The sequence below is a fragment of the Bufo gargarizans genome, chromosome 8 (genome assembly GCF_014858855.1).
Source record: "Bufo gargarizans isolate SCDJY-AF-19 chromosome 8, ASM1485885v1, whole genome shotgun sequence".
Taxonomy (NCBI): Eukaryota; Metazoa; Chordata; class Amphibia; order Anura; family Bufonidae; genus Bufo; species Bufo gargarizans.
Window position 1 is genome coordinate 179,353,952 of NC_058087.1, and position 121,896 is coordinate 179,475,847.

General features: G+C 44.4%; 1 protein-coding gene across 1 annotated transcript; it reads right to left on the bottom strand.

Moving 5' to 3' along the window:
• Positions 1-46,176: 46,176 nt before the first annotated feature.
• CACNG3 (calcium voltage-gated channel auxiliary subunit gamma 3) lies at positions 46,177-120,251 on the bottom strand. The gene is made up of 4 exons (XM_044304922.1): positions 120,041-120,251; positions 55,060-55,143; positions 48,029-48,169; positions 46,177-46,694 (listed from the first exon to the last, which is right to left on the bottom strand). The coding sequence occupies exons 1-4, from the start codon at positions 120,249-120,251 to the stop codon at positions 46,177-46,179; spliced, it is 954 nt and encodes a 317-aa protein (XP_044160857.1).
• Positions 120,252-121,896: the final 1,645 nt, after the last annotated feature.

A 121,896-nucleotide genomic window follows, 5' to 3' on the forward strand; every position in this document is an offset into this window, starting at 1 on the left:
TGTGTTTTCTTGTCCTCGCTGGCAAATTACAACCTATATGTATTTTCCAGAAAGAGTTATAAATCCCAACCTATAATCAGCGCCGGGGTTATAATAACAGGTTCTGTTTCTTGCTTAGCTTTCCCAGTGATACGCCACAATACAATAGTTGGCGGCTGATTGCAAAGATAAAGATGAAGCCTCTTGCAGGGGCTGTGTGACTCTACCAAAATCCTTACTACTAGTGACAGTCCTGTGCCCCCATCACTTTTACCTGACTTTATGTCACTTGTTTGCTAGTATTGTAGAACCTGTGAAGACCACCTCCCTGCAGCTTCTTACCTCTCTCTAGGGGCCCCATGTAAGCTAAATGTAGTGGTACACACAGAGTGTATGTGGCGGGGCCCTCCTGACATCCTGAGATTTGTTTTTTTTAATATTGCTATTACTTTTAACTAGGTAGTTCATGTATAGGGTTTAAATTAGCTTGTCTGCCTTTTTTCCATACCCCCCTCGCCCAGGACCGTCACAGAGATTTATTCCTATGAGCAGCATGTCACAGCAAAGGGGCAGCAGAACCTGAAGAGTGGAAGGGCAGGCCTGTGCAGGACTCAGCACACAGAGAGCATGATAATAATAGGTACGGCTAGCTTTGGCACTGAGCACCTGTGTCTCTTCTTTCCCCCTACCATCTTATTAGATAAGAGTTACAAATAACAGAGGTCTCACTGTTGCTTTATGTTCACCTAGTAAGAAATTTCGTTTGGCAGTTGCTATGCAGCTTTCCTGCATCTGAATTTGTGTTCGGTTATTGCTTAGCTTTGCCTGGTTGATTAGGGTGGAGTTGCTGATCGTCTAGCCTTTTTTGTATTTTTTGCCCTCACTCCTTTCTGGAGTGCTTGCTAGGAGCATTCCGGTTTGAGCGCAGCAGGGATGGCGGAGCGAGGAATGGGTAAGTACTATGTAGAACATTTTCCATCCACAGGTTATTACTAACAGTGGATTAGGAGAAATAACCAGAGAAGCTGAAGATGCTCCCCCTGCCATTTGATTGACAGGCCGGCCCCGACAATCACTGGTGTAGGAAGGAGGGGTTTGGGTTCCTGGAGAACTGGGCCGACTTCTCTGTCGGCTACAGGCTCTATCGTAGGGACGGGCTGCACCTCAATGGGGAAGGGGCAGCTGTGTTGGGGAAAAAGATGGCTAGAAGGTTGGAGGAGTGTTTAAACTAGGAACTGGGGGGGAGGGTAATTATGTTATAGAATGGGAAGATAGTGCAGATAGAGACCGGGGGCAAGGTAGTGGGACTGGGGGAGGAATGGAAGGAGGGACTAGAACAGTTCAGAAGGAGAGGTGTAGGGTAAAAAATATACATAAACCTCTTAATTGTATGTATACTAATGCCAGAAGCCTGACTAATAAAACTGGTGAACTGGAATTAGTGATGTGTGAGGAGAACTATGACATAGTGGGAATAACTGAGACATGGCTGGATGATAGCTATGACTGGGCAGTTAATATACAGGGTTACAGTCTGTTTAGAAAGGATCGTCAAAACCGGAGAGGGGGAGGGGTCTGCCTTTATGTAAAGTCCGGTCTAAAGCCCACACTCCGGGAAGATATAAGTGAGGGACATGAACATGTGGAGTCACTGTGGGTAGAGATACATGGCGCTAAAAACAATAATAAATTACTAATAGGAGTTTACTATAAACCACCTAATATACCAGAGTCCACAGAAAATCTACTACTAAACGAGATAGATGAGGCGGCAAATCATAATGAGGTGGTTATTATGGGGGACTTCAACTACCCAGATATAGACTGGAAAACTGAAACTTGTATATCTCATAAAGGAAACAGATTCTTGGCAATAACCAAAGACAATTACCTCTCCCAACTGGTTCAGGACCCGACTAGAGGGACGGCCATACTGGACTTAGTATTAACCAATAGGCCTGACAGAACAACAGATGTGCAGGTTGGGGGACACCTGGGAAATAGTGACCACAAAGTAATAACCTTCCAATTATCATTCAAGAGAGCGTTTCTTCTGGGAGGAACAAAAATACCAAACTTCAAAAAAGCTAAATTTAGCCAACTAAGAGAGGCCATAGGCCTAGCTAAATGGGATAAAGTCCTCACAAATAAAAATACAGCCACAAAATGGGATATCTTTAAAAGCATCCTAAAATTTCATTGTGAGAGGTACATACCGTATGGGAATAAAAGGTTAAGGAACAAAAAGAAACCAATGTGGATAAACAGAACTGTAAAGAAAGCAATAAATGACAAAAAGAAAGCATATAAAACACTAAACAGGAAGGTAGCACGGAAGCACTGAAAAACTATAAGGAAAAAAATAGAACATGTAAAAAACAAATAAAAGCGGCCAAACTAGAGACTGAGAGATTAATTGCCAAAGAGAGTAAAACTAACCCTAAAATGTTTTTCAATTATATAAATGTTAAAAAGTATAAATCTGAAGGTGTCGGCCCGTTAAAGAGTAATGAGGGGGGAGTCGCAGAGAGCGACGAGGAGAAAGCAAAGCTGTTAAATATTTTTTTCTCCAATGTATTCACTGAGGAAAATAAACTGTCAGATGACATGCTGAATGTTGAAATAAATTCCCCATTAAAAGTGTCCTGTCTGACCCAGGAAGAAGTGCAACAGCGACTTAAAAAGATTAAAATAGACAAATTGCCAGGACCAGATGGCAAACACCCTCGTATCCTAAGGGAATTAAGTAATGTCATAGCCAGACCCTTATTTCTGATATTTGCAGATTCTATATTGACAGGGAATGTCCCACAGGATTGGCGCATGGCAAATGTGGTGCCAATATTCAAAAAGGGTCCAAAAACAGAGCCTGGAAACTATAGGCCGGTAAGTTTAACATCTGTTGTGGGTAAACTGTTTGAAGGTTTTCTGAGAGATGCTATGTTAGAGCATCTTAACGGAAATAAGCAAATAACGCCTTATCGGCATGGCTTCGTGAGGGATCGGTCATGCCAAACTAATTTAATCAGTTTCTATGAGGAGGTAAGTTCTAGACTTGACAGCGGCGAATCAATGGATGTCGTGTATCTGGACTTCTCCAAAGCATTTGACACTGTACCACATAAAAGGTTAGTATATAAAATGAGAATGCTCGGACTGGGAGAAAACGTCTGTAAGTGGGTAAGTAACTGGCTCAATGATAGAAAACAGAGGGTGGTTATTAATGGTTATTAATGGTAAATACTCAGATTGGGTCACTGTCACTAGTGGAGTACCTCAGGGGTCAGTATTGGGCCCTATTCTCTTCAATATATTTATTAATGATCTTGTATAAGGCTTGCATAGCAAAATATCAATTTTTGCAGATGACACTAAACTGTGTAAAGTAATTAACACTGATGAGGACAGTATACTGTATATATACTACAGAGGACAGTATACTGTATATATATATATATATATATATATATTACAGAGGACAGTATACTACTACAGAGGGATCTGGATAGATTGGAGGCTTGGGCAGATAAGTGGCAGATGAGGTTTAACACTGATAAATGTAAAGTTATGCACATGGGAAGGAATAAGGCAAGTCACCCGTACTTATTAAATGGTAAAACACTCGGTAACACTGACATGGAAAAAGATCTAGGAATTTTAATAAACAGCAAACTAAGCTGCAAAAAACAGCGTCAGGCAGCTGCTGCCAAGGCAAATAAGATAATGGGTTGCATCAAAAGGGGCATAGATGCCCGGGATGAGAACATAGTCCTACCACTTTACAAATCGCTAGTCAGACCACACATGGAGTACTGTGTACAGTTCTGGGCTCCTGTGAACAAGGCAGACATAGCAGAGCTGGAGAGGGTCCAGAGGAGGGCAACTAAAGTAATAACTGGAATGGGGCAACTACAGTACCCTGAAAGATTATCATAATTAGGGTTATTCACTTTAGAAAAAAGACGACTGAGAGGAGATCTAATTAATATGTATAAATATATCAGGGGTCAGTACAGAGATCTATCCCGTCATCTATTTATTCCCAAGACAGTGACTGTGACGAGAGGACATCCTATGCGTCTGGAGGAAAGAAGGTTTGTACACAAACATAGAAGAGGATTCTTTACGGTAAGAGCAGTGAGACTATGGAGCTCTCTGTCTGAGGAGGTGGTGATGGTGAGTACAATAAAGGAATTCAAGAGGGGCCTGGAGGTATTTCTGGAGCGTAATAATATTACAGGCTATAGCTACTAGAGAGGGGTCGCTGATCCAGGGATTTATTCTGATTGCCTGATTGGAGTCGGGAAGGAATTTTTATTCCCCTAAAGTGAGGAAAATTGGCTTCTACCTCACAGGGTTTTTTTTGCCTTCCTCTGGATCAACTTGCAGGATGACAGGCCGAACTGGATGGACAAATGTCTTTTTTCGGCCTTATGTACTATGTTACTATGTTACTAGTGGCGCAAGTGCAGAGACTCTGCTTCCTCTACTGCAGCCTCTACACTTTGGGGTAGCAGCACACAATGTCACCACTAGACATCTGAGAAGCTCTGACAGACGTTCTTCAGAACCTCCTGCTTGAGGTTCCTTTTGTTTTGCTTTCGTTTTTTCATCTCGTTAGCCTCTCTCAGCTGTCATGTAGTTGCACTGATTGCATCCCTTTAAATCCCTTCCCATACTGCATCACTTTGCGGTTTATACAACTTCCTGGAGTGTGTGCATGCTGGATGCTACTACTGAGTCTTCTACAGATAAGTTTGTTCATTCATTTGTGTTTTTCTGTTTGCTGGATCCTAGGTGACCCTGACTCCCTCCGTATTAAGTGTAGGGAGCCGGTGGTCGTGTCCCCTCACTATTATAGGGTGTTCAGGTGTCATACAGTCGAGGAACGAGGATATGCAATCATCTACCATAGAGATTTTTGCATAGGCTGAGCAGTAAGGGAGAGAGCCATGTCTGTTACAGGGCTTACCCTCTGGTTCCTTAGTTTTGGATCCAGTCAGTCGGATCTTCATTTTGTGTCTTCTAGTTTCTGTACACCTTCCGTGACATTATAAACCGCCAAAACCGTCTCAAGCATGGATCCGGTTTCACTTTTGACTGAACACATGCAGGGTCTTTCATTGGAGGTAGCAGATCTCCGTAAGGCTACTTTCACACTAGCGTTCATGGGTCCGTTCGTGAGCTCCGTTTGAAGGAGCTCACGAGCGGACCCAAACGCTTCTGTCCAGCCCTGATGCAGTCTGAATGGAGCGGATCCGCTCAGACTGCATCAGTCTGGCGGCGTTCAGCCGTCCGCCTGGCCGTGCGGAGGCGAGCGGATCCGTTCAGACTTACAATGTAAGTCAATGGGAACGGATCCGCTTGAAGATGTCACCATATGGCTCAATCTTCAAGCGGATCCGTCCCCCATTGACTTTACATTGAAAGTCTGAACGGATCCGCTCAGGCTGCTTTCACACTTAGAATTTTTTCTAAGTTATTAATGCAGACGGATCCGTACTGAACGGAGCCTCCGTCTGCATTAATATGATCGGATCCGTTCAGAACGGATCCGATCAAGCGCAAGTGTGAAAGTAGCCTAAAACTGTTTCTCAGTTTCAGGTGACCGGTTCAGCTTGCGTTCATGGAGTTTGTTCTGAGCCTAAGATCTCGTTCCCGGATACGTTCTCCGGGGGTAGTGAGAATTTTGTTCGTTTTAGAGAGGCTTGCAAACTCCATTTTCGCCTACTTCCCCATTCCTCTGGTGATGAGGAGCAGAGGGTGGGGATCATCATCTCGCTGCTCAGGGATAACGCTCAGTCCTGGGCCTTTTCGCTGCCGGTGGGGGCACGGCCCCTCTGTTCAGTGGATGATTTTTTTTTAGCCCTGGGTCAGATATATGATGATCCGGATCGTATTGCTCTGGCTGAGTCTAGACTACGTTTTTTTTGCCAGGGTAAACAGTCCGCAGAGATATACTGTTCAGAATTTCGGAGATGGGCAGCTGATACTGGTTGGAATGATGCTGCACTCCGAAGTCAATTTTGCCATGGTCTTTCAGAGGGATTGAAAGATGCATTTGCCTTTCATGAGAGACCTACCTCCTTGGACTCTGCCATGTCTCGGGCCGTTCGTATTGACAGGCGTCTTAGAAAGAGAGGAGAGATCACTCCTTCCTGTCATACTCAGTCCAAGGACAGTGCGGCGGTCTCATTCAGTGCACAGGGGTCTCAGTCGCTCTCAATCCCTTCTGAGCAGGAGCCCATGCAGCTGGGTTTGCTTGCCTCTGACAATAGAAGATTCAGCTCTCATAGGAAGGTTTGTTTCTGTTGTGGAGGTATAAATCATTTGGCAAATATTTGTCCCTCTAGGACAGTGATGGCGAACCTATGGCACGGGTGCTGTGGGCACTCGCACCCTGGAAAAAGTCTATGGTGTACCAATATGTCTTAGCCTTTCCCCGCCATCATCAGCGCAGGGCGCACTATGAACAGCACAGGCAGCGCATTGAATGTAGGCAGGCTATTATAGCTAAATGATAAAGTACATGGTAGATATATTATACTGGTATTCAGGTTAAATTGCCGTGTTGGCACTTTGCAATACATAAATGAGGTTTGGGTTGCAGTTTGGGCACTCGGTCTCTAAAAGGTTCACCATCACTGCTCTAGGAGATTCAGGCAGTTTTTTGAGAGTAATAAAGAAACTAAAAGAAAAAAATCCTCTAAAAACGTTCCATCTGTTACTATTGGCAAGGTTGATGCGGAAATTGAAGGTTTTCCGTTTGCTTGTAGTTCCCGTTTTGACCTACCTGCCAGGGTGGCGCTAGAGGGCAATAACATTTTTTGTGAGATTTTTGTAGATAGTGGAGCAGCTGTAAATCTCATTAATAATCAATTTGCTATAACTCATGGTTTCCAGGTATGCACTTTGGGAAAGGATATACCTGTTTTTGCTATTGATTCCGTTCCACTTTCTCAGAAATCATTAAAGGGCATAGTTCACAATATCCGTTTGATTGTGAGTGATACTCATGTTGAGGATGTGTCATGTTTCGTCCTAAGCGGGTTGCCTACTCCTCTAGTGTTGGGGCTGCCCTGACTCACTAAACATAACCCCACCATTGATTGGCAAGCGAGGCAAATAAATGGTTGGAGTGACTGTTTCAGAGGTTTCTACTAAGACTGTACCATCTTTTCTCTCTGAATTTTCGGATGTGTTTTTTGAGAGTGGTGTTCAGGACTTGCCCCCTCACAGGGAGTACGATTGCCCTATTAATCTCAACCCAGGCGCCAAGCTGCCTAAATCTCGTTTATACAATCTCTCCCAACCTGAAAGGGTCGCTATGCATGCTTATATCTCTGAGAGTCTGAGAAAGGGACACATACGACCCTCGAAGTCACCTGTTGCCGCTGTTTTTTTCTTTGTTAAGAAAAAAGATGGTTCTTCAAGACCATGTCTGGATTTCAGGGAGCTGAACAGTATCACAATTCGTGACCCTTATCCGCTTCCTCTGATCCCGGACCTGTTTAACCAGATTGTTGGGGCTAAAGTTTTTTCCAAGTTGGATCTAAGAGGGGCATACAACCTGGTCAGGGTCAGAGAAGGAGACGAATGGCAGACGGCCTTCAATACCCCTGAGGGCCATTTTGAGAATTTGGTTATGCCTTTTGGTTTGATGAATGCTCCAGCCGTCTTTCAGCATTTTGTGAACAGCATTTTTTTATCATTTAATGGGGAAATTTGTATTAGTGTATCTAGATGACATTTTGATTTTTTCTTCTGATTTCAAAACTCATAAGGACCACCTACGTCAGGTCTTGCTCATCCTGCGGGAGAATAAATTGTGCGCTAAACTGGAAAAATGTGTGTTTGCGGTTCCAGAAATTCAATTTCTGGGGTTTCTTCTCTCCGCTTCTGGTTTTCGCATGGACCTCGAGAAGGTCCGGGCTATGCTTGAGTGGGAGCTTCCTGAGAATCAGAAGGCGCTGATGCGTTTTTTGGGTTTTGCCAATTATTACAGGAAGTTTATTTTGAATTATTCCTCTGTTGTCAAACCACTCACTGATATGACTAGAAAGGGGGTAGAAAGGCGCGTAAGGCCTTTTCTAGTATCAAGGAGAGTTTTGCTTCTGCTCCCATCTTGGTACAACCTGATATTTCTCTGTCCTTCATAGTTGAGGTGGACGCTTCTGAGGTGGGTGTGGGTGCGGTCTTGTCTCAGGGTCCCTCTCCTGCCAAATGGCGACCATGTGCCTTTTTCTCGAAGAAATTCTCCCCAGCAGAGAGAAATTACGATGTGGGAGATAGGGAGTTGTTGGCCATCAAGTTAGCTTTTGAGGAATGGCGCCATTGGCTAGAGGGAGCCAGACACCCTATTACCGTGTTTACTGACCATAAGAATCTGGTCTACTTGGAGTCAGCCAAGCGTCTGAACCCGAGACAGGCCAGATGGTCTTTGTTCTTTTCAAGGTTTAATTTTGTTGTCACGTTCCGCCCTGGGGTTAAGAATGTAAAGGCGGATGCCCTGTCACGTTGTTTTCCGGGAGGTGGGAATTTTGAAGACACGGGTCCCATTTTGGCTGAAGGTGTGGTGGTCTCTGCTCTTTATCCTGAATTGGAGGCAGAGGTTCAGGTAGCCCAGTCAGAGGCTCCTGATCTTTGTCCTCCTGGGAGGTTGTTTGTGCCTCTCGCTTTAAGACACAAGATTTTTAAGGAGCACCACGATACTGTCCTTGCTGGGCACCCGGGGGCAAGAGCCACAGTGGATCTCATCGCTCGGAGATTCTGGTGGCCGGCGCTTCGTAAGTCGGTTGAGGGTTTTGTGGCAGCCTCCGAGACCTGCGCTCGTGCCAAAGTCCCTCATTCACGGCCATCAGTTCCTCTCCTTCCGTTACCCATTCCTTCCCGTCCTTGGACACATCTGTCCATGGACTTTATTACGGACCTGCCTCGTTCCTCGGGGAAGACTGTGATTCTGGTGGTGGTGGACCGTTTTAGCAAAATGGTGCATTTCATTCCTTTTCCTGGCTTGCCCAATGCTAAGACGCTGGCGCAGGCATTTATTGATCACATTGTCAAATTGCATGGTATTCCTTCAGACATAGTCTCTGATAGGGGCACGCAGTTTGTTTCCAGATTCTGGAAGGCTTTCTGTTCTCGCTTGGGGGTTCGGTTGTCATTCTCTTCTGCTTTCCACCTGCAGTCGAATGGCCAGACAGAGCGCGTCAATCAGAATCTGGAGACATATCTGCGCTGTTTTGTGGCGGAGAATCAGGAGGGTTGGTGTTCTTTTTTGTCCCTTACTGAGTTTGCTTTAAATAACCGTCGTCAGGAGTCCTCTGATAAGTCACCATTTTTTGGTGCATATGGGTTTCATCCGCAGTTTGGGACATTCTCTGGAGAGGGGTCTTCTGGTTTACCTGATGAGGACAGATTCTCCTCGTCTTTGTCATCTATTTGGCAAAAGATTCAGGATAATCTAAAGAGCATGAGTGAGAGATATAAGCGTGTGGCGGATAAGAGACGTGTGCCTGGTCCGGACCTGAATGTTGGTGATCTGGTGTGGTTGTCTACTAAGAATATCAAATTGAAGGTTCCCTCCTGGAAGTTGGGTCCTAAGTTTATTGGGCCTTACAAAATCTTGTCCGTCATCAATCCTGTTGCCTACCGTCTTGATCTTCCTCAGACTTGGAAGATCCATAATGTTTTTCATAAGTCCTTATTAAAACCTTATGTCCAACCCATTGTACCCTCGTCTTTGCCTCCTCCTCCGATTGTGGTTGATGGTAATCTTGAATTTCAGGTCTCTAGGATTGTGGATTCTCGTGTTGTCCGCGGTTCTCTCCAGTACCTCGTTCATTGGGAGGGTTATGGTCCTGAGGAGAGGATGTGGGTCCCAGTGACGGACATTAAGGCCACTCGTCTCATCAGGGCTTTCCATAGGTCCCATCCTGAGAAGGTGGGCTTTGAGTCTCCGGAGTCCACTCGTAGAAGGAGGGGTACTGTCACCACCAGACATCTGAGAAGCTCTGACAGGCGTTCTTCAGAACCTCCTGCTTGAGGTTCCTTTTGTTTTGCTTTCGTTTTCTCATCTCGTTAGCCTCTCTCAGCTGTCATGTAGTTGCACTGATTGCATCCCTTTAAATCCCTTCCCATACTGCATCACTTTGCGGTTTATACAACTTCCTGGAGTGTGTGCATGCTGGATGCTACTACTGAGTCTTCTACAGATAAGTTTGTTCATTCATTTGTGTTTTCCTGTTTGCTGGATCCTAGGTGACCCTGACTCCCTCCGTATTAAGTGTAGGGAGCCGGTGGTCGTGTCCCCTCACTATTATAGGGTGTTCAGGTGTCATACAGTCGAGGAACGAGGATATGCAATCATCTACCATAGAGATTTTTGCATAGGCTGAGCAGTAAGGGAGAGAGCCAGGTCTGTTACAGGGCTTACCCTCTGGTTCCTTAGTTTTGGATCCAGTCAGTCAGATCTTCATTTTGTGTCTTCTAGTTTCTGTACACCTTCCGTGACACACGAACAGTCACTGCTGCGGCAGTGGAAGCAGAGCCTCTGCGCTGGTGCTGTTACTCGCGGTAGCTATGCAGATGTGAGATTGTCATTGTTGGCCGAAATGTCCTCCCTGTCAATCAAGAGGCAGGAGGGGGAGCATCCTCAGGTTGAAGGTGCAGAACTCTGTTTGATGAGATGAATTGAAAATTTGTTAGGAATAACCTGTGGATGGAAAATGTTCTACATAGTACTGACCCGTTCCTTGCTCTGCCATTGCCGCCGTCCCGACAGTCTCTTCTGCCATGTCCTGTTCAGACACCCTCCTTATAAATATATATATATTTATATATATAGAGAGAGAGTTGCAAGAAAAAGTATGTAAACCCTTTTGAATTATATTAATATCTGCACAAATTGGTCATAAAATGTGATCTGATCTTCATCTAAGTCACAACAATAGACAATCACAGTCTGCTTAACCTAATAACACACAAAGAATTAGATGTTACCATGTTTTTATTGAACACACCATGTAAACATTCACAGTGCAGGTCGAAAAAGTATGTGAACCCTTGGATTTAATAACTGGTTGAACCTCCTTTGGCAGCAATAACTTCAACCAAACGTTTCCTGTAGTTGCAGATCAGACGTGCACAACGGTCAGGAGTAATTCTTGACCATTCAGCAATATTCTTGGGATGTCTGGTGTGAATCGCTTTCTTGATGTCATGCCACAGCATCTCAATCGGGTTGAGGTCAGGACTCTGTTCAAGCCATTCTGTTGTAGATTTACTTCTATGCTTTGGGCCGTTGTCCTGTTGCAACACCCATCTTCTGTTGAGCTTCAGCTGGTGGACAGATGGCCTTAAGTTCTCCTGCAAAATGTCTTGAAAAACTTAGGAATTCATTTTTCCTTCGATGATAGCAATCCGTCCAGGCCCTTACGCAGCAAAGCAGCCCCAAACCATGATGCCCCTACCACCATACTTCACAGTTGGGATGAGGTTTTGATGTTGGTGTGCTGTGCCTCTTCTTCTCCACACATAGTGTTGTGTGTTTCTTCCAAACAACTCAACTTTGGTTTCATCTGTCCACAGAATATTTTGCCAGTACTGCTGTGGAACATCCAGGTGCTCTTGTGCAAACTGTAAACGTGCAGCAATGTTTTTGGGGGACAGCAGTGGCTTCCTCTGTGGCATCCTCCCATGAAATCCATTCTTGTTTTGTGTTTTACGTATCGTAGATTCGCTAACAGGGATGTTAGCATATGCCAGAGACTTTTGTAAGTCTTTAGCTGACACTCTAGGATTCTTCTTCACCTCATTGAGCAGTCTGCGCTGTGCTCTTGCAGTCATCTTTACAGGACGGCCACTCACTAGGGAGAGTAGCAGCAGTGCTGAACTTTCTCCATTTACAGACAATTTGTCTTACCGTGGACTGATGAACAGCAAGGCTTTTGGAGATACTTCTATAACCCTTTCCAGCTTTATGCAAGTCAACAATTCCTAATCGTAGGTCTTCTGAGAGCTCTTTTGTGCGAGGCATCATTCACATCAGGCAATGCTTCTTGTGAAAAGCAAACCCAGAACTGGTGTGTGTTTTTTATAGGGCAGGGCAGCTGTAACCAACACCTCCAATCTCATCTCATTGATTGGACTCCAGTTGGCTGACACCTCACTCCAATTAGCTCTTGGAGATGTCATTAGTCTAGGGGTTCACATACTTTTTCCACCTGCACTGTGAATGTTTACATGGTGTGTTCAATAAAAACATGGGAACATTTAATTATTTGTGTGTTATTAGTTTAAGCAGACTGTGATTGTCTATTGTTGTGACTTAGATGAAGATCAGATCACATTTTATGACCAATTTGTGCAGAAATCCATCTCATTCCAAAGGGTTCACATAATTTTTCTTGCAACTGTATAGTGGTGATGTGTACAGTATAAGTGCTGGGAGGCATGTATATCCCACCCAGGTACCTTAGCTGGGTGAGATAACTGAAATTCAGAAAGCTGCAGTGGTTTCAGCAAAGTGTAGTTTGCTGAGACAGTTTTGTCTAGATGTTCTGAGCTGGATTTCATGTGGACTGGGGGATAGGTTTGGTAGTGGGATCTGCCAGTCCTCACCCTTCCACTACATGTATTGTCTTTTGCCGGATGTAATTGCAGGCCTGCTGCTGTAATCAAGGAGGGATAAAACAACCCTCTGTGTATGACTTGCAGGGAGAAAGGCTGAGGAAGCCTGAGAGGCTCTGTGTTGTCTTAGCTAGGAGGTCTGAGGGGCCGCGAGGCTTTGTAAAGCCTGAAGTTTGGGGGGGCCCAGCGACGCCTATGGAAAGAGGGTCGCACGGTCAGAGTCGGTAGGACTTCTGGACCATGCCCCCCCCCCAAGGGTGCTGGTGTGGTCACAACCTGGAGGCTGCTGGACTGTATATGGCTGAGGAATCCGGATCTAATCCTGTGTGTGAATAGCGCTCTATAGGTGAGGTAGAGACAATGCGTGTGTTAGGTAAAGCTGTTGTGCATTTTCATACGTATACAATATTATCTAATGATATTATAGCCAAAATGAATGCTCATTGCCTTTAAGAGCCATGCTCGACTATAGTTACAATTTTGTATGTCTTGAGTAGGCCGAAGTAAGGTCGCACAAAGGTTTCTTCTCTTTAGTGTTATTCTTCTCATTAATGTACCAGTCTGAGAAGAGGCCTCCTTGTCTACTTATAAATTAATGACGGGAGAAAAAGATAAGCTCTATGCAGCTGGTGATAATTACCTATACAATTAGGTATTTATTAATGAAGCAAAATATATAATATGTATGTATTTATTTAATGAGCCTTAGTTAGTCCTTAGCATAAAACAATCAGTAGGACATATATATATATATTACTTTATATTATATGGTTGTATGTTATAAAGACAAAATGCATCCAGTATATTATATATACTTCTCATTAAGAGAATATTTGTCTCTAAAAGAGTGTCTTTAAAGATGTGTTTTTTGTAACAATTAATCGCATCTTTGGCATGACAGCAGGTACTGATATCTATGTGAGAAAACAAGGCCCATTCATACCATTACGGTCCATAAATCAACACTGTGAAAAACATTCAGAGAGACGCCTAGAGGTCTGTCTCTAATTGCTACAAGTGTCAGAATTAATCCCTATAGCTTTGAATTAAAGCTTCTAAGGTCAAATGTATAGAATACGTTTTATTCAGACTTATATAAGTTAACCCTTCATACTATGATACAAATAGCTTATACAGCAGTGCCACCTAGGTATAAGTAGGTGACATTACAATAGTAGTAAAAGTGCATTCTGGTTAAGGTTATGATGTCACATTTTTTATCAGTGGTCACACCCATCCGACAATGATTGGAAAGTTCCAAACTAGGAAGGTGTGTCTAACTGATAAGTTTGTGGTCATAAACCACACAAAGAGAGAGGAAAAAAAGAGAAGTTGAGCTCTCTAGAGGGGTCTATCAAGATGAAAGCCATGGTGAGATGCGCTATGATGGACCACCCAGCTTTCCTAGGAGCAGAAGTGAGATTCCTACTAGGACTTGGTAAGAGACACAGAGAATGATATTTCATTTTATTAAGGCCCCATGCACACGGCCGTTGTTCACAGCCGTGTGCGGGCTGTGGAACCGCGGCCTGGATCCCTCCTGAGAGCAGGAGCGCACGGCGTCATAGCAACCAGTGACGCCGTGCGCTCCTGCTCTCAGGAGGGATCCAGGCCGCGGTTCCACGGCCCGCACACGGCTGTGAAACACGGCCGTGTGCATGGGGCCTAAGACTAATTTGATAGTGTGGGTGAAATTATACCATCTAGATTGGCGAATAAATTACTTAATTATCTCAATATTGAGATGTAGTCTTAGGATATTGTGAGGCTTCAGTCTACCTGCAGAAGAATCAAGACTCATAATCTAGCAAAGCATTAAATAATTTATTTTATATATATTTATATATTGATAGAACATTCCTCGACAAGCTAAGTGATGGATTCCCACAGGAAAGACTTATTTCAAGTCCTTCCCATTTAAGATATGGTCTGGCAAAGATCCAATATCCCTGTTATTTGTCTTAATAGTCTTACCAAAGTCATATGTGTGAAAATAGTCCAGGATGGGGCGGAAGGATACAGTTATCTCTTCTCAGTTATATCCTTGAATGGATTGGCCCATTCCTAAAGTCATGTGATGTGGAGTTGGTTAGAAGGGGGAGAAATGTATTTAGCATTCCATATTGAGGTCTAGGAGTAGACATGCCCATCCTGATATCATGAGGTTTCCTCTGAACAGGAGTGATGTATATAACTTATGTTCCTACTTTGATATCCTAACCTAATAATAGCTTGGTTATAATGTGACAAGTTATCTCCACTCACATGTATTGTTAAGCTTGTAATGCTTTATATCAGCACTATATATATTCATTTGCATGTATCATTGTGTTTATTTACTTATATATACAGTATATGTTTATACTCTTGTAACCAATAAATCTGCATATTTTTATAATACCTGTGTATTATTGTATAATGCAGAACTACATGTTTATCATTAACGTCATCTCACGTCAAAAGAACTTATTTATCTGAGGAAATATTCGGACAACTGTCAATTGTATCGATTAGGTTGTCTACAATTCACCGGGTCATGATTTTAAGAATTTATGACAAATTTAATTTTTTTCATGGTTAATTATTTTATGACCATAATTAATAATTTTTCATTGAATTATTACCACCCGACAGAGCCCAGATGGGCAGGTGTTTATTCTGTGTGATGGTGCTGAAGTGCCAAAATAAAGCACCTTTTGGACTTGAACCCTGTTGTCAGAGGTGAAGTCTGTGATTGCGACCCCCTGTGAGAGAGTGATCCCTTACAATATATATATATATATATATATATATATATATATATACTGGTGTCCTCTTATGTGGCAGAGGGGCCTTTGGGCCTCCACAAGCACTGGTGCTACTGCAACTTGTGCACCCCTCTGACCAATCTCCTGCCTCTTCAGTGTACCATAGGGAATAGTCCTCAGTATAGACTGGGGAGATGAGGATCTGCTATAAGAGAATACTTTTTTTTACATTTTATTATTCTGTGCTCATATCCTCTCTGTTTCATCCTGTATGTGCCGCCATATAACACAGACAATGTAAATTCCAGCATGAAGAGGTCATTTCATTATTATGGTTCTCATAGTAAACCAAGCAAAACCATTCTAATCCATTATTCCTGGATGCACGCAGCGCCTCTTCTCCAGAGATGTGTTGGCGGCGGAGGCGGGGGGTTCGGGCCGCTCTCCACAATGGGTAATAGCAGCATTAAACGCCATTTAAGCAGAGCGTTTTTTGGTCTTGTCTCGCTCTTATGATGTTCACAGTGTAATGAAAGTCTGGCTGCGGGAAGAAGGCGCTGGATCTAGAAGTCACGTCTGCCGGTGTCAGCTCCGATTACAGCAAGGGATGGCGGCATTATTACTTTAAACAGACAATGTGATGGCATTGTCCTGTGTTTACCGTAGGACGGCTGAGGTGAATTCAAGTATCGCTTCAAGAATCTGCCTCGTCCGCTGAATGAGAAATGGTTTATCTGATGGAATTATTAGACGAAAATCATCCATGCAATGCCCAGAAAGAGCAGGTCACTAGTGTAATATATACAGAGCAGACCAGAGCAATGCTTATTGATGGGTATATCTATCATCTATCTGTATATCTATCTAATATCTATCTATCTATCTATCTATCTCATATCTATTTACAGTGGCATGCAAAACTTTGGGCCCTCCTGGTTATAATTACTGTTACTGTGAACAGTTAAAGGGGTTGTCTCACTTCAGTAAGTGGCTTTTATCATGTAGAGAAAGTTAATACAAGCCACTTACTTACTAATGTATTGTGATTGTCCATGTTGCATCCTTTGCTGGCTGGATTCATTTTTCCATCGCATTATACACTGCTCGTTTCCATGGTTACGACCACCCTGCAATCCAGCAGCAGTGGTCGTGCTTGCACACTATAGGAAAAAACGCCGGTCTCTCTGGTGGTTGGGACCGTGGGGACACACAAAGGCTGGTGCTTTCTCCTATAGTGTGCAAGTACGACCACTGCTGCTGGATTGCAGGGTGGTCGTAACCATGGACAGGAGCAGTGTATAATGTGATGGGAAAATGAATCCAGCCAGCAAAGGAGGCAACAATACATTAGTAAGTGACTTGTATTAACTTTCTCTACATGATAAATGCTATTTGCTGAAGTGAGACAACCAATTTAATGAAACACACTTTTCAACATTGTAAGCAATATCAGTATATTATTTCGGTTTTGTACAATTTTAGAGTGAAAAGGGGAAAGTGCCTTCTAAAGGTATGGGAACCCAAGGAGATTTGAGTGCTTAGATAACTTGGACTTAGGTCTCAGACCATAAAGGGTTATTCCCGTTTGGATATTGGGGGCATATTGCTAGGATATTCCCTCAATGTCCAATAGATGCGTGTCCCATCTTTGGGTTACTGGCTTAAAGGGGTTCTCTGGGAATCAAGAATGTGAAAATACTTTATTACTTTATTATAAATATATTCTTAAATACCTTTCAGTTGTTATAGTAGCTTGTTTTGTCTAGGGGCAATCATTAGGAGAAATAAAATGGCCACCATCCTATTAGTACACACAAAACCTACCCTAATCACACAGCAGCAAAAGTTACTTCAGAACTCTGAACCAAAGAGCTGCCTCATCCTCCTCTCTGCTCTACCTATTAGGGATTATTATACTGAATACAGCTGATAAGATCTTCAGAAGAATCTCTGTAGGAATGGAGTTCATGAGGAGACATGAAATACGGAGAGGAAGGACAGGACAGACTGTGGTAATGTGGGGCTGCATACGAGAGCTGCTCCTTAGTCATATCCCCACCTCCTCTCTGTACTTCATGTCTCCTCATGACCTTCATTCATACAGAGCTTCAGCTGAAGGTCTTATCAGCTGTATTCAGGATCATAATCCCTGACAAGCAGAACAGGGAGGAGGATGAGGCAGCTCTTTAGCTCAGTGTTGTGAAGTAACTTGTCCTCCTGTGTGATTAGGACAGGTTTTGTATGTACTAATAGGATGGCGGCCATTTTATTTCCCCTGATGATTACGCCCTAGACAAAACGACAAAACATTATAACTAATGAAAGGTATTTGGGAATATATTTATAATAAAGTCATATTTAAGTATTTTCAGTAATTTTATTTTCTTAATTCCTAGAGAACTCCTTTAACTGAGTGAGAGACATAGGTCAGAATTCCAGAGGAGCGTGTATGGCCTATAAGCATCTTCATGCCAATTAAGGCGCTCTCTGTAAGTAAAGATCTCAAAAGAGCAGTGCATGCAAGACGGCCCCGGAATCTCACAGAACTGAAAGACGTCTGCTAGGCAGAATGGATGAAAATCCCTCAAATAAGAATTGAAAGACTAAACGATTACAAGCCAAAAGGGGTGCTACTAGGTACTAACCATGCAGGGTGCCCAACATTTTGCTTTGGGCCCTTTTCCTTTTTTGTTATTATGAAAATTTAAAAGATGAAAACTTCATGCCTTTTGGAGATCATCTATCTACTCTACCTTAACAGCATTTGTACCCTGGAGGTGGATGGAGATATTTGGCCCAGCTGAGGTTGTATAGACAGAACTTTCACAGTAAGTGAGGAGGTCCCAGACTAATGGGGTTTAGGTGGTTATTCAATAGATATTTTAGACCTCTGAACAGATCTATTTAGGCCATGTTCACCTGACTGTTTTGTCACACAGATATGCAGGCTGATGGTAGATATCATGTCAAAATGTTTCTCTTTTGTGTTGGATTAATTTGGTTGCTTCACTTGAGAAGTTTTTCTTGCCAAACAACAGACCTTCATCCCATCAATGGAAGCCCAGACCAGGCCGTAGCAGAGGTCAATCAGTTGCATGGTCCCTTTTAACCTAAGTTATCAGTGTCCAAAGCGACAACCTTCACAGACCAACCATGACCGATGAATTGTTCAGAAGATGTCCGTCTGAAATCCTTCATATGTGACCACCTTCACAACAGGTTTCCTTCCAACAAAGAGTGGAAAGGAGAAAGTGGGCAGGTGAAAAAGTATTGAGCTCTTCTGACTGTGGGTGAGGGGCATGAGATGTATGACCCAGAGGCCCCATGGTAATGTTTTCGCTGTGTAAGAGAACCTATGTGCATGGACATCCCTGGGCCGACACAAAGCATTTCTAGAGACTCGCGTTACCTCCATGAAATGAATTTGACTAGTATTTTCATATACTATACTTTCATATACTGTTAGCTCCAGCAGCTAAAGGAAGCAATTGCTACAACTGTCTCCCTAGAATAATTTGTCGCTTTGCCACTAGAGGCCAGAAGAAGACCACAGAATCCACATGGAGCAAGGACATAATCTCATACCTGAGCCTTGTCCCCAAAAGAAGGACAGGGATTAATATAAGGTCAGCTGCAGGATAACACATCTCAAGGGGCTGTAATGTATTCACTCCAGTGGAGATCCACCTTGTATGAGAGGCATAATAAAAGTGCCCCAGCTGTTATAGAGTGTAGTTCCCAGGGGTCTGCAGTCATACATTTATTCTAAGAATAGGCCATCTTTTAAAAATCCTAGACAACCCCTTTAATTTGCAGTTGTACAATTTTGCAAAATGACTTTCCTATAAAGAACAGCAACTGCTAAATTCTGTTATCCCTAGTGCAGGGTGTGAGGGGGCAGAGCACAATGTATTATACCTAGTGCAGGGTGTGAGGTGGCAGTGCACATTGTATTATATTATACCTAGTGCAGGGTGTGAGGGGGCAGTGCACATTGTATTATATTATACCTAGTGCAGGGTGTGAGGGGGCAGTGCACAATGTATTATACCTAGTGCAGGGTGTGAGAGGGCAGTGCACCATGTATTATACCTAGTGCATGGTGTGAGGGGGCAGTGCACATTGTATTATACCTAGTGCAGGGTGTGAGAGGGCAGTGCACATTGTATTATACCTAGTGCAGGGTGTGAGAGGGCAGTGCACATTGTATTATACCTAGTGCAGGGTGTGAGAGGGTAGTGCACAATGTATTATACCTAGTGCAGGGTGTGAGGGGGCAGTGCACATTGTATTATACCTAGTGCAGGGTGTGAGAGGGCAGTGCACATTGTATTATACCTAGTGCAGGGTGTGAGAGGGCAGTGCACATTGTATTATACCTAGTGCAGGGTGTGAGAGGGTAGTGCACAATGTATTATACCTAGTGCAGGGTGTGAGGGGGCAGTGCACATTGTATTATACCTAGTGCAGGGTGTGAGAGGGCAGTGCACATTGTATTATACCTAGTGCAGGGTGTGAGGGGGCAGTGCACAATGTATTATACCTAGTGCAGGGTGTGAGAGGGCAGTGCACATTGTATTATACCTAGTGCAGGGTGTGAGGAGGGCAGTGCACAATGTATTATACCTAGTGCAGGGTGTGAGAGGGCAGTGCACATTGCATTATGCCTAGTGCAGGGTGTGAGGGGGCAGAGCACAATGTATTATACCTAGTGCAGGGTGTGAGGGGGCAGTGCACATTGTATTATATTATACCTAGTACAGGGCGTGAGAGGGCAGTGCACAATGTATTATACCTAGTGCAGGGTGTGAGGAGGGCAGTGCACATTGTATTATACCTAGTGCAGGGTGTGAGGAGGGCAGTGCACATTGTATTATACCTAGTGCAGGGTGTGAGGGGGCAGTGCACAATGTATTCTACCTAGTGCAGGGTGTGAGGGGGCAGTGCACATTGTATTATATTATACCTAGTGCAGGGTGTGAGGGGACAGTGCACCATGTATTATACCTAGTGCAGGGTGTAAGGGGGCAGTGCACAATGTATTATACCTAGTGCAGGGTGTGAGGGGGCAGTGCACAATGTATTATACCTAGTGCAGGGTGTGAGGGGGCAGTGCACAATGTATTATACCTAGTGCAGGGTGTGAGAGGGCAGTGCACATTGTATTATACCTTGTGCAGGGTGTGAGGGGGCAGTGCACAATGTAATATACCTAGTGCAGGGTGTGAGGGGGCAGTGCACAATGTATTATACCTAGTGCAGGGTGTGAGAGGGCAGTGCACATTGTATTATACCTTGTGCAGGGTGTGAGGGGGCAGTGCACAATGTATTATACCTAGTGCAGGGTGTGAGGAGGGCAGTGCACAATGTATTATACCTAGTGCAGGGTGTGAGGGCGCAGTGCACATTGTATTATACCTAGTGCAGGGTGTGAGGAGGGCAGTGCACATTGTATTATATTATACCTAGTACAGGGCGTGAGAGGGCAGTGCACAATGTATATACCTAGTGCAGGGTGTGAGGGGGCAGTGCACATTGTATTATACCTAGTGCAGGGTGTGAGGGGGCAGTGCACATTGTATTATATTATACCTAGTACAGGGCGTGAGAGGGCAGTGCACATTGTATTATAGTATCCCTAGTGCAAGGTGTGAGGGGGCAGAGCACATTGTATTATATTATACCTAGTGCAGGGTGTGAGGGGACAGTGCACCATGTATTATACCTAGTGCAGGGTGTAAGGGGGCAGTGCACATTGTACTATACCTAGTGTGCAGGGTGTGAGGAGGGCAGTGCACATTGTATTATGCCTAGTGCAGGGTGTGAGGGGGCAGTGCACATTGTATTATGCCTAGTGCAGGGTGTGAGGGGGCAGTGCACATTGTATTATACTTAGTGCAGGGTGTGAGGGGGCAGTGCACATTGTATTATACCTAGTGCAGGGTGTGAGGGGGCAGTGCACAATGTATTATACCTAGTGCAGGGTGTGAGGGGGCAGTGCACATTGTATTATACCTAGTGCAGGGTGTGAGAGGGGCAGTGCACATTGTATTATACCTAGTGCAGGGTGTGAGAGGGCAGTGCACAATGTATTATACCTAATGCAGGGTGTGAGAGGGCAGTGCACATTGTATTATACCTAGTGCAGGGTGTGAGAGGGCAGTACACATTGTATTATACCTAGTGCAGGGTGTGAGAGGGCAGTGCACAATGTATTATGCCTAGTGCAGGGTGTGAGGGGGCAGTGCACATTGTATTATACCTAGTGCAGGGTGTGAGGGGGCAGAGCACAATGTATTATACCTAGTGCAGGGTGTGAGGAGGGCAGTGCACAATGTATTATACCTAGTGCAGGGTGTGAGGAGGGAAGTGCACATTGTATTATACCTAGTGCAAGGTGTGAGGGGGCAGAGCACAATGTATTATACCTAGTACAGGGCGTGAGAGGGCAGTGCACAATGTATTATACCTACTGCAGGGTGTGAGGGGGCAGTGCACATTGTATTATACCTAGTGCAGAGTGTGAGGGGGCAGTGCACCATGTATTATACCTAGTGCAGGGTGTGAGGGGGCAGTGCACAATGTATTATACCTAGTGCAGGGTGTGAGGGGACAGTGCACCATGTATTATACCTAGTGCAGGGTGTGAGGAGGGCAGTGCACAATGTATTATACCTAGTGCAGGGTGTGAGGGGGCAGTGCACAATGTATTATACCTAGTGCAGGGTGTGAGGAGGGCAGTGCACATTGTATTATACCTAGTGCAGGGTGTGAGGAGGCAGTGCACATTGTATTATACCTAGTGCAGGGTGTGAGGAGGGCAGTGCACATTGTATTATACCTAGTGCAGGGTGTGAGGGGGCAGTGCACAATGTATTATACCTAGTGCAGGGTGTGAGGGGGCAGTGCACATTGTATTATACCTAGTGCAGGGTGTGAGGAGGGCAGTGCACATTGTATTATACCTAGTGCAGGGTGTGAGGAGGCAGTGCACATTGTATTATACCTAGTGCAGGGTGTGAGGGGGCAGTGCACAATGTATTATACCTAGTGCAGGGTGTGAGGGGGCAGTGCACAATGTATTATGCCTAGTGCAGGGTGTGAGGAGGGCAGTGCACATTGTATTATACCTAGTGCAGGGTGTGAGGAGGGCAGTGCACATTGTATTATACCTAGTGCAGGGTGTGAGGGGGCAGTGCACATTGTATTATACCTAGTGCAGGGTGTGAGAGGGCAGTACACATTGTATTATACCTAGTGCAGGGCGTGAGGAGGGCAGTGCACATTGTATTATACCTAGTGCAGGGTGTGAGGGGGCAGTGCACAATGTATTATACCTAGTGCAGGGTGTGAGGGGGCAGTGCACAATGTATTATGCCTAGTGCAGGGTGTGAGGGGGCAGTGCACAATGTATTATACCTAGTGCAGGGTGTGAGGGGGCAGTGCACAATGTAATATACCTAGTGCAGGGTGTGAGGGGACAGTGCACATTGTATTATACCTAGTGCAGGGTGTGAGGGGGCAGTGCACATTGTAATATACCTAGTGCAGGGTGTGAGGGGGCAGAGCACATTGTATTATACCTAGTGCAGGGTGTGAGGAGGCAGAGCACATTGTATTATACCTAGTGCAGGGTGTGAGGGGGCAGTGCACAATGTATTATACCTAGTGCAGGGTGTGAGGGGGCAGTGCACAATGTAATATACCTAGTGCAGGGTGTGAGGGGGCAGTGCACATTGTATTATACCTAGTGCAGGGTGTGAGGGGGCAGTGCACATTGTAATATACCTAGTGCAGGGTGTGAGGGGGCAGTGCACATTGTATTATACCTAGTGCAGGGTGTGAGGAGGCAGAGCACATTGTATTATACCTAGTGCAGGGTGTGAGGGGGCAGTGCACAATGTATTATACCTAGTGCAGGGTGTGAGGGGGCAGTGCACAATGTAATATACCTAGTGCAGGGTGTGAGGGGGCAGTGCACATTGTATTATACCTAGTGCAGGGTGTGAGGGGGCAGTGCACATTGTAATATACCTAGTGCAGGGTGTGAGGGGGCAGTGCACATTGTATTATACCTAGTGCAGGGTGTGAGGAGGCAGAGCACATTGTATTATACCTAGTGCAGGGTGTGAGGGGGCAGTGCACAATGTATTATACCTAGTGCAGGGTGTGAGGGGGCAGTGCACAATGTAATATACCTAGTGCAGGGTGTGAGGGGGCAGTGCACATTGTATTATACCTAGTGCAGGGTGTGAGGGGGCAGTGCACATTGTATTATACCTAGTGCAGGGTGTGAGGGGGCAGTGCACATTGTATTATACCTAGTGCAGGGTGTGAGGGGGCAGTGCACAATGTATTATACCTAGTGCAGGGTGTGAGGGGGCAGTGCACATTGTATTATACCTAGTGCAGGGTGTGAGGGGGCAGTGCACAATGTATTATGCCTAGTGCAGGGTGTGAGGAGGGCAGTGCACATTGTATTATACCTAGTGCAGGGTGTGAGGGGGCAGTGCACATTGTATTACCTAATGCAAGGTGTGAGGGGGCAGTGCACAATGTATTATACCTAGTGCAGGGTGTGAGGGGGCAGTGCACAATGTATTATACCTAGTGCAGGGTGTGAGGGGGCAGTGCACAATGTATTATGCCTAGTGCAGGGTGTGAGGAGGGCAGTGCACATTGTATTATACCTAGTGCAGGGTGTGAGGGGGCAGTGCACAATGTATTATACCTAGTGCAGGGTGTGAGGAGGGCAGTGCACATTGCGATATGCCTAGTGATGGGTCTGTGCCCACTGTTATGCCTAGTAAAGGGCGTGAGGGGGTGATGCACAATGTGTTATACCTAGTGCAGGGAGTGAAAAATAAAAAAAATATTAAAAACAACACACACCAAATAAAGAATCCTTGTGTCAAGCTCCGCCCTCTCAGGCCCTGTACTAGGCATAGCACAATATTTAGTTTTTTCTGGAAGATTTCCTTCGATTTCCCTTTAAGGTTATGGCCACATGTGGTTGGTCCGCTGCGTATCAGAACCAAATGATGTGGATTTTGGTGTGTAAATTATGCACCACGTCCGCACCACATGCACCTTATGCACGGATTTAATTGTGGAAACCTTTTGCAGAGGGTGGATGAGATTTTTGCTGTTACTGTAAATGCAGATTTCCCACATGCAATTCTGCTGAAGCACCTAAGCCACGAGTGGCTGTGCCCTAAAGAGGCCGGTGACGATCCACAATTTCAAAAACGGATTCTCTTTTGGACCCCAACCACTAATCCCATATACGAGTCCAAAAAAAAGATAAATCCCATCGATTCCTTGTGTTTTTAGTGATGTCATTTTCTTTCAGGGTCAGAACAAACACCTTGCAGCAATTTCATGGTGCGTTACCCTCTCACCGCCCAGAACGGGCACCTTGCAGTAAACCGCCGCACTCTGCTCAGACTCATCCTCGGAAATCACTCAGGTTGAAGGTCGTCAGCCAGAACATTTTCATAGCTTCACCGAATTGTCTCTTGAAATCTACAGCTGACAGTTCATTAGCTGGTGACCAAGATGAGACACGTTTCTTAGCTGCTCCCCCTAAAGCCTACCCTGGACCCCCACATTTCTCCAGTGTCCTCTCCCCTTTATAGGCCTGACAACCAACCATGTCTAGTGCTGGTGCAGGCATCACCATAGGACGTTCTGCTAGTCACAATCCAGGATAACATGGCGGAGAGACTGTCGCTTCGTGGCAGGAGATGGATGGCAGCCTTGTGGGGAATATTTTGGGTTTTAATCTTGCATAGGAGATGTGGATTCTGTTATAAGAACTGGGTGCTCTTCACCCTGACTGATAGGACTCATGGACACGACCGTATGTAAAAAAAAACTTATGACATCTGTGTGACATGCGTGTTTCATCCGTTTTTTTTTTTTGTCCGCAAAACGGACAAGAATAGGACATGTTCTATTTTTTTGTCCGAACTGACTTGTGGACGTAAATGAAATGCACGTGGAGTCATTTCTGTTTGTTTTTTTCCGGACCCGTTGAAGTGAATGGTTCCACACACGGGCAAAAAGAAAAAAAAGGAACGAACACAGAATGAAAATACGATTGTGTGCATGAGCCCATAAAGTAGGGCCTGGTAAGACTTAAAGGGGTTGTGCAAGAATGGGAGGGGGGGACATTCTGCCGGACCTGCAAAGGGAAGGCCGCTCCTTCTCCTGCAGGTCTGCGATGCTCTGCTGGGTTCCATCCATGATCCATGTCAACATACGGTTTGACATCGCCGCAGGCAATCACAGGCTGTGGTGGTGTCAGGCTCCCCTTGCGACCATGTGACCATTTGACGCGGCCTGTGATTGGCTGCGGCGATGTCAAACCAGATGTTGATATCAGTGGAGCTCATCGGAACATCACAGGTCTGCAGGAGAAGGAGGGGGGAGACACAAGACAGGTGTCGGTTTAATCAGCAGTATCAACCCCAAATGACGGAATGCCTGGCTTAATACGATTGATCCTGTTGACACTTTAAAGTGGTTGCCTCATCTCAGTAAGTGGCATTTACCATGTGTAGACAGTTAATACAAGCTATTTACTAATATATTGGTATTATCCATATTGCTTCCTTTGCTGGCTAGATTAATTTTTTCATCACATTATTCCCTGCACGTTTCCATGGTTACAGACCACCCTGCAATCCTTCAGTGGTGGTCGTGCTTGCACACTATAGGAAAAAGCACTAGCCTGTGCGCTCCTATGGTCCCGGCCACCAGAGAGTCTGATGTTTTTTCCTATAGTGTGCAAGCATGACCACCACTCATAGATTGCAGGGTGGTCTGTAACCATGGAAACGAGCAGTGTATAATGTGATGGAAAAATTAATCCAGCCAGCAGTGTAGACAATATGGACAATCACAATACATTAGTAAGTGGCTTGTATTAACTTTCTCTCAGGGGAGGGCTGGCAGCCTTAGTCCTGGGGGGCAAATCCAGTCAAGTGGCCCATTTTAGCCCTGCCCATTATTAAAAGCCCCTCCTACATATAATAGGCCTCTCCCAACAAACACTGTACAGCTGACATTCTATAGTTGCGGCCTGTCTCTACACATCATACGGAGAGCGGAGGGCCCGTCCTGGCTGCACTGCCTGCTTCACATCATACAATAAGCAACAGCAGGCTACAGCCAGGAGGCTCCTCCGCTCTCCTCCCTCCCCAGACCCTGCTCAAGGTCTGTGGTTCCCACCCGCCCGTGGCCTGCTGCCCCCTTTGGCCGTCCTCACCCAGCTCTGAATCCTCCTTCTGCAAATGGCAGGAGGAGGAGCCGGAGCATCTCCTCTCCTACATAGCGCCACATACCTCTTACATCCAGTGATGTCACCTTTGTTGTAGACGTTCTCTTTCTTTATCTCCTCCATTCAGACCAGACCGCCATGATGATTTATCTGCCATCTCTCGTCTCTGCAGAGATGAACAAACAGACATTAGTTTCTCACATTTCCATCATCTTCACATCTTCTGAACACCCTTTCCTGCCACCCCCAATACTATACCCTGGAAATACTGCTACCACACAGATAGTGCCCCAATACTGTGCCCGCTATGCCCCCAATACCATACTGTAGAAACAGTCCCCCTGGAAATACTACTACCACACAGATAGTGCCCCCTTCAACAATTATTGGCACACAGTGCTCTAAAAAATAACTGCGCCCAGACACTAATAGTATAAAGATAATGTCCCCCAAAAATTATTGTGCTAAGCTGATACTATGCTAGGGTGCCCCCCAAAGTAACAGTGCTCCCCAAAATCCTACCAATAGAAATAATTCTTTGCCAGAGCACACTTAGTAGTAATAATGCCCCTATAGTGCCCATACTAGTGATCATGTTTATCATAGCCCCCCAGTAGTAGTAAAGCTCCCCATAATACCCCCTAGTAGTAATAATTCTCCTTATAATATGACAGTACATGAAATACCCCCGCTTAGTGCCCGCAGTTGAGCTAATGTCCCCATAATGTATGCCAGTATAAAATACCCCTATATAGTGCCCCAGTAAATGCCCTCATAGTGCTCCCCCCCTTCCCCATAGTGTCTGCCATAATATGCCAGTAAAAAAATGCCCCTTCTTATGTCCCCCAGCAGATGCTCCTATAGTGCTTCTCTCCCCCATAATGTGCCAGTAAAAAATGCCCCTTCTTAGTTAAACCAGATGCCCCAATAGTGCTCCACTCCCCCATAGTGCCCCCAAATAATGCCCCATAGTGCCGCTCTCCCCTAAAGTGCCTCCGATAATGTACCAGTAAAAAATGGCCGCTTAGTGCCACCAGATGCCATAGTGCCCCCCATAATGTGCCAATAAAAAAGGCCCCTTTAGAGCCCCCACTTCCCCATAGTGCCCCCAAATAATGCCCCTATAGTGCCAACAGATGCCACATAGTGCTGCTCTCCCCTATAGTGCCCCCATAATGTGCCAATAAAAAAAAGCCCCTTTAGAGCCCCCTTATTGAAGTGAGACAACCCCTTTAACTGCCTCCAGACCGCCTAACGCAGGATCGCGGTCCGGAGGAGGCTGTCTCAGGCAGAGTCACGCATCGGTGCGTCATCTCGCAAGACTTCCTGTGAACTCGCGCACACAGGCGCGCGCGTTCACAGGAACTGCAGGTAAGCGAGTGGATCTACAGCCTGCCAGCGGCGATCGTTCGCTGTTTTGATAACAGCGTCTAATATACCTGCTACCTGGTCCTCTGGTGGTCCCTTTTACTTGGATCGACCACCAGAGGACACAGGCAGCTCTGTAATAAGTAGCACCAAGCACCACACTATACTAAAAACCCCCCCTGTCACTTATTAACCCCTGATCACCCTATATAGACTCCCTGATCACCCCCCTTTCATTGATCACCCCCCTGTCATTGATCACCCCCCTGTAAGGCTCCATTCAGACGTCCGTATGTGTTTTACGGATCCACGGATCAATGGATCGGATCCGCAAAACACATACGGACGTCTGAATGGAGCCTTACAGGGGGGTGATCAATGACAGGGGGGTGATCACCCCATATACACTCCCTGATCACCCCCCTGTCATTGATCACCCCCCTGTAAGGCTCCATTCAGACGTCCGTATGTGTTTTGCGGATCCGATCCGTGGATCCGCGGATCCGCAAAACACATACGGACGTCTGAATTGAGCCTTACAGGGGGGTATATGTACTGATCCCCAGGGGACAGGGGGGTAAAACTTAGCATTTAATAACGATAATTTCTAAAATAGATGGACACTAGAGGATGAGCCTCTACAACAGACAACGTGAAAGACAGCCCTAAATGCGTAGACTGTACATATATACACAGTGTGGCAAAGATGGTATAAAGAAACAGGAACGTTCTCACCCAATTGTAGATCAGGGATTCTCTCAGAGATGTTTGACGATGGAGACGGACCTGTAGTACTTGATAGCCACACTGGAAGGAGATAGGTATGTGTGCCCCTTTCACGTAGGTGGGTGACAGGGTAATTAACCCTAGACAGCCCTAAGAGAAGGGGCAGGGGCTAGTATGCCCTACCTATCTACACGAGGAGCTTGCCCCGCAAGGAGCGTCCCCGTCCGGATACCTGACCCTGTGGGAGCAGAATCCCTAATAAACCCTAAAAAAAGTTGCTCCCTTACAGGGGGGTGATCAATGACAGGGGGTGATCAGGGAGTCTATATGGGGTGATCACCCCCCTGTCATTGATCACCCCCCTGTAAGGCTCCACTCAGACGTCCGTATGTGTTTTGCGGATCCGTGGATCCGCAAAAACACGGACACCGCGGATCCGCAAAACACATACGGACGTCTCAATGGAGCCTTACAGGGGGGTGATCAATGACAGGGTGGTGATCACCCCATATAGACTCCCTGATCACCCCCCTGTCATTGATCACCCCCCTGTAAGGCTCCATTTAGACATTTTTTTGGCACAAGTTAGCGGAAATAAAAAAAAAATCTCATATTCCACTAACTTGTGTCAAAAAATAAAATCTCACATGAACTCACCATACCCCTCACAGAATCCAAATGCGTAAATTTTTTTAGACATTTATATTTAAGACTTCTTCTCACGCTTTAGGGCCCCTAAAATGCCAGGGCAGTATAAATACCCCACATGTGACCCCATTTTGGAAAGAAGACACCCCAAGGTATTCGCTGAGGGGCATATTGAGTCCATGAAAGATTTAACTTTTTGTCCCAAGTTAGCGGAAAGGGAGACTTTGTGAGAAAAAAAAAAAATTCTGCTAACTTGTGCACAAAAAAAAATCTTCTATGAACTCGCCATGCCCCTCATTGAATACCTTGGGGTGTCTTCTTTCCAAAATGGGGTCACATGTGGGGTATTTATACTGCCCTGGCATTTTAGGGGCCCTAAAGCGTGAGAATCCAAATGTCTAAAAATGCCCTCCTAAAAGGAATTTGGGCCCCTTTGCGCAAAAGTTCCTAGAATTTTTTATTTTTTGTCACAAGTTAGCGGAAAATTATGATTTTTTTTTTTCTTTTTCTTACAGTCTCATATTCCACTAACTTGTGACAAAAAATAAAAAATTCTAGGAACTCGCCATGCCCCTCGCGGAATACCTTGGGGTGTCTTCTTTCCAAAATGGGGTCACTTGTGGCATTTTAGGGGCCCTAATGTGTGAGAAGTAGTTTGAAATCAAAATGTGTAAAAAATGCCCTGTGAAATCCTAAAGGTGCTCTTTGGAATGTGGGCCCCTTTGCCCACCTAGGCTGCAAAAAAAGTGTCACACATGTGGTATCGCCGTACTCAGGAGAAGTTGGGCAATGTGTTTTGGAGTGTCATTTTACATATACCCATGCTGGGTGAGAGAAATATCTCAGCAAAAGACAACTTTTCCCATTTTTTTTATACAAAGTTGGCATTTGACCGAGTGGAATATGAGACTCTGTAAGGAAAAGAATTAATAAAAAATACATCATAATTTTCCGCTAACTTGTGACAAAAAATAAAAAGTTCTATGAACTTACTTTGCCCATCAGCGAATACCTTAGGGTGTCTATTTTCTGAAATAGGGTCATTTGTGGGGTTTTTCTACTGTCTGGGCATTGTAGAACCTCAGGAAACATGACAGGTGCTCAGAAAGTCAGAGCTGCTTCAAAAAGCGGAAATTCACATTTTTGTACCATAGTTTGTAAACGCTATAACTTTTACCCAAACCATTTTTTTTTTACCCAAACATTTTTTTTTATCAAAGACATGTAGAACAATTAATTTAGAGAAAAATTTATATATAGATGTCGTTTTGTTTGAAAAATTTTACAACTGAAAGTGAAAAATTTCATTTTTTTGCAAAAATTTCAGTAAATTTTGATTAATAACAAAAAAAGTAAAAATGTCAGCAGCAATGAAATATCACCAAATGAAAGCTCTATTAGTGAGAAGAAAAGGAGGTAAAATTCATTTGGGTGGTAAGTTGCATGACCGAGCAATAAACCGTGAAAGTAGTGTAGTGCAGAAGTGTAAAAAGTGGCCTGGTCATTAAGGGTGTTTAAGCTAGGGGAGCTGAAGTGGTTAAGGAAGGAGTGGCCTGACCACAAATGGCTGAGCTCACTGCACATTATGATTGAGGCACGCAGGCAAGTTTTAATTTTTCGCTGGGGGGATATTCTGTAATACCCATAGAAGCATCTATACTCAAAGGTTTGGCATTTTCTCCACGTACATGGATTTAGTTCGTAAAGGGGTTGTCCCATAAAAAATTTCCAACATTTTTTGAAACCATCACCTGGATCTGAATACTTTTGTTATTGCACCATATGTTATTGCATTATACTAAATTCACTGAAATCTATCTGTATAGCGCCACCTGCTGTTTGCCATTTTTCTAAACTCTCTGTCCAGCTCACTGAATTTGTCATACATGCTCAGTTCCATTCAACTGCCACTAGCTGCAGCAGAAAGGATAACCTCCAATGAATGGGCAGATCTCTGGATCCATGTGAGGTACAGGACTGGTTCTAAGTTTGTTAGAAAATGATTGTCACAGGCGGTATGATATCTCATTTTCATTTTTTACATTACTCATGGGATAACCACATTTACTAACTTGATTAGAGACAGTGAGCTATTCGGCCTCCACACACATGGGATATTCCTGGGCCAGGACCTTGGTGCCGTAGTCATGTATTCACACATAGGAGGCTCCCGGTGAGGACCGAAATCTCAGATGACCACGGATAGAGCTGCAGGAGATCAGCGAGGACACTGACGAGATCTGAAGTGAAATCTGTGTCTGGGGAATGGGAGCGCTGACCCAAGCAGAGCACATGGTATTCCAAACTGTAAGGCAGAGGAAACATTTGCTACAGGGAAAACCCATCAATCCGGTTCTTGTTTCTCATACTTTTCTGACCCCAAAAACAAAAGGGTCTTGTGTTTTGTCGAAAGACGTTCACCCACCTCATCTTACAAATACGGAGTGGGGCCCTGCAATTATCAGACTACCTATCTAGAATCAATTACTGGCAAGTGTGATAGATGAGATGGAGCAACTTTCCAAATCTGCAGAATCATACCCACAGCTGTCTCGCCTCTCATCATTAGGCTCAACTTAATGCAGTGACAGCAAGGGACATTAATAAAACTGGTGTGACTAATGGAAAAGTGCCTGTTCTGTAATAATGGAGGAAACTGAGCAAATTAACTTGTCGTTAAAGTATCATTTGTGACAAAACATCATGATTTTCAGCAGTTTAGTGCCCTGGATCTTTACTATGCAGTGAGTGTGTGTTGGGTCCCTGGTGACCAGTGGTTGAGTACCTTGGACCCTATTGTATAGTAGTTTTATGCTCAGTCCCTGGTGATCTGTGGTTTAGTATCTGTTCACCAGTGTTCTTTGGTTTTGCTTTTACACCCTGGTTTCCAGTGATTTAGTGGCTGCCTCCAGTATGCTATGGTTTAGGTTTAGATCCTGGTGGCCTGTGGTTTAAGACCTGCCCTCCAGTATGCTATAGTTTAGGTTTAGATACTGGTGGCCTGTAATTTAGTGTTGCCTTCCAGTATGCTACGGTTTAGGTTTAGATCCTGGTGGCCTGTGATTTAGTGCTGCCTTTCAGAATGCTATGGTTTTAAGTTTAGGCCCTGGTGGCCAGTGATTTAGTACCTGCTCTCCAGTATGCTATGGTTTTAGTTTAGGTTTAGATCCTGTGGCCAGTGATTAAGTACCTGCTCTCCAGTATGCTATTGTCACTGTGAGAGGTCTGAGAAGATCAGATAGACTTGCAGCACGTGAGTCTATCTGACAGGTCTTTCTGTTTTTCCTTGCCGTCTGTTGTTGTGGACAGGATCTCACCTCTCCACAGGTTCTGCTCATTTGCTGTTTAGTGGCTCTATTTTAGCCCGCCTCTCACAGCAGACCTTGCGGTTGTTCTTTCCTTCTGGAGTTTTAAGCTGGTTGTTAGAGGTTCTTCTGTTTCTTACTCATCTCAAGCTAAGTCCTCCTGTTTCTCCTGTGTGTGTGTTGTGCCTAGGTCTCAGGGAGACGCTGGTCGCTTCACGGTGGAAGGTCCTGGCAGTCTCATCCCCAATGTATACGTTAACTTAAATATATATTTATATATATTTTTTTTTACAATGGAACTCTATGGTGATGGATGCCATGGTATGACATATGTCTGAGGCATCTCTAACATCTACGTTTTTTGTGTATGTTGAACGTGTGGGGGGGAAAAAAGCCTTTTGTGCCTGATCCAGCACTTCTGTTGTTTTCATTGTTCTGCTCATCTAACGGATGACCACCAGGGCCTGGTGTTATCACTGCTGTCCCCTGGGTTGGTGCTGCTGTGTCCTCTGTTTCCCCACCATGGTTCCGTAGATCTCTAGGATTCCCCAGAGGGTAACAACAGCAAGAATTTTATGTCGTAGTTGTAGGCGTTCCCCCGTGATTAAAATGTTGGGAATTACTGACTTAGTCCCTGGCGTCCAGTGGTTGGGTGGCAAGGCCCCTGGTGTCCACAAGTTTAGTGCATCTGGCCTTGATAATGAACGTTTTTTATTGCCTACATTTCGTGTGCCCTTTTGTCTAGGCTTTCATTTAATATCTTGGTTTGAGGGTTCCAGTCTCTGTTATGAACTATGTTAGTGCCTTGGAGGTGAGCATGAAGCCACCAAAGATATTGAGAAACTGAAGCAATGTGTCACGCTCGTATGTGGGAGGAAAACACCACACCGAGCATAGGAGGGAAAGGGGATACCGAAATAAGGCCTGGAAACTAGGGAAGGAAGATGGACACCTCCTGGGGGAAAACCCTAACTCCAGTCCTGACAGACTACCAGTATGAACAGGCCCCAAAGGTAGGCAAGTTCATACACGGGATACCTAGAATCCTCTGTCACCCTATAGGACTCTGGAACTAATGTCAGGACTGAGTCTACCTGTTCCTCCAAAGGGAAGGACGAACAGGAGTCTCCCTCAGGCCTAATGACAAACAACAGGGAAAGACAACACACACATATAATAAACAAAATACAAAAGGGAAAGGAAACACTTATCTTCAATGAAGCTTTGGTAGCACCAGGAACTCGGCCGAGAACCAAACACAAGCTAACCACAAGTTCAACAGAAGCTATAAACCGCATAGCATAGTGGGCGAAACAACAATAAATAGAGAAGGCAAAATGACCACAATATCCACACCTGGGGAAAGAAGGTGTGGCAAGCACCAGAAACAACACAGACGTCATTTGATCCAAAAGGAAAACATGTCAGATCAAACCACGTGTTGCCAGTCTCACAGATCTCCTGCCACCTGTCACGGGAACGTCCGTATGTCTCGGTACGTCCGTTACACAATGTCTAGTAGTAGTTCCTAGTGGTTCTTTTCTAATGTCCACCATGCAGTATCAGGCAAAAAAACGGTGCCCCCCCCTCCCAATGCCAATTTCTTAACCTAACCCCTTTGCCACAATGGAAGCACTCATTCCCCATGGCCCTCCAGCTGCCCCCCTCTTGCTCCTACCTGGTGCTGCCTGAGGCGATCGCCTCACCTGGCCTCATTGGTGGTGCACCCCTGGTATCTATCATGTTGGTGCCAAAATCGCTGGTGTCTGCCAATCTCCAGTCCTGGACATCACTTCTCCTTCCTCTTCTTGAATTAGATGTTTTATTTTGGGAGTGAGGAAAGAAGACAAATTCAGTATAAGCTGCATTTTGCTAGTGGAACCGCTCTTTAATTTTTCATATGTCTACAAGCGATGCAGAAGGACTACGAGGACACATACGATAACCCATCCATTTCCCCTTTAAGACTCTGGAGCATTATTTGCAGTTCACTAACACCCACTTTGCACATGGTTTGCTCTCTACCATGCATTATTAAATTTCCCTACGGTGTAAATGCTGATTACCACCTTCTCTTTAGACATTGCTGTGCATCCTCCACAACGTCGCTGCGGTCCGCATCCAGCTCTTCTGTAATCCGGCTGCTGATTTTGATTAATTTGCGGCTGTTAATTGTGGCGCAGAGTTTATTCTCAGAGATCCTCACCAAAAAATACAGCAATTACAACAATGTAATTTAGGTTATATGTATAGTAAATCAATATGACAGCGGCCGGGTCCATAATTACAGCCAAGAAAAGCATGACGAAAAATACTAGCGCCATCTAAATTCTGGTCTTCAGTGAAATAATCCCATTGACTTGATCTTCGTTTGATTAAATCAGGTCAAAAGAACCCAAGTGACTTCACCTTAAAGAGCCTTTCCTTGTGAATAGTATGCAGAGAGGTATCACCCAGGGAAAGAGAACCGTCTCTCTAGCGCCACCTTCTGGAAGTAGCTTCCTATAAGTCAGTGTCCGACCTTTTAACAATAAAATAGCCAAGCCATATACCACCTACAGACATCTGTTTTGGGGTGTTTACCCCTCATTAGTACGAAGTGAGATTCTGGCGCTTCTGACAGATTAGTCTTAGATTGATTTGCTTCGACAACATGCCCGACCCCTAACCATGGCTTCCCATTCTCGGAGAACCCCTCCCCTTTAATTTTCTTTTTTTAAAGGAATCTGTCACTTAGAAATTCACTTTTAGACCAGGCCCAATGTCTTGTAGGGCTAACTTGGCTGAATGTAATGATACCTTCCACTTTTCTGGAGAAAACGTACTTATAATCAATATGCAAATGAGCAATTAAGTGCACCGAGGATGGTTCCAAGCTACTCTTTGGGCCCTTGTGCCTCCTACTTCCTCTTCCTCTCAGAATCTCATTCCATACCATACCTAGTTCATCAATATCTGATCGGCGGGGGTCCGTCTTTCGGCAGCCCAGCTGATCAGCTGTTTGAAGAGGACGCTCCATGTCATTACACTGCCTGTCACCCCAGAAGTGCAATGTAATGACGCCTGCTCTTCAAACAGCTGATTGGTAGAGGTGTCGGACCCCCACCCATCTGATATTTATGACCTATCCTGAGGATAGGTCATCAATATGTATATCGCTGCACAACCCCTTTAAGGGTGAAGAACAGGGAGATCCTTACGGTCCGTTTACATGGGCAGATCGTCCAGAACAAACACTCATACTAACGCTCACTCCCAATAATTCTCCTATGCCGCCAATCACCCAGCAAACAAGCATCACCCTGTATAAATAGGCATAAGCTGGTGACAGACAATGAATCTGTAGGGAGATGAATGATCGTAGTAGTGATCATTCATCCCCTTACAGAGAGAATGCATGCTGGCAATGATCGGGAACAAACCGTTCGTGTAAATGGACCCTTGGACTCCACATCTTAATTTAGCTAGCACCACAACCAATGGCGGCTCAAGGATCCACTTCTCAGATGAGAACCATAGAAGTGGAGAAAGTAAGACATTCTTCGGCACTATACGGATCATATATGGCGGTATAGAAGCACAGTATGGCAGTTTGTAAGCGCTATATAAAGCAGTCCAACCATTCCAGTATAAACTATGTATTTGAACACTGTATGCAGTAAATTGGTGCTTTATGCCACTCTCCTGGCACTGTGCAGCACTATGCGCCCACTACAACATGCCCGCTTGCAGTGTGTATTTATAAAAAAGCTCAATTAAAAGTATGCACAAAACCAAAAGCCACATCATTATCCCGCCGCTGATTCTGGGAACATTTATATCTTTTGATGCTTTTTACGCATTGACCTGAGCTGATGCTCTGATAGCGGGGAAGGATGGATTAAGGTGCTGCTGGCTGGCGGCACAAAATAATAGGATTCTCTCTGAGTAGCTGAATCCAAACCTAAAGAAGAGGGTAAAAAAAAAAGAGAACAAATCTTGTTTTTGCATGAGGCAAATGATGCATTTATCTCCCTGAATGGCGATAAGCTCTGCTTCCTCTTTGAACATCTCTTGATGAGTTCCTGTTATTACTGTGTTTTTCAGGATCTTGGCTGCCTCGTCATATTGGCTGTGGGAAACAAGATTCTGAATATCTCTTGTCAGTGTAGATTTCCTTTCTAATCACAGCAGCTGGAGACGATGTTTATTGCTGCATTGTCAACTGTGGAGGACACCGCCAAAATGGAAGCTACAGAGACAAGCACTGGAGTCCAAAATAAACCGATACAATCAAATGCCATGTGCCTTCAGCAACGGTGTCAAAAATATACCATACAAAGCTAGTCCTTTTTTGTAAGAACATAAGAATCATATTAATGGTGTATAGTGATTAACAGTGGGGGGCAGTATTATAGTAATATTCTTGTATATAGGAGCAGTATTATAGTAGTTATATTCTTGTACATAGGAGGCAGTATTATAGTAGTTATATTCTTGTATATAGGAGCAGTATTATAGTAGTTATATTCTTGTACATAGGAGGCAGTATTATAGTAGTTATATTCTTGTACATAGGAGGCAGTATTATAGTAGTTATATTCTTGTACATAGGAGCAGTATTATAGTAGTTATATTCTTGTACATAGGAGCAGTATTATAGTAGTTATATCCCTGTACATAGGAGGCAGTATTATAGTAGTTATATTCTTGTACATAGGAGCAGTATTATAGTAGTTATATTCTGGTATAAAGAGGCAGTATTATAGTAGTTATATTCTTGTACATAGGAGGCAGTATTATAGTAGTTATATTCTTGTACATAGGAGGCAGTATTATAGTAGTTATAGTCTTGTACATAGAGGCAGTATTATAGTAGTTATATTCTTGCACATAGGAGCAGTATTATAGTAGTTATATTCTTGTACATAGGAGACAGTATTATAGTAGTTATATTCTTGTACATAGGAGCAGTATTATAGTAGTTATATTCGTGTACATAGGAGCAGTATTATAGTAGTTATATTCTTGTACATAGGAGCAGTATTATAGTAGTTATATTCCTGTACATAGGAGGCAGTATTATAGTAGTTATATTCCTGTACATAGGAGCAGTATTATAGTAGTTATATTCTTGTACATAGGAGCAGTATTATAGTAGTTATATTCCTGTACATAGGAGGCAGTATTATAGTAGTTATATTCTTGTACATAGGAGCAGTATTATAGTAGATATATCCTTGTACATAGGAGGCAGTATTATAGTAGTTATATTCCTGTACATAGGAGGCAGTATTATAGTAGTTATATTCCTGTACATAGGAGCAGTATTATAGCAGTTATATTCTTGTACACAGGAGCAGTATTATAGTAGTTATATTCTTGTACATAGGAGGCAGTATTATAGTAGTTATATTCTTGTACATCGGAGGCAGTATTATAGTAGTTATACTCTTGTACATAGGAGGCAATATTATAGTAATTGTATTCTTGTCCATAGGAGCAGTATTATATTAGTTATATTCTTGTACATAGGAGGCCGTATTATAGTAGTTATATTCTTGTACATAGGAGCAGTATTATAGTAGTTATATTCTTGTACATAGGAGCAGTATTATAGTAGTTATATTCTTGTACATAGGAGGCAGTATTATAGTAATTGTATTCTTGTACATAGGAGCAGTATTATAGTAGTTATATTCTTGTACATAGGAGGCCGTATTATAGTAGTTATATTCTTGTACATAGGAGCAGTATTATAGTAGTTATATTCTTGTACATAGGAGCAGTATTATAGTAGTTATATTCTTATACATAGGAGCAGTATTATAGTAGTTATATTCTTGTACATAGGAGCAGTATTATAGTAGTTATATTCTTGTACATCGGAGCAGTATTATAGTAGTTATATTCTTGTACATAGGAGCAGTATTATAGTAGTTATATTCTTGTACATCGGAGCAGTATTATAGTAGTTATATTCTTGTACATCGGAGCAGTATTATAGTAGTTATATTCTTGTACATCGGAGCAGTATTATAGTAGTTATATTCTTAACCAAAACTCTTTTTATTGAGAATGCAAATGGTCAGATCAAAGGCAGTTGCCAGCATATGGCCATATGCAAATGGCACTAATTAAACGGGTACATATATTCTTGCAAACCATAATAATATGACTGAGGTCATGAGTATAAACATATTTAGACAGTAAATGATGAAAGAAAGGACATATGTGGGTGGGGAAAATGAGGAAAGTGTAGGGAGGGGGGGATTCTTCCACATCTCCTAAAAGTTGCGAAACTTTTCCCAAGGGCGCCACAATTTAAGAAACTTGGAGTGTGTGTGGGTTTTTCTTCAAATCTGAACAACTGATCTGTTTTCTCGGTCCACATCAACATTGAAGGTGGGGAGTCATTCTTCCAAAGAAGGGGTATCAACAAGCCGGGCAGCTGTAAGAAGCATGGTCGGGAGGTTAGTCTTGGACGGAGTAAGGGAGTCATTGGGACACCAAAGGAGAACCAGTTTTGCGTCTAGATGGACATTAGAGGAGCAGATCTGATTAATTGTGGTCTCTATTTGGGACCAGAAGGGGCGGATTTTGCTGCAAGACCACCAGAGATGCGACAGAGATCCAACCTCTGTTCCACACCTCCAGCACTGCTCTGGGAAATCAGGGTTGAGTCTGTGCAGGAATTCTGGCGTTTTGTACCAGAGCGTAAGTAGTTTAAATGAATTCTCTTGAATTTTAATGCATCGATTAAAGCCATGAGAGTGAGATAAAATAAATGCTTTCTCTAGCTCAGAGAAATGGATTGAGAGCTCCTTTTCCCAGGCAGACATGAAATGCAGTGCTGTAGGGGCAGAAGAAAGCAACTCTCTGTAAAGCGTCGAGAGGGGTTTTTTCGGTGTCTCGGATACACAAAGCCTTTTTACCAGCCCAGTGGACAAATCAGTAATGAGGGGGGGAGGGGGTGCAGTTTAAGAGTGTTACTATCTCGGCTAAATGCCCAGGTAGAAACGAAGGAGAGGGCTTTGACTCTGGGTAGAGTGTGGATCTTGTCCCATGCCAAGTCCCCAGTTGGAGAAGTAATATCTTGTAGGGTAAGGTCGGACAGCAGGTGCCAAACTCCAGTGGGTCTAAGAATGTCGGGATGAATGTAATTCTGTATTAGATGTAGGGGGATGTAAGGGTTTGGGAACTTCAGGTCTCGAGATTTATATACTGTAGTTTGGCCCATTCAACTAACATGCCTTTCCAAATGGGGGAAGTATACGAGTTATTAGGGGAACACGTGCGAATTCCCCACAGGATAAGTTCTTCTTTATAGGTGAGTATAGCACGTTCTAATTGTACACATAGATTCGGGGGGTGACGCGAAAGGAGAGAGAAGCATCTACTTAAGTGCGAGGCTGTGTAGTAAGTATGCATTTCAGGCAGACCAAAGCCCCCAAATCTTTTTTCTCTTGTCAATATGGAGTATGCTATTCTAAGGGATTTGCCCGCCCACAGGAACAATGAGAACATACGGCGTATCTCTACGAAATAAGAACGGGGTAGCCAGATCGGCAATGTTTGCAATAAATACAGGAGTTTGGGTACTATAAAGGCTTTGAGGTAGTTCTTCCTGCCTATCCAGGAGATAAAAGGGAGTTTAAGGGACTGCAGGTGCGTTCTAATATCTTTGAATAGGGGGGCATAGTTAAGACCAAATAAGTCATCGTGGTCGGCTGAGATGCGGATCCCCAGAAACGTTATATCATGGGAGGCCCAAGTAAAAGAGGTGGTGCGCTCGAGGTTCTTAACTACAGAGGGTTTGCAAGATACATTTAGAGCAAGAGACTTACTATAATTGATCTTGAAGTTAGAGACCCATCCAAACTCTTCAAATAGTGAATGGAGCCGTGGGAATGAAATCATAGGGTTAGTGGTCATAATGAGCAGATCATCCACAAATTCTGCGGTGAGATGGGTATAAGAAGCTATCTTGATGCCTTTGATATCTGAGTCTTGTCTGATCTTACATAATAGGGTCTCCATAACGATGACAAAGAGGGACAGGGATAGTGGGCAACCTTGCCTCGTGCCATTAGATATGGCAAAAGCGGGTGAAAGAGTGCCGTTGACCTTGACTCTGGCAGAGGGGGACGAGTACAATGAAAAAATAGCCGAGATAACTTGGTCAGGGAAGCCAAATTTCGACAGGGCCGCAGACATATAATGCCAGCTGACCCTGTCGAAGGCCTTCTCCGTGTCGGTGCTGAGCAAAGCTGGCGGAGTAGATGTGCTCCGTGCCCAATTCATAAGATGAAGAAGGCAGACGGTATTTTCGTTCCCCTGTCTGCCAGAGACAAACCCAACCTGCTCCCTATGGATGATGTCGGGGAGAATCCGCTAGATCCGCTGAGCTAAGATCTTAGCCCACCATTTTACATCCGTGTTGAGAAGGAATATTGGGCGGTAACTGCCACAATTTAGGGGGTCCTTGTTCTCTTTATGAATTATACTAATATGGGCCGAGAGCGATTGGGAAGGGAATTGGCCTCCTCTGAGAAGGTAGTTACACAGGGAGCAGAAGTTCGGCACTAGAATATCTTGAAAGGTTTTATAATAGGTGATGGAGAAGCCGTCAGGTCCAGGGCTCTTCCCTGAGGGGATAGAGACAAGAACTTTCAAAGCTTCAGAGTCTGTGATTGGGGTTACCAGATGAGCGGATTGAGCCGGGGTGACATTAGGGAGGAGAGAAATTTTTCCGTGGCTTCCGCGAGGGTGTTGATTGACTGACCCGATAGGGGTGGGAGGTTATAAAGCTCCGTATAGAAGGTGCTAAAGGCCTTCGCTATGTCGGGGGTAGACTTGAGGTGGGCTCCTTTAGCATCCTTAATAGCAGGGATAAAGGAGTCTGAGTATTGTTTTTTAACTAGGGCCGCCATAAGTTTATTTCCTTTGTCGCCATGTGCGTAGGATCTAAATTGAGAGCGGAGGAGAAGTTTGGCTGAGGTCACATTAAGTAGATTCTTAAGTTTCGCTCTTTTTTTTGTGTACGCAGTATTATAGTAGTTATATTCTTATTCATAGGAGCAGTATTATAGTAGTTATATTCTTGTACATAGGAGGCAGTATTATAGTAGTTATATTCTTGTACATAGGAGCAGTATTATAGTAGCTATATTCTTGTACATAGGAGCAGTATTATAGTAGTTATATTCTTGTACCTAGGAGGCAGTATTATAGTAGTTATATTCCTGTACATAGGAGCAGTATTATAGTAGTTCTATTCTACATAGGAGCAGTATTATAGTAGTTCTAAGGTGTGTTATCTAATTTTAGTGCAGTAGATCCTTGTTCAGAAGTGGCAGCTATAGACCAGAAAATAGATATAATTTACATACAATGAGCATATTCAGCTTAAACCCTACTTAGAAAAAAAATTAATTTTATAATACCAGCGGATAATGAATTTGCAGTGTGTTGCAGGAACCTGAGATGTTTGCAGAAAGAATCAAACATCCCCCAGAAATAAAGCAGTAGGCCCAGGAGGAGGATCTGCACTGAGAAGGTATTTACTAAAGCTTGCGAGTGAGAAATCTTATGACTACAAACAAGAGATAAGCAGCTGCCCCCTCTCCTCCCCCAAAACATACCCAAGTAATGGTGTTTGATTGCTGCACTGATCATAAGGCGAACACACAAATCCACACAGCTTTCATTAGCAAACAAAGCAGGAACGGAACAACAATGTCAGTGATAAGTCGAAATCACACTATTGTTATTTCGCACAAAGACAGATTGGCAGCTGATAGCTATGAAGTTCTCTGTACTATCTATGGCAGGAAGCCGGTGTGAGATGGCGTGGAAAAGATGTCTTCAAGATCCGGGAGTCTGTGTGGCAAATTTGGATTTTATCTAAAGGACTGAATATAAGGGCTCATGCACACGGGCGTTGCCCGGCCGTGCCTGTATTGCCACCCGCAAACAGCGGGTTTGCAATATATACGGGCCTCGTCTGATTATGCACCGCATCACGGATGCAGACCCATTCACTTGAATCTGTTCACAATCTGGATGTTTCCCGCGCATTGCAGACTGCAAATTGCGGGCAACGTGTGCATAAGCCATAACCCTGTGGAATCCTTTGGTCACAATGTGGCTTATCGAGAGGGGCAGAAGGGGGGCGTACACAAAAAAATATTTTCCCTGATCAGCGCAAGAATTTTTCCCACGGAAGCCTATGATCTGTAAAAGGGTGCCTTCACACGCTGCAGATTTTGTTGCAGAAATCAGTTCCATTCATTTTAATGAGGAATGTTTAAGAGGCAAGCACATGGATTTCTGCAACAAAATCTGCCACATTTGAAGGCATCCCAAGAGGACCCCCTGATGTACCCTGTGCGATTTACAATTTTTGTTCCTTTGGGCCCCCTTGGTCATCATAGCCTATAGCTACATCCATGTACTTTTCAGTTTTAGTTATTTAAAGATTTCCAGCCTTGTTGAAAATTGTTTGAATCTCCAAAACCCCTTTTTGTCAGTTGTCTCCATGTCACCACTACCAACATGTGCGAATCCAAACCAAACACTGTGGACTAGGGATGAGCGAATCGCATAATACTTCGTCTGAATACTGTACGGAGCGAGCGCTTCGTACAGTATTAGAATGTATTGGCTCCTATGAGCCAAAGTTATTACTTCGTGAAGTCTCGTGAGAAATAGATTTTTGAAGTTATTATGCAAAGTCTCGTGAGACTTCACGAAGCTCGCTCCGTGCTGTATTCAAATGAAGTATTATGCTAATCAACTTCAGATGTTTCATCCGAAGTCGATCCGCTCATTCCTACTGTGGACCTTATTTATAAACTGTCTACCAAAATAAATGACCTAGTTGCCCAAAGCAACCAATCACAGCACAGCTTGAGGACTTTACCATCATGCAAACCAAGCCATTGATTGGTGCCCCAGAGATCGGGGGGCCCCGCTAACAGCAGGCAGTTGGCTGAAAAAAACTAAACCAAAGGCGGACATGCCTCCTGTGCGGGAGGTTCAGGTACAGGAGCCCAGAGGGGAAGTAGGAGCAGAAGAGCCAGGCCTAGACTGCTTAGTTTAGAGTGGGACTTAGTGGGCTGAACAGGGAGGTACGTGATGTAATCTGTAGTGAAAGTAATTTTCTTACCAGTGGCTGTATTTTTGAGTTATAACCTCCCTTCTGATCCTCAGCTGCGTCATGTGACCAGCAATCAGACTCTCCAACTGACACAGGATCTTATGTGTGGACAGGAAGTCAGTTTCTCTATGTATTCCTATGGCAGCCTCACTCTCAGTCTTATAGGAATGAATAGAGAAGTAACTGACTTCCTGTCCTGTGTCAGTTGCAGATCAGAGAGTTGGTCACATGATATCACTTTCTAGCAGGTCAGAGAATGAACATTTTTGCGGGAGTTCTAATTTAAATGGATTCTCCTGGTGCCAAGGTGAATGGTCAGAAGCCCCATCATTCCTAAAGATAAATGTCCGGGAGAACACTTTTAAAGAGTCACTTTACTTTCACATAATTTAATTTAATAGAATATGGTGTAGCTCACACATTTCTAAATCACTTCATTTAAAAAATCTGCCTGCATCCTACTGAAGAAAATCTGTAAAGTCAAGGCCACTAGGGGTCTCACTTTCACCTGAGTTGCAGTCCACTGCCTATGGTAAGGCAAGATCCGTCCCTCTTAACGGAGACTCAGACGATGGCTGAGAGAAAGTGGGGATGTGTCAGAGCTAGATGAGCCTGATAAAACAACTGCTTCTACACTCCTTCAGAATTCAAAAAATCCCACCTGCCTTTCTGTAAGTGGAACTTATCCCTCCTTATCTGTTCTGTGAGCTCTGGAGCTGAAAACAAACATAGTGGGAAGTAAGGGAAAGGATGTCTCAGCAGTACAGTACTGGCAGAAGGAAGACACCTTCTGCTTCTGAGTGAAATGCATCTAGCTGTGCAGCTGAAAAAGGGAATAATATATCTGAAAAAAAAACATTAGGGAAGCCCAAATATAGCTCCTCCCTCACAGTTATTATTGTACATAGAAGCACAGCCATTATGCAAACTTTTTTTTTTTTTAACTCAGGTACACTTTAAACCATAAGTCAGTCACTGATGTTGTGAAAGTTGGTGTAGGCCACCGAATGTCGCCCAAGTCTGCTTGCACAGTAAATCAAATAATCAGCCCAGAGTGTTTGCTATTATTTATTATAATTAGTTATATAACCCAAAAATATTGGAATGTTGTCTTGGAGCTCAACCAGGAATCTCTCTTACTCATCTCTGTTCAGTATCTGCTTTGTAATTCCCATGGAGATGGATGTACGTTCCAAGTCTATCTGACAATCCATAGACGATCGTTAGAATCCATTGCTCGGGCCATGAAGTCCTTCATTGTCTGTGACGTTCCATGCATCAAATTACTTAAGCTCTATTAGGACTAATAGGAACGCTTACGATCCCTGACGGTCTCGGATTTCATTTCGTTGTGCACTCCAACAAAAAAACTTCTCTCTGGAGACCTTCACAAAACTGCTGACGCGCAGTCTAGTTCTCCGATTGGCCCATCATGTCTTCATCAACAGTGTACCCATCAGTGCTACCCCCACACTTGTCAAAACGGCACTTTAAAACCCCCTTAAATATTGTGTGGGGGAGATCACCTAGCATCACATTTCTAAACACATGGTTTTAGGTTTTTCTTTTTTTTTTTCTTGGCTTAAGAAAATTAATTAAATTTTGAATATTGACAGCACCAACGTGCAACGTGTCATAAGGTTCTGAACGCTTGTATCATTGTGTATTGTTGTACTGCTTAGATACATAATATTATATTCTAGACAGGCACGACACACTCCCTCATGCAGTGTCATCCACCGCCACTCGTCTATAACTCGTACAATCATTAGGCGGATATTTTATTGTCCTGTTTACGCCTCAATTTAGGGGAAAAAATTGGTTTTGGTGTGAAACCCTTATACCCTTGTCTGTGCAATCCCCCAAAACAACATAAATTACGCACAACTATCTAAGACATTGCACTTTCTCGTTAGTTTGGGGGGTTCTCTTGAAGAACAAGCTCTGCCCTTTAAAACTATGACTTCCCCTTCGAAAGAATTTCATGGTATATGTATAAGGTACCTTCAAAACATAGTTTCTTAAAAAAAAATGTTCCTACATCATCCTAAGGACACAAACACTTATATAACATAGGCAGACTTCCCAACGTCCTACAGGCCAGAAGTTACAACGTACGGGTCGTCATATAAGCTCCTTAGACTCCAGCATCGTTGTAACTGTCCATACAGAAAGTAACATTCTAAACAGGAAGTGACACGTATTTTGGAATTTTTGTATCCTGCCACCTTGCGGTTTGTGGCTTTTCTTAAAAGTAACACGTAAAGAGTAAACAGCTCTGTGACCATCTCCGGCTGCCACCCCCATTATTTTTCTTTTTTGGTCACGTTTTTGTCTTCAGTACAGGCCTCAGACCGGTGTTGTGCGCCTATTGGAAGGGTTGTTGTGTAGGGACTCCTTGTAGTCTTTGGGGATGGAATTGTGAACTTGAAGAAAATTATGCTCCCTTTCAGAATTGAGTAAAGAGCCAACAGTTATCTTGGTAGGGTCTCGGGCGGTTAGCGTGTAGAGGGAGATATCGCTGGTAGGAATGGCGGTAAAACTTTTGCCTACGGGGGAAGGATCTCTAGAGCGAGGCTCTGTAGATCGGGAGCTGGAACGCCGGCGGAAACGATACCGGTAGCTTGGTATCCGGGTAAAGGTAGATTTCTTGAAGAAGTCGGAATGGGATTTGGCTCTTATTTGCCGGTGCTTTTCGATAAACATGTGTACAGCTAAAACTCCAACCATTTCGGCAATAATGAATGACAGGGCCCCGAAATAAAAGGACCAGCCATAAGAATAGTTGCTCTTCTTGGAGTCACTCTGACCAGGGTCTCCGGCATTGGCAGAAATATAGACAATTATTCCAATAATGTTGCTCAGGCCTGAAAGAGAAAGGCGTCATTAGGGAGATCCAAAAACATTCAGAAAGCGGGTCATATATCCAATGTGCTGTAGAAGCGTATGTGGGGGGGGGGGGGGCTGTTTTTTAACTATCAGGCTCCTCATGCCTCTCAGTGTAGTCATATACTGAGCCTTCGGCCTCAAAAGTACAGCTGTGTGCATTATTGCCTATGGCATAGTGCACAAAACAAACTATATTGCAGGCCACCTACTTCCATGTATCTTGGGCCAAACGTTTTTATATAGCGGTATGTATCCCTATTGAAATGCATTAGTACTGTATTCAGGATCCATGTGATATAGAGTCCAATTATGTCTGTACCCATGAGGTCTAAAGGCTCTATTAGACAGCTGGATTCTGCCGGCAATTGTCGGGAAGGAAGCGTTCCTTCCCGGCAATCGCCTGCTCGCTAGCAGAGAAGAATACTGCTTTTACATGCAGTGATCTCCTCCACAGGATGGGGAGGAGCGATCATTATACTATCGTTCGTCCCCATCCTGTCCAATTGTTTGCCGGCAGTAGGTCGTGATTAGACGTCATGATCTGCCCCCAGCAAACGATACTTCTTAAACCTGTCAAGAGATTTGGATTACCCGATGAATGAGTGTTTGCTTGCTCATTGGATATTTGGCGGCAGTATTACACTGCCAGATCATCGCTAACGATACGAACGCTCATTAGCGATGATTGGCCCGACAGTCGCCTGGTGTAATACAGGTTTAAGAATAGGAAGCAGTGCAAAAAAATATGTACACATCCATTGACAGAAAGCTCCTCCTAGTGGTGGCTGTAGGCAGTAATATTTTATTATTTAAAGGGGTTGTCCAAAATTTAAAATAATCATGACCTATCTTCAGGGTAGGTCATCAATGGTGGAGGTCTGACTTCTGAATCCCCTGCCAATCAGCTGTTGGAAGGGGCCGAGGTGTTGCAGTAAGCAATGCGACCTTATCAAGGACCTGTGACATCAATTCCATAAGTGAATGGCACTGAACTGTAGTATCAAGCACAGCCACTGTACAATGTATGGCGCTGTGCTTGGTTTACTATGAAGAGGCCACAGGACTTGTCCAAACAGCTGATCAGCAGGGGTGCCGGGAGTCTGACCCCCACAGATCTGAAGTTGTAGACCTATCTTGAGATTAAATCATCAATAAGTCCTGGACAACCCTTTAACTCTGTTGCTACGCAGGGGATTTGGAGCTCTCCAACAACTGGAGATCCGACTGACATTCATATACTTAGAAATTAATCAGCACAAAATATAGATAAAATCATATATAGGAACTCTGTTAGTATTCAGGGTGAACTCACCTGCAGAGACAAAGAAGATCCCTGCGCTGAGAATGACATTGTGCTTGTTTTTGTAAAACTCACTGGCCGCAACACAGAGACCCCCGAAGAATAGAAGGCCGACACTGAGGATAGGGAAGATACTGGAAGCCCTCACTGCACCTGAGGAGACAGAGCAGAGCGTGCATTATTAGAAATTATTCCTAAATCTAGAGGTATGGTTTCAGTGCGAAATCTAGAACAAGACCCCCATGTGACATTTATAATACTGGCTCCTTCTTAAAGGAGTTCTCCAAGAATTTAATAAATTAAAATACTTAAATATTACTTTATAATAAATATATTCACAAATACCTTTCATTACTTAGAATGGCTTGTTTTGTCTGGGGAGCAATCATTAGGAGAAATAAAATGGCTGCCGTTCTATCAGTACACACAAAACCTGTCCTGATCACACAGGAGGGCAAGTTACTTCACAACACTGAGGTAAAGAGCTGCCTCATCCTCCTCTCTGGGATCATGATTCTGAATACAGGTGAATCTCTGTGGGAATAGAGATGATGAGGAGACATGAGAGGAGGTGAGGTGTTGCTAATGAGCAGCAGCTCTTGTACGCAGCCTCCATTACCGCAGCCTGTCCTGTCCGTCCTCTCTGTACTTTATGTCTCCTCAGGAACTAAATTCCCCAGAGATTCAGCTAAAGTTGTTCTCAGCTGTATTCAGGATCATAATCCCTGACAAGCAGAGCAGAGAGGAGGATGAGGCAGCTCTTTACCTCAGTGTTGTGAAGTCACTTGTCCTCATGGGTGATCAGGACAGGTTTTGTGTGAACTAATGGGACAGCGGCCATTTTGTTTCCCCTGATGATTGCTCCCCAGACAAAACGAGCCATTATAAATAATGAAAGGTATTTGAGAATATATTTATAATAAAGTAATATTTAAATATTTTCATTTTCTTAATTCCCGGAGAACCCATTTAGGGGTCCATTAACACCTCTGTAGTTCTGGGTCTGTATCCTTTTACGCAATTTTGCGGAACGAGTGCTGACCCATTCATTTCAATGGGGCCGCAAAAGATGCGGACAGCACACCGTGTGCTGTCCGCATCCGTAATTCCGTTCCGTGGCCCATCAAAACAGATAGAGCATGTCCTATTCTTGCCTGCAATCACGGACAAGAATAGGCATTTCTATCATATGGTCGGACATGTGCGGTCCGCAAAACACTTATGGACGTGTAAATAGACCCGAAGTTGTAGAAAAGCCTGAAGACTCCTGGACCCGGGGGCAACAGCTTCCTTTCCACCACCTGTAGCTACTATATAGTATCAGCAGAATCTATCTATCTGTCTTATATCTATCTATCTATATATCTCATTATCTGTCTGTCTGTGTTTATCTATTTATCTATATCTGTGTGTCTAATTATTATCTATTATCTATCATCTATCTATTATCTATCATCTATCTATTATCTATCTATCATCTCTATCTCATTATCTGTCTGTGTTTATCTATATACACTCACCTAAAGAATTATTAGGAACGCCATACTAATACGGTGTTGGACCCCCTTTTGCCTTCAGAACTGCCTTAATTCTACGTGGCATTGATTCAACAAGGTGCTGAATTCTTTAGAAATGTTGGCCCATATTGATAGGATAGCATCTTGCAGATGATGGAGATTTGAGGGATGCACATCCAGGGCACGAAGCTCCCGTTCCACCACATCCCAAAGATGCTCTATTGGGTTGAGATCTGGTGACTTTGGCGGCCATTTTAGTACAGTGAACTCATTGTCATGTTCAAGAAACCAATTTGAAATGATTTGAGCTTTGTGACATGGTGCAGTATCCTGCTGGAAGTAGCCATCAGAGGATGGGTACATGGTGGTCATGAAGGGATGGACATGGTCAGAAACAATGCTCAGGTAGCCCGTGGCATTTAAACGATGGCCAATTGGCACTAAGGGGCCTAAAGTGTGCCCAGAAAACATCCCCCACACCATTACACCACCACCAGCCTGCACAGTGGTAACAAGGCATGATGACTACATGTTCTCATTCTGTTTACGCCAAATTCGGACTCTACCATTTGAATGTCTCAACAGAAATCGAGACTCATCAGACCAGGCGACATTTTTCCAGTCTTCAACAGTCCAATTTTGGTGAGCTCGTGCAAATTGTAGCCTCTTTTTCCTATTTGTAGTGGAGATGAGTGGTACCCGGTGGGGTCTTCTGCTGTTGTAGCCCCTCTTTCTTTCCCATTCTGACATTCAGTTTGGAGTTCAGGAGATTGTCTTGACCAGGACCACAACCCTACATGCATTGAAGCAACTGCCATGTGATTGGTTAACTAGATAATCGCATTAATGAGAAATAGAACAGGTGTTCCTAATAATTCTTTAGGTGAGTGTATATGTGTCTAATTATCTATCTCTCTATCTATATATCTCTATCTCATTATTTGTCTGTGTTTATCTATTTATCTATATCTGTGTGTCTAATTATATTTATGTCTATTATCTATCTATTATCTATCTCTCTCATATCTATCTACATAGTGATTATTACAGACAGTGTTGGCAATTGCCCTTTAATTGTTCTTCATGTTGCTGTGACTTTATCTACAAACCAGCAGACTCTGGTGAGATTTCGGCGTTCACCTGGGTGACACGGATAAGAGCCCCGTCCCTTTGATTAGTGTTTTCCAGCTGTGAATGTGCTACCTGCCGGCGGTCTGTTCTTGCAGCTTTTTTTCCCACTGTAACAATTGTGTATCTGCTTCTGTGCTATCTCTAATGCGAGAGAACAGGTTCAGAGTTCCCAGGGTATAAAAAGACACAAAGAAAAATAGACGTCTGTCTCTCAATAAATAAAACGCTATCTAGCCGGGCCGAGAAATGCCCGGGGCCTCCAGATTGCAAGAAGCGGAGTATCGTTATTTATCCAGATTCCCAGCGAGCATCTTGTTCCTGGGGCACCAGATTGGCTCGGGACCGGTAAGCTCCTTGGACATGGATGTCACTATTGACCATTCAGGGGATGAGCTCTGCAGCAACGGGTCTGTTCTGTAGGGAGGATTGATCTGTCTGTCTGTGTACGGTTTCCTCGCCGCTATATTAATTACATATGTCTCAAGTGGGCTGCCATGTGGTCATAATGCGGCCACGGCTGTAGGTAAAGGAGCAGTAAACCACTGGTATATATAGGGGCATAGCTAGTGGGGGCAGGGCTTAGTGCCACTCTGCCTTGGCAAGGGTATTTAGATAGGGGTGGGGCAGTATATGAAATCTTTACCTTGGGTGAATTTAGGCTTAGCCAGCGGTAAACTGGCCACAGACCCTACATTGAAATTTCCAGGTGGGCCAATGTCCAGGGGGCCGCACAGCCCTCTTCACGGCTGTGTACATAATGATCTGGTGCCCACAGCATTAATTACTGTAGGAGCATCAGGTACATATGTCCCTGGCCAGGACCCACAGGTGCCCTCCTGAATTTACCTTTCACTATCCTCTGGACAGTGATACAGTTGAATACTGCGATGCAGGTGGACATATTTTATGCTGTACTGTGGTATTTGGTTCTGCAGGGACGGTATTTTGTGCTGCACTGTGGTGTCTGGTTCTGCTGGGGCAGTATTTTGTGCTGCACTGTGGTGTCTGGTTCTGCTGGGGCGGTATTCTGTGCTGCACTGTGGTATTTGGTTCTGCGGGGGCAGTATTTGTGCTGCATTGTGATATCTGGTTCTGCGGGGACAGTATTTTGTGCTGCACTGTGGTATTTGGTTCTGCGGGGACAGTATTTTGTGCTGCACTGTGGTATTTGGCTCTGCGGGGGCAGTATTTTTGATGCACTGTGGTATCTGGTTCTGCTGAGGCAGTATTTTGTGCTGCACTGTGGTATTTGGTTCTGCTGGGGCAGTATTTTGTGCTGCACTGTGGTATTTGGTTCTGCGGGGGCAGTATTTTGTGCTGCACTGTGGTATTTGGTTCTGCTGGGGCAGTATTTTGTGCTGCACTGTGGTATCGGGTTCTGCGGGGGCAGTATTTTGTGCTGCACTGTGGTATTTGGTTCTGCGGGGGCAGTATTTTGTGCTGCACTGTGGTACTGCTGGCCTCACCTACTTCTGAGTCCCTGCCCCCTTGTGTTGCTCCACCTTCTCTCAAGCTGGATCCTACTACAACATGGGGCCACTTTTTTTTTTTTTCCAGGACCACTTTAAGTTCCAGGTCCTCCTCTGAGTCTAGCTATGTATGTAGTGTCTCTTTTGGAATGAATCAGTAGATCTGTATTATTACAGTTACTGTATTGCAGGGGCAAATGCATGTTTTTTCGTTTTATTTTTAAAGTGCATTTGTGCCCAAATCAGAGATAACAGATTTTCTCCACCTTATTCTCACCTTTCCAATTTTCTACATGTATTACATCACACAGTTTCCCCAAGCTGGTTGAGTGGTTAGTGATAATAGTGGTGTACTTATTAGGGATCGACCAATATTGATTTTTTTTAGAGCCGATACCGATACCCTGTGAACTTTCAGGCCGATAGCCGATAACTTATACCGATATTCTGTGCATTTTCATAAAAAATAAAATAAAAATTGTGTTACAGGAGATTTTTATTTTTTATATTTTAATAGTTTGGACTTTTTGGACGTGGCAATATGTGATATGTTTAATTATTGTTTATATATTTTATATGTAAAATTGGGAAAGGGGGTGATTTATACTTAAAGGGGTTGTCCGGGTTCAGAGCTGAACCCGGACATACCCTTATTTTCACCCCGGCAGCCCTCCTGAGCCTGGCATCGGAGCATCTCATGCTCCGATGCGCTCCAGTGCCCTGCGCTAGATCGCGCAGGGCACAGGCTCTTGTGTTTACAATAACACACTGCCGGGCGGTAACTTCCGCCCAGCAGTGTGTTCGGTGACGTCACCGGCTCTGAGGGGCGGGCTTTAGCTCTGCCCTAGCCGTTTTACTGGCTAGGGCAGAGCCAAATCCCGCCCATCAGTGCCGGTGACGTCACCGGGGTTCCTGTCAGCCCCATAGAGAGCCCCGGTACGTCACCGGAACTCAGAAAAATGCCTTTGCCCTGCGCGATTTAGCGCAGGGCAAAGGAGAGCATCGGAGCATGAACTGCTCCGATGCTCACGTCAGGGGGGCTGCCGGGGTGAAAATGGAGGGCTGTCCAGGTTCAGCTCTGAACCTGGACAACCCCTTTAATATTTTGGTGTGGTTTTTTTAAAACTTTTTATTTAATAACTATTTCCCCCCTTAGGGGTAGAACCTGGGATCTTTTAATCCCTTGTCCTATTTACCCTCATAGAGCTCTATTAGGGTGAATAGGACTTCACACTCTCTCTGCTGCTCTGTGTATAGTACACACAGCAGCAGGGAGATTACCATGGCAGCCATGGCTTCAGTAGTGTCCTGGCTGCCATGGTAACCGATTGGAGCCCCAGGAATACACTGCTGGGGCTCCGATGAGAAGCTTCCACTGCCACCAATGAAGAGGAGAGGAGGGCACACTGTGGCCACTGCCACCAATGATTTAAAATGAGGGGGGCGCACTGCGCCACCAATGATTTTAATACTGGGGGTGGGGGGAAAGGGCGCATTATCTGCGTTATTGGCAAGGTTAGATGCCGATAACTTTGAAAATCATGAATATCGGCCGATTATATCGGTAACTCCGATAATCGGTCAATCTCTAGTTCTTATCCTGGTCTAGTGTGAATTAATTGTTAATACCATCCGCGGTGGTCTAGGGTGATGAAGGGGCTAATACTGATCTTCATTATCCTTAAAGGGTTATACCCATCTCAGACATTGATGGTATATCGCTAGGATACAACATCAATGTTAGATAGGTGCGGGTCCCACCTCTCCAGAAGGGGTCCCCTGAAGTAAAGGTTAGCGCAGCATGTTGTGCATTAAGTGCTATGGGAGTTCTGAAAATAACTGTGGAAGCGCATTTGGCTATCTTTGGAAGTTCCATAGCGGGGAATGGAGAGTGCACGGCGCATGCACAGCCACCTACCTATTCACCGCTATACGACTGCTGGAAATAGCCAAACCAGTGCTTGGTTATTTGTAGAACTCCCATAGTGGTGAATGGAGGGTGGCCACGATTGCACTGTGCACATCGCTTCACTTCAGGGGGTTAATTTAGGAGATGGGTGGGACCCGCACCTGTCTGACATTGACACCATATCCTAGCGATATGCCATCCCTGTCTGAGATGGGAATACCCTAATGAAGGAGTTCACTGTTTCCTACCAAACTGCTCATTTGATGGGGTGGGGTGGTGGTCAGTCCAGAACTCATTCTACATTTACACATGTTGCTCTAAGGTGGTTCCTAACTTTATATTTACCCCCTTCTATCTTGTATATTACCACATGATGTTTTCATGTGGTTTATTGCATACTGTTATCAGTTATTTTAGAGAAGTTGACTGGATTTCGATAGTATTAGGATAAAAGCAGACATCAAGGGTGGCTTAAACCAGTGGGTGAATGAAGAATTTCATAGGCCTGGTCTTTTTCACAGCTCCACATATCCAGATTTTAGTCTTGGATATGTCTCCCCCACCTCTCAACAGCCTGTAGTCCACCCTTCCCTTTCTGAAGGCTCTTGGTAAATATTTAGTAACCCTCTCAGTCCTTAGAAAACCTATGTAGTGTACCATAGTGTATAAGAGGAAGGGAGGAGGGGGATGCAGCTGCAGTTTGACTTAGACTAGGAAGAAACTGCCCATTGAACCAATATAGTGAGGAAAAATGAACCAAGAGTTCATATATGTGAATGCCACGTGATAGTCACCCAACCCTCGATAAGTATATGTGTTGTATGCAAGCCAACCCAAAGACTGGTTCTCCTTGTAAATATATTTGGGACTGGCTCCCCCCACCCGCCTACACCACCTTCTTCCATTCTCTGCCCCTCTTCTGTCAGAAGAGAAATTGCTGAGGATGTGTTAGTTGACTGTGAATAGCCCGGGCTGCCTTGTATTGTGGTTGAAGATCATTCGAGGTAAAGTCCTTACGTAGTAAATACTCTGCAGTGTCCTGCTCGTAATCTGCATCCTCCGGAAAATGATCAATTTTCTTGCACATTCCTCTGAAGGCTCCTGCGGGAGAGAGATAACTCGTTACACAAAAGCAATGACTGTGCCAAAAAGTATTGGGACTTAAAAGTCAGTCTTCAGAGATGAACGATCCTACAAGGCATTAACACGGAGAAACCCAAAGCAAATGTCATCATCTGCTTAACCCCATGTGACAACCTTACAATCTCCTATAGTAAAGACTTTGTCAACTCCTAGCAGCCCAGGGCGAAGACATCTTGGCTTTTTATAGGTCGGATTATCTTACATTACGTACGTACATAGCAATCTATAGTACTTTGCATATTTTGTATATCTGGAGTTCATGCAGAGCCTCCTTCCACCCAAGACGTGGAGCACAGAGTTCCTCAACCACTGTTGACCTAGTGATGTAAGATATAGTATGTCTTTGTGTAGTCCACGAAATCTTGGGATCCTGTGATGAAGTAATCTGAGAGGTTCTCCTAGTCTACTTCCTCCAGGTCATCATAACATAAGGACTAGGTCATGGTCCACCTCACCATCTGTGTAAAGAATCACTCATTATCTGGGAAGTAGAGCAGGAGAACATCTGAGAACTTACAGAAACTCTTGGCATATGATCTCAGCCTAGGACCAACATACTTACTATAGGGGTGAGTATAATGTACCACTTGAGCTCCATATGACTTACTGAATTGGGTCTTGCATGGACGACTTGGAAGAGTTCTTGTGTCTCATACTGATCTGGCTTGCTCATGGCATGGATTGAATAAAGTATGTTTTTTAAGTATTTGTATGTATGTTACACTGCTCTATGGCCTACTGGCAAACCAAATAGCTTTTTGACAAACTATTGTCAGCTTCTATGCTCCACTATCTCTCTTCTTGCTTTTCTAATGCCACTTTTACCTATCAGTGTCACCATTGGCCACTAAACACCATCTAAAAGATAGAAAGTCCTCACCAGTCTTGATCCTCTCCTACCTAATCACCAGATATCAGCCCAAGTCCTACTTCTCTTATCTTCAGGACTTCCCCTGTGTCTCTCTTCTTCGGAACGCAACATCTCTTTAAGTTTTCAAATGTGACCATAAAGCTTACCTCTTAAAGGGCATCTGTCAGCAGTTTTGTACCTATGACACTGGCTGACCTGTTACATGTGCACTTGACAGCTGAAGGCATCTGTGTTGGTCCCATGTTCATATGTGCCCTCATTGCTGAGAAAAATGATGTTTTTATATACAAATGAGCCTCTAGGAGCAAGTTTGATTGACAGGACCAGACTGTGTAAACATCATCACTCCTGGCCCTGTCAATTAAAATGCACAGGGCGCGGCAGTTGCAGAGAGAGTATAGTCTCTAGGTGTAATGGCAACACCCCCATTGCTCATAGAGCCTCATTTGAATATATTAAAACATAATTTTTCTCAGCAGAACATACTTGATTCAATCCATAGCATGAGCATGCCAGATTGGTAATCAGGCTCAAAGGTTTGTAGCAGAGAGGTTTTGCATGCATAAATAGGTCAGTGGGAAAGTATTCCGTAGCACAGGTGTAGCACGGGAGAAGTCTTGGAAATGGCAAGTGAGAGACAGTGATATCATAGATCCTTAATCTAGAAATGAAATGCCAAATTACACTTGAACACCAGAACTAGCCATAGTCTTCATAGCAGGCTGCAAGTTTGTACATTACTCACCCCAATGTCTCCACATGGAGACCCACACTGTGCCCAAACATAGCAATTACTGGATTTTTCGCACTATAAGACACACCTAGGTTTTAGAGGAGGAAAATAAGAAAAAAAAAATGTTTTTAACCAAATGATGTGCTAAAAGAAGGCCCCCTATAATGCCCCCAGCAGTAACACAGCCCCTCTTTAAGGCATCCCTATAGAGCCCACCATAGTAATAAAGCCCCCTATAGTTATACTCCCAGTTTGGTGAATGGGAGGAGAACAGACCTCCACCAATGAGGCAGTGTGGCAGAGCCAACAATTAATCCCTGTCGGAGGCGGCACGCAGCAGCTGACACCTGGAGGGACCCAGCTACGCTGCATTTGCCGCCTGCAGTGATGGGAGTAAATGGTGGCAATTTAATAGAACTAGTAAAGAGCAGGTGCCCGCCACGCATCTAGTCAGCTCAGCTAACCTGTGATTGGATTCGGATAACAGGTCAGCTGCGCTGATACAGTCAGCACTGTGGAGGAGAGCAGAGCCGCTGAGCAAGCATAATCTACTAGCTGTGAGCAGTCACGAATCCGCAAGGAGGAATTGGCATCCGCCACTGCCATTGCCTCCGTTCTATAAGACGCACTGACATTTTGGGCCCTCTTTTGGGGGAAAAAGTGCGCCTTATAGTGCGGAAAATACGGTAGATAGCAGCCCTGCAAGAGACATGTTCTATACAAGACAGTGGTGCTTAACGACTTCATGACCAGGCCTGAAAATGCCTTAGAAGGGTTTTCTGACATTTTGATACTGATAACCTATCATGAGAATAGGTCATCAGTATCTGATCGGTGGGCGTCTGACACCCAGGACCCCCACCGATCAGCACCATACATTAAATATATGGCTGAGCTTGGTATCGCGCTCAGCCCCATTCACTTGAGCTGCTCCTAGGCAATGTGAATGATGAACAGGACGTCAATGGCCTAGGAAAAGCAGCTAGAAGGCTACCTTTTCAAACCAGTCTATGAGCTGTGTGCTGCGATTGGCCAGCACTGCAGCAAAGGACACGCCTCCTACGAAAAATCAGTCCAATACAACAGACGGAGCTGAGACACCAGAGCCTATACCGGGCGAACGGAGCAGGCGCCCAGGCATACTAGTAAGTGCAGGGGGACCCCTGGGCGCCGCTCTGCCCACAGATAGAGTTAGTTTTTAGTTTGTATACGAGTGAAAGGTCCTCTTTAACCACCTCCGGACCGCCTAACGCACATGTGCGTTCCGGAGGTGGCAGGCTGGCGCACAGTCACGCATATATGCGTCATCTCGCGAGACGCGAGATTTCCTGTGAACGCGCGCACACAGGCGCGCGCGCTCACAGGAACGGAAGGTAAGCGAGTGGATCTCCAGCATGCCAGCGGCGATCGTGCGCTGGCAGGCTGGAGATCCGAATTTTTTAACCCCTAACAGGTATATTAGACGCTGTTTTCATAACAGCGTCTAATATACCTCCTACCTGGTCCTCTGGTGGTCCCTTTTGTTAGGATCGACCACCAGAGGACTCAGGTAGGTCAGTACAGTCGCACCAAACACCACACTACACTACACCCCCCCCGTCACTTATTAACCCCTTATAAACCCCTGATCACCCATGATCACCCCATATAAACTCCCTGATCACCCCCCTGTCATTGATCACCGCCCTGTCATTGATCACCCCCCTGTCAGGCTCCAGTTCAGACGTCCGTATGATTTTTACGGATCCACGGATACATGGATCGGATCCGCAAAACGCATACGGACGTCTAAATGGAGCCTTACAGGGGGGTGATCAATGACAGGCGGGTGATCACCCATATACACTCCCTGATCACCCCCTGTCATTGATCACCCCCCTGTCATTGATCACCCCCCTGTAAGGCTCCATTCAGACGTCCGCATGATTTTTACGGATCCATGGATACATGGATCGGATCCGCAAAACGCATACGGACGTCTAAATGGAGCCTTACAGGGGGGTGATCAATGACAGGCGGGTGATCACCCATATACACTCCCTGATCACCCCCTGTCATTGATCACCCCCCTGTCATTGATCACCCCCCTGTAAGGCTCCATTCAGACGTCCGCATGATTTTTACGGATCCATGGATACATGGATCGGATCCGCAAAACACATGCGGACGTCTGAATGGAGCCTTACAGGGGGTGATCAATGATAGGCGGGTGATCACCCATATACACTCCCTGATCACCCCCCTGTAAGGCTCCATTCAGACGTCCGCATGTGTTTTGTGGATCCGATCCATGTATCCATGGATCCGTAAAAAATCATGCGGATGTCTGAATGGAGCCTTACAGGGGGGGTGATCAGTGACAGGGGGGTGATCACCCTGATCACCCCCTGTCATTGATAACCCCCCTGTAAGGCTCCATTCAGACGTCCGCATGTCTTTTGTGGATCCGATCCATGTATCCATGGATCTGTAAAAAATCATGCGGATGTCTGAATGGAGCCTTACAGGGGGGGTGATCAGTGACAGGGGGTGATCACCCCCTGTCATTGATAACCCCCCTGTAAGGCTCCATTCAGACGTCCGCATGTCTTTTGTGGATCCGATCCATGTATCCATGGATCCGTAAAAAATCATGCGGATGTCTGAATGGAGCCTTACAGGGGGGGTGATCAGTGACAGGGGGGTGATCACCCTGATCACCCCCTGTCATTGATAACCCCCCTGTAAGGCTCCATTCAGACGTCCGCATGTCTTTTGTGGATCCGATCCATGTATCCATGGATCCGTAAAAAATCATGCGGATGTCTGAATGGAGCCTTACAGGGGGGGTGATCAGTGACAGGGGGGTGATCACCCTGATCACCCCCTGTCATTGATAACCCCCCTGTAAGGCTCCATTCAGACGTCCGCATGTCTTTTGTGGATCCGATCCATGTATCCATGGATCCGTAAAAAATCATGCGGATGTCTGAATGGAGCCTTACAGGGGGGGTGATCAGTGATAGGGGGGTGATCCGGGAGTCTATATGGGTGATTACCCCCCTGTCATTGATCACCCCCCTTGTCATTGATCACCCCCCCTGTCATTGATCACCCCCCCCCTGTAAGGCTCCATTCAGACATTTTATATTGGCACAAGTTAGCGGAAATTTTTTGTTTGTTTTTGTTTTTGTTTTTTCTTACTAAGTCTCATATTCCACTAACTTGTGTCAAAAAATAAAATCTCCCATGAACTCACCATACCCCTCACGGAATCCAAATGCGTAAACATTTTTAGACATTTATATTCCAGACTTCTTCTCACGCTTTAGGGCCCCTAAAAAGCCAGGGCAGTATAAATACCCCACATGTGACCCCATTTCGGAAAGAAGACACCCCAAGGTATTCCGTGAGGGGCATATTGAGTCCATGAAAGATTGAAATTTTTGTCCTAAGTTAGCGGAAAGTGAGACTTTGTGAGAAAAAAACCCAAAAAATCAATTTCCGCTAACTTATGCAAAAAATAAAAAATTCTAGGAACTCGCCAGGCCCCTCATTGAATACCTTGGGGTGTCTTCTTTCCAAAGTGGGGTCACATGTGGGGTATTTATACTGCCCTGGCTTTTTAGGGGCCCGAAAGTGTGAGAAGAAGTCTGGGATCCAAATGTCTAAAAATGCCCTCCTAAAAGGAATTTGGGCCCCTTTGCGCATCTAGGCTGCAAAAAAGTGTCACACATGTGGTATCGCCGTACTCAGGAGAAGCTGGGGAATGTGTTTTGGGGTGTCATTTTACATATACCCATGCTGGGTGAGAAAAATATCTTGGTCAAATGCCAACTTTGTATAAAAAAATAGGAAAAGTTGTCTTTTGCCAAGATATTTCTCTCACCCAGCATGGTTATATGTAAAATGGCACCCCAAAACACATTCCCCAACTTCTCCTGAGTACGGCGATACCAGATGTGTGACACTTTTTTGCAGCCAAGGTGGACAAAGGGGCACATATTCCAAAGTGCACCTTTCGGATTTCGCAGGCCATTTTTTACACATTTTGATTGCAAAGTTCTTCTCACACATTTGGGCCCCTAAATTGCCAGGGCAGTATAACTACGCCACAAGTGACCCCATTTTGGAAAGAAGACACCCCAAGGTATTCCGTGAGGGGCACGGCGAGTTCCTAGAATTTTTAATTTTTTGTCACAAGTTAGCGGAAAATGATGATTTTTCATTTTTTTTCTTTTTTCCTTACAAAGTCTCATATTCCACTAACTTGCGACAAAAAAAAAAAAATTCTAGGAACTCGCCATGCCCCTCACGGAATACCTTGGGGTGTCTTCTTTCCAAAATGGGGTCACTTGTGGCGTAGTTATACTGCCCTGGCAATTTAGGGGCCCAAATGTGTGAGAAGAACTTTGCAATCAAAATGTGTAAAAAATGACCGGTGAAATCCAAAAGGTGCACTTTGGAATATGTGCCCCTTTGCCCACCTTGGCTGCAAAAAAGTGTGACACATCTGGTATCGCCGTACTCAGGAGAAGTTGGGGAATGTGTTTTGGGGTGTCATTTTACATATACCCATGCTGGGTGAGAAAAATATCTTGGTCAAATGCCAACTTTGTATAAAAAAATAGGAAAAGTTGTCTTTTGCCAAGATATTTCTCTCACCCAGCATGGTTATATGTAAAATGGCACCCCAAAACACATTCCCCAACTTCTCCTGAGTACGGCGATACCACATGTGTGACACTTTTTTGCAGCCTAGATGCGCAAAGGGGCCCAAATTCCTTTTAGGAGGGCATTTTTAGACATTTGGATCCCAGACTTCTTCTCACACTTTCGGGCCCCTAAAAAGCCAGGGCAGTATAAATACCCCACATGTGACCCCACTTTGGAAAGAAGACACCCCAAGGTATTCAATGAGGGGCCTGGCGAGTTCCTAGAATTTTTTATTTTTTGCATAAAAATAAAAAATTCTAGGAACTCGCCATGCCCCTCACGGAATACCTTGGGGTGTCTTCTTTCCAAAATGGGGTCACTTGTGGCGTAGTTATACTGCCCTGGCAATTTAGGGGCCCAAATGTGTGAGAAGAACTTTGCAATCAAAATGTGTAAAAAATGACCGGTGAAATCCAAAAGGTGCACTTTGGAATATGTGCCCCTTTGCCCACCTTGGCTGCAAAAAAGTGTGACACATCTGGTATCGCCGTACTCAGGAGAAGTTGGGGAATGTGTTTTGGGGTGTCATTTTACATATACCCATGCTGGATGAGAGAAATATCTTGGCAAAAGACAACTTTTCCCATTTTTTTATACAAAGTTGGCATTTGACCAAGATATTTTTCTCACCCAGCATGGGTATATGTAAAATGACACCCCAAAACACATTCCCCAACTTCTCCTGAGTACGGCGATACCAGATGTGTGACACTTTTTTGCTGCCAAGGTGGGCAAAGGGGCACATATTCCAAAGTGCACCTTTCGGATTTCGCAGGCCATTTTTTACACATTTTGATTGCAAAGTTCTTCTCACACATTTGGGCCCCTAAATTGCCAGGGCAGTATAACTACGCCACAAGTGACCCCATTTTGGAAAGAAGACACCCCAAGGTATTCCGTGAGGGGCATGGCGAGTTCCTAGAATTTTTTATTTTTTGTCGCAAGTTAGTGGAATATGAGACTTTGTAAGAAAAAAGAAAAAAGAAAAAATCATCATCATTTTCCGCTAACTTGTGACAAAAAATAAAAAGTTCTATGAACTCACTATGCCCATCAGCGAATACCTTAGGGTGTCTACTTTCCGAAATGGGGTCATTTGTGGGGGTTTTCTACTGTTTGGGCATTGTAGAACCTCAGGAATCATGACAGGTGCTCAGAAAGTCAGAGCTGTTTCAAAAAGCGGAAATTCACATTTTTGTACCATAGTTTGTAAATGCTATAACTTTTACCCAAACCATTTTTTTTTTGCCCAAACATTTTTTTTTTTATCAAAGACATGTAGAACTATAAATTTGGCGAAAAATTTATATATGGATGTCGTTTTTTTTTGCTAAATTTTACAGCTGAAAGTGAAAAATGTCATTTTTTTGCAAAAAAATCGTTACATTTTGATTAATAACAAAAAAAGTAAAAATGTCAGCAGCAATAAAATACCACCAAATGAAAGCTCTATTAGTGAGAAGAAAAGGAGGTAAAATTCATTTGGGTGGTAAGTTGCATGACCGAGCGATAAACGGTGAAAGGAGTGTAGTGCCGAAGTGTAAAAAGTGCTCTGGTCATGAAGGGGGTTTCACCTAGCGGGGCTGAAGTGGTTAAAGGGAACCTGTCACCGGGATTTTGTGTATAGAGCTGAGGACATGGGTTGCTAGATGGCCGCTAGCACATCCGCAATACCCAGTCCGCATAGCTCTGTGTGCTTTTATTGTGTAAAAAAACCGATTTGATCCATATGCAAATTACCCTGAGACGAGTCCGTGAGATGAGTCGGGGACAGGACTCATCTCAGGTTAATTTGCATATGTATCATATCGGTTTTTTTTACACAATAAAAGCACACAGAGCTATGGGGACTGGGTATTGCGGATGTGCTAGCGGCCATCTAGCAACCCATGTCCTCTGCTCTATACACAAAATCCCGGTGACAGGTTCCCTTTAAGGATGCACTCAAATAAAGTCAGTGAACTGGGATTTAAGTGCACATAGCATTTACTATACCCGGCAAAGAGACCAGAAACTAAAAGACATTGCAATCACAAAAACCCTTCCGGGAAACACAATGTGACGAATCCTCCCCAATACACAGAGATGTCAGTGAGGCGTCGAAGCATGGCAAATGTATCACTATGATTCCTACTGTAGCACTGCATTGCTGGGGTGGGAATGGTTAACTCACTTGAATACCCAGTATTACAGTGTATGTAGGCACCTTCCATTGTGTATGAGGGAGGAAGAGAGGAAAATCGATTCTTTGCCGGAGGGAAGGGCAAACATAATGAACCAGACAGAATCTCTGAGTCCCCCGCATTTATGTTGGATTAGGAGGAAGTGTTTACCTTGTGCGGCCGCTGTTTATCTGGGTTCAGTTTACATCTGTGTGTGGAATTATAGTCTGTGCCCACGGATAATACCTGAAGTGTGACTTGTATAATCTCTTCACGCACCGCATGCAGCAAATCGCAGGAGTTCAGGGGCACAATGATAGCAGAGGAACGAGCGCTATATGGTGTTATGTATGCTGTCCAACGTATATTAAGCAACAAAGATATTACAACATTATCTATTTCATATCTATAATCCATCTCATAGCTATACATCATGTCTGTATATCTATCTATTTCATATCTATAATCCATCTCATATCTATACATCATATCTATCTAATATCTATATATTTATCTGTTTCTCATGTCTATCATCTATTTATCTACAGTGGCAGGCAAACGTTTGGGCACGCCTGGTTAAAATTACTGTCATCTCTCCCTTGTTTTTTTCCCCTCTGTACTGGTTTGGCAATACCTCCTTGTTTTATGTTTATGATATGATGTTCTTTGTATTGTTTTTGAAGTTCTGTCTCATAGTTCCTTGATTAATTCTGTGCACTTTAGTGCATGGGGGTCTACCTTATATTTTAAAGGGGTTCTCCGGGCTTTTAATATTGATAACCTATCCTGCTTGACTGCAAAAGACCTTCAGGAAGATTTAGCAGACTCTGGAGTTGTTCTACTGTTCAGTAACACCTGCACAAATATGGTCTTCATGAAGAAAACCTCTCCTGCATCCTCACCACATAATTCAGCATCAGAATTTTGCAAAACAACATGTAAACAAGCCTGATGCATTTTGGAAACAAGTCTTGTGGACTGATGAGGTTAAAATAGAACTCTTTGGCCACAATGAGCAAGTCGTTTGGAGAAAAAAGGGCACAGAATTTCGTGAAAAGAACACCTCTCTAGCCGTTAAGCATGGGGGTGGATCAATCATGGTTTGGGGTAGATGGAACAGTGGATTCAATGAAATTACAGCAAATACTAGAAGCAAACATAACACCGACTGCAAAAAGCTGAAGGTTGAAAAGAGAATGGCTTCTACAAATGGATAATGATCCTAAACACACCTCATAATCCACAAAAGACAACCTCAAAAGGCGCAAGGTGAAGGTTTTACCATGGCCTCACAGTCCCCTGATCTAAACATTATTGAAAATCTGTGGATAGATCTGAAAAGAGCAGAGCAAGCAAGACGGCCCAGGAATCTCACAGAACTGGAAGACGTCTGCTAGGAAGAATGGATGAAAATCCCTCAAATAAGAATCAAAATACTCTTGGACGGCTACAAAAAGTGTTTACAAGCTGTTATACCTGTACTTGCCAAAGGGGGTGCTACTAGGTACTAACCATGCAGGGGGCCCAAAGATTTGCTTCAGTCTCTTTTTCTTGTTTGTTATTTTGAAAAATTTTAAAGATTAAAATATATATATATATATATATATATATTTTTTTTTTTTTACTATCTATTTCATATCTATGTATCTTCGTATTTATCTCTTATCTATCTAGTCATCTTGTATCTATTTATCTATCTTTAAACTATCCTCATAAATCTATATTTATCTATATCTATATTTCTACATATCATATCTCTATTTTTTATGCTTTATCTGTATTCTCATATTTTTTATATTTTTTATTCAATATAACTGTAAAAATATTTATTATACACGTCTGCAATCTGCTCTCTCTTCATGTCAGTGGTGGAATAAGATGTGAGCTGCGGTTTTGAAGGAGCATTTCTTAGTTGACTAGCTTTCCAGACCTTCGTAACCGGCATCTGTCATGGAATGTGGCTCGCTCACATCTCGGCAACCCATTACTTGATCTGCAGATGCTTTAGCAGCTCCGCGAGGCACGTCACCGAAGATTGGTGCCTCTCTCTCCCCTCTAATTGTGCCCTCAGTGCGGATAGGTAGAGAGGAGAGCGAGCAGGCCTCAGCGTACCTGATATATATGACATAAGAGACATCAATGAACACAGAACAAGTCCAAGAGACCATTCCCAATTACATGTGACAGATGGGTATTCTGTATATGTAGTCAATGGACTGACCCTTCTCAGAACCACCAGTCACTGGTAGGTGATTCACTCCACTGACAACTGAGGATGTGATCCCACAGACCGGCCCAACGGGAGGAGGAGAACCCCGGCCCGGAGGGCACTGCTACACCATCAGTCTACCGCAGATCCATAAAAATACTCCCAATATCCACTGTACTCTAAACGTTCTGCAAAAATTCCCAGCTGCTCCATCTGGTAATCCAAAAAATCTGATACTTGGGTAGCCTTGGTCACACAGGTATGTGAATTACCTATGCACATACCTGTCTTACTAACGGGTGTAACTCTGCCTAGTAATGGTCCTCAGCTGTGTCATTTAAAGGGTAAGAAGATGTGAGCGTCACCACTCAGTGCTGTAAGGAGGTGGGTCGTGTCTTAGCCGAGAGGGCATATCTACAAGGTGGGAAGGGGGCAGAGGTTGCAATGTAGCCCTAGTGCCAATGGCTCATATGACACAGAAACAGACTCCAGCGCTACAAGAAGCACATGATAGTGGTGGTGGTGGTGGTGGTGGGATTATAACAGATTTTATTTCGTGGTCCAAGAGCCTTGAAGGGGTTGTCTCACTTCAGCACATGCCATTCATCATGTACACAAAGTTAATACAAAGCACTTACTAATTCATTGTTATTATCCATATTGCCTCCTTTGCTGGCTGGATAAATTTTTCCATCACATTACACACACTGCTCATTTCCAGGGGTTACGACCACCCTGCAATCCAGTAGTGGTGGTCATGCATGCACACTTTAGGAAAAAGAACTAGCCTGGGCACAACCCCACGGTTTGAACCACCACAGAAGCAGGCACCTTTTTCCTCTAGTGTGCAAACTTGACCACTGCTGCTGGATTGCAGGGTGGTCGTAACCCCTGGAAACAAACAGTGCATAATGTGATGGAAAAATGAATCCAGCCAGCAAAGGAGGCAACATAGACAATCACAATACATTAGTAAGTGCTGAAGTGTTAACTTTCTCTACATGATAAATGCCATTGGCTGAAGTGAGACAACTTCTTTAAACTACCTGTTAGGAAGGCTCTCAGAGCAGAAGGGGAAAGCTTTTATCTGGCTAATGGATTGGTACCTTAGTGGGTGCATTATGTCTACTAATTCAGTGACCCTCATGTTTTAGCATGACTGACCAGCATCTACAAAAAGTGTCTGTAGGTCCTAGCAAGGCTTTACATTACACAGAACTATAATTATTCTTCATTTACCCTGCAGAGTAATTGAATCCTTCCTTATCCCTTTTTATTTCTCCTTCTTTCCTCTTCCCTTTCCTTCCTCTTCACCTCCTTCCTCCCAGCAGCAGTTAGGATTTATCACCACCACTATTCGCAAAAAACCTGGTAGTGAATTTTTTAAATAAATTCTGTGTTATGTTTTTCTTGTATTTTTACTTTTTAAATTTCGAATTACTCCTATGTTTGCTCCTGTTGTGAATGTGATTGATGCTGTTATGCCAAAATTTCTCCACTGAGGGACAATAAAGGGATTTTCGTCTTCTTCTTCTCCCTGTTCCCTTTATTTCCTTCCTCTTCCCTTACCTTTCTTACCTCCTCTTCCCTTACAGCCTTTCTATGTCCCTCCTTCCTTCTCTCTTCCCATTCCTTCCTCTCTGTTCCCTTTCTTTCCTTCCTGTTGCTCTTCCCTTTCATTTCTTCCTCTTCCTTTCCTTCCTTACGCTTCCCCTTCCTTTTCTTTTCTCCTTCTTCGATTCCTTCCTTCCTGTTCTCATTCCTTCCTCTTCCCTTTCCTGTTTCTTCTTCCTCCCTTTTATTTCTCCCTATGTCCGTATTTCCTCTTCCTGTTCCTTCCTTTTTTTCTTCTCCCTTTGCTTTCTTTCTTCTCCCTTCCATTTCCTTCTTTCATGATCCCCTTCCTTCCTCTTCCCGCTCCTTCATTCCTGTTCCTTTTTTCTTCCTTTTTTTTCTTCCTTAGATTGCTTTTTCTTCCTTCCTTCCTTTTCCTTCTTTTCTTACTTTTCATACTTTATTCCTTACTTATCTTCCTTGTCTGCTTTCTTTCTTTTCTTTTTACTTACCGTACATTCCTTCCTTTCTTATTTCCTTTCTCACTTTCTTTCTTGCTTTCATATGCTTTCTACTGGATGTTTCATGGGTTTAGAGCATCTATGATTATATGGCAAAGGCAAAGGCCAGATCACAAAAGATCCAAAAAGTGTGGAAAAAAAAGTAAACACAGTTGACCCACAATACCGTGTAAGAATAGAGGGTAACCCTTTTAGGGCCCACTGTGTATCCTCATAAACAGTGCCTGATTGAGTGTATGTCCATAAAGAGTGCTTGCTTAAGACTATTCCCATAAACAGTGACTACCCAAGAGTGCCCTCATAAAACAGTGTCATTCTGAGTGTGCCCACATAACAGTGGCAACTAGGGAGTGCACCAATATTTTTTTTTCCAGACAGTACCCCCTCTATACATTAGAGTGGCAATCAGTGACCCCATAAACAGTGTCTACCTGAGAGTGCCGTCATAAAAAGTACCAGTCTGAAAGAGTGCCCTCATATACAGTGTCTACTAGAAAGCATCCCCATAAACAATCCCAGCCAGAGTGTCCCTATAACAGTGCCAGCCAGAGAGTACCTACTGTAAATCAATCCCAGCCAAAAAGCCCCCATAAACAATGCCTGCCTGAGACTACCCTCATAAGCATTCCCCTCCCCAGAGATTACCTCCCATGGAAAATGCCTCCTGGAGTGCCCTCATAAACAGTGCCCGCCTGAGACTACCCTCATAAGCATTCCGATCCAGAGAGTACCTCCCATAAGAAATGCCTCTTGGAGTGCCCACAGAACAATGATATCAGTGTGCCCCATATACAGTGCCAGCTAGAGTGTCCTCTCATAATATCACAGGGATTGCAGCTCTGGAGGAGCGCTGTGCACATGATTTTTCTTAGTATATACATCACTTCTGTTGCTTCTTTAATTATATCTGTGCTTGGGAAAGCTGGGTGACAACCAATATGGCCGCCTGCCAGTTTGACTACTAAACCTCGTTAGACATGTACTGATCCATTTGCTGTTCAGGAGCCAAGTGACAACCAATATGAATGCCCTTACGGCGCTCACAAGAGAATCTCTCTCTTCTGGGTGTAGGGGTTGCTGCTTTGAAGAGTCTGTCAGCTGGTGGAGGAGGTTTTGGTGATACAGGGAGGACATGGAGCCCTTGTTTGAGATGACTGTGGAGGGGAACTGTACTGTGTATAATTGGCCTCATCATGTATGAGATGGAACAAAAAGTGCTGTCTCTTTTTGCTCCTAAAATACAATGCCTGGGGTCGGCTCCTTTCTTCCAGTCAGCGAGAGTGCTCAACGCGACATGAAAGAGCACGCAGGCGAGTATTTAAGAGGAGACAGGTAACAACTCAGCGGAGAGGAAAGATCACAATATTAATTAAAATATGCTGAGTCTGTCAGTGCGCCGGGAGTTAACGCTGCATCGGTAACGACTTCCAGTTTCCATAGTAACCGTGGCACTATGTATTAGGGAACGCTCATGTGCATCTTTCTTACACGCAAACTACAAACAGACCCTGACAGCTGTACACACGAGGAGAGACAGCTCAGGACTACCAGTCAGCCCCCTCAGCCAATCAAGTCATGAATTGCAGCCTACAAGCAGGGACTTGGCTAGACGGCATATTTGCAATAAAAATTTAAGATTATCCTCGCCCAGGAAACGCCCCAGCTCAAGGCATTTGAATCACAAGTAGTGAATATAACCCCCTCAATCACCATCACACCCCAAAATAATTACAGACCCCAGACCAGGTACCCTGAATATAGACCCTCTAAACAAATACAGCCTCAAAACTGGGCTCACTAAATACATGCAAACCTACAACTAGACTCCTAAACATATACAGACTCCAGACCAGAACCACTACATAAGAACAGACATCAGACCCCTAATAAATACAGACCCCAGACCAGACCCCCAAACAAATACAGACTCCAGGCCAGAACCACTACATAGGCACAGATCTCCAGACCTCCTAAATAAATACAGACTCCAGCCCAGACCCCCTAAGTAAATACAGACTCTAGACCAGACCCCCTAAGTAAATACAGACTCTAGACCAGACCCCTTAAGTAAATACAGACTCTAGACCAGACCCCCTAAATAAATACAGACTCTAGACCAGACCCCCTAAATAAATACAGACTCTAGACCAGACCCCCTAAATAAATACAGACTCTAGACCAGACCCCCTAAGTAAATACAGACTCCAGACCTCCTAAATAAATACAGACCCCCTAAATAAATACAGACCCCAGACCAGACCCCCTAAGTAAATACAGACTCCAGCCCAGACCCCCTAAATAAATACAGACTCCAGACCAGACCCCCTAAATAAATACAGACCCCAGACCTCCTAAATAAATACAGACCCCCTAAATAAATACAGACCCCAGACCAGACCCCCTAAATAAATACAGACTCCAGACCAGACCCCCTAAGTAAATACTGACTCCAGACATCCTAAATAAATATAGACTCCAGACCAGACCCCCTAAATAAATACAGACTCCAGACCTCCTAAATAAATACAGACTCCAGACCAGACCCCCTAAGTAAATACAGAATCCAGACCTCCTAAATAAATACAGACCCTCTAAATAAATACAGACCCCAGACCAGACCCCCTAAATAAATACAGACCCCAGACCAGACCCCCTAAATAAATACAGACTCCAGACCAGACCCCCTAAGTAAATGCAGACTCCAGAACTCCTAAATAAATACAGACCCCCTAAATAAATACAGACTCCAGACCAGACCCCCTAAATAAATATAGACTTTAGACCAGGGATCAGCAACCTTCGGCACTCCGGCTGCTGTGAAACTATAACTCCCAGCATGCCAACTTACTTGGCTGTTCTTGTAACTCCCACAGAAGTGAAAGGAGTATGCTGGGAGTTGTAGTTTTAGAACAGCTGGAGTGCCAGAGGTTGCTGATCCCTGCTTTAGACCAAAACCCCTAAAGGCTCGCTTTAGACCCCCTAAATAAATGCAGTCTCCAGACCAGACCCCCTAAGTAAATACAGACTCCAGCCTAGACCCCCTAAATAAATACAGACTCCAGACCAGACCCCCTAAGTAAATACAGACTCCAGACCTCCTAAATAAATACAGACCCCCTAAATAAATACAGACCCCAGACCAGACCCCCTAAATAAATACAGACTCCAGACCAGACCCCCTAAGTAAATACAGACTCCAGACATCCTAAATAAATATAGACTCCGGACCAGACCCCCTAAATAAATACAGACTCCAGACCTCCTAAATAAATACAGACTCCAGACCAGACCCCCTTAATAAATACAGAATCCAGACCTCCTAAATAAATACAGACCCCAGACCAGACCCCCTAAATAAATACAGACCCCAGACCAGACCCCCTAAATAAATACAGACCCCAGACCAGACCCCCTAAATAAATACAGACTCCAGACCAGACCCCCTAAGTAAATGCAGACTCCAGACCTCCTAAATAAATACAGACCCCCTAAATAAATACAGACTCCAGACCAGACCCCCTAAATAAATATAGACTTTAGACGAGGGATCAGCAACCTTCGGCACTCCGGCTGCTGTGAAACTATAACTCCCAGCATGCCAACTTACTTGGCTGTTCTTGTAACTCCCACAGAAGTGAAAGGAGTATGCTGGGAATTGTAGTTTTAGAACAGCTGGAGCGCGGGAGGTTGCTGATTCCTGCTTGAGACCAGAGAATAGGTCATCAGTATTAAAATCCTAGAAAACCCCTTTAAGACCAGCCATTGATATGGCGGTCTTAATCCCTCTGTGCTGCTGGTGGATGTGCCAAAGCTATGTAGAGGCACAGACCTTAAAATAACTTTGGCGCTTGCTGGTGCCGGCCATGCGACATGCTTTAAACTATGCCAACTCCCCTGCTGGCCATTCTGTACGCCATAAACTGACGGATCTCAATACCGGAAAACAACCACGCAAGTGTGAAAGTAGCCTTAGCTGGTCTGGGGCAGTGAAAGGGTTAATGCCAGTATATATGGTGTTTTATGACTGTGAAGGAATTAACTTTCCTAATGGTCTAGAACAGTGAAGGGGTTAGTTTTAGGATCGCTGGTGGTCTAGGGCAGTAAAGGGGGTTAATGTTGGGATCCCTGGTGGTCGAGACATACGAGTGGCAGGAGATCCTTGAGACTGGCAACACGTTAGAGTGTGACAAAGGGTTAACGGTGGTTTTCTGGGAGTTACATATTGATGACCTATCCTCATTACTGAATAGTTTTTATAGAGGACTGTGACATGCAGACAAATGTACAGAAGTGTTATTTGGGCAATGTATGTTGCGGTCACTTGGACAACACATATGGCAGTTCACTATATCATGAGGACGGCTACCAGTAGAAGGTACTACACAGGGCGCCATTCAATGTAAGGCCGCCCTGTAGACATGAATACAGCACTGTGTCTCTTTACTACCAGCGCCATCCTGACCTCTATATTATAGTGCTCGCCGTCGCCCGGCTCTCTCGGCAGCGATACAGATGGGTTTTACGGCATAGGCTGCCCCAGGGTTATTTTATTTTAAATCCTCTAATGTGGCTGAATCATTTAAAGGTCAGCGTTCTGTAACAGGAGCTTTGCTTTAATACGCCAGCTCTGTGGAAATCTCACCCTGATGTGACAGGAGGTCACGCGTGTTTACAAACCGCACGCAGCTGACCCCCTGTCCCCAAAGACGTGTTAATGTAGGTACGACATCAGGGGTGGCGGGCAGCCACAGGACATATGTGGGCGTCATGATGATGAGGCGTGGGTACGTGAGTGATGTGTAAAATGGGAGAGCAGCGGGGCGGTCACCGCACAATTCACTGTAATAACGAGGATGATTATAATTATAGATACAGTTCTCATGTAGCCCTCAAAACTATAAAACACTTTTTTTTACTGCTAGTCACTCATATCATTACATCACACGTGGCACTGCTCATTACATCACACGTGGCACTGCTCATTACATCACACACAGTGGCACTGCTCATTACATCACACGTGGCACTGCTCATTACATCACACGTGGCACTGCTCATTACATCACACATAATACTGCTCATTACATCACACACAGGACTACTCATTACATCACACGTGGCACTGCTCATTACATCACACGTGGCACTGCTCATTACATCACACGTGGCACTGTTCATTACATCACACATAATACTGCTCATTACATCACACACAGGACTACTCATTACATCACACGTGGCACTGCTCATTACATCACACGTGGCACTGCTCATTACATCACACATAATACTGCTCATTACATCACACATAATACTGCTCATTACATCACACATAATACTGCTCATTACATCACACACAGGACTACTCATTACATCACACACAGGACTACTCATTACATCACACATAATACTGTTCATTACATCACACATAATACTACTCATTACATCACACATAATACTGTTCATCACATCACACATAATACTACTCATCACACATAATACTACTCATTACATCACACATAATACTGCTCGGAGTAGTGCATGGAGTCCAACCAGCAAGTTCCTTCCTCTTTGGAAGGCTCGTTCTGTCCTGCAGTTTCTGCGCGCGCATAAGTCCCCCCACAGGGAGTGTGAGGTAACAAAAATGAGACTCAAAAAGAGGGGGTATCCAATATGGATGCTAGAACGAGGTATTAATATTGTATCCAATAAATCCAGACATGATCTGTTATTTGGTCCCAGAAATTTCTGGGGGAAAAAGCGCCAATCATCCGAGAGATGTTATAAATGAAGCTGGTGAAAAGAATGGCATCAGTGATGTAGACATCAACACAAACAAGCTGGAGGTGAGGGGAGAAATAAAAGGGAACAGAAGGACCAACTTTGGTCGAATAAAAATAAGAAGGCAGATGATATGTGGATCAAATACAGAGGATTTACAAAATGTGGTCATTACCGTGCAAAACATGCAATTATGTCACAGTTACAAAAAGTTTCCAGAATGCCGATCACTCTTTGACTTTTCCCATCAAAACATCAACTGCAACAGCGCGGGGTCGTCTGTCACCCAGTGTGCGGACTGTGATCCAGTGTATGTTGGCAGCGCTATGCAAAAGTTTAAAAACAGAACATTGAAACATTTAAATTATGTTTCAAATCCATTGATTCTAAATACATCAAATGCGGCCAAACATTTCCTCCGCACACAATCGTAGGACGGGATCCCTCCGTGCATTTGCAGCTGAGAAAGTAACAGTGACCCCAAGGGGAGGAGATCATCAGAGGAAAATACGGGATTTTTAGACTAAATACGAGGGCACCCACAGGTTTAAACCAAAGGAAGGAATTCTTGTTTCTGCTTCGCAAGGTGGTCCCGAGGCTGGGGACACAAGAGGTATGTTGTAGAGAATTCTACTGTCTTGTTTTTCTTGTATTGTATTTGTATTGTCCCAATTCACATGATGCGTTTCCTTTCACTTTGAGCTGCGCCTCCAATGTCCATAGGCCTATTGCTGGCCATAATGGTGTAGTCAGACTCATCGTGTGGGGGTATTTTAATTCAACTTGTTCGCTAAGTATGAGACAACAGGTGTGTGTCTGCGGGTTGATCAGGTTGTGATGTCATGTTTCCACCACCCACTTGTTGGGGGAGGGTACATGGGTCTTTAAATGTTTCAAACCCACAGACCACGTTGTCACGACTAAGGAGAAGGTCTCCGAAACGCGTAAACAGTTGCTTGTTTCTGAACTTGTCCGCATCTGATATTGTTACGGAAATAAGGAGGAAGATTTTATTGAGAAAAAATGGCAGTGCCGGAACCATTTTCTTTGCTTCTTTGATCTAAGGAACTTGCTGGTTGGACTCCATATACCGAACAGGTGAGCTGGACAAACAAACTGTTCTATAGATTCTTTGCCTTCCTCTGGATCAACTTGCATGAGCGAATTATTGGTGACCCCACCGGGGCCTACCAACCATTCCTCCCCATAACACCTCCCTCATTAACCCTTTCACTTCCCCCTTACCAATAAGACACAGAGACTTGAGTCGGATTTAAATCGGCCACAGCAGCCGTTATTTATTAAACAAAAATACAAATAATTTAACAATGAATTCCCCCAGCCGAGGGAGGTCCTAGAAGCCCCAACATGTATACATCCAGCACAACCACTCAGTGGACCATCCACCTTGCCTCCAGCCGTAAACACCCAGCTCGGAGCCACCAAACTGATGGATGCCCTCACTGATTAACCGAGTGCCCAATCCTGAGAGTCCAGCCCCACCATTGAGGCCCTCTCATTCTCAAGCAGCAACCCATTCCACCAGCTCCGAGGACCTCCCCCCGCCTCGACTGCCGCGACATACCTCACATCTACCTCCCCCAATACCTACTCAAGGGAGGGTGGGCGGGCGCTTTTTCTCCTGGCTCTAAAATGGCCCCCAGCTACCGCCCCTTAAATAAACTACAACCTAACTCCACCTACGCTAACCCGCCCCTCCGCTTCCCGCCATACATTAACCCTACCACTACCAGGCCCCTGGCACCAAATTCCTCATGAAGGCCTACCCTTAAGGTAAACCTATAGTCCGGCCTTACTGGATGACAGGCCGAACTGGATGGACGGAGAGCTTTTTTCTGCCTTATGTATTATGTTACTATGTTAGACATGGCACTGCTCATTACATCACACATAGGGCACTGCTCATTACATCACACATAGGGCACCGCTCATTACAGCACACATAGGGCACTGCTCATTACAGCACACGTAGGGCACTGCTCATTACAGCACACGTAGGGCACTGCTCATTACAGCACACGTAGGGCACTGCTCATTACATCACACGTAGGGCACTGCTCATTACATCACACGTAGGGCACTGCTCATTACATCACACGTAGGGCACTGCTCATTACATCACACGTAGGGCACTGCTCATTACATCACACGTAGGGCACTGCTCATTACATCACACGTAGGGCACTGCTCATTACATCACACGTAGGGCACTGCTCATTACATCACACGTAGGGCACTGCTCATTACATCACACGTAGGGCACTGATCAGTACATCACACGTAGGGCACTGCTCATTACATCACACGTAGGGCACTGCTCATTACATCACACGTAGGGCACTGCTCATTACATCACACGTAGGGCACTGCTCATTACATCACACGTAGGGCACTGCTCATTACATCACACGTAGGGCACTGCTCATTACATCACACGTAGGGCACTGCTCATTACATCACACGTAGGGCACTGCTCATTACATCACACGTAGGGCACTGTTCAGTACATCACACGTAGGGCACTGCTCATTACATCACACGTAGGGCACTGATCAGTACATCACACGTAGGGCACTGCTCATTACATCACACGTAGGGCACTGCTCATTACATCACACGTAGGGCACTGCTCATTACATCACACGTAGGGCACTGCTCATTACATCACACGTAGGGCACTGCTCATTACATCACACGTAGGGCACTGCTCATTACATCACACGTAGGGCACTGTTCAGTACATCACACGTAGGGCACTGCTCATTACATCACACATAACACTAGTCATTACATCACACATAACACTAGTCATTACATCACACATAGAACACTGCTCATTACATCACACATAGAACACTGCTCATTACTGCTGGCTACGTATGGCGGTAATATATGTTTAGATACAGAAGCTATGACTGTGAGATGACGGGATCATACAGCCCACATTGTCATCTTTCCCATATTGTTTTCATGGACAATTTGCTGCCTAACTGTTCTAGTCTATTGGGTGCAATCCCGTCCGATGGAAGTGCAGCCTCACATCCCGCGCGCTATTCAGACACGGTTATTGCATTTCAGTATACAATGCTGCATTTTAATTAGCAGTCTAATAAATATTAAACTAAATGGCATGAGAAGCATGAAGAGGAGGAATATTTATCTGCTGAAGACTAAGCGAACAGCGGGAGCAAAAAGATTCTAGGCATTTGGTCTTTAAAGGGGTTCTCTACTTCGGACAATCCTTTTTTATTGCCCTAGACATCAAGCTGACCACAAAGTGTTCCCCTCCTGGGACTGGCATCGATCAGCTGTGATCTGTGGGGAGACCTGGCAGTACGTGTTTAATTTCCCTGCAGCGCCACCACAGTGTAAATAAAGTATTACACAACTCCCATGTACTTCTGTGTAATACAGGACAGGACAGGTCCTCCAGAGCAAAAGACACTCTTTGTAACTGCTCTCCAGTCAGATCCCGAGCACAGGAACCTCCTCTGTTAAAGGGATTGTCTCATTTCATACATTGGTGGCCTATCACTAGGCTATGCCACCAATGTCAGACAGGGACAGGTCCTGCTCCTATCTCCAGAACAGGCTACTCAAAGTTAAGGAAAGCACACAGCGCCTGCGTGGCCATCATCCATAAAAATACCGCAATGCCGGATCCGTCCTTACTTCCAGTCTGCGCCTGCGCAGACCGGTAAAAATGTGAAAAATAATGCATTTGTAAGACGCATCCGCATCCGGATCCGTCTACAAATGCTGTCCGTTTGCATGCAGATTGCCGGATCCGTCTGGGCTATGTTAAAGATAATACAAACGGATCCGTTCTGAACGGATGCAGACAGTTGTATTATCTGAACGGATCCGTCTGTGCAGATCCGTGACGGATCCGGAACCAAACGCGAGTGTGAAAGTAGCCTTATATTTATGGTAACCGGAGTACCCCTTTAATATTTAGGCAATTATGTAAATTTTAAGTGGTTAACAACAATCTCTCTCCTTCTGTACCAGTTTTTAACTCTTCTTGTTCATGCTTCTTGCAATTGTTTTGTATTATGTATTTGCACCCCTTTTCAAATGTCCAGCGCCATGGAATTAACCCCTTCCCGACATCCGCCTTATATGTACGGCGGTCTGATTGGGCAGGTGCAGCAACTGCTCCTCACTCAATCAGTGGCAGGGGCCCCGGCTGTTACTGACAGCCAAGCCCCTGCTGCATCCGCTGGTATCGATGAAAACACTGATGCCGGCGAATTAACCCCTCGTATGCTTCAGTCAACACTGATCGCAGCATGCACGGAGGGGTCTCCCTATTAGGTCCCCGTGCTGCAGTGACGGGGACCCAATGGCTGGTTAGGCAGCCCGGTGCCTTCCACAGGCATCGTAGCCTGCCAGCTACAGAAGCCTGTGAGATCCAGACCCCTGGCTAGGTCTCATAGGCACTCTGTCAGTGTAAAAGCTGAGAGGCAATACATTGTATTATAATGCATTCTAATGGGGATCAGACCCCCAGAAGTTGATATGGCTCTCAGAAAATGGCAATACAAAAACTGCATTTTTTTTTGTTCAAAAAAGCTTTTCTTGTGTAAGATTGCATAAATAAAAATAATAACATACACATATTAGGTTTCATCGAGTCCGTAATGACCGGCTCTATAAAAATATCACATGATCTACCCCATCAGAAGAACTCCATAAAAAAAATAATAGAAACGGTGCCAAAAGAGCCATTCTTTGTTCAAAAAATGTGTACCATAATAGCAAGCAATCAAGAAGTCCTATGTAACCCACAATGATACCAACGAAAACATCAACTCATCCCGCAAAACATTAGCTCCCACACAAGATGATTGGCAGAAACCTTTTAAAAAAATGGCTTTCAGAAAAGGACAACACAAAAACAGTGTTTATTTTAAATTTTTTTAAAAAAAGCTTTTATTGTGTAGGATTGTAGACATGTTAGGATGTCTCCGCGTCCGTAACGACCAGCTGTGTAAAAATATTACATTATCTACCCCCGTCAGATGAATGCTGTAAAAAGAAAGTGTCAAAACATTTGTCACCTTGCTTTACAAAAAGTGTAATAGCGAGTGATCAAAAAGAACTATTTACCCCCAAATTGTACCAATGAAAATGTCAACTCACTCTGCAAAAAAGAGCCCCCAGAAAAGATGATTGGCAGAAAAAACAAACAAACAGGATAGAGACACAAAAACAGGATTTTTTTTTTTTTTCCCCGAAAGTGCTTTGTGTAAAGCCTCATTCACATGTCAGTGTTTCACGGACAACACACGTCCCCATTCATTTTAATGTGTATATTCACACATCAGTGATTTAGCACTGTCCGTGGGCCAGTGTTTTTAGCACGGATCCACGCTCTATTTTGTCCGTGTTCACGGATCCATCACGTCCATTATAGTCTATGGGTCCGTGAAAAACACGGATGCCATCTGTGTTGCATCCGTGTTTCACGGATCATTAAGAAGAGATGCTTTGAAAATTATTTTTCAGCTGTTCAGGGTCAGTGAAACACGGACAGCAAAAAACGGACACAGGGACCCAACACGGATACTTCACGGACAGCTTCATGGATGCATCACTGACCACCTGCTCACGGATTTGAGCACGGACGTGTGAATGAGGCTTAAAAGTGGCAAAACCTAAAAATAACTACATAAAATTGGTATCTGTGTAATCACGCTGACCAGCAGAATAAAGGTAATGTGCCATTTTTCCCAAACGGTGTTCGCCGCACTAAAAAAAGGTCAAAAAGCAATGGCAGAGTTGCCGCCTTTTCTTTTTTCTGGTTCCCAAAAAGCTAAATAAAAAGCAATCTAAAAGTCATATGTACCCCAAAATACAACCAATGATAAAGTTCTGTTGAGAGAAAAATAAAATGTATGGTTGTCAGAAAATGGCTGTACTGGTCTCCAGAGGCTGATCAATAGTAACATGGCGCCTGTAAACCATTTCACCAAAATCTACCCTCCAAAAACCATATGGAGCTCCTTCTCTTCTGATCCCTACTGTGTGCCCAAACAGCAATTTTCAACTACATATCTGGTGTTGCCATATTCAGGAGAAATAGCTTAAAAAAAAATAATTAATTGGGTGTTTTTTCTTTTTCTCCTGTTATCCCTTGTGAAAATGAAAGATGGAGAGCTTATGCAACATTTTATTGGAAGAAATGGAAATTTTAATTTTCACAGTGAAGTGTTTCTAAATTCTATGAAACTCCTGTGGAGTCAAAGTGATCAGTACACCCCTCAATAAATTCCTTGAGGGGTATAGTTTCCAAAATGGGGTCCCTTTTTGGCGGTTTCTATTGTAAGGATACCTTAGTGTGCCTTCAAAAACTGAGTGGTACCCAAAAACCATTCTAGCAAAATCTGCCCTTCAAAAACCATATGGCGCTCCTTTCCTTCTGAGCCCTGCCATGTGTCCATACAGAATGTTACAACCACATATGGGGTGTTTCTGTAAAATGCAGAATCAGGGTAATAAATATTGAGGTTTGTTTTGTTGTTAACCCTTACTGCCTTACAGAAAAAAATAGATTAAAATTTTGAAATTTCGCCTCTATTTTCCTTTTATTCCTGTAAAACATGTAAAGGGTTAACAAAGTTTGTAAAAATTAATTTTGAATAAATTAGAAAAATTGCTTTTAAAATTCTAAGCCTTCTAATGTCCAAAAACATAAAATGTAATTTACAAAATGATGCAAACATAAAGTAGACATATGGGGTATGTTAATTAATAACTATTTTGTGAGGTATCACTATCTGTCTAAGGCCTAGTTCACACGAACGTATGGCTTTTATATTTTTTTGCGGTCCGTTTTTTGTTTCCGTTTCTGTTCCGTTTTTCTGTATGGCATATACATTATACAGTAATTACATAGAAAAATTGGGCTGGGCATAACATTTTCAATAGATGGTTCCACAAAAACGGAACGGATAGGGAAGACATACGGATGTATTTCCATATGTGTTCAGTTTTTTTTGCAGACCCATTGACTTGAATGGAGCCACGGAACGTGATTTGCGGGCAATAATAGGACATGTTCTATATTTCAACGTAACGGAAAAACGGAAATACGGAAACAGAATGCATACGGAACACATTGCGTTTTTTTTTTGTGGAACCATTGAAATGAATGGTATCGTATATGGAACACAAAAAAGTAAGGCCTTAGGCCTCTTTCACACGGACATCGCGTGTAAGGGTCGTATAAGATGCGGATGCGTCGCGCAAAAATGCGCAATTTTTCCACGCGAGTGCAAAGCGTTTTAATGCGTTTTGCACGCGTGTGAGAAAAATCGGCATGTTTGGTACCCAGACCCAAACCCGGACTTCTCCACAGAAGTTCGGGTTTTGGTTCGGTGTTCTGTTGATTTTATTATTTTCCCTTATAACATGGTTATAAGGGCAAATAATAGCATTCTTAATACAGAATGCTTAGTAAAATAGGGATGGAGGGGTTAAAAAATAAAAATGTAACTCCCCTCATCCACTTGTTCGCACAGCCCGGCTTCTCTTCTGTCTTCTTCTTTGATGACCAGGAGGAAAAGGACCTGTGGTGACGTCACTGAGCTCATCACATGGTCCATCACATGTGAGAAGAGAAGCTGGGCTGCACGAACAAGTGGATGAGGTGAGTTAAATTTTATTTTATTTTTTTAACCCCTCCATCCCTATTTTACTATGCACTCTGTATTAGGAATGCTATCATTTGCCCTTATAACCGTGTTATAAGGGAAAATAATTATGATCGGGTCCCCATCCCGATCATCTCCTAGCAACCGTGCGTGAAAATCGCACCGCATCCGCACTTGCCTGCGTTGCATGAAAAACGCACAATATAGAGCATGTTGCAATTTTCACGCAACGCACAAGTGATGCGGGAAAATCACCGCTCATGTGAACAGCCCCATAGAAATGAATGGGTCGGGATTCAGTGCGGGTGCAATGCGTTCACCTCACGCATTGCACCTGCGTGGAAGTCTCGCCCTGTGTGAAAGAGGCCTATGGATTTTTCTGTATCCTGTGGTCCATTTTTTACGGATCTGTTGTTCCATTTTATGTTTCCGTTTCTGTTCTATTTTTCCGTATGGCATATATAGTATACAGCAATTACATAGAAAAAATTGGGCTGAGGATAACATTTTTAATAGATGGCTCCGCAAAAACGGAGCGGATACGGAAGACATACGGATGCATTTACGTATGGGTTCCGTTTTTTTTTGGCGGAAACATTGACTTGAATGGAGCCACGGAACGTGATTTGCGAGCATTAATAGGACATGTTCTATCTTTCAACGGAACGGAAATGCGGAAACGGAATGCATACGGAGTACATTCAGTTTTTTTGCGGAACCATTGAAATGAATAGTTCCGTATACGGAACGCAAAAAACGGCCCGTAAACGGAATAAAAAAACGGTCATGTGAAAGGGGCCTTAAAAGAAAAGAAATTCAACTTTGCCATAAATTTGGGATAAAAAAAATAAATAAAGATAAAACCTATCTACTTAAATTTACCTTTACCATAAAACGCAATCTCAGAATTACTTGGATAAGTAAAGGCATTCCAAAGTTATTGCCACATAAAGTGACAAATGTCATATTTGCAAAAATAGGCTCTGTCAGGAAGGTGAAAAATGTGTCCTGAATAATAAAATTCTTATGGGGACTTCAAATTGTCACCCAGCATCTTCTGTTGGGAAATAAGTGCTGCCAGAGGGAGTAACAGAGGTTTTCTCATGAACAACATTTATCACCTATTCCCAGGTGACTGATAGATATTAGATAAATAGATAGGAGGTAGGTAGGGATCGATAAATGACCGCCTTCCTATCCGTCATGAGGCGTCCATCAAACATCAGATGTCAGCATGACCCATGTTATTTGAGGCTTGATTAATTCATGGAATAAATGTCCTAATAATGAGCTCCAACTAATTCAATCATAGTAAATGGGAAAACAAGAGGAGCGGAGCAGTGTCCTGGATGGATGGATGAATAGATGCACTGCTGCCCATAATTATTCATACCCCTGGCAAATTTTGACTTAAAGTTACTTTTATTCAACCAGCAAGTAATTCTTTGACGGGAAATTACATAGGAGTCTCCCAAAACATAATAAGACGATGTACAAGAGGAATTATTGTGGAAAAAACCTTTTTTTTTCAGCTTTTATCTACATTTAAGCAAAAAATACAAGATGTTCCGCACTGTGGAAAATCTCAGAGGACGTGGTCGGAAGCCAAAAGTGACACCTGTGCTGGCCAGGAGGATAGTTAGAGAGGTGAAAACGAATCCAAGGATCTCCACCAAGGCCACCCTGGTGAATCTGGGCTCTGCTGGTGGCAATGTCTCAAGGCAGACAATCCAACGGACACTGCACAATGCAGTCCAAGGAGGACGCCACTTCTCCAGATAAGGCACACACAAGCTCGCTTGGCCTTTGCAAAAGCTCATCTGGACGAAGAAGAAGACTTCTGGATGAAACAAAAATTTAATTGTTTGGGCAAAATGATGTTTCCTTCATTTGGCTTAAAAAAGGAGAAGCCTCCAACCCAGAGAACACCATCCCCACTGTCAAACATGGTGGTGGGAACATAATGCTTTGGGGGTGTTTTTCATCCAATGGACCAGGGAACCTAATCACAGTAAACGGCACCATGAAAAAGAGTAATACATGAGGATTCTCAACGACCACATCGGGCAGTCTGCAGAGAAACTTGGCCTTGGGCACCAGTGGACATTTCAGCATGACAATGACCCAAAACACACAGCAAAAGTGGTGAAGAAATGGTTAGCAGACAACAACATGAACGCTTTGCAGCGGCCCAGCCAGAGTCCATACTGGAATCCAATTGAGAATCTGTGGAGGGAGCTAAAGATCAGGGTGATGGCAAGAAGACCCTCCAACCTGAAAGATTTGGAGCTCATTGCTAAAGATGAATGGGCAAAAATACCTGTGGAGACCTGCAAAAAGCTGGCCTGCAATTATAGGAAGCGTTTGATTGCTGTAATAGCCAATAAAGGCTTTTCTACTGATTATTGAGAAGGGTAGGAATAATTTTGGACTGGACACTTTTTGCTCAAATGTAAATAAAAGCTGAGAAATGTTTTTTTCCCCCACAATAATGCCTCTTGTACATCGTCTTATTATCTTTTGGGAGACACCTATGTCATTTACCGTCAAAGAATTACTTGCTGGTTGAATAAAAGTAACTATAAGTAAAAATTTGCCAGGGGTATGAATAATTATGGGCAGCACTGTAGATATGACATAGATGATAGATAGATATTACATAGATATGATAGATATGGATGTCTGTTTGTCTTGTTTATCTATATGTGGGATCTGATGTGTTTCATGCACATGTGGAGATTTCCATCACGAGTGAACCCAGGACGCTCTGCAGGAGCAGAAATCAGGCAGAACTAGGCCGAGGTTAATATGGCAGAAAAAATGCAAAGCTGGAAAACAAGCAGCACATCGGTGATGGGGGCTCGGAGAGGGTGGCGTTCACAAAAAGAGGGAAATTCAGAGATGGAAGGAATTTGCTGTCAGTGCCGGTGATGAGGCAGCAATGTCCTCCCTGATTAGACCTGGCTGCCTCGGGAGCCCGACATAATGCAGTGCGGGTCACTCGCTGGCATCATGTAGGGGCACATTTATCACCCATAATAACATGCTTGTATGAGCAGAAAACCAGATTGGGGGTTTGAAATTCTTTGATGTCAGATTTGTTCGACATATTTGCAAATATTAGCCTAAGAGCTAATTCAGCCGCCCATCATGTGGGCTTATTTCTCCATCCGCATTACAGCCGCGGTCCCGGCCTGACTGCAGGTTTAAGGACCGAAACTCACCCCGTCGTATATGTCTAAAACGCTGGTCTTAATAAATGTGCCCCATAGTTTATAAGGCAGAAAAAAGCACTCCGCCCATCCAGTTCAGCCTGTTATCCTGCAAGTTGATCCAGAGGCAAAACCCCCCCTATGAGGTAGAAGCCTGTTTTCCTAATTTTAGGAGAGAAAAATATTCCTTCCCAACTCCAATCAGGCAATCAGAATAACTCACTGGATCAACGACCCCTCTCTAGTAGCTATAGCCTGTAATATTATTACACTCCAGAAATACATCCAGGCCCCTCCTGAATTCCTTTATTGTACTCACCATCACCACCTCCTCAGGCAGAGAGCTCCATAGTCTCACTGCTCTTACCGTAAAGAATCCTCTACTATGTTTGTGTACAAACCTTCTTTCCTCCAGACGCAGAGGATGTCCCCTCGTCACAGTCCTGGGGATAAATAGATGATGGGATAGATCTCTGTACTGACCCCTAATATATTTATACATAGTTATCAGATCTCAACCTCAGTCGTCTTTTTTCTAAAGTAAATAACCCTAATTTCGATAATCTTTCAGGGTACTGTAGTCCCCCCCCCCATTCCAGTTATTACTTTAGTTGCCCTCCTCTGGACCCTCTCCAGCTCTGCTATGTCTGCTTTGGTCACAGGAGCCCAGAACTGTACACAGTACTCCATGTGTGGTCTGACTAGTGATGTGTAAAGTGGTAGGACTATGTTCTCTTCACGGGCATCTATGCCCCTTTTGATGCAACCCATTATCTTATTGGCCTTGGCAGCAGCTGCCTGACACTGGTTTCTACAGTTACAGGGGTTCTCCTGGAATTAAGAAAATAAAAATACTTAAATATTACTGTATTATAAATATATTTCCAGATACCTTTTCGTTAGTTTTAATAGCTTGTCTTGTCTTGGGAGCAATTATTAGAAGAAACTAAATGGCCACCATCCCACTAGTAAAGACAAAACCTGTCCTAATAATGAGGACAAGTTACTTCAGAACACTGAGGTAAAGAGCTGCCTCATCCTCCTCTCTGCTTTGCTTATCAGGGATTATGATCCTGAATACAGCTGATAAGATCTTCAGCTGGATCTCTGTAGGAATGTAGTCCATGAGAAGACATGAAGTACAGAGAGGAGGTGGGATGTGGATAATGAGCAGCAGCTCTTGTATGGAGTCTCCATTACCACAGTCTGTCCTGTCCATCCTTTCTTTACTTCATGTCTCCTCATGAACTCCATTCCTACAGAGATTCAGCTGAAGATTTTATCAGCTGTATTCAGGATAATAATCCCTAACAAGTAGGAGAGGAGGATGAGGCAGCTCTTTGGTTCAGAGTTCTGAAGTAACTTGTCCTCCTGTGTGATTAGGACAGGTTTTGTATGTACAAATAGGATGGTGGCCATTTTATTTTCCCTGATTATATCTTCCTAGACAATGAGCCATTATAACTAATGAAAGGTACTTGGAAATATACTGTATTTATAATAAAGTAATATATATTTTTTTTAATTCCCAGAGTTTGCTGCCCACTAAAATTCCTAAGTCCTTTTCCATGTCAGTGTTACCCAGTGTTTTACTACTTAGTATGTGCTGGTGCCTTGTAATTTCCTTCCCATGTGCATAACCAGTGGCGTACCTCCAATGGAGGCAAACCACGCAGCTGCTATGGGGCTATGGGGCTTGTGGGGAAGGGGAGCCCTGCAGTGAACTAAAGGCCTGCCCCCTAATTACTTTCAATCCAGGCTCCTGTCCTCTATCATCAGAGGAGAAAGCTAAAGGACCAGTGATGATGTCATCACAGGTCATGTACATCTAGTAAGGGAACTGCACACAGAATAGTGTAGTTCCCAGGTTAGAAAAGTGCATCTGCCAGGACCTGTGATGACATCATCCTCATCATTACAGGTCCTGCACCATCTAGTGAAGGAACTGCAGAGAGAATGGTGTAGTTCCCAGGTCAGAGAGGAGCATCTGTCCGGACCTGTGATTACATCATCACAGGTCCTTCAACTCCCAACAAAATAATCTGCACCATGAGCTCTCTGAGACTAGAATGGCGTGATAAGAGGAGGGCCCCATTTTCTCCTTTTGCCCCGCCTTCCATGTTTTTAATCATATCTTACTGGTATATAATACAGCAGATGGTTACAACCACCACTACCTCATGTACCTCAGACAGTGACCATAGTGTATAACTGACCACATATACCTATACGCACTGCATCTATTATACCTTGTATGTCTCACTTCAGTACACTGCTCTATACACTATGGGGGGTCATTTATTAAGATGGCATTTTACACCTGGCATGAGCGGGGAAAAGTTGCAGATTGTGGCACAAATAATCTTTGCGGCGCAATCTGCACCAGAAATACACCAAAATAGGCAAATTTGTTAGTAAATGGCTATATATAAATATATATATATATATATATATATATATATACTGCATTGCAAAAATATTCACACCCCCCCCCCCTTGACTTTTTTCGGATTTTGTTACATTACAGCCTCAAGTTTAATGTTTTGTAAATCTAAATTTTATGTGATGGATCAGAACACAATAGTCTAAGTTGGTGAAGTGAAATAAGAAAAATATATAAATAAAACTATTGTTTACAAATAGAAAACAGAAAATTGGCATGTGCACCCCCTTTGTTAGGAAGACCATAAAAAGCTCTGATGCAACCAATTACCTTCAGAAGTCACATAATTAGTGAAATGATGTCCATGTGTGTGCAATCTACGTGTCACATGATCTGTCATTACATATACTCACCTTTTTTTTTTAAAGGCCCCAGAGGCTGCAATACCTAAGCAAGAGGCATCACTAACCAAACACTGCCATGAAGGCCAGGGAACTCTCCAAACAAGTAAGGGACAATGTTGTGGAGAAGTACAAGTCAGGGTTAGGTTCTAAAAAAATATCGAAATCTTAGATTTGATGGTGCTCCTGGGGATCATCAATCATAACCAAATGGAAAGAACATGGCACAACAGCAAACCTGCCATGAGACGGCCGCCAACCAAAAATCATGGACTGGGCAAGGAGGGCATTAATCAGAGAGGCAGCACAGAGACCTAAGGTAACCCTGGAGGAGCTGCAGAGTTCCACAGCAGAGACTGGAGGATCTGTACATAGGACGACAATAAGCCGTACGCTCCATAGAGTTGGGCTTTATGGCAGTGGCCAGAAGAAAGCCATTACTTACAGCTAAAAACAAAAAGGCGCGTTGTGAGTTTGTGAAAAGCCATGTGGGAGACTCCCAAAATGTATGGAGGAAGGTGCTCCGGTCTGGTGAGGCTAAAATAGAACTTTTCAGCCATCAAAGAAAACGCTATGTCTGGGGCAAACCCAACACATAACATCACCCAAAGAACGCCATCCCCACAGTGAGACCTGGTGGTGGCAGCATCATACTGGGGGGGACTGGGAAACTGGTCAGAGTGGAGGGAAAGATGGATGGTGCTAAATACAGGGATATCCTGAGCAGAACCAGTAGCACTCTGTGTGTGATCTGAGGCTCGGACGGAGGTTCTCCTTCCAGCAGGACAATGACCCCAAACACACGGCTACAGCAACACTTCAGTGGTTTAAGGGGAAACATGTAAATGTGTTGGAATGGCCGAGTCACAGCCCAGATCTCCATCCAATAGAAGATCTGTGGTCAGACTTAAAGATTGATGGTTACAAGCGCAAACATCCAACCTGAAGGGGCTGGAGCAGTTCTCAATGAGGAATAGGCAAAAATCCCAGTTGTAAGATGTGGGAAGCTCCTAGAGACTAATCCAAAGTGACTTGGAGCTGTGATTGCCACAAAAAGTGTCTCTACAAAGTATTGACTTTAGGGGGGTGAATAGTTATGCACATTGACTTTCTGTTATGTTGTCCTATTTGCTATTTGCTTCACAATAAAAAAAAAGAAAAACAACAAACATCTTCAAAGTTGTGGGCATGTGCTGTAAATTACATGATGCAAATCCTCAAACAATCCATGTTAAAGGGATTCTGTCACCAGGTTTCAGGCTATAGAGATACGGACATGCACGGCTAGATCGCCGCTAGCATGTCCGCAATATATGTGTCCTATAGGGCTGTGTGGTTTTAATTTCTTTAAAAAAGGATTTTATAGAAAGGAGGAGATTCGGAGGACATAGGCGGTGCTGGGCTCCTTCACAGGCGGGTGTGGCTGGGTACGGCTGGGCACAGGGAATGTTAGTACAGTCCCTTGGACACATTCAAGAATCATTTACATATCTATAAAATCCTTTTTTAAAGAAATTAAAACCACACAGCCCTATAGGACCGGTATATTGCGGACATGCTAGCGGCGATCTAGCCGTGCATGTCCGTATCTCTATAGCCCCAAACCTGGTGACAGAATCCCTTTAATTCCAGGTTGTGAGGCACCAAAATACGAAAAAAAGTCAAGGGGGTGAATATTTTTGCAAGGCACCGTGTGTGTGTGTGTGTGTGTGTATATGTATGTGTGTGTGTGTGTGTGTATGTGTATATATATATATATATTATACAGTATAATAGATGCAGTGTGTACAGTGTATATATAGCAGTATACTGATATTTGAGGTATAAGGTGTAATTTATACCACGTACCGTACCTCGCATATCAGTACACTACTGTATATACTATATATCTGTACACACTGTTATACCTCTATTGTGTTGGATTTTTTGTAATCCCAGTCCAGCCACACAATATAACACGCAGCAGCAAGCACAGTTCATGGAGCAAGGGGATGGGCCAGAAATGGTTAATGGGAGGGGCTATAGTAGGACATGGGGGTCTAATTTAGATTTTTGCTATGGGCCCAGTGATTTCTATGTACGCCCCTGTGCATAACCTTAAATTTTTCAAGTGTTAAACCTCATCTGCCACTTCTCTGCCCAAGCCTCTAATCTATCCAGATCCATCTGTAGCAGTATACTGTTCTCTGTAGGACTGTATAGCATCTCACACTTGATCATGGCATCTAAAGGCTTTAATGACAGCTATTGCCATTATTGCCGGTCACAGTCATTAGCCGCGAGTCTCTGCTGTTTGAAACAGTGGAGACCCGCCAGCCATGGCGCCCACTGCACACGCTAGCGGGTGCCATGTTTAGCCATCACTACAGTGAAAGGATTAAATATCGGAAATAAGATCTATTACATTACTTAATTCTCTTAGGATACGGGGGTGTATGCCATCTGGACCCCGTGATTTGTCCATTTTAATCTTTTAAAGACGCCGCTGCACTTCTTCCTGGGTCAGACAGGCCACTTTACCCTTTGCATTTCACCTGACAGTTTATTTTACTCAGTGAATACAGTGGAGAAAATGATATTTATCAGATTCATCACTCTGCAAGGGGCCAACACTTTCTGGTTCAAACTTTTTGCCATTTATAATTGAAGAACATTTATGGGTTAGTTTTACTCTCATTGGCAATAAATCTCTCTGTCTCCTCTTTGGCTGCTTTTATCTATCTTTTACGTATTATTATTATTTTTTTCCTTTATAGTTTTTCAATGCTTCTTCACTACCTTCCTGTTTTAGTGATTTTTAAAGGTGTTTTTCGAGATTTTTATACAGTAGTATCTGATCGGTAGTGGTCCGACACATGGAACCCTCGCCAATCAGCTCTGCCTTTCCTAGGCCTGTGACAACACTTTCATGTGTCATGTGGCTCACAAGAGTGCCACTGCAGGGGTCTCAGGTGTCAGACCCCCAGTGATCAGATACTGATGACTTATCTAGAGATAGATATTAGATAGATAGATAGATAGATAGATAGATAGATAGATAGATAAGCAGACAGACAAATAAATAGACAGGTTAACAAATCTGATAGATTGATTGACAGATATGAGACTCGTAGATAGATGTATAGATTGACAGATATGGGATAGATAGATAGTTTTGGGTTACCATGCATCCACGTCTCTGTCCTCATAAATCTGAATCTGGCGTTTGAGTGACTCACAACCAAGAAGATTTCCTTCTCGTCTCGCTGTGTACACACAAATTAACAGCAGCCACTAATCAGATCAACTCAATCTCTTAATTACTTTCAAATAAACCAATTTTCTAAAACCTGTCTGCAGCACACTGATATGTGCGCTCTGCTAATGGGAGTATTAGTCCGCTGTGTCGGCAACTGTTTAGAAGATTGGTTTTTCGTATGGGTAATGGGTGGCATTGTGGCAGAGATTAAAGATGCCAACTACAGTTTCCTAGTACAGTGTTCCCTTTTACTTTTAACCCATAGTCTTAAAGCAAATATGTACAATATCCATTTGTTACGGATCCTTCACACAGATATAAGATGGACACATTTAAATGTCCCCATCATGGGCTCCCCTTGCCCGCCAGGTGCTTCTGAACTGAACTTCAATCACTAGAGGGCTGGTTTCACATGGGCGTTACGGGAAAAAGTGCGGGTGTGTTGTGGGAACATGCACTATTTTTCCACGCGTGCAAAACGCATTACAATGTTTGAGAAAAATCGGCATGTTTGGTACCCAAACCCGAACTTCTTCACAGAAGTTATAAGGGAAAATAATAGCATTCTTAATACAGAATGCATAGTACAATAGCGCTGGAGGGGTTAAAAAAAAAAAATACATTTTTAACTCTCCTTAATCCACTTGCTCGCGCAGCCCGGCTTCTCTTCTGATCTTTTTACCATGGTGATGGACCATGTGATGACTGGAGTGACGTCACCACAGGTCCTTTTCCTGTACACAGCAAAGAAGACAGAAGAGAAGCCGGCTGCGCGAAATCTCGCCCGTGTGAAAGAGGCCGAAGGGTTTTTTTTTGTAAAAAAAAATTGAAGAATAAAATGCCCTCCACGTATTTATCTCTGCATCTGTAAAGATCCTCACTATACAGTTATCATGTTATGTTCCCCAAAATTGTACTAATGAACACATCTTCCTGCAAAAATGAAGCCCTCTTTAGAAATAAAAATAAAAATATTATGGTTCTTGGGATGTAGCAATGCAATATATAAAAAAATAAGCTTTTATTGTGCAAAAGTAGTAAAACCAGTCCTCTTAAAGCGGTTATCCCAGACATTACATGGCAATACCTTTTCTAACAAAGCTAAAACCAGCCCTGTACTTCACATGGATCCAGAGATCTCCCCATCCATTGCTCTGCTAGATTTATATCAAACTGATAGCTCAAGGGGAGCTGCAGCTAAGGGGGCGTGTCTCAGCTCTCCCTATCACAGCTCCTCAGGAGGCAGTTGAAAGATGAAACTGAGCATGTGCGGCCATCTTAATGAGCAGGTCAAAGAAATAAGAAATTAAGTGGCAGTATACAGATACATTTTAGTGAATAACTTAGTAGTTATACAAAAATGTTAACTAAATGCAATTACAAAAGTATTCAGATCCAGGTTCTGGTTTAAAAACTAGAATATCTTTCATGGGACAACCCCTTTATGCCCCCACATAGTATTTATGCCCACATTGTGCCCCCTCACAGAATTATGCCCAGCTGTGCCCCCAGTAATATGCCTAGTTACGTGTCCCTAGTAGTCCAGCTGTGTCCCCAGTAATATGTACAATTGTGTGCCCCCAGTAATATGCCCAGTTTTACCCCCAGTAAAATTCCCAGCTGTGCCCCTAGTAATATGTCCAGTTATGTGCCCCCAGTAATATGCCTAGTTATGTGCCTCCAGTAATATGCCTAGGTATGTGCCCCAGTAAAAGCCATGTGCCTCCAGTAATATGCCTAGGTATGTGCCCCCAGTAAAATGCCCAGCTGTGCCCCCAGTAATATGCCCAGCTGTGCCCCCAGTAATATGCCCAGCTGTGCCCCCAGTAATATGCCCAGCTGTGCCACCCAGTAATATGCCCAGCTGTGACACCCAGTAATATGCCCAGCTGTGACACCCAGTAATATGCCCAGCTGTTCCCCTAGTAATATGTCCAGTTATGTTCCCCCCGTAGTATGTCCAGTTATGTGCCCCTCATAGAAAGTAAAAAAGAATAAACACCACATACTTACCTTCTTCCTAGCAGCAGCAGCAGGACATCGTCTGCTCTGGTCTGTGAAGGAGGAGGATCCAAAGCTGACGGCCGGCTGTCCCCGCCCCCCGCACAGACAAGAGGTGTGGAGAGCCGGCAGGGGGGAGGAATGATGAAGCACAGAGTCAATGCCGGAAAAGTGGGACATAGCTCCCCCGTACTGGGACAGCCACCGCAATACGGGACTGTCCCGCTGAATCCGGGATGGTTGGGAGGTATGAAACTCAATGGTGGTATTGCTGTGTATTTCCTACCCCTCTCCCCAGAATTAGTTAATAAAAGTTAACCATGAGTTAATAAAACAACTTTAAAAGCTACTGTACGTGTACCCCAAAATGGTGTCCTAAAAGAACTACAACTTGTCCAGCAAAAAACAAGCCCTCATACAGCTACAGCATCTGAAAAATAAAAAAGGCAATGATGTAAAAAGTTGCTTGTTCAATAAGGCCCCAAATGCCATAAATGTTCAATAGGTGTTGGTGCCACCTTTGGTACCTGCTCCAGTCTCCACAACAGCCACCATTCACCATTATGAGACTTCTGATCGTAGCTGGAAGTCCCATAGACGTGTATGAGAGGACGGCGACCATGTGGGGTGGTCTCTCCGTTCATGTCCGGGCACTCTCACAGTGGACTGAAGCGCTGTGGCGTTGTCCTTTTACAGAACCAGAAATTCAGTACTCGGGGTGAACTCTGCGGCAAGTCACACAGACTTTGCTGCAAATTTGTTAAGTTTTTTTTTTTTTAACGCACACAAACCGAAACTGCGAATTTCTTAACCTAACCCCTTTGCCACAATGAAAGCGATCATTGCCCATGGCCCTTCTGCTGCCCCCCTGGTGCTGCTGCCTGCGGTGATCGCCTCATTGGTGCTGCACCCCTGGGTGCAGGGTGTGAGCAGGAGCAGGATGTGCAATACAGAATATGGTAGTAAACAGCACTGACAAGGATGACCATTAGCAGGAGGTCACTGTGACCCATCCATCCAGGGCACTGCTCCGCTCCTCTTGTTTTCCCATTTACTATATGATTGAATTCGTTGGAGCTCATTATTAGGACGTTTTTTTTCCATGAATTAATCAAGTAATATGGGTCATTCTGACATCTGCCGTCTGCCTCATGATGGATAGGAAGGTGGTCTATCTATCTATCTATCTATCTATCTATCTTTGATCCATAGCCGGAATAAGGTTGGTTGGAGCCCAGTAACTGTAATATTCTTTTTCAGTTTAGCAGGGGGTTGTCCATCTTCAGGGGACCTTTCTGCCATACCTTCCCCCCTCCACATGGCTGGACCTGCAGAGGGGAACATACTTACCTTCTCCACGCCGCTGGGTTCTTCCACTTCAGCTCTGGTCTCTTCACGTCAGCATTCTGCTTGACGTGGGTTACGTGGCCACTGTAGCCAATTACTACCATAGACGTGATGTGTGCCCTATGTGCCAAGAAATCCAGTGACATGATAAATGGGGGACATGTCACTGCTGTGGGCACTTATTGGCCGCCACATGATCCATGTCAAACAGGATGTGGACATACAGGGATCAATGCGGCAGTGGAGGACCAAAGGAGCTGGAACCAGCAGCGGGGAGCAGGTGAGTATGTTTTCCTCCACAGGTTCGGGCATAGGAGGGGGGGCTCTTTGTATATGAACAACCCCTTAAAGCTGCTGCAGAGCTAGTTGAAAATGAGTTAATACAGCAGCCAGGAGTGAGCGTCGCGTTTACAGCATGAATATAGCAGTGGCCCTCATGGTTTTTCTCTTGCTTCTGCTGTTTCTAATGTCTTTAATAATAGTAGTATATTTGGTTTATTAGTTCCCTTGCACATTTTCCTGATTGGTGACCTCTTTAGGGCATTTCCAGGATCCATAGGATTGGTTATTCCCGCTGAAATGGCAGAAATAGAAGGTATGATTTGCAGTGTTCGAGGGGGCCTGGAGTGAGGTGCCTGGAGCTACAAAACCAAAGCAGCCCCTCACTCCCATGTCTCAGCGTTTTATTAGGGAGGGTATAGTTGCCCTAAGTGGGTGGACAAAGTTATGGTTTTATGAATTTATTGGTTTTAACTATTTATTGGTTATTGGTATTTCCTTTTTGTTAATTAATAATTGATTACCATATTTTTCGCTTTATAAGACGCACCTGGATCATAAGACGCACCTAGGTTTTAGTGGAGAAAAGTAAGTAAGAATATTTTTCATCAGACCTCAGATTAGACTCCCAATCTTTATCAGACCTCAGATTAGACCCCCAATCTTCTTTAGACCTCAGATCGGACATAAAAATAAATAAAACAACTTACCTCTCCTGCTCTTCCTACACTCACCACTCCCTGGTCTTCTGCATTGCTGCGCTGCACTGTAATCTGCCACACACTGTCTGGACACAGGGCAGCGGGAAGAAGACCAAAGAGCGGTGAGTACAGCCAGCACTACACTCCCCATGCCTTCTGCATGCTTATAAGCCCTTCCATAATGTAAGTGCTCATTAGTATTCGCTTTATAAGACGTATAGCAATTCCCCCCCCCCCACACACACTTTTTTTGGGGGGGGGGGGGGGTGTTGTGTCGTTTACAAAGTGAAAAATATGGTATATGTATGAAGTAACCCCTTAATAAACACTAACACTTATTGTGGTGGTCGAGTGGTTTGGTGGTTGGGTAATGTGTCTAGTCTAGAACTGACTAAACAAGATGTCCTGTCTGCCTGTATACTATAGTCTTACTGGAGACATCAGTGCAGCTTGCAAGAAGCGGACTAATAAATAACTGTTCCAGAAAGAGTCCGCTGTCCTCTGCTCCCCCACATTTTGTACCTAGATTTTACCCGGTCTTTCTAGTCTCACCCTCCCTTTTTGTGTGCAGTGCACTGCAGTGGTACCTATAAATCTAGGATCTTCTAATGGTTTTTCGGCCCGCTGAGGTGCTACCTCCTACTGGAGCCAGACTAGGTTAGATGTCGCTTCCGACTTCACCCGGACCCTGACCCAACAAGCAGAAGGGAGGAGCTAGCCACTACATAGGGACTAAGGGAGAAGCTGCGGAGGCCGCTGGCTCGCATCAAGTTCCCCTTAGTCCATTTTGGCCTAGCTGCCGATCTCCTCTTGTAGCCTTGGCGGTGGGCTCTGTGGCGGCCGTGAACCACCCCATCCTCAGCATAACATGTGCAGTGTAGGCAGACTCCATAAACTGTCTGCATCGGGTAGAGGCCCCTTCTTTTGGTACATTGTTGAAGGGCCCCTGGGCATGCGCCCCTGGTGCCCTTCCTTTTATCCAGCCCTGTATCTGCACAGTGGTCTGGCGGCAGCTTCCCCTTACTTTTGCTTTGGCCTAGCTGCTGATCTCTTCTCTTGCAGCAGTGCCGTAAAGTGATGAATGAGGGCAACAGGCACTGTGGCAGTTGTGAGACATGGCAGCCTCAGCATGGCGCATGCAATGTAGGCAGACTCTGCAAACGGCATCTGGGGGAGCCCCGGGGCTCGCTCACCGGGTGCCCTACCTTTAATTTGGCCCTGTATCCATCTATCTATCACAACACTTCCTATACCATGGCTCCTCACCATTATCGTAGGGACAGTGGGCCTCATAGAAAAAGTCTAGATCTCTGCTGGTATTAGAAAAATAAACACTGGTTTCTAGGAACTCAGCGCCCTTATGATAACTCAAGACAAGAAGTGTTGTCATGGGGCACTAGGCTCAGATTTTCTTCAGACAGAAATGATTGACAGTGATGTACAATCTGCTCCGTGTTACCTCGACCATACAAGTCGCACACTCGTCTGTTTTCTGTGATTCCGTCTCTCTCAATCTTTTGATCAGACATGAAAGTTTTTCACATAGCACCAGCCTTTTCCTGCCAGAGCTGCGCTCATCCTCGCTCGTCCTCCCTTCAACATATGGTTGGAGTTTAAAGAAACCAATTAGATTAGTTTTTTAATTATTTACAAGCTCGCTCTGGCGGCGTGCCCAGCCTGGCACCTTTCGTGAGCCATTCGACTTTACTAAGGTTGTGGTTGATGTGACGGGTTATCCGGCTATTACATGACTTAGCACGAGTAGGAGCCACGTATGGGGACGCTTTCTCAGCCGTGGCCTATATTCCGCGAGGTGGTTTATGAATTATAGAGCATACATTATGTAGAACAATATGAAAGGATTGTCCAGGCTGAGCAATAACATTCAAGACGCCAGCTTGCATACATCAGATCCTCCATAGACGACATCTTACCCTCCCCCCCCATAAGAAGCTTCTACTGGCCGGACATACGTGACAGCTAGACCACCAAATGCACCTCCACTTCAAAGGTGTGGAAGGAGGGACATCTCGGTGACAGGTTTTTAAGGCATGCCTTTAACTCCTTCCGTTGAGCCCAAATCATCTTCTGTCCACCTACAACAAGAACTACAAATTCCAGCATAGACTAGAGATGAATAAGTACGCACTTGCAGTTCTCTGATGGGTTTCCTGAGAAGGAGAAGCAAGAGCCTGCAGATACAGTGAAAATGAAAGCTGTAGAGGAAAAAGTTTTTGAAAACTTTTAATAAAGACAAACTAGAAAAATTATTTTTAGCCCAAAAGAAGTGGAATGCAATAATAAAAATAAAAAGTTGCCCCCCAAAGGTGTCCATAATTGTTGGACCGGCAAGTCTGATCAGCCCTGGTGCAATGCCTTAGCAGTGTTGCCAATCCTGGATGTGGCTCTTTAGAAGGAGATGTCAGTCTGGAGGGACTATTGTGTTGATGTGTCTGACTTGACGGTGGATTCTGTGGCACCAGTTGTGTTGCTCTGGGTCTGTGCAGTGTCCATGGGTCGCCATGAGGTGCCTCTACTTTTAGTGTCTTTTGGCATCTTATGTGTGTATAAAATGAGGCACATGAGCCGGGACGGACTGGGAACTTAAAGTGGCCCTCGAAAAAAATAAAAGGGGCCCCATGTTGTAGGTAGGTCCAAATTGACAGAAGGCAGGGTAGCAGAAGTGAGCCGGGCCAGCAATACTGTAGTGCAGCACAAAATACTGCCCCAGCAGAACCAGATACCACCGTGCAGCACAAAATACTGCCCCAGCAGAACTGGATACCACAGTGCAGCACAAAATACTGCCCCAGCAGAACCAGATACCACAGTGCAGCACCAAATACTTCCCCAGCATAACCAGATACCACCAGTGCAGCACCAAATACTGCCCCAGCAGAACCAGATACCACAGTGCAGCACAAAATACCTGCCCCAGCAGAACCAGATACCACAGTGCAGCACAAAATACCGCCCCAGCAGACCAGATACCACAGTGCAGCACAAAATACTGCCCCAGCAGAACCAGATACAACAGTGCAGCACGAAATAACCTGCCCCAGCAGAACCAGATACCACAGTGCAGCACGAAATACCGACCCCAGCAGAACCAGATACCACAGTGCAGCACGAAATACCGCCCCAGCAGAACCAAATACCCAGTGCAGCACAAAATACCGCTCCAGCAGAAGCCAAATACCACAGTGCAGCAGAAATACCGCTCCCGCAGAGCCAGATACCACCGTGCAGCAGCAAAATACCTGCCCCAGCAGAACCAGATACCACAGTGCAGCACAAAATACCGCCCCAGCAGAACCAGATACCACAGTGCAGCACAAAATACCGCCCCAGCAGAACCAGATACCACAGTGCAGCACAAAATACCGCCCCAGCAGAACCAGATACCACAGTGCAGCACAAAATACTGCCCCAGCAGAACCAGATACCACAGTGCAGCACGAAATACCGCCCCAGCAGAACCAGATACCACAGTGCAGCACGAAATACCACCCCAGCAGAACCAAATACCACAGTGCAGCACAAAATACCGCCCCAGCAGAACCAAATACCACAGTGCAGCACAAAATACCGCTCCAGCAGAGCCAGATACCACAGTGCAGCAGAAAATACCGCCCCAGCAGAACCAGATACCACAGTGCAGCACAAAATACTGCCCCAGCAGAACCAGATACCACAGTGCAGCACGAAATACCGCCCCAGCAGAACCAGATACCACAGTGCAGCACAAAATACCGCCCCAGCAGAACCAAAAACCACAGTGCTGCATAGAATACCGCCCCAGCAGAACCAGATACCACAGTGCAGCACAAAATACCGCCCCAGCAGAACCAGATACCACAGTGCAGCACAAAATACTGCCCCAGCAGAACCATATACCACAGTGCAGCACAAAATACTGCCCCAGCAGAACCATATACCACAGTGCAGCACAAAATACAGCCCCAGCAGAACCAGATACCACAGTGCAGCACAAAATACTGCCCCAGCAGAACCATATACCACAGTGCAGTACAAAATACCGCCCCAGCAGAACCAAAAATCACAGTGCTGCACAAAATACTGCCCCAGCAGAACCATATACCACAGTGCAGCACAAAATACCGCCCCAGCAGAACCAAAAACCACAGTGCTGCACAAAATACTGCCCCAGCAGAACCATATACCACAGTGCAGCACAAAATACCGCCCCAGCATAACCAAAAACCACAGTGCAGCACAAAATACCGCAGCCCATCTCACAATATTCAAGAAGAAGGTGATACAGTTGAGTTTAGTAGGACACCTGCTGCCATTGGCCAAGTGCATAAGTACCTGATGCTCCTAGTGTTAATTAATGCTAAGAGACTCAGATGGTTATGTGGTCAGTGGGCTTGACGAGGGCTTGTGAGGCCTGGTTATCCACCCACCAGGAAATTTCCCTGTAAGGTCTATGGCCAGTCCGCCCCTGCACATGAGAGATAGAGAGCCCTGCTGAATACACTATGGAAGCACGGATCCTCTGCCTTGGGGCTGATATGACAGGGACAGCCTGTACCGACGTGTGGTATCCAGGATTCTTCATATTGGAAGTGCTGGAGACGCTTTCCTCTGTCCTAGAATATCCCTCCTGTCCGCTAAAGCTGCAGTGCGGAGACTGAGGGCAGGGCGGAGGAGGCTGCCACCCTGACTGTTAGGGCTCATGCACATGACCATATGTTTTTTGCAATCTGCAAAACAATGATCAGCAAAAAAATGCAGATGACGTCCTTGTGACATCCATACTGGATCCATTGTAACAATGCCTATCCTTGCCCGCAAAATGGAATAGGACATCTATCTTTCTTTGCAAAACAACCACGCAGACATACGGAAACAAAATGCACAGTCATTTCCATTTTTTTTTTTTTTTTGCTGACCTATTGAAATGAATGGTTCCGCATACGGGCCACAAGATAAAACGGAATAAAATAGACACGGAAAAAAAATAAGTTTGTGTGCATGAGCCCTTAGAGACATGATGCTGCAGAGAAGAACACTGCACCCAGCGGGACAGACCTCTCCATGCAGTGCCTCAAATCCAGGACTCTTCTGCCACATTCGGGGTGGTTGGTCCTCTCTAGTTTGGATGCCATTCTTAGGCAAAATGAGGGCAGTGCTTAAAAGTGATTGTGTCCCCCAGACCTTGTTTTGGAGCTTGCATAAAGCCTGTGACATGCATGCTGCTGCGCAGCGCACAGTCTGCTGCCTCGCCTGGGCCTCGGATCCGTATGTCTGTCTACCATCCTCCATAAGAGATAATTATTATAGACAAGATGCCGGGCAATTTGGCAGGTATGCATAGCAGTAGTAACAATAGTTTGGTATAAACTTTTGAGAAGCGCAGCGGGAAATAATCCATGTAGTGACTCATATTTGAAGAGCAGATATGCTGCTGTCAGCAACAAAATGTAATTTTCCACAGTTATTAAAATGTGCAGCTATTTCGTGGTTCAGCTCTCTGTTCTGACTCCAGGACATAATACTAACAAAGTTACTAAATCCGACACTGAAATAATGCTATTTACATGATTGCATATGTTTATTACCCTGTATATGGCACCAGAATGATTGGCTAGAATCAATGATAGGTCGCTGTCACCCTTGTCCAGGGGCCGTGGCTGGCATTCCAGCTTTCATAGAGCTAAACCTCCTGGAAGACCATGCCTGTTGTTTGTCTCCGCACCCCTCCCTCTCAGGGCACATACAGGATAACTCCGAGTTCAAACTGATTCTCATTCTTACACATTTCCTCACACTTTTATTATCCCTTGGCTTTATGATTTCCACTGTTGTCTTCTTATGCTTCCTGCTGTCTGAAAAATGGGGACCTAAACCAAAATTGTGTAGCATGAAGAAGTGGACTGTTGTATTGTAGAACTACCCGTGCCCGCTTCATTGAATGCAAAAGGGGAGTACTATGACATCACTATTATCCCTGTACTGTGACATCACTGTGTTTATTATCCCTGTACTGTGACATCACTGTGTTTATTATCCCTGTACTGTGACATCACTGTTATTATCCCTGTACTGTGACATCACTGTGTGTATTATCTCTGTACTGTGACATCAATGTGTTTATTATCTCTATACTGTGACATCACTGTGTTTATTATCCTGTACTGTGACATCACTGTTATTATCCCTGTACTGTGACATCACTGTGTTTATTATCTCTGTACTGTGACATCACTGTGTTTATTATCCCTGTACTGTGACATCACTGTGTTTATTATACCTGCACTGTGACATCACTGTGTGTATTATCCCTGTACTGTGACATCACTGTGTTTATTATCTCTGTACTGTGACATCACTGTGTTTATTATCCCTGTACTGTGACATCACTGTGTTTATTATCCCTGTACTGTGACATCACTGTGTTTATTATCCCTGTACTGTGACATCACTCTGTTTATTATCTCTGTACTGTGACATCACTGTGGTTATTATCCCTGTACTGTGACATCACTGTGTTATTATCCCTGTACTGTGACATCGCTGTGGTTATTATCCCTGTACTGTGACATCGCTGTGTTTATTATCCCTGTACTGTGACATCACTGTGTTTATTATCTCTGTACTGTGACATCACTGTGGTTATTATCCCTGTACTGTGACATCACTGTGTTATTATCCCTGTACTGTGACATCGCTGTGGTTATTATCCCTGTACTGTGACATCGCTGTGTTTATTATCCCTGTACTGTGACATCACTGTGTTTATTATCCCTGTACTGTGACATCACTGTGTGTATTATCTCTGTACTGTGACATCACTGTGTCTATTATCTCTGTACTGTGACATCACTGTGGTTATTATCCCTGTACTGTGACATCACTGTGTTATTATCCCTGTACTGTGACATCGCTGTGGTTATTATCCCTGTACTGTGACATCGCTGTGTTTATTATCTCTGTGCTGTGACATCACTGTGTTTATTATCTCTGTACTGTGACATCACTGTGTTATTATCTCTGTACTGTGACATCACTGTGGTTATTAGCCCTGTACTGTGACATCACTGTGTTATTATCCCTGTACTGTGACATCGCTGTGGTTATTATCCCTGTACTGTGACATCACTGGGTTTATTATCTCTGTACTGTGACATCACTGTGTTTATTATCCCTGTACTGTGACATCACTGTGTTTATTATCCCTGTACTGTGACATCACTGTGTTTATTATCCCTGTACTGTGACATCACTGTGTTTATTATCCCTGTACTGTGACATCACTGTGTTTATTATCCCTGTGCTGTGACATCACTGTGTTTATTATCCCTGTACTGTGACATCACTGTGTTTATTATCCTGTACTGTGACATCACTGTGTTTATTATCCCTGTACTGTGACATCACTGTGTTTATTATCCCTGTACTGTGACATCACTGTGTTTATTATCCCTGTACTGTGACATCACTGTGTTTATTATCCCTGTACTGTGACATCACTGTGTTTATTATCCTGTACTGTGACATCGCTGTGTTTATTATCCCTGTACTGTGACATCACTGTGTTTATTATCCCTGTACTGTGACATCACTGTGTTTATTATCCTGTACTGTGACATCACTGTGTTTATTATCCCTGTACTGTGACATCGCTGTGTTTATTATCCCTGTACTGTGACATCACTGTGTTTATTATCCTGTACTGTGACATCACTGTGTTTATTATCCCCGTACTGTGACATCACTGTGTTTATTATCCCTGTACTGTGACATCACTGTGTTTATTATCCCCGTACTGTGACATCACTGTGTTTATTATCCCCGTACTGTGACATCACTGTGTTTATTATCCCTGTACTGTGACATCACTGTGTTTATTATCTCTGTACTGTGACATCACTGTGTTTATTATCCTATATAAGAATATACCACTTTTAAACATTTAAGTTGCCAGGAACAGAAGTAATATAATTTCCCCAGCTTCCATTGTACTAACATGGCTGGTGTCTCCACCTTGGCCAGCAGAGAGGTGGATTCTCAGCAGTGCCCTCCATATGCCTTTTGTAAAGGAATTTTGAAGATGAATAGGAATATTTATGACATGGGCTATGGCTGTGGTCAGACCCAAGTGCTGTTCTTCATCCTTTCCCTCATTACTCAGCAGCAGCACACCTCTGCAGGGTATTAGCACACCGCCCTCCACTGCTCTTCCCTCAGGCTGTGGTATATTTGACGTCTGTTTCCAGGAATTTAGATTTACCAAATTCGATATTCAGCCCCCCGCTATAACATACTCATTGCATTCTCCTCTAATTTCCCTTTTAAGTCAAGAAACATGACATGCCTTTGATTAAAAATGCACAAGGCAATTCTGGTGTACGGTGATTGTTGAGCCTAAAGATGAAAATCGCATTTTGTGCTACAGAGATGGCGAAAAAGTAGCAGATCCCAGAGAATCGTACTGTGCCGTGACCTGCGGGCCTCTACAGGTGGACCTGGTGCCTATGTAGAGTATAGACCCCCACAACCAGCCCCACCATAAAAAACTGTAGGAAATAAGTCATCTCTATCATGTTAAAAATTACTGACCTTACCCTAAGTTCACACCTGAGCGTTTTACAGCGCGTTCAAACGCGCTGTAAAACGCTCAACACATGAAAACCAATGCTTCCCTATGGGAATGGTTCTCACCTGGGCGTTTTATACAGCGCGTACGATCGCGCTGTAAAACGCCCGACGCATAATCAAGTACTTGAGCTTCTTTGGGGCGTTTTGACGCGCGTTTGTGGCCATAGGACACTGCAGTCAATCACACAAACGCGCGTCAAACGCGCGTTTACTATTACAAAAAACGCGCATAAAAACGTGCGACAAAAACGCGCGTAAAAAACGCGCGTTTGAGAAACGCTCAGGTGTGAAAGCAGGGTTAACCCTGGGTTCACACCTGAGCGTTTCTCAAACGCGCGTTTTACGCGCGTTTTTATGCACGTTTTTGTAATAGTAAACGCGCGTTTGTGTGATTGACTGCAGTGTCCTATGGCCACAAACGCGCGTCAAAACGCCCCAAAGAAGCTCAAGTACTTGATTATGCGTCGGGCGTTTTACAGCGCGATCGTACGCGCTGTAAAACGCCCAGGTGAGAACCATTCCCATAGGGAAGCATTGGTTTTCATGTGTTGAGCGTTTTACAGCGCGTTTGAACGCGCTGTAAAACGCTCAGGTGTGAACTTAGGGTAAAGAACATCTGTCTGCAGGATCAACCCCAATAAACCTGGCAGGGTTGATCCTGGTGGCCACACCCCTTGATGCACTGAAGTATAAAAGTTTATTTTCCCCCAAAAAACACCTCAACCGATTTTCACAAGACGGGTATCATTTTACCCAGCAGGATCAGCCCTATCAGATAGTATACCTGGTTTGATTCTGCAGACGGCTGCTCTTTAAAAGGCATCTGTCATCAGATTTGCACCTTTGACACTGGCTGACTTGCATGTGCCCTTGGCAGCTGAAGGCATCCGTGTTGGTCCCATGTTCATATGTGCCCGCATTGCTGAGAAAATATATGCAAATGAGCCTCATGGAGCAACGGGGGCGTTGCCATTACACCTACAGGCTCTGCTCTCTCTGCATTGCTGCGCCCTCTGCACTTTGATTGACATTGCCAGGCTTGATGACATTTTTACTGCCTGGTGCTGTCAAAGTGTAGAGGGCGCGGCAGTTGCAGAGAGAGCGGAGCCTCAAGGTGTAATGACAACGCCCCCGTTGCTCCTAGAGGCTCCTTTGCATATATTAAAACATTATTTTTCTCAGTAATGCGGACACATATGAACATGGGACCAACACAAATGCCTTCAGCTGTCAATATCTGATTGATGGGGGTCTGACTCCCAGCACCCCTGCCGATCAGCTGATTGAAGAGGCCGCAGTGCTCCAGTGAGTGCTGCAGCCTCTTCCTAGGCCAGTCATGTCATGTTCATTGGGGACATGGCCTATGTGCAGCTCAGTCCCTCAGAAAACCTCTTTAATGTAAGTTGTATAAATTCATGTGAAGTGAGCTCCCCCTAGTGGTGACTGTAGGCGGCCTGAGCTCTAGGATTTATCAAGTCAGAGAAACGAAGTAGAATATTTGGCTTAAAGTAAATTCTTAAAATTCCAATTAATTACATGTTCCGAATCAGTTCATAATTTAATATATATATATTAGTTTCCCTTTAAACAGAGTTTCAGAACCATATCATATTCTACTTAATAAAAAGAATTAGTAAACAGCGTCTGCACAAAGGTGTAAATCCTTCATCTTTGTACAAAGCAAAATGAGCAGCGGGTGATATATTGAATGTGTGACAGTGTCAGGGATGGTACTGCTGACAGCTCCCCACAACAGTCCTCCAAATAGGATTATAGGAGGTTCCGTGGATCCAGTGGCCATTTCCATTTTAGCTGTCCAGTTCTGAATATCCTACACATGCGGTGACCAGTTAGGCCGCAGTTACAGAGACCGTGTCATGCTGTTTCCAGCTCCCCCGGCCGCTGTATAGGATGGGTATTCAATCTCAGGCACGACTGGCCAACACGGAAATACACTTTGAATGTTTTTCAATTTAATCTCAAGTCCCTGAATTCACTGAACCACAGACTAGTTATATACCCACCTATATCTGTTCTTCAGTAATGGGATGGTAGAGCCACAATGAAGACTAAGGCTTCGTTCACATCACCGTTCAGCCTATCCGTTCTGCTGCTCCGTTTAGGGGCAGGAGAAAGGAAAGGACGGATAAGCACGTAAATGACGCCAAACTGAGTCAAACGGAGCCCTTAGGACCCCATAGACTATAATGGGGTCCGTTATGTTTTCCGCTCAGAAGATGATTTTTAAGCGGAGACAAAAGTTGTGCATGCAGGACTTTTGTCTCCGCTTAAAAATCATCTTCTGAGCGGAAACATAACGGACCCCATTATAGTCTATGGGGTCCTAAGGGCTCCGTTTGACTCAGTTTGGCGTCAGTTATGTGCTTATCCGTCCTTTCCGTTCTCCTGCCCCTAAACGGAGCAGGAGAACGGAAAGGCTGAACGGTGATGTGAACGGAGCCTTACACAAAAAAATGGTAAAAATGCATCTACCTGTCTGTATGTCTATTTATCTATCATTATTATTATTATTTATTATTAAAGCACCATTCATTCCATGGCGCCATACATATGAAAAGGAGTGCACATACATAATACAGACAATTGCAAGAAGCATGACCTGGTTCTGGTATCTATCAGTTATCTACCTATCTGTGTGAATAGAGGTAAAAGAGGGGAAGCACTTCACAATTTCAGTGAAAAAAATGTGGATGTCCTTTATTCGCCCATACAGCAGCAACGTGTCAGCTCTACTCAATGGAGGCTTGACAAAGACTCTCTTTTACCTCTATTGAATCATTTGTGGTCATTGGTCCTGCGGAGGATTGCACCCACCAGTACAGAGTGCTGATTTGATTTTTTTTTTTCCTTTTCTGTTCTACCTATCTGCGTTCCTTTCTGTGCCTCTCTCTTCTTTTTTTTTTTTCCTTCCTTCTTCCTCCCTCCCTCCCTTCCTTCTATCCTTTCTTCCTTCCTCCCTTCTATCCTTTCTTCCTTCCATCCTTTTATTCCTTCCTCCCTTCTATCCTTTCTTTCTTCCTCCCTCCCTCCCTCCCTCCTATCCTTTCTTCCTTCCCTCCTATCCTTTCTTCCTTCCATCCTTTATTCCTTCCTTCCTCCCATCCGTCCTTCCTTTCTTCCTTCCATCCTTTCTTCCTTCCATCCTTTCTTTCTTTCTCCCTCCTTCCCTCCTATCATTTCTTCCTTCCCTCCTATCCTTTCTTCCTTCCCTCCTATCCTTTCTTCCTTCCCTCCTATCCTTTCTTCCTTCCCTCCTATCCTTTCTTCCTTTCTTCCCTTCTATCCTTCCTTCCTCCCATCCGTCCTTCCTTCCTTCCTTCCTTCCTCCCTCCCTTCATTCCTTCTATCCTTCCTTCCTTCCTTCCTTCCATCCTTCCATCCCTTCCATCCCTTCCATCCCTTCCATCCTCCCATCCTTTATTCCTTCCATCCTTTATTCCTTCATCCCTTCCTTCCTTTTTTTGAATCTCCATCTGGATGACCCAACCATTACATCCATGCACATTGATTTTAATAGGCACCATGCAATGCTTCATTTTCCCTGTGGAGGCGCTGCAGAGAAATCAAACACTTTCTCAAAGGTTTCCTCACAATGTACAGTTGATCACTGGGGGTCCCAGCAGTAGGACACCCACTGGTGTGTTCAGCCTTGTGCTTAGGCTATGGATTGCAGCACTTATCCCCGTGCGCTCGGTGACGACAGCGTTTCTTGACTTTGCATGTAGATTAACTGCGGTAATTTGCATAGGAAGTGAGAACAGAAGCCTGTCAGCGCTGCACCGTTTCCTCCAGATCTGTCACCAGACCTATAACCTGACTTATGGGGGGGGGGGGGGGGGGGAAGCCGCCTGTATTATAATATATACCGCAACGCAGCAACAAATACACCTCAAACAAGATTTGTATTAATCTCCACGACTGCAGATGAAATGAGACTTCACTGGGATTAGTGCAGTGTAATAACCCAGCTGTCAAGACATAGATCGGACCTAGCAACGGTGGATTTGTCCTGCTTTCCTGAGCACAGGGACGGGGCCGACATGAGCAGAAGAGAGACACGAAATAGAAATGACCCCCCCCAGTATGATAGGGACACAGGGACAGCGTTATAGACCCCGGACAAGTGCTACACCTGTCTAATATACCGTGTGCTTTTATCTCTCGCCAATTGCAACATCTCTGCTTGCTGTCGGTGAATGGGAACATTCTTGTTTACATGTCAAGACTGAAAACCTAGACAGCTGAGACTTTTGCTACAATTGCATCCGCTCTACAAAAATCTCTGTGAGCTAAATACATCAGGGGCGCTGATAGTTTGTTACATTGTATCAGGTAAAATATTCCAGCTTTGGGTCCAAGCTGTTTAGCTCACTGAGGATTGTCTAACTCTAAACTGATACACTGTAGCAAACTGCCAGCTGTGAGAAGCATTAGATCAATTGCTCTGCTCGATTTTCTTCAAGCTGGCAACTCCGGGGGTTTGTCCTTATTGCTGTAGCTCTCTCCCTATCACAGCTCAGGGGGCATGTCCTCTCTGCCACAGCTGTCTACCACTGCTCAGGGGACGTGTCCTATGCGTTGCAGCTCTCTCCCTAGCAGAGCTCAGGGGATTTCTCTTTTCTGTTTTCACTCTCTCCCTATCACCAATCAGGGGATGGGTCCTTTCTGCTGCAGCTCTCCCCCTATCAGAGCTAAGGGGGCATGTCCTTTCTACTACAGCTCTCTCCCTATCGCAGCTCAGGTGGCATGTCTTTTCTGCTACAGCTGTCTACCCACTACAGCTCAGTCAGGGTGTGTGTCCTTCCTGCAGCAGCTCTCTCCGGATCACAGCTCAGGGATGTGCCCTTTCTGCTGCAGCTCTCCCCCCTATCACAGCTCAGGGGACATATCCTTTTTTGCTGCAGCTCTCTACCTACCTCAGCTCATGGGTTGTTTCCTTCCTGCTGCAGCTCTCTCCCTATCACAGCTCAGGGGGTGGTTCCTTTCTGCTGCAGCTCTCTTCTTATCTGAGCTCAGGAGGCGTGTCCTTTCTGAGGCAGCTCTCCCTATAACAGCTCAGAGGGCGTGTCCTCTCTGTTGTCATTTGAAGGATAGAACCAAGCATGTGCAACCACCTCTGGAGGTGGACGTGCACGTTACTATACAGATTAAACACCAGGGGGCGCCATTATAATGAAGTAAAGAGGATATCTCAAAACCAGAGCATTTTTATAACAGAAAGTAAATTACAAAATTAAATTGATCTTTTTATGCTGATTTATATTAAAGGGGTTCTGCGGTTTTTTTAAACTGATGATCTATCCTCTAGATAGATCATCAGCATCTGATTGGCGGGGGTCCGACACCCGGGACCCCCACCGATCAGCTGTTTGAGAAGGCAGAGGCGCTGGCAGTATCCAGAGGATAGATCATTAGTTTAAAAAAACTGCAGAACCCCTTTAAAATAACTTTTAATGGTGTCACAACCCCTCTAATCGGCCCTGAGGACGCCTACCACACTCTCAGAAACCGCACCAAGAGGGAACACATCCCTTTTGATGCGGATTTCCATAATCCAAAGCTGTATGAATAGCAAGACATATTCCCGCTGGAAGCAATGGGACACAGATTTGCCATTGTACCAACCATACCCTGAAGGGGTTAAGCCAAGCTTTATCCAAGTGTACTGTGGATGGCCCCCCCTACCCTCCGGGAAACTGGAATACCTACATAGACGGTATGACCACCCTTGGGTTTAGGGATGTCATCAAGGGACATTTCCCCTCCGCTCGGGATGCCCAGATAACCTGGAGCATGTAATACTCTATATGCCCAGTAGTGGTCGCTGTGAGAAAAATGAGCAGAAAAAAAATTTGTTTGCTGGGGGCCCAGTGTCATATTAAAGGGGTTGCCAGAAAATCCTTTTATAAAATCATTTGCAGGATATACTATTAGAACTGCCTCTAGGGCAAATTACATTGTGTGACCCATATACAATGGCTGCAATACATCAGCAAATAACGTATAGCGCTATAGTGTAACCGTACCCCCAGGGAGACCTTTATAATATTACTCATTTATCGTATTATAGTTAAACATTTCCGCTCGTGCAGTTTACTGCCTGCTCCTCTCTGCTGAGTCACGGAGCGCTGCCCAGGCAGCATATATAATGCAGACATAAAATAATAGCGTATTACCGCCCTATAGTATATCATCGTACAAGATTAATTCACCTTGTGAAAAATGCAAATATAATGACTTGTGTTTACATTAATCTGTCTCTATATATCTGAGAGCTGGCTTGTAATATATCCGCTAATAATTTACATAGTTATCCCCAGGGTCATAGATAGTGAAAAACCGCAAGTCTTCAATTATTCGGACCGCCGGAACAGTTCATGCTTGCCGTTAAAGGGGTTGTGCATTGTGACCTCAGGATAGGTCATCGATATCTGATCGGTGGGAGGTCTGACTCCCGGCACACCCGCCAATCAGCCGAGCGCTGCTTGCTCTTCAAGATTACCCTGCGCGCCGTCTCGCTGGCAGCGGCGAAGCAGTGTAGTTACAAGCGCTCCTCCCATTGAAGTGAACGGCGCTTATAATTACACCGCGCCTCCAGGACAATGCGCAGTGTAATCTTGAAGAGGAGGTAGCGCTCGTACGAGCGTCGCCTCCTCTTCAAACAGCTGATTGGCAGGGGTGTCGGGAGTCGGACCCCCACAGGTCAGATATTGAAGACCGATCCTGAGGATGGGTCATCAGTATTAGGCCTCTTGCACACGAACGTGTTCGCCCCGTGGTCGTGTTGCGGCCCGCAATGCACGAACACCGTTCGCGGGGCAGCCGCAGCGGATCGCATACCCATTGACTTTAATGGGTCCACGATCCGGCTGTTGCGCAACGGAAGCACGGGACGAAACCCCACGGAAGCACTCCGTAGTGCTCCCGTAGGGTTCCGTTCCGCAACCTTTGGATTTGCGGACCCATTTAAGTGAATGGGTCCGCATCCGTGATGCGGAATGCTCACGGAACGGCAAATGCGGTCCGCAATACGGCCACGGAGCGCACACGTTCGTGTGAAAAAGGGCTGCACAACCCCTTCAAGGGCATGTCTGATTTAGAAAGAGATACCCTGCGGGGGTGCTGCCACACTGTGTCATTTGTTTCTTACATCACATTAGCTTTTTTTGGCACACGTTTTTATTGCTTTTTTTCTTCCAGACTTTCTTTTCCTGTAGAGAAGTCTGTGGTGAAGAAATGCTGGAAACTGTCTTAAAATGCAACACAAGAATCTCACCATGTTTGTAGGGACTTGTATAGTTTAATATGTAACAGCTGGACGCAGCATTTGTCACCGCAAAAGTCACACAGAAAAACGCCCCTAAAAATGCTAAATTGTTGCAAAAAAAGATGTAAAATGAAGCCAGTCTTTGGAAGCAAATAGAGGAGGTTTCCGTTCTCTGCATTTCTATCGCCATAAGGTTCCGACGTGTCCGTGCATTACAAGGACAGCCCATTGATTTCTGCAAGAACTGTTTAGGCAGGGTACTGGCTGTCCTTAAAGGGCATCTGTCAGCAGTTTGGTACCTATGACACTGGCTGACCTGTTACATGTGCGCTTGGCAGCTGAAGGCATCTGTGTTGGTCCTATGTTGATATGTGTCTGCATTGCTGAGAAAAATGATGTTGCGATATATGCAAATGAGCCTCTAGGAGCAACGGGGGCGTTGCCCTTACACCTAGAGGCTCTGCTCTCTCTGCAACTGCTGCGTCCTCTGTACTTTGATTGACAGGGCCAGATGTGATGACATTTACACTGTCTGGTCCTGTCAATCAAAATGCAGAGGGCACGGCAGTTGCAGTGAGAGCAGAGCCTCTAGGTGTAATGGCAACGCCCCCGTTGCTCCTAGAGGCTCATTTGCATATATCAAAACATCATTTTTCTCAGCAATGCAGACCACATATCAACATGGGACCAACACAGATGCCTTTAGCTGCCAAGCGCACATGTAACAGGTCAGCCGGTGTCATAGGTACAAAACTGCTGACAGATGCCCTTTAAAGAGACCAGCCCTGTATGGAGACTGCAGGGAAATCAAATTCTTATCAGACTACACATTACCAGTTCTGTGACCAGCTGATTGTTGGGAGACCCTTCTAACAAAAAGAGATGGTCTCTTCTTCTATGCCTTCTTAGAGCATCCCCAGCTAATAGGTACCCTACTCTTAACCCTAGATGACCACCAGGACCCAGCGCCATTGATGGACACCCACTGATTTCAGTACAAACAATTCTGCTGGGGATCATATCTGACTATAAGGTCTCTCATCTAGGAAGGGGGGGCTCTCAATTTGTATAGCAGCAGTCCAGATCACACAGTGGATTTACATGGCTGCATTCTTCCAGAAATAGCGCCAAACCAGCTCATAGGTCGTGTGTGGTATTGCACCTTAGCCCTATTTACTTGTACTGGTATTGTGGCTCAGTTCCATGGAAGCAGCCAGTAAAACCAGTATCCTTGTTAATAAGCTGTGTCCCTACACAATGTCCTGTATATAGCTTAGGGAGTCACTGCACGGGCATTGTACCCCAGGAGAAGGTATTTGAGCTACATGCAGCGTCTGTGTAGGCACCTGATGCAAGCAGAAAGTGCCGCCTGTGAGATCTGAGATTTGGGGCTGAATCCAAATGAGTGCAGTATAGATTACATCAAATTAAAAATGTAAAGGGTAATTAGGCATAGAAGAAAATGTAACAATCTCAACATAGAAACATAGAATGTGTCGGCAGATAAGAACCATTTGGCCCATCTAGTCTGCCCAATATACTGAATACTATGGATAGCCCCTGGCCCTATCTTATATGAAGGATAGCCTTATACAGCAGTGGACAAAATTGTTGGTACCCTTTGGTCAATGAAAGAAAAAGTCACAATGGTCACAGAAATAACTTTAATCTGACAAAAGTAATAATAAATTAAAATTCTATAAATGTTAACCAATGAAAGTCAGACATTGTTTTTCAACCATGCTTCAACAGAATTATGTAAAAAAATAAACTCATGAAACAGGCATGGACAAAAATGATGGTACCCCTAGAAAACACAGAACATAATGTGACCAAAGGGACATGTTAATTCAAGGTGTGTCCACTAATTAGCATCACAGGTGTCTACAACCTTGTAATCAGCCATTGGGCCTATATATATGGCTCCAGGTAATCACTGTGTTGTTTGGTGATATGGTGTGTACCACACTCGACATGGACCAGAGGAAGCAAAGGAAAGAGCTGTCTCAAGAGATCAGAAAGAAAATTATAGACAAGCATGTTAAAGGTAAAGGCTATAAGACCATCTCCAAGCAACTAGATGTTCCTGTGAGTACAGTTGCACATATTATTCATAAGTTTAAGATCCATGGGACTGTAGCCAACCTCCCTGGACGTGGCCGCAGGAGGAAAATTGATGACAAATCTAAGAGACGGATAATCCGAATGGTAACAAAAGAGCCTAGAAAGACTTCTAAAGAGATTCAAGGTGAACTTCATGCTCAAGGAACATCAGTGTCAGATCGCACCATCCGTCGTTGTTTGAGCCAAAGTGGACTACATGGGAGACGACCAAGGAGGACACCATTGTTGAAAACGAATCATAAAAAAGCAAGACTGGAATATGCCAAACTACATGTTGACAAGCCACAAAGCTTCTGGGAGAATGTCCTGTGGACAGATGAGACAAAAATCGAAGTTTTTGCCAAGGCACATCAGCTGTATGTTCACAGACGAAAAAATGAAGCATATCAAGAAAAGAACACTGTCCCTACTGTGAAACATGGAGGAGGCTCTGTTATGTTCTGGGGCTGCTTTGCTGCGTCTGGCACAGGGTGTCTTGAATCTGTGCAGGGTACAATGAAATCTCAAGACTATCAAGGAATTCTAGAGAGAAATGTACTAGCCAGTGTCAGAAAGCTTGGTCTCAGTCGCAGGTCATGGGTCTTGCAACAGGACAATGACCCAAAACACACCGCTAAAAACACCCAAGAATGGCTAAGAGGAAAAAATTGGACTATTCTAAAGTGGCCTTCTATGAGCCCTGACCTCAATCCTATTGAGCATCTTTGGAAGGAGCTGAAACATGCAGTCTGGAAAAGGCACCCTTCAAACCGGACACAACTGGAGCAGTTTGCTCATGAGGAGTGGGCCAAAATACCTGCTGAGAGGTGCAGATGTCTCATTGACAGTTACAGGAAGCGTTTGATTGCAGTGATTGCCTCAAAAGGTTGCGCAACAAAATATTAAGTTAGGGGTACCATCATTTTTGTCCATGCCTGTTTCATGAGTTTATTTTTTTACATAATTCTGTTGAAGCATGGTTGAAAAACAATGTCTGACTTTCATTGGTTAACATTTATAGAATTTTAATTTATTATTACTTTTGTCAGATTAAAGTTATTTCTGTGACCATTGTGACTTTTTCTTTCATTGACCAAAGGGTACCAACAATTTTGTCCACGTCTGTACCTATCCCATGCATGCTTAAACTCCTTCACTGTATTTGCAGCTACCACTTCTGCAGGAAGGCTATTCCATGCATCCACTACTCTCTCAGTAAAGTAATACTTCCTGATATTACTTTTAACCCTTTGCCCCTCTAATTTAAAACTATGTCCTCTTGTAGCAGTTTTTCTTCTTTTAAATATTCTCTCCTCTTTTACCTTGTTGATTCCCTTCATGTATTTAGCAGTTTCTCTCATATCCCCTCTGTCTCGTCTTTCTTCCAAGCTATACATGTTAAGGTCCTTTAATCTTTCCTGGTAAGTTTTATCCTGCAATCCATGTACTAGTTTAGTAGCTCTTCTCTGAACTCTCTCCAAAGTATCGATATCCTTCTGGAGATATGGTCTCCAGTACTGAGCACAATACTCCAGATGAGGTCTCACTAGTGCTCTGTAGAGCGGCATGAGCACCTCCCTCTGTCTACTGGTAATGCCTCTCCCTATACACCCAAGCATTCTGCTAGCATTTCCTGCTGCTCTATGACATGGTCTGCCTACCTTTAAGTCTTCTGAAATAATGACCCCTAAATCCCTTTCCTCAGATACTGAGGTTAGGACTGTATCACTGATTTTATATTCTGCTCTTGGGTTTTTACGCCCCAGGTGCATTATCTTGCACTTATCAACATTACATTTTAGTTGCCATATTTTTGACCATTCAAATCGTTTTCCAAAATCCTCCCATTCGGTGTATCCCTCCAGGAACATCAGCCCTGTTACAAATCTTTGTGTCATCAGCAAAAAGACTCACCTTACCATCGAGGCCTTCTGCAATTTTGCTGATAAAGATATTAAACAATATGGGTCCCAGAACAGATCCCTGAGGTACCCCACTGGTAACAAGACCATGGTCTGAATATACTCCATTGACTACAACCCTCTGTTGTCTGTCCCTCAGCCACTGCCTAATCCATTCAACAATATGGGAGTCCAAGCCCAAAGACTGCACTTTATTGATAAGCCTTCTGTGTGGGACAGTATCAAAAGCCTTACTAAAGTCTAGATAAGCGATGTCTACTGCACCTCCGCCATCTATTATTTTAGTCACCAAATCAATAAATCAACCTAAATAAAATGTTGAGTAAATTTGCAAATACCTTCCTTTACTGTTTTTCTTCGGATTTCAAATTATTCCCTGTCGTTCACGCCCGTAGCTGCTCCCTAAATTCCCTTGGTTGCCCTAAGAATCAGACAGCCGTTTGGCTCCTCCCCTTAATGAGACGTGACGGTTCAGCTATATCGAGTGAGCGCCCACCGTACTCTATGGTAAAACAGGGATCCAGCAGAATAATGAATTCAGCTCTGGATATGAACGGAGAAGAAACAAAGTGGACGACTCCTTTGAGTAGCTGAATAATTTGGCGTCATCTGAGAATAGTTTTCAGCAAACAAAAGTGACTCCCAGATGCCAGAACTTAGTCTTTTGTGCACGTCTCGCTTTTCAGCTGGGCTCTGCCGTATAATTCAAGTGTCACAACCATCAATTGCGTTTGTCATTTTTCAGTCTTAAGATGTATTTATCTGCTTGGCAGCGGCAGGCGCTTTCTCCTTGTTTACCTACTTTAGGGGTCTTTGTTCCCATTTAGTCATTTTTTCCAGCCATGGTAAATAAATGGTTTCACAGCAAAAAATGGTCCTATTTTATTATTTTATACTCTTCCATCCAATGTCTCCTCACATTCAGGATCTTTGTCTATTAGTAGCTACAAAGAGCGTCTCTCGCTCTGGAGGACCTATTCTGTCCAGCTTATTGATTTCTAAGTGTAATGCTTTATTTCCCCTGCGGAGGCGCTGCAGGAGTATTGAACACTTGCTTCCTGGTTTACTGTTGATCGCTGGGGGTCCCAGCAGTGGGACACTCTGATCAGCCATCTAACAAAGTGAGGAACCCCTTTGTATGAGAAATGTGGGTGACAACCAGCAAAGCACCCAGCTCCTGAATGACAAATCTACCTATTCCAGAAACGAGTCTGCTGCACATAATATACCTGTTTAATGAGACATTGTAGCAGCCCCTCCACTGTTAATAGCAGTACACTAGGGGGGATTTATCAAGACTGGTCTGGCATTTCTTTCTAGTTTGTGCTGGTGTGAAATGCGTCAATTTAATTAATTTTTTTTTAATCATATTGGCGCATCTTGGGAGGTCCGTGCACCAGAAAGTGACATCTGTCCCAGCTTCAAGTTGCCGTAGATTTTGGGTGTAATTCTGTTATAACTAGTCTTAAAATTGTTGAGATGTACCCCACCTTCATCTGCCCATTTCCCGCAAGAGGAAACTTTTTTGGTGCAGGACCCTTTACAACCCCCCCTCAGGAGATTGTGTAACTATTATATGAAAGGGGTTATCCAACCCCTATAATGCCCCCCAAAATGCCCAGGCACCTCATACAGGTTATACTTACCCCACTCCCCGGCACCCACGTCCCTCCAGATCTCTGCACGGCCGCCGCTGCATCTCCTCGTCGCTCGGATCAAAACACCCGCTACTGGGGGTCGGACATCCAATAGCAGGCCGCTACAGGGATGAGCCTCCCTAGCATCGGTCCCGTCAACACCTGCTATTGGCTGCTCCCCCTAATGTTTTGATCCGCATGGCAGAGAGATGCAGCGATGGCCGTGCGGGCATCAGGAGCAATGCGGATGCCAGGGAACAGGGTAAGTATAATCTATATGAGGTGCCTGGGCATTTTGGGGGGCATTCTAGGGGTTGGATGACCCCTTTTAAGGAAGTGTATTATTAGCAATTGCCTGATGGGTGGGGCTCAAACCATACCACTCAATTCAAATTCTATGGCACTGCCAGAGATTGCCGGGTGCTGTACCTCTCTGTCAGTCCCCTAGACTTTGAATGAGGTGAGCATGCTTGACCACCGCTCCATTTAAACGTGGGACATGGCTCCCCCTTGTTCTTATGATCGGTGGAGCAGTCATACCCCCACTAATCAGATACTTATCACCTATACTTATTATTTTTGAAAGACCCTTTTAAATAATTGCATTTATCATTGAAAACATTTGTGGCCAATCAAGTTCCCTTTATCGGACATTACATTTTCTTTAAGGGAATCGTCCAAAATGATGTCAGACCCTCATTCCAGACTACCCTGAATTAGCCAAAACAGAGAGCGTCTCTTGCTCTGGAGGACTCGGCATGTCCTTGCATTACATGGACGAGTCCATTGATTTCAATGGGAACTGTGTAATACCCTACTTCACCTGTGGTGGTGCTGCAGAATAATGGAACCCTTACTGCCAGGACCCTCCCCGCACCAGATTACAGCTGATCACTGGAGATCCCTGCAGACAAAAAGGAATCCGAACCAATTCAGCTCCAAAATATTCACTATTAGGAGAATTTCAAATGGATGAATATATTTTCTCTGTAGCTTTGGGCATCAGAGAGTTCTGCGGTGGATTCTCTGATGGTTTCGGGTTGGCAGCAGCCAGTTTGGGCAGGTGGGCTTTATTTGTGACTGTCTATGGAAATTCTGAGTAAAGTAGTTGCCAGTTATAATTCTAAGCCCCCATAGGGCAGTACCCAGCTGGCAGCCCATCAGTCTTGAAATGCGTGTCTGACACAGTATCGCGCGCTGAATCATGTGCCTGCCCATCTTCTGTACATTATACGGCCACAGAGGAGTTCCTCAACCATGTAAGGACAGGAGGCTCCAGGCTAAGAGCTCTGATACCAGGGTGACTCGTAATACCCCTGCCACCTCCTCTAGGGGACAGATTAGCATGTAGAATATGGGAATGATGACATCATCACTCCTCATGTGTAATACATAACCGTTACTAACATTAAATACTCCTATGGCAGCATGGTGGCTGTGATTCTTACTGCCGCCTTGCAGCAGCGGAGCACCGGTACCCCATAGGCAACATGCTTGACCCCTCATTGGCGGCTTTACTGCGGGTCAGTTAGTAGGAATCCTTTGAAATTCACCCTAATCTGTCTGTATTTGACATAGGGACATCAGACTGTAAGTCCAGTCGGCCACAGGGACCAGTGACAAGATGGCAGCCAGACAGGGAAAGATGGGGGCCAGTCCTCCTAGCCGGACCATTTACGATTAGCTCTTTTTTTTATGTTTTATATATTTTTTCTATTGCACGGGGAGTTGGAAGGGAACAACACTCCGAAGTGACATTATTCCCCGCTAGAGGGTTCCTCAAATTTGACACTTTTTGAATGCCTCGAAATTAGGGGTGACCTTCAAGTGCAACGTCTCCTCCTTAGAATTTGAGGAAATATTTATGGCAGTGGTTTGAGCATTATATTTGTGGCGTGGACCGGAGCTCCATTTTATCTGGTAGAGAAGGTGAACGGATCTGGAAGTCAAAACATGAGAGATTGGAGAAAGCTTGATTAATCTGCGCAATGAAAAGAAGATTAAATACTGGGGGAATCTGTGACTTAGGCAACGCAAGGAGTTTTATTGTCTCCTTAACCCTTCCCGGGCTCCAGTAAGAACATTTGGAAGGCCAGAAGCTCTTGGTCTACAAAGGATCCTTCCTGGGGACCCATTCGTTCCCAATTTATCTCCCTTATCATTATGTATTTTTGATTCTTTTTATTCAATAGTGGAAAAAAAAAAAAGCAAAAAAATACCTCAAAACATAAATTCTTAAACAGCAGCGAAGATCATATAACTTAGGCCTCCTGCACACGAACGTGTGCGCCCTGTGGCCGTATTGTGGACCGCATTACACGGGCGCCGTTCCGTGGGCATTCCGCATCACTGATGCGGACCCATTGAAGTAAAATCCGGAGATGCGGAACGGAAGCACGGAACGGAAACCCGCGGAAGCACTACGGAGTGCTTCCGTGGGGTTTCATTCCGTTCCGCAAAAAGATAGGACATGTTCTATCTTTTTGCGGAATGGGCGGATCACAGACCCATTAAAGTGAATGGGTCCGTGATCCGCTGTGGCTACCCCACGGTCGGTGTTCGTGCATTGCGGCCCGCATTGCAGGAGGCCTCAATGTGATGATAGGAATTGTAGTCCATGCATCAGATAACTTTCCCTGAGACATCTATATGGGCTGTTTGGGATTGTAGTCCGTGCAAAAAAAATTTAAAAATGCAAAAACAGAAACCCGGATATTTTTGGTTTTTGGTAATGATATAGATATCGAACGCATGCAGTAAAGCGCAGACGATGGCACCCTCCACTGTTTAGCTGGACACTGGCTGCGAAGTGGTTAACCCTTTCAGCTGAACAGAACTCCATGGCAATGCTCTGTTAGGTATCTCCCACACAGAAGCTAATATTAGAAAATATCCCACATTGAAAGAAAAAAAAAAATCAACATAGAAACAGAACCAAGTTATTGTCAAACTGATAGTTGAGATCCGAGCCTGGAAGCTGGGTAGGAGGAATGGCAAGGGTAGGGTGATGAGGGGCACAGAGTCCTGGCTGAAGTTAAAGGGTAGGAGTGTGCAAGGGCGCATACTGTATCCATAGGCATGATGAACTTTTGAGGGATCTTAAAGGTATAGTAAAGTGATTAGACCAGGTAGAATGCAAAACTTGATGCCAAGGTGAGTCCATTCAAACCTGACCTCTTAATTCTACCTAAGGCTAGTCACCCATGGTGTTCAAGACAGAGTAGACCTTAATAGGAACCAAGGGGGGTTGAACTCACAGTGGGGTTAAGGGGTGAAATGTACTCTAATAAATTTCATAGTCACAAACATTGATCATATGAGCTCAAACAATACACTCTGTGAACCTGTGTCAGACCGGCGGTGGTGGAGCCTCTGGTACCATGAAGTTCTGACAGCCCTGAAGCTTGATACATATAGAGGTTATAGTCTTCCTACACCACCCGACATAATAATGCAATGACACACAAGCCCATGGTCCAAAGGTCATAGGCGTCTACTATGATGATAATATACCTTCAAGGCAGCAGGTTCTCCATAATCCCGAGTGAGTCATCACCTCTTCGTTCTTCTTGCTGGTTTCATTGTCATTGGTAGATTTCGCCTTACAGACCCCTCTGGAATACAGCCAATAATCCGTGCCCACCGCTATGGTCATCAGACTAAAAGCTGCGAAGGCCCCCACAGTGGTGATAAGCATCTGAACACCTCTGTCACACATCCTCATTCTTGGTCATGGTAGTTGGGCTCCTTGCTTGTGAGGAACCTGGATGAAGTGAGGTCAGACAGTTGGTGTTTCAGAATAATCCAGATTGAAGAACTTTTTGACAAGTTCGATGACCTTGAGAAAGTCAATGTTTGCTCCGTGCACCTGTCCTATGACCCTTGCTTGGGAAGTAAGAAGTTATAGTGTTGCACCTTATGAAGATCTCCTTGGCTTCAGAACAATAGAGTTGGAATTCTCCCAGTCTTAGTCGATGCTACATTGATCTCAACTGCAAAGCTTGTGCGATAGTTTAATGGACTGTGGTACTGAAGGGACCATTCGTATCCAGGCTCCTTGGTGCTGAAAGGACAGTTCATATCCTGGCTCCTTAGCGTTAAAGGGACAGTTCATGTCCTGGCTCCTTGGAGTAGAAGGGATAGTTCATATCCTGGCTCCTTGGAGTAGAAGGGATAGTTTATATCCTGGCTTCTTGGTGTTGAAGGGATAATTCATATTCAGGCTCCTTGGTGCTGAAAGGACAGCTCATGGTTGGGTTCCTTGGTGCTGAAGGGACAGCTCATGATTGGGCTCCTTGGTGCTGAAGGGATAGCTCATGGTTGGGCTCCTTGGTGCTGAAGGGACAGCTCATGGTCCAGCTCCCTGGTGCTGAAGGGACAGCTCATAGCCGGGCTCTGCTCCTGAGATGATGCTGATGGGGAAGCTCCTGGCTTCTGTGCTGCTGAAGGGAAGCTCCTTACCAGCTCTTCATTCAGTCACTGCACAAATCTTCTTTCTGTCTTGTCCTTGTTCAAACCCAAATGACGCAAGAAATGTTAGTGCATGCTGTAAACCCCGTAAACCCACAGCTCTGTAGGAAGTTCTAAACTGATGCCAAACAGGTTCCTCTATTTTTCTGTGCAATCTTCTGGCATGTGTGCTGAGCAGCTTCACCCTCCAGCTAAAGTGATCTGAGCCAGCTTTTGGGAAAACTATGGGAATCGCCTCCTAAACCTTTTTGCGATTTCTCACTGTGATTCAGTGCAACCATATTTCCAAATTCCGCATGCCATGGTCAGAGACAGAACTTGGGGTGTCCTCCATGTGGCGGTTTTGGGGGTTCTGTGCAGACACCGCATAATCCGGGTCTAGAGGTGCTCACCTAGAAAGGATTCCAACTCTCATTCTCTTCTACTAGACAAAGTTCTGCTCCTTCCAGCGTATGTTTTAGGTGCCTGGAAGTCTCTTAGGACTATAAAGCCGTGTACATTCATAAGTGGCACCCACCTCTGTCGGCTCTTCTCATCTTTTAGGAGGTCTGGTCTTGCTTTAGGTTGTCTTCCTTGGACTTGCTGTTCCTGTCTTCTGTATCAGATTGTGTCTCCTTCCTTTCATCTGCTCAGTCTAGGTTGCTCCAATCTCTGCTTGCACTCGTTGCTTCCCTCTTCTGTGTCCTTCCACCCAGCCTCTGTCTCTCCCTCATCTCCTGACCCTCTCCTTCTCTCTCTCTCTCTCTCTCTCCCTGGTACTTAGTATTACACAGCTATTCTCCAGATCTGGTATCCTCGTCCCTACAACGCCACTCAGACTTTCATTATGCAAAAACTGAAGTCTACTGATGCAGAGAGAATGAGACCCTGGAGAAGGCAGGTTTTTAAAGGGACAGTGT

What these genes read in the sequence shown, in the direction of transcription:
- CACNG3 (XM_044304922.1), bottom strand. Translation starts at nt 120,251, where the DNA reads ATGAGGATGTGTGACAGAGGTGTTCAGATGCTTATCACCACTGTGGGG. An exon ending in GAGAACCTGCTGCCTTGAAG is followed by an intron (nt 55,144 to 120,040) that starts GTATATTATCAT and finishes TCTCTCCCGCAG; the next exon opens with GAGCCTTCAGAGGAATGTGC. An exon ending in CACTGCAGAGTATTTACTAC is followed by an intron (nt 48,170 to 55,059) that starts GTAAGGACTTTA and finishes CTGTCTCCTCAG; the next exon opens with GTGCAGTGAGGGCTTCCAGT.